Below are 144,179 nucleotides of genomic sequence, written 5' to 3' on the forward strand. Positions count from 1 at the left end.
CGGGACTTTTGACGAGGTGTATATTTATTCACGACAAGTAATTTCCATTGCTGGGGATATTGATGACGTTTTGTCATCATGTCTATAAATGATGGTCCAAAACTAATTGCATTCCGATACAGTTGCAATAGGTGAATTCGTGACGCGTGTTCTGCAATTAATATAGACCGACGGCACTCGTCAGATTCAACACAATACTTTATATTTGAATGTCAAATAAAACCAGTTAATGTTGTTTTACACTGCGACCAGAGAGAGACATACCAGAGGCTGATGCTTGGAACCCTCAGCACTATCGACAAGATGCAACACAATAAACCTGACCACTCGATGTTCAAGTTTAATTCTGCTTTATGTTTGTAAGATGATGCAGGAAATGAAAATAAATGCATGAAATTATATCGAGACCTTTTCCATGGATATATATACAGTTGTGTAAATATTAAACATTGAAATACATGAAGTTTAGAGTTATCTTAAGGTCATCATCAGATGAGAAGTAAAAAAACAAATGTTAAATACGCGATGTTAAGAGTATAGATTGTGGTAAAAGTTAATTAAATCTCTCTTTTGACATGATATTTGCACATATATAAAGTGTAAAGATGTTATGTATTAATGAGCATGAAATATCACCATAAACAGTATATTGTAGAATAGATGCTAACATAACTCTTCTCAGGGATGCCATCATAGTAACTCTTGCTGACGGTCAGACCAGCTTCTACAGTGGCTTCGTCACCTTCTCCGTGGTTGGATTCCTGGCCAAAGAGGTCAACCTCAGCATCATTGAGGTGGCTACAGAAGGTTAGTAAATAACCATTAGTCAGTTACAACTAAAGTTCTAATGTTGCGATGGTATGATGGTATGTGGGTGCAACTGTTAATAGTGATGCTTTTACTTTTGTCACAGTGTGACACTTGCACCATCTATTTGTTTTATATGCTGTAATTTAGGTTTGTGTCAACTACAATCTAATATCTGACTGTGTCTCCTCGTTAATCTGTCTAATGTTTCCCAACCATTACATTGCTATTAAGTCAATGGTCCCCGTCTTCATTGTGTTTTGTGCTTCGTCCCCATCCATTAGCTTTTAATTCGCAAGCGTTATATGAGCAATTATAATATGTACATCTACATGCAACTGTATGAAATGTCATGATAGACAACATCATACCAGTGGAAGCAATGGACACAGAGACAGATATTATTATGGGTTCAAACTGATACAACTGTGTGAGCAAACCGGGCTGTTATTGCTAATGGCGGCGCTGGTTTGTTATACACCCGACTTTGTAAAAGAAAACAATTGTTTTTATTGATTTTCCATCTTTTTATGAATTTTTCAAACCCTAACCCTATCCTAGCTATATAATTTGAAACTACTGACACACTAGGCGGGTCGTGGGTATTAGTGAGCCACGCTCACTTTTTTGTCTTGTTTGTATCTTTTTTAACGCCGCACTCAGCAATATTCCAGCTGTATGACGGCGGTCTGTAAATAATTGAGTATGGACCAGACAATCCAGCGCTGGTAATATACTTGGCAAGAGCAGGCTCACCTGTTCAGGGGCTAGTGTTGTGGATACCTAGTTTCAACTTCTAAAGTGGTACTGCTTTTCAAATATCTCATCGTTAAATGATTATGATCCAATCTTTTCAGATGTACATTGTAGTTTAATTTTTTTTATCAAAAAATGATAAAACGTGTGTATATTGATGATCATGCTTGTGGTATCACTGGCGTAATGTTATAAACAGGTGACAACTAGGAAAGGAAAACATATGATGTGTGTAATGTAATGTACATTAATTACTCTCCATGATATTTGTTCTGAGCTTAAGTAAACGCTATTTTGTGTTTTTGTTGATTTTCAAAACATATTTGATACTGTATGGAGATTAGGCCTGTCGTCAAAGTTAATAGCTAGTAACGGAAAATGTTTTGGAGTTATATTGATTATGTTTCAAAGTATTAAATCGTGTGTCCAGTAATTGAAACATATTGTCATTCTTTAACTGCAAAATCGGTGTTAGACAGGGTGAAAATTTGTCACCTATCCTATATGCGTTGTATTTGAATGATCTTGAGCAGTACTTTTCACAAAATGGTGTCACTGTTTTGAAATGTGTTGGTGTTTAAATGGAGTTTGATTTACATATATTTCTAAAGCTTCTCGTATTATAATATGCAGAAGACTAAGTACTAATGGCAGAAATGGATAAGGATCTTCACAACTAATGAAATGTTTCTAGTGATTATTGCAATCTTTGGAAACTTAAGATAAATCAATGCCAACCAAAAGTACTCATTTTTTTTCAAAACGTTTGTCCAAAAAAAAAAAAAGATTTATTCTACAGGGTTCTGCACTAGATATTGTCAAAAGCTTTGTATATTTGGGGAAATGTTTTGCATGTCATGATCGGTTTTGTAAGACACAAAAGCGCCTTTGCGAGCAAGCCTCCAGAGCCATGTTTGTCGTTTTTACAAAGATTCGACAGTAGGAAATGTCCGTCGACTGTCAATTACATTTGTTGGACCACATCATTTAACCAATATTGTGATATGCCTCTGAAGTGTGGGACTTTGAAGAGTCTGTTACGATTGAAAAACGTCTTCTGGAATTTTGCAAGCGTATATATAAAATTAAGCAATCAACTTAAAGCTTTATGGTTTCTGGTGAACTTGGAAGATACCCACTATCAGTTAACATTAAAACTGGAATGATTTAATATTGGCGTTAAAGTTTACTATCACCAAGAAAACTGTATATGGGCTCATGTATATGATGAATCAATGTAACATTAATTATAACTTCCTACTTTTAACTCGTATGAACACTACACTGGAGACCGCGGGGTTCAATTTCATGGTTGAAGTATGAAGTTAAAACAACTCTGAAAGATCAATATTATCAAGGCTGAAGACGAGAGATGATCTCCTCTTCAAAAGGTTTTTATTATCATATGCTCAAGCAGTTACACGTTATTGAACCATACCTGTTATCACTACTTGTAAACCTAAAATTATGTATAAATCGATATAGATTAGGTAATCATTATGTCCCTATGAAATTGGTCGATGGCACAGTGTACATCGAGAAAATAGAATCTGTTCATTATGTAATCTTGGAATAGGCGACGAGGTACATTTCATGTTATATTGACCTAACTTAAATGTCCTCAGAATCTTCCATATACTATTGCCAATGTCTTTCAATTGAAGAATATGCACTCGTGAAGAGCAACCTCCTCGTGGTGAGTGCTGGGTAGCGCTAATAGCTCTTCCCCCGTGTGGAACCGGGGTAGAATATGTCCACAGCACCCCATTGCTGGTCGTAAAAGGCGACCAAAGTGGGCAGCCCGTTTGCCGTGGGTTGCGTCCCTGTGTCGGCGGAGGACGGTAGTCTGGTGGTTGAGGGCATTGATTCCAGGAATAGCGTTCCTTTGCCCAATACACCACTTCGACCCTTACTTCGCCTAGACGGGTGGTAAGATGGGCCCGGTCTTATCAATCGGCTGGTCATGCCAAGCCCTGAGCACCTTACTTTTTGCTCACTGTTCTCATTAATTGGCTTGGAAATTTATACCTATTATTGAATTGTTTCCGTTTATGACTGAAATGTTATATATGAATATATATGAATATTGCTTTTTGTACTACTTGATATATTCAAAATTTGCCTAGATGCCAGTGCCAGAAGGCGGTGGCTCATGGGCCAATCCGGTCGATTTATTGATCTTTGATTAGTACTTCTACTTGAGTATACCCTCCTGGTATCCTTGGTGCCCTCTGTTGGAGATCCACAGACGTGTGGCATCGTCCACGTAGACACTCCATGGTGGGTGGGAAGCCAGCAGGGCGAATCACATTTAATACTACCATGGCACCCCCACTCAAAAAACGCTCTCACGAATCGGATGATTCTGGAGATGAAGATTCTCCTCACCCTCTCAACAATCCTGATGCTTGGTGGCACTCGTGAAGAGCAACCTCCTCGTGGTGAGTGCTGGGTAACGCTAATAGATCTTCCCCCGTGTGGAACCGGGGTAGAATATGTCCACAGCACCCCATTGCTGGTCGTAAGAGGCGACCAAAGTGGGCAGCCCGTTTGCCGTGGGTTGCGTCCCTGTGTCGGCGGAGGACGGGGGTCTGGTAGTTGAGGGCACTAGTTCCTGGAAATGTGTTCCTTTGCCCAACACACTACTTCGACCCTTACTTCGCCTAGACGGGTGGTAAGATGGGCCCGGTCTTATCAATCGGCTGGTCATGCCAGGCCCTGTCCGTAATATTGTATATGCACACCTGTGTTGTATTTTAATGTATATTTTGGTCCATGCATAATTTGTATGAATTAACAATTTTGGATGGACTAAATTGCCTAGAGTCTTACGTCAGAATCTGGTACTTTCGACCTCTGAGTTCTGTATGTCTTCAATTTCTTGTCATGGGCCGGACCAGCCTGGCATTATATTAGACAAATTCAGCTATTCATGTTGTTTTTACTGGAGTATACCACCTCTGTTTTCATGTTGGATATCCGGGGCAATAAAACATCGCTCTTTGTAGCACTCCATGGTGGGTGGGGAGCAGGGGTGCTGAATAAATTACTTTCATCATGGCTCACAATCATTCTGGTTCCAACCGCAATGAAAAGAAGAGACGACTCGAAGGTGAGATTTTATCATCTGATGTTGAGGTCTCGATTTCACAAAATTCTAATTCTTGGGCACGTTTAATAGTAGTTGAATCACGAAATCAACTACCGTTGAAAAAATTAATCCTTTTGCTATCTCTAAAGCCATTGCAGGTATTTGTGGTGAAGTCAAGAATGTTTCACGCCTCCGGAGCGGTTCTCTTTTGGTATAGTGTGCACGGAGACAGCAAGCTATTAATCTTTTGAAATGTACTACATTCGCAAACACTGAAGTTGCTGTCTCTGCGCACAGAACGTTAAACTCAAGTCGAGGCATCATCCGCGACAGAGCCCGTTGTCTGGCAGAAATGACAGAAGAGGAAATTCTTGATGAACTCAATGATCAACATGTCACTTCAGTGAAACGTTTCACAAGAAAGGATGGAGATAACATTGTCCTAACAAATACATATTTGTTCACTTTTTCACTGTCGACCATACCAAAATCTATAAAGGCAGGCTATTTTAACATCGGAGTGGAGGTGTATGTCCCCAATCCACTCCGATGTTACAAGTGTCAGAAGTTTGGCCACGGTTCGAAATCATGCGATCGGCCGATTGTTTGTCACCGTTGTGATGCAAATCATGACGCCTCAGATTGTACAGCTGACCCCAAATGTGTGAATTCAAAGGGTAAACATGTTGCATCTTCAAAATCATGTCCTCTTTGGCAACATGAGAAAGATATCTTGACAGTCAAATGTCAAAACAACATTTCTTTTCAGGAAGCCAAAAAAGTCATTGCCAGACGGTCACAAACTTATGCTGTTGCTGTCTCTCGACCTTCTACCACAAGATCAATAGAATGTCCAACTGACTTGACATGGGCACACTCTGAACACCCTGTGCCTGTGGTTACAACATCAGAGAGTCAGACAAATGATTCAGATAATCAATCATGTGGCATCTCTCCAGCATCTCAGGTTGTGACTCAGACTATGGCCACACCTAAATCAACTCCTGAATTACCAGCAACTATCAAACCATCGACTGAAATGCCAAAACAACACAAGAAGAAACAAAACAAGAAAATTACTACTAAGATCCCTACTCTCACTGAAACATTATTCTGTAGATGTTCAGAATTTCTTTGATCCTCTCGAGATGGATGTTACTCCATCTTCTATGAGTGGTGACACTTCTTCACGTTCACGTGAGCGATCTCCTATAGAACCGCCATGAACCATTCAAATATTTTTCTATGGAATTGCAAAGGACTTAAGCACAATTTTAACGAACTGCAATTATTAACAACAGATCTAAATCCATCAGCAATTTCTTTACAAGAGACGTACTTAATAAATACAGATAAATTTGAATTAAGGCAGTATAGTTCCTATCATTCTTTTTCTCCTCCGGGAGATAAAGCTACTGGAGGTGCTTCTATGTTGGTGCAGCGGGGCGTTGTTCACAGTCATGTTCCGCTTGACACGTTCCGCTTGACACGACTTTGCAAGCAGTTGCAGTTAGACTTACACTGCATATTGCCTTCACACTTTGCTCCTTATACATTCCTCCATCTTCAAATCTTCAGCGTAATGATCTACAAAAACTATACGACCAGCTCCCAAAGCCCGGTGTCATCATGGGTGATCTAAATGGGCACAATCCTTTATGGGGAAGTTCAACCATCAATCAAAAGGGAAAGGTGATCGAGGATTTTGTTTCCGATAATGATCTTTGCATTTTCAATGACTCCGACACTTACTTACACCCTGCTACTGGTACCTATTCATCTTCAGATCTGTCTCTGACGGACCCAGTTTTATTAAACGAATTCTTCTGGTCCGTTCACGATGACCTCTGTGGGAGTGACCATTTCCCCACTGTGGTTAAACCCATTAATCCCACTGATGATCCACCTTCACCTCGATGGAATTTTGTGAAGGCTGATTGGCTTTTATTGCAATCTTTATGCAAAGATAAATTACAACCTACGTCTTTTCAGAATGTTATTGACCCCATTCAGTTGTTCTCAGATCAACTGAATGAACTTGCTGATGAATCAATACCTAAGTCCTCTATCAACCCACGTTTTCGTAAACCATGATTTGATGACACTTGCAAACACGCTAGGAAATGTTGTAAGAAGGCGGAGAAATACTTCCGTAAACATCCTACTGTCCATAACTTGAACAACGTCAAAATTTCAAATGCTAAGGCGAGACGTCTATTCAAACAAAATAAACGTCAATCCTGGCAGAATTATGTCTAAAAAATTAACTCTCTTACCCCTATGTCCAAGGTATGGAACATGATCAAAAAGATCAAAGGCAAGGGATCAAATTCTACAGTAAACCATCAAAAGGATGGCGATACTTTGCGAACGGATAAATCTGATATTGCCAATAGACTTGGGAAAACTTTATCTCAACATTCGTCTTCATCAAATTATGTTCCTGAATTTCAAAGATATCAGCTCCAACAGGAAAAGAAAAAGGTAAATTTTACATTGACAGGTATTTTCACTTTATGAGCTATATACTGCCTTAGGGCAAGGACATGATACAGCATCAGGCGCTGATAATATTCATTATCAGCTACTGAAACACTTGCCCGAATCATGCCTTGAAACTATGTTCAATATATTCGATGATATTTGGACATCAGGGACGTTTCCACCTTCATGGCATAAAGCCATTGTTATCCCCATACCCAAACCTGGGCGGGATCATTCTGATCCATCAAATTACCGACCTTTATCTCTCACTAGCTGTGTTTGTAAAACTATGGAACGCATGGTAAATAATTGATTAGTGTGGTACTTGGAAACAAAGAATCTTCTTACCAATATACAATGTGGTTTCCAGAAAAACAGAAGTACTATCGATCACTTAGTGCGTTTAGAATCGTTCATTAAAAATTCCATTGTAAATAGACAACATGCTGTATCGATCTATTTCGACTTAGAAAAAGCTTACGATACAACATGGAAACATGGTATTTTAAAAGACCTTTATGATTTTGGATTAAGAGGCCGTCTGCCTCATTTGATATCCCAGTTTTTAACAGACAGGCAATTTCAAGTCCGAGTGGGTACAACCCTGTCTGATCATTATAATCAGGATAAGGGTGTCCCACAAGGCAGTATTTTGTCTGTCACTTTATTCAGTATAAAAATTAACAGTTTGTCAAAAGTTTTAAATGTTTCAGTTGATGGATCACTTTTTGTGGATGATTTTAATCTATCTTGTCCTGGTAAAAATATGCACACAATAGAAAGGCAATTACAATTGTGTCTCAATAAAATTCACAAGTGGTGTCTAGAGAACGGGTTAAATTTTCCAAATCAAAAACTAACTGCATACATTTTTGCAGGAAATATAAACCGCATAAAGACCCTGAACTATTTCTAAATGGCACCCCTATCAAAGTGGTGAAGGAGGCAAAGTTCTTGGGACTTATTTTTGATAACCGTTTAACTTTCCTCCCACATATTAATTACCTAAAAGCTAAATGTCTGAAGGCACTCAACTTATTGAAAGTTGTTTCTAATTCAAAGTGGGGAGGGGATCAAACAACCCTCTTACACTTATACAGGTCACTAATCTGTTCAAAACTTGATTATGGCTCCATCATCTATGGTGGAGCCTGCAAAAGTAATTTACAAAAACTCGATACCATCCATCATCAAGGCCTGAGGCTTTGCCTTGGAGCCTTTAGAACTTCTCCCATTCACAGTCTCTATATAGAAGCAGATGAGCCTTCTCTTAAACAACGCCGTTTAAAATCATCTTTACAATACATCACTAAATTATATTCTAATCAGTCCAATCCAGCTTTTGAATGCATATTCAATCCTCTCTACGAAGATCTTTACAATAAGAAATCAACACTCACTCCACCACTCGGAATCAGAATAAAATCTGCAATATCAGCTTCTAATATTCAACGCCAAGATATAGCTCCTACTAAACTTTTCTCCTTGGCAAATGGTAAAGCCAGAGGTAGACCTTACATTGACAAAACTAAAGAAATCAAATACTAACCAACTAATTTACCAACAAGAATACAATCAATTAAGAAACAATTATGACACTTATAAATCTATATTTACAGATGGATCCAAGGATGGTGGCGCAGTTGCTAGTGCCACTGTCATTGGATCCAGAACAATATCTTCACGTTTACCTGATAACAGTTGAATATTCACTGCAGAAGCAAACGCCATTTTTACAGCACTGTTACAGTGCATATATTTCATTACACTTTTTATATTTTTAACAAATTATACTTAAACTGGGAAATTCTAAAATTCGAAAGTCGCTAGATCTGTATTTCTCGTTTTTATCGCCACTGGTCGACCATGACGGCTGCTTCTTGGCAAGCTCATTCACGCGAACAGTTCACGCGGCCCTTGTTCTATTGAATATGTTTTGTTACCAGCTGGCGCACGTTTTGACCATCATCTAAAACCGTAATTAAAATAAACTCTTGTTAAGCAATACTGATACTATTCTATTACCACCTGCTTTTGTGTAGTCAACTTGGACAGCCTAGCGCAGATAACAGAGACCGAAATTACAACTTCAAAGTAATTGTTCATGTGATAAGAGTAGAGCTGTGGGGGTATATAACTCCTTGGGCGTTGGTCCTCAGCATACTTGCTTGAGTAAACACTAAGGACCTCACAGCTCTCTTGTTTCAAGGTAAGAAACATTTAAATATTCCCATGTTATGACTAAACTTCTTATTTCATTGTTATTATTGTCTAGAAAATGTTATAGTTAAGTTGAATCAGTACTGCCATATTGTTACTCTCAATCTACTGTGTACACGTTCTAAATGACTGTTCATTATATATTATTTACCGTTTAATACTCAGGCACTTTCCAGTGTTGTTTGAAGTGTAATGCGTGGTGGTCTCCTCCGGTATATGTGTCACTAATATGCGGCATTAATAATAGTTTGTATTTCCGTGCAGTAGCGTAGCGTACATGTAGCTTAGTCACAAAACGGTTCCTAGAGTTAACACAACTGTTTCAAGCAAGACTTATTTTATACGTAGGTCGGTTATTCCATATTTTCCGACAGTCCACCGATCAAAGGTTATATGAGCAGCTTTACCTTCCGTATGCGCTTACAGAATAGGCTATAACAACACATTCCATATTTCTTAGGTTTTATCCTCATTAAGTAAATATTTGAATATATTGTAAAGAGTCCCGTCCCTCATATGGTTGCATACGCTACAACACAGTCTATACCACAATTTCATTAGCGTAGTCATTTAAATACTGTTAGTCATCCTTTATACTTCATAACAACGTACATTCACACGCGCATCGTTTAAGTATACAATTACCGTATTCACTCCATTAGCTGTTATCGTCTAGCTCCGTATATATTTAGGAAATGTGCGTAGTCAATAGCAACACAGCCGCGGTGATTCATTACCGTAGTCACCAAAGTAATCACCACTAAAACTAATAATTACACTAACTAAAACCGAGCTATATCTTCTACCGCGTACATTCGTATCTTTATTTGGATCAATTATTTACTTTCCGTATTTGCCGAAAATATTATGTTGTGATAATTATTACTGAAACAACTAATATTAATTTTACCGTCTTTTCATTAGTAAATGTCATGTTCTTCATGAACAGTTTGCGCAGTCTGCCGTACAAGCTCTATTAAAATGTTACGACTACTCTATTTAGCTGTTAAGAAATGTCATTTAGCATTCCCGTTATTCTAGTAAATACTGCATCTGTTGTATAATGTTACCGTACATACTCCAATATTAAATACATTGCCTTTATTATTATGCCTTTATTAGATGGACACTGTGTTAGCATTTTATTATCATTGGACGTCACTATTATATATTAATTGAAGTAACTTGAATGATATGACACTTGCTTGAATAAACCCTAAGGACCTCACAACTCTCTTCTCTCTTGTTTCAAGGCTAGCTCCCAATAGCTAATTCCCCAAACCGAGGTCTAGCAGTTATTGGGATCACCCCACAAGGCTGTCTTAGCACTTAAATATATCAGTAATCAATCTAAACATAAACAATTCATACTGTTTTCAGATTCTCTTTCATGCCTTCAGGCGATTAAAAATATGTCATCCAAACATCCACTTTTAATCGAAATTCTCGAATTATTTAATGGTCTTGCTACTGGCCAATATGACATCGTCTTTTGTTGGTTACCAAGCCATGTTGGTATCACTGGTAACACAATGGCCGATGCTGTTGCTAAAGCAGCACTCAACAAATCTGTGACACCACATCTGATCCCATACACTGATTTTAAACCCATGATTAGATCTTACATCCGAGATCTTATGCAACAGAAGTGGGACGCCCAAGTAGGTGTCAATAAATTACATGAAATTAAACCAAATATCGGTTACAACTACTTGGGCTGTCAGTCCAGATTTGAAGAGGTCGTATTCAGGCTATGTCGTATTGGCCATAGTAGATATACCCATGAATATTTGTTAAAAGGCGAGGATCCTCCGTTTTGTATCCCTTGTGATGAAAGAATCACAGTCAAGTGTGTTTTGCTTGACTCTATTGATTTTTCCATCACAAGGAATAAATGTTTCAGTGTAAAAACAGTGAAGGACCTTTTTTAGTAAAGTTCATTCTCATTTAAGTTTTTTAAAGGAAATAGACCTTATTCATAAATTCTGATGTATTTACTGTATTGTTTTAAAAATTGGTAGTGCGAAATTCATAACTTAGATTGTTAGTGGCTGTACCCTCGAGGTGGGTTGAAGTAGTGTAAAATTATTGTCCCCCAAAGAGGGTATGTAAGTCCCATATCATTCGAAGTATTTTTTCTGCACACTAGGCTTTTAAACGTAGTATCTTCGTTATTTTAATCTAAGGCTTAACTGGTACACTGTCGCCAGTGACTGAAGGGATGATATAAATCCTACCGTGGTCCATGCAGGAAGCAAAGGTACTGTAAGTCCCCATGGTTCCAAGTATGGTGATCTCCGTTCAGTGACTGACGATCTCTAGCCCATATTTATATTGTGTTGTTCACTTATACTTGTGACTTTTACATATTCTCAACTAGTTTTAAATAGACTCTGTGATATATTAGTTATTGTACTGTCCATCGTTGACAGCTTTTTATATTGTCTAAATATATGTATTAATCATGTACTTCTCGTCACGATATGGCTGCTATATTGCCGATGTGACGTTAAATATTAACCTGGTGCTTGGTCTCGTTTTCTCGTAATGGCTGCGCCAAATGAAGATCCACTAAAACTGAACCCATTTGCTATATCAAAGGGTATTGAAGGTTTAGTTGGAAGTGATGCAAAAAAGGTTGTTCTTGCTCTGGAACAAGCAGGTCCGACATATTCTACTGCTGTTTCTGCTTCTCTTCAGGTTTCCAAGCCTAAACATGTATCATGTCAATCCATAGCATGCCAGACTGATTACACATGGGCTAAAACCTCTGGCCCAACATTATTATCTTCAGCAGTTCAGGTGAGACAACTTCAAGAGACCTCTAGCTGTCAAACGTCACAGGTATTCACCCAATCCATGACATCGTGTGATAAAGACGCAGCTCTAACCCAGGACCAGTCATCAAAACAGATTTCTGAACAGTCAGAAACAACCGTCAAACAAATTTCAAAAACCAAATCCAAACCCAGAACCGAACAATCTAACAAATATCTAAGTGGCAGAGCCTCAAAAGGGGCAGAAAACAAGATCCAGCTATTTAATAAGTTTGGATCCCTTGAGGACATGGATGTGTCTGACGTGATCCATCACAGGGCACAAAGCTTGTCACCCTCAAGGAAGGTGAGGGGTAGGTTCCCAGTCAATCCCCCTAAAAGATAGTTTCTTCAACAAATATAGTACAGTGGAATTGTAGAGGATTAAAGACTAATTTTAATGAATTACATCTATTAGCCCAAGATCTTAATCCGTCAGCATTCTGCTTACAAGAGACATATTTAAAGCAGACAGAAAATTTTAACTTACGTCAGTTCAGTCCATATCATTCGTTTTCTCCTCCAGGTGGTAGGACCACTGGAGGATCTTCAATCATTGTGCGACATAATATTATACACAGTCCTGCTGTCTTAAATACTAATCTGCAAGCTGTTGCAGTGCGACTTACTTTACACGTTGCACTTACATTGTGTTCTTTGTATATTCCGCCGTCGTCAGCTCTCCAGCAGTCTGATCTTCAAAATCTTTACGATCAACTACCTAAGCAATGTTTAATCATGGGTGATTTAAATGGTCACAAACCTCTTTCGGTGGTACAACCACTAATACTAACGGTAAAGTACTTGAAGATTTTATAACCAGTAATGATCGCTGTATCTTTAATGATGATACACACACTTATCTGCATCCCGCAACCGGGACTTACTCTTCTTTGGATTTGTCCCTTACTGACTCTAATCTTCTAAACGAATTCGATTGGTCTGTCCACAAAGATCTTTGTAAACTATCAACTGTAAATCCGTCTGATGTTCCTCAATCTACAAGATAGAATTTTACAAAGGCCAACTGGTCTTTATTTCAAACAATGTGCTTAAATCAAATAAAACCCGAATGTTTCACTGATGTTACAGATCCTATTCAGGGGCACTCGTGAAGAGCAACCTCCTCGTGGTGACTGCTGGGTAGCGCTAATAGCTCTTCCCCCGTATGGACTCGGGGTAGAATTTGTCCACAGCACCCCATTGCTGGTCGTAAAAGGCGACCGAATTGGCCAACCTGTTTGCCATGGGTTGCGCCCCTGTGTCGTCGGAGGACGGGATTCTGGTGGTTGAGGGCACTGGTTCAAGGAATAGCGTTCCTTTGCCCAACACACCACTTCGACCCTTACTTCGCCTAGACGGGTGGTAGAATGGGCCCGGTTCTATCAATCGGCTGGTCATGTTGATTATTCTATCTGCACAAACTTTGAATTCGAATTTCCTTCATACTTTCGGTCTTGACAAATTGTTTACGTAACAGAACTTGATATTTTGATTGACATATCGTTCATATGCCTAGAGTCCTATGCCCAGAAGGCGGTGACTCATGGGCCAATCCGGTGGACTACATTAAGTTTTACTTAATTTGTCTACTTGAGTATACCATTCCAGTATCCTTGGTGCTGCCAGTTGGAGATCCACTGGCGTATAGCATTGTCCCTGTGATACTCCATGGTGGTTGGGGAGCTGGGATGTTGAACCTTTTACAAACTCAAAATGGCTCTACCAAAAAAAAACCAAACGTTCTTTGGAATATTTTTTGGATGAGGAGACTACCACCCTGAAATGTTCTTCTGGTAGTTGGTCACTATTTTTAGTGGTTTCTGCCACTGATGGTACACCGTTAAAATGAAATCCTTTTGCCATTTCTAAGGCACTGTATGGCATTGCTGGTGATGTCCAGGATGTCAAAAAGATTAGGTCTGGATTGCTGCTTGTCGAATGCAAAACGGCAAAACAATCAACAACTTTGTTAGCTGTGAAACATTTAGTTTCTACTCCAGTGTTGATTTCAGCCCACAAAACCTTGAATTCTAGCAAAGGTATTGTCAGAGACAGGGAACATTGTCTCTCTGATATGACTGAAATCGAAATAGCTGATGAACTGAGAGATCAGGGAGTGACACATGTGAAACGTTTCACTTATAAAAGGGATAATGCAATCTTCACTTCAAACACTTACCTCATGACATTTGCAAAGCCTACTCGTCCCCAAAATATAAAAGCGGGATATTTTAACATCGAAGTGGATCAATACATTCCAAACCCGCTTCGATGTTACAAATGCCAGCAGTTCGGGCACGGTGCTCAATCTTGCAATCGTTGCAAGATATGTCATCAATGTGGTGAGGATGACCACAATACAGATTCCAAATGTACAAAAAATCCTCATTGTGCGAACTGTTCAGGTGATCATGTGGCTTCTTCAAAGTCATGCCCAAAATTCAAAATTCAACATCAAATTCAAATTGTAAAACTGAAACATGAAAGGAATATAACCTTCCCCGAAGCCAAGCGTTTGATCATGGCTTCTGTTTCTCCAACCTCTGCTGTGTCCTACTCAGCAACTGTAACACGCATCCCTGCCAAATCAGTCACGTCTGTTGAATGTCAGACAGATATAACTTGGGTCTCGACAGAAAAATATTCTTTTGTACAATCCAGTTCATCATCCCAAACAGCTGATATATCAACATCAGCTCCAGTTTCAACAGCACTGATGGCAACATTAACACAAGTGCCAGAACCGTCAACAAAACCAACCGCTGTTAAAAGTGCACACAAAAACGTTGACTCCTCAAAACAATCAGATCGTGTACCAAAGGGTCACCGTGACCCTATTCAAATTTATAATAGATATCAATCTTTGGAGGACATGGATGTCTCTCCTCATCCTAATGGGCGCAACAGGAGTAAGTCGCCTCGAACTGGGAGACGTAGATCTCCTGTTCACCCACCTGTAACTTAAACATTATGAATCCACTGATTCAGTGGAATTGCAGAGGTCTTAGGACCAATTTTAATGAAATACATTTATTAGTACAAGATTTTAACCCATCGGCAATCTGTCTCCAGGAGACATATCTCAAAGAGACTGATAACTTTGAATTGCGTCTGTATAGTTCCTACCATTCATTTTCTCCTCCAGGTGCTAAAGCTACTGGAGGATGGTCTGATTTTATTTCTGATAACAATATATGCATTTACAATGATGGATCAAATACTTATTTACATCCCGCTACTGGAACCTATTCCGCTTTAGATCTGTCACTAACAGATTCAAATCTATTAAACGAATTTACGTGGTCGGTCCACGATGACTTGTGTGGCAGCGACCATTTTCCCTCAATATTAACAACAAATAATCCAACTGATGTTCCACCTACATCTAGGTGGAATTTTACCAAGGCAAACTGGCCTTCTTTTCAGGAACTCTGTGCCGATAGATTGACACCGGATATGTTCAGAACTGTTACCGACCCTTTTCAATTGTTCTCGGATAAGTTGAATGAAATTGCTGAGATAGCCATTCCTAAGTCATCTGCAAATCCACACATTCGAAAACCATGGTTTGATCTAGAGTGCAAACAGGCTAGAAAGTGTCGGAAAAAAGCAGAAAAATATTTCCACCGACATCCAACTGTTCATAATTAACAGTGTTAAAATCACAAATTCCAAGGCACGTCGTACATTCAAACAGAATAAGCGTAAGTCTTGGAGGAATTATGTGTCTAAAATAAATTCTCGCACGCCGATGTCCAAGGTGTGGAACATGATTGCTAAAATTAAAGGTAAAGGCTCAAAATCGACTGTCCACCATCTCAAAGACGGTGACCATTTATTAACAGATAAAGTGGACATTGCTAATAAATTGGGCGAGACGCTGGCCAAACACTCTTTATCGACAAATTATCATCCCATGTTTCAAACATATCAGAAACAACAAGAAAAGAAGAGGGTTGAATTTACTTCTCAAAATGGAGAAGATTATAATGAGGTATTTTCGCTCCACGAGCTAAATACTGCACTTGGTCAAGCGCACGACACTGCAACGGGAGATGATAATATTCATTATCAGCTCCTGAAGCATTTACCTAATTCCTGTTTAGAGACACTTCTTCATATCTTTGATCAAATTTGGACGTCAGGACATTTTCCTCCTTCATGGCGTAATGCCATAGTTGTCCCTATACCTAAACCTGGTAGGGACCATAGTGATGCATTTAATTATAGACCAATATCACTAACTAGCTGTGTGTGCAGAACCATGGAACGTATGGTAAATAATCGACTGGTGTGGTACTTGGAAACTAACAATCTTATAAGTAACATTCAATGTGGTTTCCGTCAGAATAGAAGTACCATTGACCATCTGATACGTTTAGAATCCTTTGTCAAAAATGCAATTGTCAATAATCAGCATGCTGTTTCAATCTTTTTTTATTTAGAAAAAGCGTATGATACCACTTGGAAGCATGGTATCTTAAAAGATCTACATAATTTGGGGTTTAGAGGCCGTTTGCCTCAATTTATATCCCAATTTTTAACAGACTGACAATTTCAGGTTCGTGTGGGTTCCACCCTGTCTGACCATTATAATCAGGATCAGGGAGTCCCACAAGGCAGTATTTTGTCTGTAACTCTATTTAGTATAAAGATTGATAGTCTGTCAAAGGTTTTAAATGATTCCATTGATGGTTCATTTTTTGTGGACGATTTTAATATGTCATGTCGTGGAAAAAATATGCGTACCATCGAGAGACAGTTACAGCTATGTCTCAACAAAATCGAAAAATGGTGTCTTGAAAATGGTTTTAGGTTTTCAAAAGCTAAGTCCAATTGTATTCATTTTTGTAGAAAATACAAGCACCACAACGATCCAGAACTATTTTTACATGGCACTCCTATCAAGGTTGTAGAAGAGGCCAAGTTCCTGGGTCTCATTTTCGATCACCATTTAACTTTTAAGCCGCATATCAACTATCTTAAAACTAAATGCCTGAAGGCTCTAGATTTGTTGAAAGTTGTTGCCAACACGAAGTGGGGAGGTGATCAGTCAACTCTCCTACACTTGTATAGGTCTCTACTCCGCTCTAAATTAGATTATGGCTCCATCGTTTATGGTGGAGCCTGTAAGAGCAATTTACAAAAATTAGATTCCATTCACCATCAGGGCCTAAGACTATGTCTTGGCGCATTTCGAACGTCTCCTGTGGAAAGCTTATATGTAGAAGCTGATGAACCATCGTTAAAGCAGCGGCGTATCAAATTATCGCTTCAATATATTGCAAAATTACGTTCTAACCCGTTAAACCCTGCATATAACTGTATATTTCAACCCCATTACGAAGACCTTTTTCATAGTAAGACTAAGCTGGTCCCACCACTAGGCATTCGGATCAAACCCCACATTACAGCTGCACATATTGATTTAGATAATATTTCTCCTTTCAGGCTTCTGTCTTCCCCTCCTTGGCAACTTATCAGACCGGAGGTGGATTTGACTCTCACACAATTTAAAAAACAAGACACAAATCAATTAGTATATCAGCAAGAATATTTACAAGTTAGAGCTAAATACGAATCCCACCGTTCTATTTTTACAGATGGATCCAAGGACGGCAGCACAGTCTCCAGTGCTGCTGTCATTAGATCCAAAACCGTCTCATCTCGCTTACCAGACCATAGCTCCATTTTCACCGCTGAAGCCAAGGCAATATTAACTGCTTTGGAATATATCCAAAAACAGTACAGTTATAAACGGTTCATCATCTTTTCAGATTCATTATCGTGTCTACAGGCAATCAAATCTAGCTCTTCACATCATCCATTCATTTTAGATATTTTAGAATTGTATAATGACCTTGCTACTGGCCAATACGACATCGTCTTTTGCTGGTTGCCCAGTCATGTTGGAATCACGGGTAACACTATGGCTGATGCTGCAGCAAAGGCAGCTCTCAACAAATCTGTGACACCACTTCTCCTACCATATAGTGATTATAAACCTGTTATTAGATCCTATATCAAAGACCTAATGCAGGAGAAGTGGGACACTCAAGTGGGTATAAATAAATTACATGCAATTAAAGCAGATATTGGTTATACCTACTTGGGCTGTCAGTCCAGATTTGAGGAAGTCGTATTAAGACGATGTCGTATTGGCCATTCTCGTTATACTCATGAATATTTGTTAAAAGGTGAGGAACCTCCATTCTGCATCCCTTGTGATGAAAGAATCACAGTCAAGCATGTCCTGATTTTTCCATCACAAGGGATAATTATTTCCAGGTTTCATCTATGAAGGATCTTTTTAAGGTAAGTTCTCATTTAATTATTGCTTTTTTAAAAGAAATAGAATTGATTGATAAATTTTGATATGTATTGTATAAAGTATGTGCTTTTAATTTGGTAAAATGATTATATAACTGTGATTGTTAGTGGCTGTACCTTCAAAGGGGGTTGAAGTAGCGTAAAATAATTGTCCCCCTGAGAGGGTACATAAGTCCTATTTCACTCAAAGTATTTTTCATTTTCCATGTAATCGTAGAATTCTTGTTGTTTTTAACTGATTTGGCTTAAACTTGCTGACAATCACCAGTAGCCAGAGCGATGGTGTCAATCCTGCTGGGTTAACATGTAGGTAGCAGAAGTATCGTAAGTCCCCATGGTACCTGGTATGGTGTCCTACCTTTGGCTATTGGTGATCTATGGCCCATTTTTATTGTGTATTGTTATGAATTGTTACAAATTTTATTATGATATGCTAGTTTTACAATCTACATCTGTGATAGTCTAGTGTTTTTACTGGCCTTTGTCGACAGATTTTAATGTCTATATTTATGTATTATTAATGTCCAACTTGATTTAGTCACGATATGGCTGAAATATTGCCGATGTGACTATAAATCTTAACTCACTCACTCACTCCTATTCAGGATTTTTCTGACGTTTTAAATAGAATTGCTGATGAATGTATATCTAAATCCTCTACAATTCCACATATACGCAAACCATGGTTTAACAACGAATGTAAACAAGCTAGAAAAGCAAGGTAAAAGGCAAAGAAATATTTTCGACGCCACCCAACTGTCCACAATTTAGATAAATTTAAAATGTTAAATGCTAAAGCTCGTCGAGCATTTAAACCAAATTAACGCCAATCATGGCAAAGTTATGTCTCGAAAATCAATTCCCGTACTCCAATATCTAAGGTTTGAAATATGGTGCAAAGGATAAAGGGTAAAGGATCAAAATCTGGTGTTCATCATCTTAAGGAGGGTGATACACTATTAACCAATAAATGTGATATAGCAAATAAATTGGGAGAAACTCTTGCTAAACATTCTTCCTCATCAAATTATACACCGAATTTTCAAAGACCAACAAGAAAAAAAGAAAATTAATTTTATTTCTGAAAAATGGTGAGGATTACAACGAAGTTTTCTCCATCCATGAGCTGCATACCGCCCTTGGGCAAGCTCATGACACTGCCACGGGTGCTGATAATATTCATTATCAGTTACTCAAACATTTACCCGAGTCATGCTTAGAAACATTATTGACTATTTTCGATCATATCTGGACAACTGGGAATTTCCCTTCATCATGGCGAAATGCCGTTGTTATTCCTATTCCAAAACCTGGCCGGGATCATACCGATCCTTCTAATTATAGGCCGATATCGCTTACTAGCTGTGTATGCAACACCATGGAAAGAATTGTAAATAACAGACTTATATGGTATTTAGAAACCAATAATCTTTTAACAAATATTCAATGTGGTTTTAGAAAAAATAGAAGTACAGTTGACCATTTGGTTAGACTGGAAACATTTGTGAAAAATGATTTAATAAATAAACAACATGCAGTATCAATATTTTTCGATGATACCACCTGGAAACATGGAATTTTAAAAGACCTTAATGACATGGGTTTGAGAGGGCGTTTGCCACATTTTGTAGATCAGTTTTTAACAGACAGAAATTTCCAGGTTCGTGTGGGATCCACCTTGTCTGATTTTTACGATCAAGATCAAGGTGTCCCACAAGGTAGCATATTATCAGTAACGTTGTTTAGCATAAAAATTAACAGTTTGGCTAAGGTTTTAAATGACTCTATTGACGGGTCCTTGTTTGTTGACGATTTTAATATATCATGTCGAGGTAAAAATATGCACACGATCGAAAGACAATTGCAACTTTGTCTGAATAAAATCAATGTTTGGGCAGAGCAGAACGGATTCAAGTTTTCTAAATCTAAAACTAATTGTATTCATTTCTGTCGAAAATATAAACCGCATAAGGACCCAGATTTACATCTAGCTGGAACTCCAATTAAAGTTGTAAAAGAAGCTAAATTTTTAGGTATAATTTTTTATCATCACCTTACTTTCTTACCGCATATTAAGTATTTGAAAGCTAAATGTCTGAAGGCACTAGATTTATTGAAAGTCATTTCTAATTCCAAGTGGGGTGGAGATTAAACGACCCTCCTTCACTTATATAGATCACTTGTCCGTTCTAAGCTCGATTATGGCTCCATCATTTATGGTGGAGCCTGTAAAAGCAACCTTAAATTACTCGATCCCATACATCACCTGGGTCTGAGGCTTTGCCTTGGATCTTTCAGAACTTCTCCCATTGTCAGTCTATATATTGAGACCGATAACCCTTCCCTGAAACAACGCCGTTTCAAACTATCTCTACAGTACATCACAAAATTATATTCTAATCAGTCTAACCCTGCATACAATTGTGTATTTAATCCTCTTTATGAGGATCTGTACGGTAAGAAGTCCTCTCTTATTCCGCCTCTCGGAATAAGAATAAAACCTTTAATTTCTGCTGCCGATATTTAACTTGAAATTATATCTCCTTTCCGCCTGCTTTCGTCTCCTTCTTGGCAATTGGTAAAGCCACAGGTGGATATTACCTTATCTAAACTAAAGAAGTCTGACACTAATCAATTACAATATCAACAAGAATACAATCAGTTAAGGTGTGAATATGATACTTATAAATCTATTTTTACTGATGGATCCAAGGACGGTGATGCTGTTGGCAGCGCCACCGTCATTGGATCCAGAACTATATCAACTAGATTACCGGATGAATCTTCAATTTTTACAGCTGAATCAAAAGCCATATTAACTGCTTTAGAATATATAAATAATCAATCTAAACATAAAGAATTCATTATATTTTCAGACTCCTTATCCTGTCTTCAGGCTATTAGAAATAATTCGTTTCAGCATCCAATTTTACTCGACATCATAGAACTACATAATAACCTTGCGACTGGCCAATATGACATCGTCTTTTGCTGGTTACCCAGCCATGTTGGAATTGTTGGTAATACAATGGCTGATGCTGCTGCCAAAGCAGCACTCGACAAATCTGTGACACCACTTCTGATACCATACAGTGATTATAAACCTGTCATTAGATCTTACATCAAAGATCTAATGCAGGAGAAGTGGGACACTCAAGTGGGTATAAATAAATTACATGCAATAAAAGCGAATATCGGTTATACCTACTTGGGTTGTCAGTCCAGATTTGAAGAGGTCATATTAATACGATGTCGTATTGGCCATTTACGTTACACTCATGAATATATTTTAAAAGGTGAAGATCCTCCATTCTGCATCCCTTGTGATGAAAGAATCACAGTCAAGCATGTCCTGCTTGACTGTGTTGATTTTTCCATCACAAGGGATAACTTTTTCAAGATTAAATCTATGATGGATCTTTTAACACTATTAGTTCACATTTAATTATAGCTTTTTTAAAGGAAATTGAATTGCTTCATAAGTTTTGATTATTATGTTTTGTAAATAAATAAATGCATTATATAATTGGTTGAATAAATCAATAACTGAGATTGTTAGTGGCAATATCCTCGAAGGGGGTTAAAGTAGTGTAAAATTATTGTCCCCCTGAGAGGGTATGTAAGACCACGTCTTTCAAGGTATATTTATTTCTTCCGCGTTTTTAATAGTAGTTTATTTGTTATTTTACTGTTTGGCTAAATTTGTCAGTCATCCCCAACAACTGAAGGGATGATGTAAATCCGACTGGGGTCCATGCAGGTAGCAAAAGTACTGTAAGTCCCCATGGTCCCCAGCGCGGTGATCAACCTTCAGTTGGTGGCGATCTATAGCCTGTTTTTATAATGTGTTGTTAAATGATTAGTTAGTTATCTAGTTTTTCTTCTTCTCAAACTAGTTTTACGAAAGTCTGTGATGTTCTAGTTATTATACTGCTCTTTGTCAGCAGACTTTTATACAGTTTGATATATAGTGTTAATATCAAATTTTGTTTCGTCACGATATGGCTGAAATATTGCCGATGTGACATTAAACTTTAACTCACTCACTCACTCACCTATGATAGTGGGATGGATCTACGTTTACCTGTTGCGTGATACTAAAATGTAGTGTCATGAAATCGATTTTGTCAACAGCTTGCGCTCAACCCAGCTGAAGACAGCTTGTGTGTCGCCAAGAGTATCAACGTTAACTGTGACATGATTTTTATTGGACATACGTGTAGTTAATATGCTGAAAGTTGCAACGGACGCATCATGTTGAAGAAGGTACGGTCTTCTTATTTTAACATAGCGTATTGTTTTATACTCATTATGGATATTATCAATATCATTTTACACTAGTTGATTACACATAAATGAAGCAAACGAATAATCTCTTAATTATCGTCCCATATTCCTGTGTGTCCTATATATTATGTTCAGTTGACTTATGTTTTTGATTTGATCAAAATCACGATGATGGTCACTTACATAATCATATCCATCCTTTATTACTTTCCAGGTAAGGAGAACAATCTTCTACCTTGCTGCATTACTCTCTTTGTCTTATGTGTTGCATATGGGCCGGGATGTAATGAGAAGACGATCCCGTCTCGATTATAAACCTTCAAAGATGAATGTCATCAATTACAGCAACGTTTACAAACCAAATACAAAGACTATTTCAAGTAATTATGGCAAAGATTCCTATCCCAAAGATGCCCACGAAGAAAAGGGGAGTGGTATAGTGACAGATGCACGTGATGATGTAACCATGCACATCAATCGGTCTTGTTCATGGGATAGTACTGCTCCACCACTTGACGAAATGACAAGGAAGAAATACGAAATTCATGATTTATTACGAGTTGTAAGTATCAATGGTCCTTTCAAGGAAGTACTTAATGTTCCACAATCACTATTTAACTGATATGATTGATAGTTTTATTTTGTCAAAAAGACATATTCCCACACGGCATGCAATAACATTGTCAATCTTTTATCGTGAAATATAAGTCAGCTAGGCGATACATGGCAAAGAACACTGAAGAACGATATTTCACGATAGAACATTACTCTATCATGACGTCATTCTAGTGATTAGAACATGCGCTCGCAACTTGATGACGTCGTGAATTGGACAACGCTATTGTTTAGAGGGAAGTGTCAAGTGAGTTGTTCCCCATAGATGTAGATGGGCAACGTAGATGAAAGCAATTGCCGAACGATCGCTTCCAGAATTGTGAAAGAATATTTAATATAAAAAATATACGTGCTCATTCTTTATCGAACAATAAAACACTACAGGTAAAACAACATTACAGGGATAATAAACAACTTCGTTGTTCTTTGCGATTGATCGCTAAGCCATCTTATATACCGTGTTAACTCTTTCCTAAATACTTGCATTTGACGAGATATACAAAATTTTATAACTACTAATAAACTTATATTTCATCAAGACTTAATCAATCCTATATCATAAACATACTTAACCCGCATATATACTTATATATGCGTATCATATAATTAGAGTAACATAAACGTGACATGATACATTTACTATCATGTATACATACAATGTAAAATATATAAGAAATATGTATCAAACCTAGTAAACCCACCAAGCGTGAGGACTTGGGTACATCAGACCTCTGCACGAGTAATACAGCTACATCTGCACGACAAATAAATCAATACTAGTACATATACACACTGTGCAGACCAATCTAACAGCAGCAATATTACTACCAACCGATACATTATGTTATTGCATAGTAACTTAAAACATTTCTAAAACATAATACTAGTAAAACCCTGATTTATACATATATTATACATTCATACATTACACATTCATATATACAAATATGTAACTTAGCAACACATATGTTTCACATTCACAAGACCAAGGAGCGTCCATTCCAATTTGGAATGAACGTTGAATTGCTTTGGAAAGATCGATCTTTACGGAAAATCTACAATTAGATTGGCAACATTTCCAGACATATTTCCAACACAGGAAATGTTTGGAATGACTTGGAATGGTTTGGAATGGTTTGGAATTGTGTGGAATTGTTTGGCATTGTTTGGAATTGTTTGGAATTGTTTGGAAGTATGTTTAGAAGGAACAAATTAAACTATTTTTTATTAGTAATTTGAACAATAAAAAGACTATGAATTATATATTGTGTTTAAACTACATATAATAAAAAATAAAGTTATTTCAAACATTCACTACTTGTCTGTGTAGCGAGGGGCTTTTACAGTCGCATTCTCCCTAAGGTGAGAGAGACCCGCACTTGACTCGGCAAGACAATAATAGGTCTCAAGATTAAGTTTTCGGCTGGATGGCAGCTGCCATTTAATTATAAAACAGACAGTCGTCTAGACGGCTCCCATGTAAGTGCGTCGACATGTGCCTAAGATCATAATATGAACAATCTTTGGTAACATCTAATTTATTGTTGTCTCACGCCAGAGCTTTGAATAATTCTGTTCATAGAACAACTGGAATTCAGGAAGTTATCAATAATTGTTTTACTTAACATAAGATAAGATAAGTTGTTTACAACATAATATTATTATGTCAGGACGTACTACAGTCAAAACCATACATTTTAAAATCAATTTAATGACAGACTATGATTTCCAAGTCCCGATAATCAAATCAATGAGGTATCAGTTTCACCACATGTGCACAGACCGCCTATACTTATATATATATATTTTTCATAACTATTCTCCAGTTAAAGTCCTACCCTTTTATCAAATAATCTGTGAGAGTGATTATCATTAACGAAACTCATTCTCATCAAAGAAAACAGAACAAATGAAGAATAAGATGCATACATGTATTGCCACGCTTCATTCATCACGAAGCAGATTTACATACATTTGTGAATAGCACTTAAACTTTTGCCATTGTCCATATTAACATAATAATATATACATGACAGCATTTGATAAATATTCACCATAATATGGATTTCCGAATATATAAACGACTTCAATGTTGATATTTCAGACAAAAAGTCTCCTGTCTTTTAAAGGGGCACTGATCTAACGCAATTCCCCGGGACTGGTTGTTGCCTTTGTTATTGTTTTTTCCCAGTGAGTACCCGGATGTAGAGCAGAAATCTAGACTAGCTCGCGACCTCTGTTGCGCCATTCGTAAGCGCATTAGTCACTTTTATGGATACCGGTAGTAATAAGAGCGTATGGTCACATTGATCAACAAAATGAAATACAGTTTTCGAGATAATAAGGTAATGTAGGCATCTTTGTGGGTAGCATCGGTAATGGTGACGAAGTTTTGATAAGTCACTTGCTTGGTAATTTTGCAATTTTCGTTTACACTATTTTGACTTGCAACACAAAGTAAATATTCCACCTGAGCATTGCTTTTTTTATAGTGTGTATATTTTTTTACTGTCAAAATGTGTAACATATTTATTAAACGTCTAAATATTCAGTTATTTTACAAAGTGACTGAAAAACATTTCCATCTGTATTATTATGATAACGAATTCCAAACATTTTGATGTTTAATGTCATCACCAAGAGACTGAAAATGTTACGTTGAAAAGTACATTTCTATGTTGTTTGGCTTCTAATCCTACATAATAATCTGTTGTGATGTTTGTAGGCCCTTTTGATCGTCTTAATCAATCTGGACAGATTTTTTAGTCAAAATGACTGAAATATTTACACATTTTAAAAATTGCCTGAGAGAATCACATTTTACAAATTGACGGTAATCTATACACGCTTACAAAGGAAATGACCTGTGAAAACAACGTCTATCGCGCATTGAAGAATTTCCCAACCAAGACGAAGAAAAACAAGAACGAATCGGTTCAAATGAAGGAAAACAAAATGCAAATACCATAATTACAACTTACCAAATTTATGTGTATAAATAGGCAGCTTCCTTATTCGAGGAATGTATCCGTGAATATCCACACAAGGGAATAATATCCCACTTGTCTGCAGCTATACAAAATAACTTATTCGATGTCACGTGTCTCTGTAACTATCAAATATTCTAAAAGATATATATCGTTTCGGGTGTCAAGTCTCAAGGGTCGGCTGAGAAAGGCCACGTGACAACTATTTTCATTACGTCGACGGTTCCTAAAAAATCCATTGAGTTTGATAACAATGAGCAACCAATCAACGTATTATCAGTTAACCCTTTGAACAAATTGTATGTTGTTTTTACATCGGCACTTCACGCCATGATATGAGTGTATTCCCTTCGTTTTAGTAAACCTAGACATGTAAACACTCACTTTTGACATATCCACTGTGCAAGATAACAGTGATTAATCAATCAACGTATTTTCTGTTAATCCTTTGATGACTTGGAACGATCCGTTGATTTACAAAAAAAAGTAAATCAACTGATCATTCATCTCTTGCTGGGCTGCCACGTGCATATTACATAACCTCACTTCAAACCTGGATTTAGATTGAATAATTACCCCAGACACAATAAATGCCAAATGAGAACCTTTGTCAGGTAATCTAAGTGGTGCTACCACTAATTGTACCTGTAATAAATTCATTAACTGAGCATCAAGTGAATGACGACAAATACACAAGTGTAGGGTTATACGAGAAAACGTGTATGACAACAAGGGAGTAGTAATCGTATTACACAATCCGAAATCCGAAAATGCTTTCACTGCATGGATACTTTTTTTAGTATTAAACTATAACCATCTGGGGTATTTCCAAATGACGACTTCCGATGAGCTCCGCCGTTCTTTTTGTCTGTTTGTTTAGGCTGAAGAAATTATTTAACATGCGCCCTTTGTCGAATCTTTATAGATCACAGTTAACCAATCAGTGTTTATGCAAAAATGCGTAAAACAAATATTGCCTCCAGCCTCCAAGTTTATTTAGCTGTCCTTGCAGACGGTAGCCCAGTCTCTGGTCACGCTCAGTTGCGTTGCGTATCGTCCGGGTACTCACGGGGGAAAAACAATAACAAAGGCAACAACCAGTCCGGGGAATGGCGTTAGATCAGTGCCCCTTTAACGTTCAGGGGAAAAGGGTTTGCTTTCACAAATGAACATTTGTTGTCACCAAAGGACAATCAAATCAAGCCAAAAACACGAAAAATACATAAATATGGTTAGTGACCGTCATTATACAGCGAGGGGGGAAATTCGTCTGCTCTAACTGCCTTCACAAAAACATTCCAGCCCTTAATTACCGAGGCAGCTGGGCATTGCCTAAAAGTCGGGCCAAGACGGGCCAAAGTGTTATTGGCTAATTACTTCATTATCGGCGATCATACCTACATATTATTGATGCAACATACACACATGACATTACTGAACAATCACCAACCAAAAACGTGCAACATGATTAGGTATTTCGGAGTAAATCGCTAGAAAACCAGAAAGTGGTGCTGTGTGTAAGCGTCGCTGATCTAGGTAACATGTAAAAGAGCAATCGTTAAAAGAAATATGATTTGAAACGTATCAACTACTTCTAGCTATCACGATACAAATTTCCATCTGTCGGAATAGCGTTTATATTTATAGGATAGCACTATATATCTGTGTAAATACCACTTAATAATGTCACTGTTCATCGTGTATGGTTTAAACATATTTTTATTTCAAAAGAAATCTGGATCGGTAAACAAGCAAAACTTGCTTATGTAAATACCTCTCCAGGTAATAACAACAGCTGGTTATATATCAGATTATATGTAAGGTAGTGCTAAGCATAAACATACTAAATGCACAAATGAAATATATGAAGCCAAAACAGGTGGTGTCTGTGAAATAAGATATAGCAGTTTTACATTACTACATGCATACAATTAAGCTACGCGAATCTTTGCTTTTGACAATGAAATCGTGAACTGATTTAAGAAAAGTCATGTTTGTAGAAATGCTAACTGAACTACTGCCATGTAATATCGTTTTTAAATCATATCCATGTGTGTAGAAATACATAGTGTTTCTGATATTATGGTATTTTAGACATATATAGAAAAAGTGAATTGCGTCTTCAATGTTTTACCCACAAGTGCAGTCTGATATGTCTGATACATGTCGTCTAAACTTATCAGCGTTAAAGTCACTACAGCCGAGCCTAAGGCGACAGTGGACAATTTGGCATGATCTATGACCGTATTTTAGGTCAAAATTATTAATAATTGTATCAGAACGATTAATGAAGGATTTGATTTTTTTATAATGAGCAAGAATTAGAAACTCCATTGGGTAGAGCGTTCCAAAGGTTAATCGTATCCGGAAGAAATGATTTAGCATAGGTCTGGGTTCTACATTTGATTGTTTGTATGTTAGATCTATTTCTAAGGTTATAATTGCTATTATCAGAGACTGGACTTGGAATGAGATCGTTGAGATATACAGGTGAAATACTGTTTTTCATTCTGTAAAATGTAATCAATTTGAAGCGGTGTCATCGTTCTGTTAAGGACTGAAAGTTTGTTTCGTTATAAATTTTAACATGACTGGTACCCGAACCGCCCCACAAATAGTTCTCAATGCGTCCAAATGTAAATTCTCGAGTTCGTTTGCACAGTTGTCCCAAATATGTCAGCAGTAGTCGAAGTTTGGTAGGATAAAAGATGTGTACATAGTTTCAAGCGTATTTCTTGTTAGTCTGTATTTAAAGCTCCTTAGGCAGTTGATCATTAGACTGATTTTTCAAATAATTTCGTTAATGTGTTTTTTCCATGAACATTCAGATTGAAGTGTAATTCCTAAATGTTTATGACTTTGTACTTCTTCAATAACAGTACTCTCCATGTATAAGTTTGGTCTAAAACCAGTATTGACTTTGCGACTGAATGTTATAGTTTTGGTCTTATCGGGATTGAAGCCTACTTGCCATTTTTGGGCCCAGTTTGAGATTTTTACCAAATCATTGTTGATACAATTTGCTGCAGAGATTTGATCATCAATGATGACATACATAGATGTATCGTCTGCGAACAGGCGTATATTACTCTCGATACCTTCGACAATGTCGTTTATATAAACAATAAAAAGCAGTAGTCCAAGCACTGACCCTGTGGGGACTCCAGCTTGTACAAATTTTGATTCTGAGGTATAACCATTAATGACTACTTTTTGGACTCTATGTTCTAAGTAGCTTTCAAACCATTTCAAAAGATCACCTTGGATACCGTAAGCATTGAGTTTATGATTAATTCCTTTGTGCCATACTCTTATCAAAGGCTTTGCTGACATCGCAAAAAAACAGCTCTGATTTCTTTACCTTCGTCTGATGCCCTAGAAATAAAATTATATAGATAAGTGAGTTGATATGATGTGGAATCGCCAGACACGAATCACGAATCACGAATATCTCGAACTTCTTCTTGTTTTAAATTCACAGATATTAATGGATCGTCGGCTGTATATGGTCCAAAAGATGGAAGGTCAGAATAGGGGTTTCTTACTCTTGCATGATCAGTGAAAAATTCATTTAGGACATTTGTGATATCTTCAATATCATCATATAAAACATTATTTGATACTATTGACGGAAACGACGAATTTTCGGTGTGCGTTTGACATATTTTTTAACTAGTCGCCACCAGATCTTAGTACCACATGAAGTATTTATGATGTTATCTATTTTTAATTCATGAGCTCTTTTGGCTATTCTGACTGATGATATTACTTTATTCCTGCAAAGCCTAAATTTTACCCAATCTGACGGTCGATTTCTGTTTTTAGCAATTTTATGCATACGATTACGTTTCCTAATAAGAGAGCGTATCTCGTTATTTATCCATAGAGGATCCTTTGTTCGTATTGTGACAGTTTTAGTTGGAATGTATTTTTCAAATATGTCTTTAAGTCTACAAGTCAGATCTTCAGACAAGTGATAATGTTAATATTATCAGATGAGAATAGGCTATACAGGTCAATCTCATTAATATCTTGATCTACACAATCGGCATCTGCCAAAGGATAGTTATATATTTTTCTCTTAAACGCGTAAGTTTCTGGGTATAGTTTCTTTTATATGAACAAAGATAGGGCAGTGATCGCTACAGATTGGATCAAGTACACCAGAAGACCTCACATTGTTTACACAGGATACGAATATTAAATCGATCAAAGTTTAAAAATAGAGGTTATTCTTGTAGGATCTATAATTATTTGTTTTAAACCGTACATAGATTGTAAATGTTCAATCTTTTTAGTGGTTTCGCATAGAATATCTAGATTGAAGTCGCCAGTAACAATAGTAAACATATCAAGATCAACAGCATTGCCTATTGATTCATCAATTAAATTCCAATAATGGACACATTTATCGGCACGATAAAATGTACCGATTAAGTAATTTCGAGTTTTACATTCAACCTGTATCCATATCGTCTCAAACTCGGCAAGTTCTAAATCCCTTATTATTTTAGCGTTTAGATTATTTTTAAAATAAGCCGCAACCCCACCACCACGTTTTGTTCTGTCTATTACATCGTATGACCCGTATGACCCAAATTCTGCGCTTAAAATATTCAATATATCCCTGAGACTAGGAACATTTAGGTGTATAATATTTAAGTCTTTTAAGTATTTAGGTCCAGGATGAGGGTGAACATCTCCACAGCTGAGGAGTAGAAAAATAAAGAAAATTGATAATCGCAGGTTATACAAACATCGAAATTTAGAAATGTGTACAAAAATCAGAAACTTAAATGAGTATTTAACATGATGTGTAACTGCAAATGTACCCACTGCTTGTCTATATTGTGATATGTCAACCGACATCGAATGTTAGTATGGTAAACAAAGGCACAATGGGTCTCAAAAGAAATGGACAAAGACACACACACACACACACACACACACACACACACACACACACACACACACACACACACACACACCAGATACAGATGTGGCTCGGTACAAAATACATGTACATACATAAGCACTATTTTGGTTTTCTTTTCTTGGCATGTGCCAACAGATTCTAAGTGTACCAACAATGAACACATGAAAGTAATTTACATAATCATAGGATTGCAATCTATGAATGGGCCAATAGTCTCAAAAACACATACGTATTTGCTAATACCACATGATTAAGTCATCAACTGATAGGATCTAGGAATGCATACAATGCATGGGTCCATAGATATTCATTAAGAAGACAATCACCACATGAACTATCTTTCAAGATCTTTGGGTTGAGGTACCAGTACGAATGTGAAGACCATTTTAAGCACAAAGTCGCTCATCATATGATGTTGCTGTACACACTCCTAGGAATTAATATATGCAGTTTGTATGTACCTTGTCAATCACCACTTAGGTTCTTAGGTGTTGGGGTTTGGCTTAGCTGTATAAGAACTTTAAGTTTGTTTTTCCATACACTTCCTGCCAGTGAAATTTTGTTGTCACCAGATACAGGAATATGTCTTATACATGCGCTAACAGATTCTAAGGGCACAGGCAATGAACACATAAAAGTAACTTACAAAATTATAGGCTCGCAATCTGTGCATGAGTCATCAGATTCATACACATTCATATTTGTCACAACCGCTTTATTGAGTTATCGACAGATAGGATTTAGGATGAATGTTATGCCTGTGTCCACAGATATTCAGTAGATAGTTAATCACCACATGATTTATCTACACAGCCCTTGATTGAGGTACTAATTCATGTACTAAAATTGTATAATCCCATTTGTAACCAGTACATATTTAAGCAGAAAAACAGTCACCACCTGCTATTGTCTTACTCACTCCTAGGCCTAGGAATGAATAGGTGCACTTTATATGCACACTGTCAATCACCATTTGGATTTTTAGGTGTTGGGGTTTGGCTCAGCTGTATAAGCATCTTAAGTCTGGTTTTTTCATACACTTCCTGTAAGTGGGATTTTGTTGTCACTTTCATGAGTTTCCCATCTTTATGTTTGACTAGGACAACCCCTCCAGTCACCCAGGTTGATTCTATCTTCTGGTCGGTGACTAAACCTCTGGCTTGTTTTGCTAGGAACGCCCTTGTTTCTATAAGGTCCTCGTTGATGTAGGCTTTAGGAGAATTTGGTGACATATTCTTCATCTTAGATCTGTTAGCGAGTAGTGCACGCTTGGTAGCATTGCTGATGAACATCACAATTATGGATCTCGGGTTTGACTTGAGTGTTGTCGGGAATCTTGGCACTCGGTGGCTGATGTCGATATCCGCCAGGAATATATCCACACCAACTGATTTAGCGATGTTAATCACAATCTAATCGGTTGACTCTTCTGCTTTTTCAGGGATACCAGTAATTCTGATATTATTCCTCCTTGTATACTGCTCCATTCTGTCTAGCTTATCAGACAGATTTTCTATTACCTCATTTTTCTCGTCTATTTTGGACTTCAATTCGGCCACCTCGCTTGCTAGTTGCTTGTTTTGATAGATAAGTGGACATTTCCTCCCTCAAGGTAGGTCTAATAGCCTCACCTACAGCTGCACCTATAATCCTGTAATCACATCGTTGCTTTTCAGGGCTACAAGTAGCTGGTTTATAAAGTGTCCAGCCTCTAGAATGTCAGACGCATCACGATTCTCCAGGTCACTCATAACTGATACTGGTGTGTCACAATGGCTATCACAAAACTCTGAGTCGGAGTCACTCACGTTTGTCGACAATTGACACTGTCTTTTATACACTGTCCGAATCGGGGGAGGTGAACACTTCGTTACGATTTCGTTTAGTTGAAACAGGTGTGTTTTCCATAAGTAATCTCTTTACCACATATCTTCTACTTCGTTTTGAACTTAGAGCAATTGTGTGGATTGATGCTCGTGATGTCAATCACTGGATTGTCAGGTCCAGACTTGATTATTTGCATGACCTCGGTCATATAGCTGGCATATTGCTGAGTGTGTCGTTAAACAAAAAAACAAACAAACAAAACATATAAATTTAACCGCTTATTTCAAATTCGAGATAAAAATACATAGTGCCATCTCAAACTCCCAATCTGATTTTACAATAGAACTGTGTACCGTGATATCGAAGTTTGAATTTGCCACCGTGACAGCTTTAAGAAATCTTAATTAGAATTTTACCTAACTCTAAACAATTCTTCTCGATACAGGTTGAGGAATCCGTAATGAAGTCAAAGCAAGTGATCATTTGCAACATTGTCAAACTTAGTTTCATCCACAGAAACCACGGATCTTTTTCGCAAAACTAAAATTCAACTCAATCCTTCACTTGTTTTTCTGTCACAATGTTGATTGATTATTACCTGTGAAATACATGTGGCAGGCTCAATTATGTACATAACTTGTAATTAAGATTTATTAGTTAGTAGTAAGGTTATATGGCCTTGTTACCATTTTAACTGATTAGTTTATTACAATATTTACATGATAAGAAGATATTATTAGTTATAATATTAGTTATGTTTTATACCTTAGTATTTTATACCTTAAACATTCATTCCATAGCTCTGTAACATTAAGTAAGCTTAATCTCAGTCTAACTTCCACTAATTGTCACACTGCATGCTTTTGACTTACAGCACTCTTTGCCCCAGCGCGCCCCGGCCCAGTCTATTGTCTTGTTGATAGGCCAAGCTGGCCACAGCTACAACAATGTTTGTTGTTGAATTTTAGAAGTTCAGTTGCTATTTGTCACCTCAAGGAAAGACTCTGCGAGATTTATTGCTGCTTTCATTTCTATGTGAGGATTTGGATTTGTAGAAGGATTTATTCATATTAGTTGGTTATTTATTTTATGATGTTGTATATATGGATGATTTCTAATTATTGTGATTTGAAATAATATATTGTAGAATGAATTCTTAATTTGATTTATTAGAAACATAATGCATCTTGTATATATTTATAGTGCTTGATGAACTTACAGTTCAATGAGTAATTATTATCTGTATAAAACAGTATTAAACACAAAACCTAAATATATATATAAACTAAGTAATATAAACCCCTCTGGACAGTAATGGAAAGTAAATGTATGTCTGTATGCTTGATGTATGTTTGAAATGAGTGGCTGTTGTACTATATATTTTATACACTATTTTACCATAGGATATCGCTTGTATATAGTATTCTGCATTTGTATTTCTTTATTATGCAGATTTCTCAGTAGCAACGTTCACCGTTCGATTATCGTCACGGTATTACCAGTTCAGGTATCACCTATCTGGTATGTAATGTTCGTTATCACTCTATGTCATATTAATATATTTTGTATCTGTGTATTGATGTATTGTACGGATACGTCTGACGTATTGTGTAATGTAAAGTAAATACTATTCATTTTAATGGAAGTGATATATATATATATATATATTTTAGAAATTTAAAGAGTAACTATAAAGGATTGTATATAATCATTTCTATGTTATATTTGCTTATGTTGTACTTTTATTGTTTCAGACTGAAATTAAGTACGTACATTCGTACTGATTATAAAATAAACGTCATCAGCCTCACCCCCCACAGCTGTTTGTGATTATTCGGCCAGTAGATCACCTACTCCATTATCGGCCAACACAAGCACGGTTACATTGGAGCCCCCAGTGAGGATCAAGATAGACGTTGCTACCACCGCCAAGTGCCATTTCGTGGACACCCAGGATCACTCCCCGGATTGTGCCAACATATGATGTGCCTGTACGTTGGTAGATACATGTATGTGTGACTTTTGACTATTGACTATGATATGTGACTATTGCTGTTTATACAGCTGATTACTTATACTGTGTACAGACTCTATGAAGATTGTGCTGCAGCCTCACGTGACATATGAAATCAACAACTGTGTTTTCATCCCCTCCACACCGGTGATGTTACTCTGATTAATTGTATCTACTGCTTGTGTGCTGTCTAATAAATTTAACATGTGAACTTTAGTTTCAATAGGAGCGCTCCGACTAAGTACTTTCTTAGTTAGTTAGTTAGTTAGTTAGTTAGTTAGTTAGTTAGTTAGTTAGTTAGTTACTTAGTTACTTACTTAGTTACTTACTTAGTTAGTTCCCATATTTATCATCAGACTTAATCTCTTTGTGTTCTTCTTAGTGTCGTTATATAAGTGAAATAATCTTGAACGCGACGCTGTACCCTATCACGCCTGAATTCTTATTTTATTTAGATTTAGTATTAGTTATTTCATATTTCTCGTATCAATTACAATAACAGCCAGTATCTGTCTGTGTGTATGAATGAATGATGTGCTAAGGCAACCTATAAGTAGTTTGTAAAACTAAACTATTTAACTACCTAAACTACCTATCTAAACTTTTTATAACTAAATAAACTGTTAGGTATGTTGTGTTAAGATTACGTGTGGTTTATTTGTTTTAGTCCTGGTGCTTGCTGATAACAGGATAATGTATGTTATAGTTCTGTAAATATTTGATATTGTAGGTTCTGTGTTCAGTGTTGTTTCTTTCTCTTAGGTTGTTGGTGCAATTGTCTTATTTTGTAGGGTAAGTTCATTGATCCTGTTAGCCCCATACCCGCCTCCAATTGCGCGCGTCAGCTTACAATTTGCACTGCCACTATTTGCACAAATAATATTTGTTACTAATCATTAGTTGCATCTTAGCATTATTCCTAAGGTTTATTTAGCATTATTTTAGAGTTATTCCTTATCTAAGCGTTAGTCAGCTCAGGTAAATTTGTGTTTACTGTAAATAAGTACTGTAAAGGGTACATATTTTGCCGGTAAGCCACAAGGTATCCTGTTTGGTAAGTTGCTAACCTATTCCATAGCCTATTTTATTCATGGTTATCCATCATCTTTCACCGTAGCTTTAGTGTACACATGAATGTGTGCATTATACTTCTCTTGGGCTAGGTACGTCCAGCTCGTATATCATTCGTATACTGTATAGTATACTAATCAACAGTATAGTCTCATTTATTAAGCCTCCCATTCTACGGTTCTTCATGTGAGAATTTATTTTCCCTTGTTTTTTTAACAAGGAACGATTTTGTCTTTGGCGCTTCAATTCCACATTACCCCGGTGTATTCACTGGTAGCAATTATCTATTTACTCGGAAATTCTGCTTCTCATACTTCAGTATGGCAACACAAAATATGTCACCGGAGGAGATGGATCAGTTGGTTTCTTCTTTGAATAAGTTAGGTTTACAACCTAAAGCTGAAACACCTGAAGATTTACTGCAATGGATCACCGAGGTAGGTAGGCATAATCAAGAACAGGAGGAACCAACAGCAACTGCTACTATCCCTTCTCTACCCACTACCGTCACCTTAGCTAAGAGTCCACAGCTACCATACTTCTCAGGTGACAGGAAGGGAGATGCCAACTTTGATCAGTGGATGCACGAGTACACATGTATGTGTTCCCACTACTCCACGGACATTGTCCTGGAAGCAGTCAGGCGCTCACTTCGCGGCAAGGCGGCCAGAGTTGCTATGCACGTGGACAAGAATGCCCCACTGGATGCCCTCATCAACAAGCTGGATAGTGTATTTGGCAATATACACACAGAGCATAACATCATGGCGCAGTTCTACACGGCCAAGCAAGGGGACAATGAAACTGTAGCTGAATGGTCCTGCCGTTTGGAGGATATTCTCAGCCAAGGAGTTATCCTTGGTAAGGTTCAACCCAGCGACACGGAACAGATTCTTCGAGATACCTTGTGGACTGGCCTCCGTGCCGATTTGAAGGATCTAACTAGCCATAAAGCAGACCAGGATGAGCCGTATGAGAACTTCCTCAGGTACCTCCGCCAAGTTGAAGATGACCTGCTGCAGAGGAAATCAATCAAGAAGACTTGCACCATCAACAAGACCACTGTTACCCCAGACAACTCAGAACTCAAGGAGATCAAAGGCCTTTTGAAATCTATGTCTGCAGAGATAGCGACTCTCAAGGCACAAGTAGGTAGGACTGACAGGCCAGGATGCACCCCAAATCAGGAACTGCCATCTTCAGGTCAAGGTCAAGGTCACGGTCAACAATGGCAGATGCCCCCTAGGCAATGGACACAGCCTCCAAGGACAAGAGGTCGTCAACCCTTCGGACGGCACCCAACTGGCCGTGGGACACCAACCTGGTTCCAAGGACCACAGACCTTTGAAGACATCCCAAGATGTTACAGATGTGGGCAGCCTGGACATATTCAGAGGGGATGCAGAGCAATCATAGACGGAGACCCTTTAAACTACCACAGGCCTATGGGAAGGGGCGGACCATGGGCCTAAGAAGCGTCAACAACCAGCAGATAACAGCCGACTTAGTGGGAGACCCAACAGAGAGTAATATTACCATCAATGGAGTCAAGTGTAAGGCGTTACTGGACACAGGAGCAACTATCTCATCTATATCAGAGACATTCTACAGGCAGAACTTCCCTGGTGTTCCACTTGAACCCTTGAAGCACATGCTACATGTAGAATGTGCCGATGGAGAACTCCTGCAGTACAGCGGACTAATTGTTGTAGACTTGGAGGGGACCGGAAGCGGATCGACTAAGATACACTCTATGCTGCTTGTTGTGCCTGATAGTGCTTACAACAAGAAAATACCAGTCACTCTAGGAACCAACATTCTTTCCATTTACCTGACTCAGTGCAAGGACCTTTATGGACCAAGGTTTCTACAGCAAGCCGACCTGCACACACCTTGGTACCTAGCTTTTCGCAGCATTTTGATAAAGGAGAGAGAACTTGCAAAGAACAATTACTCAGTTGGCAAAGTAAGAAGTGCTGAACAAGACCGCAAGATTATCCCAGCTAACAGTGAAATCCACATCGCCGGTTATGTTGACAGACCCCTACCCTATAAGCCAACTCATGCCATTGTCCAGGCAACCCAAGGATCATATATTCCTAACGACCTTGACATTGTACCAACCTTAGTCTCTTATGATGGAAGTGGACAGAAGATACTGGTTGATGTACGCGTCTCCAATCTTACAACCCGCTCAGTTTCTATTCCAAGCCGTGCTCTTCTTTGTGAGTTGCAAGTTGTGAAGTTGGAAGGTATACCACAGACCTCTTCATCATCAAATACATCTAAAGATGCCACTGTCTTAGACCTCATGGACTTCAACGAATCAGCCGTGTCAGAAGAAGAACTTGCACAGGGAAAACAAGTCATCAAAGATTATTTGGATGTATTTTCCACTGGAGACACTGACTTGGGACACACGGACAGGGTACGTCATCGGATTGAACTTACAGATGACATGCCATTCAAACAGCGTTACAGAAGAGTACCACCAGCCATGTACGAGGAAGTCAAGGAACATCTGAACCAACTTCTACTTTGTGGAGTCATCAGACGCTCTCATTCTCCATGGTCTTCAAATGTCGTACTAGTCCGTAAGAAGTCAGGAAAACTTAGACTTTGCGTCGATTTTCGCCAGCTGAACCAACAGACCATTAAGGACAGCTATGCAATTCCCAGAATTGAAGAAATGTTTGAAGCCCTCGCAGGATCTAAGTTCTATAGCACCCTGGACATGAAGAGTGGCTACCACCAAGTAGAAATAGAGGAACCACACAAGGAACGAACTGCCTTCACCGTCGGACCCATGGGATTTTATGAATATAATCGTATGCCCTTCGGATTGTGCAACAGTCCAGCGACCTACCAAAGACTCATGAACGAGTGTTTTGACGGCTTGCATTTAAAGATATGTCTAATATACTTGGATGATATAATTATCTTCTCATCAACAATCGAAGAACATCTTGATCGATTGAGACAAGTTCTACAGCGCATCCGAGAGACAGGATTGAAGCTTTCACCAGAGAAATGCTCTTTCTTCAAGAAGAAAATCAAGTTTCTAGGCCATGTTGTTTCTGGAGAAGGCATATCAGCTGATCCTGAAAAGGTGGAAAAGATTCTGAATTGCCCGAGACCTACCAATGGTTCAGAAGTTAGGCAATTCCTTGGATTCGCAGGATACTATCGGAAATTCGTGAAGGATTTTGCCAAGATTGCCAAGCCATTATCCTCACTGATGCCACATGGGAAATCCAAGAAGTCCAAGAATTCACTTGATCAACCATGGCAATGGAAAGAAGAACAAGAACAAGCCTTCGAACAACTCAAGACATTACTGGCTTCACCACCTATCCTTGCATACCCGGATTACAGACAGCCATTCGAGTTGCATACAGATGCTAGTGGACGAGGACTTGGCGCAGTGTTGTATCAGGAACAAGATGGAGCAAAGCGGGTTATCAGCTATGCAAGCAGAGGACTTACCAAGTCAGAAACCAACTACTCAGCCCACCGACTGGAGTTCCTCGCGCTGAAGTGGGCGGTCAGCGAGAAGTTCCACGACTATCTCTTTGGAGCAAGGTTTACAGTGCTGACTGATAACAACCCCCTTACCTACGTCCTCACCAGTGCCAAGTTGGATGCCACAGGTCACCGATGGTTAGCAACTCTCTCTGCTTATGACTTTGACATCCACTACAGACCTGGAATGAAGAACACTGATGCAGATACATTATCTCGACTGCCAGACTTAGAACACAAAGAAGACATCTCTATGGATTCTGTAAAGGCCATCTGTGGTGTTGTTCACGCCCAACCGTTTGTAGAATCTCTATGTCTCTCCGCAAGTTCAGTGGATAAGGATCTTCACACGACAGCACATGACCTACGTGGAATGACTGACAGGGATTGGCGTATGGCACAAGCTACAGATACAACTTTACCTTCTTGGATACAGGCAGTACGTAACCAGAAGAAGCCAAGGAGACAAGACTTTCCTCATACCCTAGCCAATACCTCCTTGTATCGGAGCTTCCACTCGCTTGTACTTCAACGTGGGATATTGTATCGCCAGATCAAAGTGGACGGAATTACAAAAGATCAACTTGTGTTACCATCTAACTTCATCAATGATGTGTTACAAGGCCTCCACAATGATATTGGACACCCTGGACGTGATCGAACCCTTTCATTAGTTCGTGACAGATTTTACTGGCCAGGCATGCAAGCTGATACAATGGACTGGATTAAGAACTGCGACAGATGTCTCAGGAGGAAAACGCCGACCAATATCCGGGCACCTCTAGTTTCCATCACCACATCACAGCCATTGGAGTTAGTCTGCATGGATTTTCTCACCCTAGAAACTTTAAAGGGAGGATATCAACATGTGCTCGTGATCACAGATCATTTCACGAGGTATGCATTAGCAGTGCCAACCAAGAATACTACAGCCAGGACCACTGCAGAAGCATTCTACAAGAACTTTGTTCTCCACTATGGAATGCCCATGCGAATTCACAGCGACCAAGGAGCCAACTTTATGAGTCGAATGATAAAGGAAGTGTGCAGCATCTTGGGCATATCCCAGTCAAGAACTACACCATACCATCCAATGTGTAATGGGATGACAGAACGCTTCAACAGGACTCTGCTCAACATGCTTGGAACACTAAAGCCGGACCAGAAGTACGACTGGAAAGGATTCGTCGGTCCTCTCGTTCATGCATACAATGCAACAAGACACGAATCAACGGGCTACTCCCCATTTTACCTGATGTTTGGTAGAGAAGCACGACTACCCATCGACCTTGCCTTTGGTATTGAGATTAACAAGGACAAGCAGACACTGACGTCCTATGTCAAAGCCCTGAAGACAAGGTTGGAACAGAGCTACAAGATCGCCACATCTGCATCAAGGGAAGCCCAGAAGAAACAGAAGACAGGGTATGATGTCAAAGCCAGAGGTGCAACAGTCCAGTCTGGAGATCGCGTCCTGGTGAAGATTCTAGCCTTTGAGGGAAAGCACAAGCTCTCTGACAAGTGGGAAGAGGATCCGTACGTAGTTCTTTCTCAGCCAAACCTGGGCATACCAGTGTTTGTTGTGACGAAAGAAAACGGAGAAGGAAGGAACAGAACTTTACATCGTAACCTCCTCTTACCCATAGGATCTTTACCAGTTGAGAGAATTGAAGAAGTGCCAACAGCTCCGACTCCAGGACCAGAGAACCCTAAAGAACCAGAAACAGAGACAGAAACATCAGTGTCGGATCAAGATGAGCGTGGGTCCATCTCAAGCCTGCTTGTTGAACTTCCAACGGAGCCTGATGATACCACTGTCATCAACGCAGAATCCTTGGAACGAGATTCTACCTCACAGTTGGAGGGTGACGATCTGACAACTGGAGAGGTAGGCAGCCATTCTTCTCGTGGCGACGGCCACATGCCATGGGAGTCAGAGAACCCTGGTACAGGAGAAACGGATGCAAGAGAAGAAGAAGCAGCAGATGCTAATGTCAGTGAAGAACAGGACACAGACCCAGTGGTAGGAGCCACTGCTCCTGTCCCATCAGATGACCGACCAAGGCCAAGACCCAAGCCACCACCAAGGAAATCACTCCGGCAGAGACGGCCACCGGAGTGGCAGCGCTCAGGAGATTATGTGATGAGTCAAACAACATCAGAGGACAGGGATGATCGAACTCAACTAATCGAACAGCTTGCGGCTGCTGGCATTTTTGAGCGAATTGGTGGTGCGATGTCACAGCTCATTGTCACCTTACTTAATAACACCAGCAAACGACGAGGACGTCATTTGGGTGCAGGGAGAAGTATGTGGCAGGCTCAATTATGTACATAACTTGTAATTAAGATTTATTAGTTAGTAGTAAGGTTATATGGCCTTGTTACCATTTTAACTGATTAGTTTATTACAATATTTACATGATAAGAAGATATTATTAGTTATAATATTAGTTATGTTTTATACCTTAGTATTTTATACCTTAAACATTCATTCCATAGCTCTGTAACATTAAGTAAGCTTAATCTCAGTCTAACTTCCACTAATTGTCACACTGCATGCTTTTGACTTACAGCACTCTTTGCCCCAGCGCGCCCCGGCCCAGTCTATTGTCTTGTTGATAGGCCAAGCTGGCCACAGCTACAACAATGTTTGTTGTTGAATTTTAGAAGTTCAGTTGCTATTTGTCACCTCAAGGAAAGACTCTGCGAGATTTATTGCTGCTTTCATTTCTATGTGAGGATTTGGATTTGTAGAAGGATTTATTCATATTTAAGGTTAGTTGGTTATTTATTTTATGATGTTGTATATATGGATGATTTCTAATTATTGTGATTTGAAATAATATATTGTAGAATGAATTCTTAATTTGATTTATTAGAAACATAATGCATCTTGTATATATTTATAGTGCTTGATGAACTTACAGTTCAATGAGTAATTATTATCTGTATAAAACAGTATTAAACACAAAACCTAAATATATATATAAACTAAGTAATATAAACCCCTCTGGACAGTAATGGAAAGTAAATGTATGTCTGTATGCATGATGTATGTTTGAAATGAGTGGCTGTTGTACTATGTATTTTATACACTATTTTACCATAGGATATCGCTTGTATATAGTATTCTGCATTTGTATTTCTTTATTATGCAGATTTCTCAGTAGCAACGTTCACCGTTCGATTATCGTCACGGTATTACCAGTTCAGGTATCACCTATCTGGTATGTAATGTTCGTTATCACTCTATGTCATATTAATATATTTTGTATCTGTGTATTGATGTATTGTACGGATACGTCTGACGTATTGTGTAATGTAAAGTAAATACTATTCATTTTAATGGAAGTGATATATATATATATATATTTTAGAAATTTAAAGAGTAACTATAAAGGATTGTATATAATCATTTCTATGTTATATTTGCTTATGTTGTACTTTTATTGTTTCAGACTGAAATTAAGTACGTACATTCGTACTGATCATAAAATAAACGTCATCAGCCTCACCCCCCACAGCTGTTTGTGATTATTCGGCCAGTAGATCACCTACTCCATTATCGGCCAACACAAGCACGGTTACATACATTTCAAATAGTCATCGAAATACATTTCAATTAGCTACACTTTACACCTGTTGTATTCTTAATTGATCGTCTATGCAATCGTATTTCTATGGATCTATAATACACAGTCTGTTACTCGTAGATTCTTTCTTTTGGTAAATACATGTAGCTGTACACCTTATAGATGTTCAAAGAAAAAATAATATAATATCTACCTATATACCAATTCATAGTATCTCAGATCGCGGTATGTAAAGAAAACTTGGTGCTCAAAGTGAAGCCCTTTTCCCTCTACATTGATGATACATCTATGTGTTTAAAGTTGATTTTGACAGTCCGGGCCAAATTGGACCCACCACAAGCCAAACACTTTTGATAGAGACTATGTTGAGAATGTAGAGGGGAAAGGGCTTCACATTGAGCACCTTGTTTTCTTTAAATACGATGTACTGTGACATTATAGTGGTTTATAGGTAGATAAAATACTAAGCAACAGATGTGATTTTGACAGCCCGGGCCAAGTCGGGGAATTCGTCTGCTCTAACTTCCTTCACAAAAACATACCAGCCCTTAATTACCGAGGCAGCTGTGACGTAGAAGCATTACATTCGCTGCGTTTGCAGCATAATACATGTGTAATCTATGGAGTAACTAAAGTAATATTACGGCTGAAATCTTACTTGCAATGTTGTTTTAATAGAAAACTTAAGTTTTAAAAACACAATTGTTCTTATATAATGTTTTTAAGTTTGGTTTATAAATACTAGAGAAGATTTTTTATACATATATTACTGATTGAAAATACAGCTGAACAATAGAAAAATCAAAATAGGAGTTGTGAATAGTGACAAATTTTAATAACATCACATGTGTCAATAATTATTGACTGTCTGGTCTATTCGGAGATTTAACGTGCGCTTTCCGCATGTAATAAATTACATATAGCGTATCTCACATACTTACTTACTTACTTACTTCGGAGATTTAACGTGCGCTTTCCGACTGATGCGTATTTCGCACACGGGCCCGGCCAGGCCGTTTAATGTGTTTCCGAAAGGGGCGAAAGTGGTGTGTGCAACCCAAGAGGGGGCTTTAGGGGTTGCTTATATAGAATTTGGGAATTTTGAGATTTGGAATAGATGCCGATGGGGTTGGGGAGTAGAACTAAGGGAGCTGGGTATGGTGGATGTTTGTTTGTTTATGTGATTTTGATTTGGTAGAGTATAGTGTTTTTAGATGCGTTTTATTAGTTCCGTTTTGATTAAGAATACGCCTAAGGCCTTGAAGTTTTCTAGTTTATTTTGTGGGTTTAGTATTGCTTCTAGAGTGAGAGCCTTGTTTAGATTGAGGGTGGTTTGTAATGCGGTTCGATGTGTTAGGTAGTGTGTGCAGTGGATGAGTGCGTGTTCTGGGGTTTCTTGTTGTTTGCAATGTGGGCAGGTTCCTGTTGCGTGTTTTCTTATTATTTTGAGGAGGTTATTTAGGTTCGTATGTCTTGTTTGGAGTTTAGTGATTACTCTGTCGATTTTTTTGGACGGATGTAGAATGTTTGGTTTAGTTAGGGGTTTATTGAGAACCTTTTTGATCTGGCTATTTGGGTTTTGATATAGGCTATGCCATTTTTTGGTGATTTTTTGTTTGTTGACACTTTTAATTTCTGATCTGGAGATGGGAAGGTTTAAGCTCATTTCTGGGATTTTAAGGGATAGTTTAACTGCTTTATCGGCGTTGGCGGGGATTAAAATGAATATCATTTGTTTGCCTGCCTTAGTTAAATCGTTTGAGCTTTTTAGTATTTGATTTATTAGTTCAGGGCGGTTTTTGGTGTTTATATTTTGGAGGGCTTGTAGTCCACTGAGCGAGTCGGTAAGTATTAGGATTTTTTGTTCTTTTTTAGATTGTTGATTATGAAGGGCTGAGGCCATGACCATTAGTTCGGCCGTGAATATTGATTGATTGTTTGGGAGTCGGTAGGATTGTGTGGCTTTAGTTGGTTGTGTGATGTGGACTCCGAAACCTGTGTGTTTGGAGGTCGGATCTGAGGATCCGTCTGTGTAAATGTGACACCAATTTGGCCAGTTTTCATGTATGTATGCTAGTGTGATGGTTTTTGCTATGTTTGGGTCGGTTTGCTTATTTATTGTGCTAGCTAGTGTTATGTCTATTTTGGGTGTTTGGGGGTGAAGATATTTGATTTTTTACAGTTTTGTTTAAGATTGTTTATTTGGTGTTCATTTCAGTAATTGGTTATTCTTTGGGATATTGGAGTAAGTAGAGGGTGTTTTCGAGCTAGGGCTTGGTTTTTGGGGCTGATATTTTTGTTTATTAGGTTTTGAATTTGGGGGTTGGATTGAGACGCGGCCCAGAAATTTAGGGTTAATTGTTCCCTACGTAGATTTAGTGGCATTTCTCCTGTTAAGGCCGTAGGAGGTGCCGTGTTGAGTGCGTGTTATTAGTTTTAGAGCCTGATATTGGATTGAATCTAGTTTTTTGCTTAGGGTTTGGTTTAGGGTGTCGTATATGGCACAGCCGTAGTCTATTTTAGATCTAATTAGTGAAATATAGAGTGAGAGGAGGGTGTCTTTGGGCCCCCCAGTTTGAGCCAGTTAGGCATCTTAGCGTATTTAGATCTTTGCTACATTTAGTTTTTAGATTATTTATGTGAGCGTCCCAGGAGAGATGTTCATCGAAAATTAGTCCTAAGAATTTGGTTTGTTTTAGGAATTGGATTGATTTGTTGATTAGCTGGAGTTTTGGGGAGGCGGGTTTCATGTTTTTGTGTTTGAATACTATTCCTGTAGTTTTTTTCCGAGTTGAGGGAGAAGCCCCATTTGTCAGCCCATTGCTGTATTTTGTTAAGAGATTTTTGAAGTAGGTTTTGGGCCATTTTAATGCTTTTTGCGCGGATCCAGGGGGCTCCATCATCCGCGAATTTCGAATTTAGATGTGTTTATTTTAGGGGATAGGCCCTCGAATAGATCATTTATCAATATATTGAAGAGTGTGAGACTGAGGATACTGCCCTGGGGAGTGCCATTTTCTAGGGGACATTGGTCCGATAGCGTTTGGTCTATACCCACTGTTATTTTACGATTGTGTAGGAAGTCCTGGATGAAGTTTATTATTTGACCATGTCGAAAGCTTTGGAGAAGTCTAAGAAGATGTCTGTAGTATATTGTTTGCTGAGTTGTCCTGTTTTAATGTCCTACTCTGAACGGGCGAGGTTATCTAAGGTTGAGCGGCCAGGAGTGAAACCACTTTGATCTGGGTTTATGATGTTATTTTGAGGTAGGTAATGTTGTAGTCTGTTTTTAGCCATGGATTCCATTACTTTACATAAGTTTGAAGTTAAGGAAATTGGTCTATAGGAGTTAGCCTGATTAGCTGGTTTATTAGGTTTAGGGATTGGTATGACTAAGGCCTGTTTCCAGGGAGTAGGTACTTGTCCGTTTTGATAGATGAGATTGTATAGTTTAAGTAGTGCCTGGAGTAGTTTAGGGGGTAGTTTTTTAATTATTTGGTAGGAAGTTAGGTCCGGTCCTGAGGCTGTGCCCTTTTTCCTGTTTTGGATGACGTAGAGTAGCTCCTCTATTGTGTAAGGGTGGTTTATTTCTAGGTTGTCATTATTTGGTTCTTTGGTGGATTTGTTTTCTGTTTTAAGTTTATCTTGAAATTTTTGGCTAAAGTTGTTGTTACTACTTACGGCCAAAATGTGGTTGGCGAGGTTATTTGCCTTTTCAGCGGGGTTTGTTGAATTATTAATGTTAGGTGTTTTTTATGACGTTTTTAGCCTCTAATGGCGTGGATTTTGCGCCAGACCGTTCTGGCGTCTGTAAGGTTATTTATTTCTTCACAGAATTTTTTCCAGTTTCTGGTTTTAGATATTTTGACTAGACTTTGAACTTGGTGGTTTAGTTCGTGAGCTAATTTTAGATCTTTATAGTCGCGTTTGGGTTATTGGAGGCTGATTTACGTTTACGTCTATTTTGTTCTATTTCCTCGTCCCACCATGGTACTGTAGGTCAACTGACTGACTGACTGATATAGGAGGTTTAACGTGCGCTTTCCGGGTGTAGCGTATTTCGCACACGGCCTGGCTGGACCATTTATTGTATTCCGAAAAGGGTGCAACCCAAGAGGGGGCTTTTAGGGGTTGTTATATTGAATTTTTAGAATTTTTAAATTTGGAATAAATGCCGAGGTGGCCGGAGGAGGGAACTAAGGGAGCCGGGTGAGGTGGGTGTTTGTATGTTTATTGGATTTTGGATTGGTAGATTAATTAGTTTTTAGATGCGCTTAACTAGGTCTGTTTTGATTAGGAATATGTCTAGGGCCTTGAAGTTTTCTAGTTTATTTTGAGGGTTTAGTATTTCATCGAGAGTAGGAACCTTATTTAGATTGAGGGTGGTTTGTAGTGTGGTTCTGTGTGTTTGGTAGTGGATGCAGTGGATGAGTGCGTGTTCTGTGGTTTCGGGTCGTTTGCAGTGGGGGCAGTTGCCTGTGGAATGTCTTTTAAGTTTTTTTAGGTGCTTATTATTGTTCGTGTGTCCTGTTTGGAGTTTTGTAATTAATCTGTCAATTTTTTTAGAGGGGTGTAGGATTTTTGGTTTGGCTAGTGGTTTTCTGAGCACTTTTTATTTGGCTATTTGAGTTTTGATATTGATTATGCCATTTGTGGTTATTTTTTGTTTGTTAACACTTTTAATTTCTGATTTTGAGATGGTTAGGTTTAGGCTTATTTATGGTATTTTGAGAGATAATTTAGCTGCCTTATCGGCGTATTCGTTGCCGTAAATTCCTAGGTGGGCGGGGATACACAAGAAGGTTATTTGTTTGCCTGCTTTTGTTAGGTCGTTGGAGCTTTTAAGTATTTGGTTTATTAATTTAGGTCGTTTTTTGTGGTATTTTTGTTTTGGAGGGCTTGTAGTCCACTAAGGGAGTCGGTGAGAATTAGGATTTTATTGTGGTTTTTGGATTCTTGACTATGGAGGGCTGAGGGTTTGGTTAGTGGTTTGCTGAGTACTTTTTTGATTTGGCTATTTGAGTTTAGATATAGGTTATGCCATTTTTTGGTGTTTTTTTGCTTATTTACGCTTTAAATTTCTGATTTTGAGATGGGTAAGTTTAAGCTTATTTCTGGGATTTTGAGGGATAGTTTAGCTGCCTTATCGGCGTTTTCATTACCGTATATTCCTACGTGGGCGGGTATTCACAAGAAGGTTATTTGTTTGCCTGCCTTAGTTAGGTCGTTGGAGCTTTTAAGTATTAGATTTATTAATTTAGGTCGGTTTTTGGTATTTTTGTTTTGGAGGGCTTGCAGTCCACTGAGCGAGTCGGTAAGTATTAGGATTTTTTGTTCTTTTTTAGATTGTTGATTATGAAGGGCTGAGGCCATGCCCATTAGTTCGGCCGTGAATATTGATTGATTGTTTGGGAGTCGGTAGGATTGTGTGGCTTTAGTTGGTTGTGTGATGTGGACTCCGAAACCTGTGTGTTTGGAGGTCGGATCTGAGGATCCGTCTGTGTAAATGTGACACCAATTTGGCCAGTTTTCATGTATGTATGCTAGTGTGATGGTTTTTGCTATGTTTGGGTCGGTTTGCTTATTTATTGTGCTAGCTAGTGTTATGTCTATTTTGGGTGTTTGGGGGTGAAGATATTTGATTTTTTACAGTTTTGTTTAAGATTGTTTATTTGGTGTTCATTTCAGTAATTGGTTATTCTTTGGGATATTGGAGTAAGTAGAGGGTGTTTTCGAGCTAGGGCTTGGTTTTTGGGGCTGATATTTTTGTTTATTAGGTTTTGAATTTGGGGGTTGGATTGAGACGCGGCCCAGAAATTTAGGGTTAATTGTTCCCTACGTAGATTTAGTGGCATTTCTCCTGTTAAGGCCGTAGGAGGTGCCGTGTTGAGTGCGTGTTATTAGTTTTAGAGCCTGATATTGGATTGAATCTAGTTTTTTGCTTAGGGTTTGGTTTAGGGTGTCGTATATGGCACAGCCGTAGTCTATTTTAGATCTAATTAGTGAAATATAGAGTGAGAGGAGGGTGTCTTTGGGCCCCCCAGTTTGAGCCAGTTAGGCATCTTAGCGTATTTAGATCTTTGCTACATTTAGTTTTTAGATTATTTATGTGAGCGTCCCAGGAGAGATGTTCATCGAAAATTAGTCCTAAGAATTTGGTTTGTTTTAGGAATTGGATTGATTTGTTGATTAGCTGGAGTTTTGGGGAGGCGGGTTTCATGTTTTTGTGTTTGAATACTATTCCTGTAGTTTTTTTCCGAGTTGAGGGAGAAGCCCCATTTGTCAGCCCATTGCTGTATTTTGTTAAGAGATTTTTGAAGTAGGTTTTGGGCCATTTTAATGCTTTTTGCGCGGATCCAGGGGGCTCCATCATCCGCGAATTTCGAATTTAGATGTGTTTATTTTAGGGGATAGGCCCTCGAATAGATCATTTATCAATATATTGAAGAGTGTGAGACTGAGGATACTGCCCTGGGGAGTGCCATTTTCTAGGGGACATTGGTCCGATAGCGTTTGGTCTATACCCACTGTTATTTTACGATTGTGTAGGAAGTCCTGGATGAAGTTTATTATTTGACCATGTCGAAAGCTTTGGAGAAGTCTAAGAAGATGTCTGTAGTATATTGTTTGCTGAGTTGTCCTGTTTTAATGTCCTACTCTGAACGGGCGAGGTTATCTAAGGTTGAGCGGCCAGGAGTGAAACCACTTTGATCTGGGTTTATGATGTTATTTTGAGGTAGGTAATGTTGTAGTCTGTTTTTAGCCATGGATTCCATTACTTTACATAAGTTTGAAGTTAAGGAAATTGGTCTATAGGAGTTAGCCTGATTAGCTGGTTTATTAGGTTTAGGGATTGGTATGACTAAGGCCTGTTTCCAGGGAGTAGGTACTTGTCCGTTTTGATAGATGAGATTGTATAGTTTAAGTAGTGCCTGGAGTAGTTTAGGGGGTAGTTTTTTAATTATTTGGTAGGAAGTTAGGTCCGGTCCTGAGGCTGTGCCCTTTTTCCTGTTTTGGATGACGTAGAGTAGCTCCTCTATTGTGTAAGGGTGGTTTATTTCTAGGTTGTCATTATTTGGTTCTTTGGTGGATTTGTTTTCTGTTTTAAGTTTATCTTGAAATTTTTGGCTAAAGTTGTTGTTACTACTTACGGCCAAAATGTGGTTGGCGAGGTTATTTGCCTTTTCAGCGGGGTTTGTTGAATTATTAATGTTAGGTGTTTTTTATGACGTTTTTAGCCTCTAATGGCGTGGATTTTGCGCCAGACCGTTCTGGCGTCTGTAAGGTTATTTATTTCTTCACAGAATTTTTTCCAGTTTCTGGTTTTAGATATTTTGACTAGACTTTGAACTTGGTGGCTTAGTTCGTGAGCTAATTTTAGATCTTTATAGTCGCGTTTGGGTTATTGGAGGCTGATTTACGTTTACGTCTATTTTGTTCTATTTCCTCGTCCCACCATGGTACTGTAGGTCAACTGACTGACTGACTGATATAGGAGGTTTAACGTGCGCTTTCCGGGTGTAGCGTATTTCGCACACGGCCTGGCTGGACCATTTATTGTATTCCGAAAAGGGTGCAACCCAAGAGGGGGCTTTTAGGGGTTGTTATATTGAATTTTTAGAATTTTTAAATTTGGAATAAATGCCGAGGTGGCCGGAGGAGGGAACTAAGGGAGCCGGGTGAGGTGGGTGTTTGTATGTTTATTGGATTTTGGATTGGTAGATTAATTAGTTTTTAGATGCGCTTAACTAGGTCTGTTTTGATTAGGAATATGTCTAGGGCCTTGAAGTTTTCTAGTTTATTTTGAGGGTTTAGTATTTCATCGAGAGTAGGAACCTTATTTAGATTGAGGGTGGTTTGTAGTGTGGTTCTGTGTGTTTGGTAGTGGATGCAGTGGATGAGTGCGTGTTCTGTGGTTTCGGGTCGTTTGCAGTGGGGGCAGTTGCCTGTGGAATGTCTTTTAAGTTTTTTTAGGTGCTTATTATTGTTCGTGTGTCCTGTTTGGAGTTTTGTAATTAATCTGTCAATTTTTTTAGAGGGGTGTAGGATTTTTGGTTTGGCTAGTGGTTTTCTGAGCACTTTTTATTTGGCTATTTGAGTTTTGATATTGATTATGCCATTTGTGGTTATTTTTTGTTTGTTAACACTTTTAATTTCTGATTTTGAGATGGTTAGGTTTAGGCTTATTTATGGTATTTTGAGAGATAATTTAGCTGCCTTATCGGCGTATTCGTTGCCGTAAATTCCTAGGTGGGCGGGGATACACAAGAAGGTTATTTGTTTGCCTGCTTTTGTTAGGTCGTTGGAGCTTTTAAGTATTTGGTTTATTAATTTAGGTCGTTTTTTGTGGTATTTTTGTTTTGGAGGGCTTGTAGTCCACTAAGGGAGTCGGTGAGAATTAGGATTTTATTGTGGTTTTTGGATTCTTGACTATGGAGGGCTGAGGGTTTGGTTAGTGGTTTGCTGAGTACTTTTTTGATTTGGCTATTTGAGTTTAGATATAGGTTATGCCATTTTTTGGTGTTTTTTTGCTTATTTACGCTTTTAATTTCTGATTTTGAGATGGGTAAGTTTAAGCTTATTTCTGGGATTTTGAGGGATAGTTTAGCTGCCTTATCGGCGTTTTCATTACCGTATATTCCTACGTGGGCGGGTATTCACAAGAAGGTTATTTGTTTGCCTGCCTTAGTTAGGTCGTTGGAGCTTTTAAGTATTAGATTTATTAATTTAGGTCGGTTTTTGGTATTTTTGTTTTGGAGGGCTTGCAGTCCACTTAGGGAGTCGGTAAGTATTAGGATTTTATTGTGGTTTTTGGATTCTTGACTATGGAGGGCTGAGGCCATGCCCATTAGTTCGGCCGTGAATATTGATTGATTGTTTGGGAGTCGGAAGGATTGTGTGGTTTTAGTTGGTTGTGTGGTATGGACTCCGAAACCTGTGTGTTTGGAGGTCGGATCTGAAGATCCGTCCGTGTAAATGTGACACCAATTTGGCCAATTTTCGTGTATGTATGCTAGTGTGGTGGTTTTAGCTATGTTTGGGTCGGTTTGTTTATTTATTTGGCTAGCTAGTGTTGTGTCTATTTTGGGTATTTTAAGTTTAGGGGTGAAAATATTTGATTGTTTGCAGTTTTGTTTAAGATTTTTAATTTGGTGTTCATTTAGGTAGTTTGTTATTCTTTGGGATATTGGGGTAAGTAAGGGGTGTTTACGAGCTAGAGCTTGGTTTTTGGAGCTGATATTTTGGTTTATTAAGTTTTGGATTAGAGGGAGTGCCATTTTCTAGGGGACACTGGTCCGATAGAGTATGGTCTATCCCCACTGTTATTTTACGTTCGTTTAGAAAGTCCTGAATGTAGTTTATTATTTGTCCTTTTAGTCCTATTTCTTTAAGTTTTTGTATTAGCCCGTTGTGCCAAACCTTGTCGAATGCTTTGGAGAAATCCAGAAAGATGCCTGTTGTGTATTGTTTGTTGAGTTGTCCTGTCTTGATGTCCTGTTCTAGTCGGGCGAGATTATCTAAGGTTGAGCGGCCAGGAGTGAAACCGCTTTGATCTGTGTTTATGATGTTATTTTGAGTTTAGTAGTGTTGTAGTCTATTTTGGGCCATAGATTCCATTACTTTACATAGGTTTGAGGTTAGGGATATTGGTCTATAAGAATTTGCCTGGTTAGTTGGTTTATCGGGTTTAGGGATAGGGATGACTAGTGGCTGTTTCCAGGGAGTTGGTACCTTTCCGTTTTGATAGATTAGGTTATATAGTTTCAGTAGTGCCTGGAGTAGGTTGGGGGGGGGGGAGTTTTTGGATTATTTGGTAGGATGTTAGGTCTAGTCCTGGGGCAGTTCCCTTTTTTCTATTTTGGAGTACGTACTGGAGTTCTTCCCTTGAGTAAGGTTGGTTTATTTCGAGGTTATCATTATTTGGTTCTTTAGTAGGTTTGGCTTCTGCTTTAAGTTTTTGTTTGAATTTTTCGCTGAAGTTATTGTTGCTGCTTATGGCCGAGAAGTGGTTTGCTAGGTTATTTGCCTTTTCGGTAGGGTTGGTTGAATTGTTTATGTTGGGTGTTTTTTTGTGACGTTTTAAGCCTCTAATGGCGTGGATTTTTCGCCAGACTGTTCTGGCATCTGTGCGATTATTAATCCTTCACAAAATAATTTCCAATCTTTGGTTTTAGCTATTTTGACTTGTGGTTTAGTTCGTGAGCTACCGTTATATGGTTATGGTCGCGTTTGGCTCTATTGAAGGCTGTTTTACGTTTGCGTCTAGTTTGTTCTATTTCCTCGTTCCACCATGGTACCGAGGGTTTGCCTACGTTATCTGTTTTATAAGGTATTGATGCTTTGGCTGCTTTGATTATGTAGTCTGTTAGGTTTTTGCAGTAGATTTCCTTATTTTCTAGTTTGGTTAGGTTGGCTTGGTTGCAGATATCCTGAAATTTGTCCCAGTTAGCTTGGTTATAGTTGAATTTTGGTTCTAGGTTTTCTGTTTGGGTAGGAACGTTTGTATTGCCTATGGTAATGTTTATAGGGAAGTGGTCACTACCTAGAAGGGCGTCGTGAACTTCCCATTGAGTACTTTGGGCCAGATCTAGGGTGCATATGGTTAGGTCGATAGCCGACATCTAGTTGGTTGGTTATTGTTTAGGAGTACAAGGTTATTTGTTTCTATCCATTCAGAGATTAGTTTGCCATGATTATCTATTTTTTCATCTATGCTCCAGGTGGGGTGGTGAGCGTTAAAGTCTCCTAGGAATATAGTTGATTTATTGCTTATTTGGAGTAATTTGTTTAGGTCCTCAGCTTGATTTTTTTGTTCTGCCAAGTGGTAAATGTTAATGATGTTTATTTTTTGGTTTTTGAGAGTTATTTGGATGCCGTTTGCTTCTAGGTTTGGTGTGTTTATTTTGATTTCTTCATAGTTAATGTCTTCTCTGATTAGTATTATTAATCCTCCTGCGGCTCTAGCGGTTTTAGGTTTGGCTCGGTCTGTTCTAACTGAGTTGTAGTTTGGTAGAGTAAATTTAGATTTTTTTGAGAATTTGGTTTCTTGGATGCAGGCAATGTGCGGACCCTTATCTTGTTTAAATTTTGCTTTTAGTTCGTGGCCGTGGGAATTGTGTTGGCATTCCACTGAAATATGTTTAGGCCTTCCATTGTTTGGGCTTTTAGTGTTTGGATGTTAGGTTTGATTTAGGCTAGGGGTTTTTACTTGGTTGAGGTAGGGCTAACTAATTCGAGGCCTATGCGTAGGTAAGGGTTGTCAGTTTAAGCTTATTTGCTACGGTATAGAAAGCTTTAGTGCTAGCGTTTGGGTTTATTTCCTTTAGCATCTATGCAAGAAGGATGGTTAAGTTGTTTAGTTTGTTGTTTGACATTTGCTGAGGCCTGCGTTTAAAGATTTTGGTTTTTTGGGGGGTTGAGAGAGTTATTTCGTTTATGCCTTCCTCGGAGTTGCATTCGTATTCTTCTGTGTTGTTAAGTTTAGTTTCCTCACATTCCATGGGGGTGGTTTGCGTGCGTGCTTGTGTTTGTGGTAGTGGTCTGGATGTGGTTTCCTTGCTTTCGGGTTGTGATTGCTTGGGATCGGTTGTTGTTGCCATAGCGGCTGTGGTTTGTATAGTGCCGGGTTGGGTTGTGGCGGGCGTATTGTTGCTTGTTGTGCGTGCAGGTGTGGATGTTGTGAATGTGCTAGTGGAGGTGGAGGGTTGTGGGATGGACGTGTGGTGGATGTGTGTTTTGGGTGCTGGGTGTACTCTTTGCAGGATGCCATCCCATGTCGAGTTTAAGTGGTGGGTGTTGTTTGGATGTGGTGTGGGTAGCAGAGGTTGTTTTGTATGCTGTGGTTGTCTTTTTGTTTTGAGTTTGGCCGTGTCGATATTGATGTGTTTGTTGGCCTGTTGTGTGAGGGTGTGTCTATGAGGGCAGTGGTTGGATAGTGAGGAATGTTGTATGCTTTTACAGTGTATGCACCAGGGTGTGCATGTCCCTGGGCAGTCAGTTTGGGCGCATTTCCTGCATTTAGTTTTTTTGAATTTACATTGATTGGCTGTGTGGTTGTATTGGAGACAGAGCATTGTTTAACTTGTTTTATGTATGGTTTGACTTCTAATTTAGTGGTTGCTCCGAAGGAGATAAATTTAGGTGCTTCTGGATATTTAGCTGATTTTTGGAAATTGATTATGACTATTGGTGTGTTTGAGATTTTCCCGTTTCTATTTGAAGTTATTCTTCGGGTGCTAGTTATTTTAGGTTGGGGTTACATATCTTGGTTATCGTTAGCGTCTTGTGCGTACATGTCTAAGTCAGTGCTGCCAGTTTGGGGTTTGATGAGTTACTGTGTATTGGAAGATTTGGGTTATTTTTTTGGCTGCGTTTAGGGACTCCTGGTCTGGGAAAATAATTTGGAAACCTTTGTTAGCCTCTTTAGTTTTGTCGAAGTGAATTTTGTGCTGTTTGAACCAGATTCCTACTTTATTGGCTGTGAGACATTTAGAAAGGACGTTTATGGGGCCTGTAGCGCAAAAGTAAAGGGCAAATGTGGTGATGATGGATGCGGGCGACATGTTTGGTGGTGGTTGTGTGTTGGAACTGTCCAGCTTCCTTTTTTTGGTGTTTGTTGTGGGGATCGGCGATACGGCTGTTTTGGTGGGTGAAGCTACTGGTGATTTGGAGCCGAAACCGTCAGGTATGAGTGGGATGGATGTCCTCCCGGAAGTGTTTTGGGCTTCCGAAGGTGTGGGTGATTCTGTTTTGTGGATGTCTGCCTGGGTAGTGTTGCGGGAGTCGGACATGTTTTGCGGCTAGTGGGGTGAGGTGAGTGGATGTGGTGAGTGGGTTTGTGTGGAGTGAGTTGGTAGTGAGAGGTGTGTTTTTAGGGAGTAGGTGGTGGGTACTGGTTGAGCAGGTTTGTTGAGATGTGTTTAGGTTTTTGATAGGTATTTCGCACACGGGCCTGGCTGGACCATTTATTGTATTCCGAAAAGGGTGCAACCCAAGAGGGGCTTTTAGGGCTTGCTTAATTATATTGAATTTTTGGAATTTTAAAATTTGGAATAGATGCCGAGGTGGGTGGAGGAGGGAACTAAGGGAGCCGGGTGAGGTGGGTGTTTGTATGTTTATTGGATTTTGGATTGGTAGATTAATTAGTTTTTAGATGCGCTTAATTAGGTCTGTTTTGATTAGGAATATGCCTAGGGCCTTGAAGTTTTTTAGTTTATTTTGAGGGTTTAGTATTTCATCTAGAGTAGGAACCTTATTTAGATTGAGGGTGGTTTGTAGTGTGGTTCTGTAGTGGGTGCAGTGGATGAGTGCGTGTTCTGTGGTTTCGGGTTGTTTGCAGTGGGGGCAGTTGCCTGTGTGCCTTTTAAGTTTTTTAGGTGGTTATTTAGTTTAGTGTGTCCTGTTTGGAGTTTCGTAATTGATCTGTCAATTTTTTTTTTAGGGGTGTAGGATTTTAGGTTTGGCTAGTGGTTTTCTGAGCACTTTTTTGATTTGGCTATTTGTATTTTGATATTGATTATGCCATTTTTTGGTTATTTTTTGTTTGTTAACACTTTTAATTTCTGATTTTGAGATGGGTAGGTTTAGGCTTATTTCTGTTATTTTGAGAGATAATTTAGCTGCCTTATCGGCGTAATCGTTGCCGTAAATTCCTACGTGGGCGGGGATCCACAAGAAGGTTATTTGTTTGCCTGCTTTTGTTAGGTCGTTGGAGCTTTTAAGTATTTGGTTTATTAATTTAGGTCGTTTTGGGGTATTTTTGTTTTGGAGGGCTTGTAGTCCACTAAGAGAGTCGGTGAGAATTAGGATTTTATTGTTGTTTTTAGATTGTTGTTTATGCAGGGATGAGGCCATGCCCATAAGTTCGGCCGTGAATATAGATTGGTTGTTAGGAAGACGGTAAGATTGTGTGGATATAACTGGTTGTGTGGTATGGACTCCGAAGCCTGTGTGGTTGGAGATCGGGTCTGAAGATCCGTCAGTGTATATGTGACACCAATTTGGCCACTTTTCGTGTATATATGCGAGTGTGGTGGTTTTAGCTATGTTTGAGTCGGTCTGTTTATTTATTTGGTTTGCTAGCGTTGTGTCTATTTTGGGTATTTTCAGTTTAGGGGTGAAGATATTTGATTGTTTGCAGTTTTGTTTAAGATTTTGAGTTTGGTGTTCATTGAGGTAGTTAGTTATTCTTTGGGATATTGGGATGAGTAAGGGGTGTTTGCGAGCTAGAGCTTGGTTTCTTGGGCTAATGTTTTGGTTAATTAAGTTTTGGATGAGAGGGTTTGTTTAGGACGCGGCCCAGAAATTAAGGCTTAGATGTTCCCTGCGTAGATTTAGTGGCATTTCCCCTGTAAGTGCCTGAAGTGAGGTGTAGGAGGTGCCATGTTGGGTGCGTGTAATTAGTTTAAGGGCTTGGTATTGTATTGAGTCATTTTTTTAGATAGAGAGTTGCTTAGGGTATTGTATATGGCGCAGCCGTAGTCTAGTTTTGATCTAATTAGTGCTGTATGAGGAGGGTATCTTTGGAGGCTCCCCAGTTAGAGCCGGTGAGACATCTTAGTGTGTTAAGGTCTTTGCTGCATTTATTTTTTAGGTTTTTGACATGAGCCTCCCAGGTGAGGTATTGATCGAAAATAAGTCCTAAGAATTTGGTTTGTTTTTGGAATTTGATTGTTTGGTTGTTTAGCTGGAGGATTGGGAAGGCAGGTTTCATGTTTTTATGTTTGAATACTACTCCTGTTGTTTTATCTGAGTTAAGAGAGAAGCCCCATTTGTTTGCCCATTGTTGTATTTTATTTAGAGATTTTTGGATTACGTTTTCTGCCATTTTAATGCTTTTAGTGCGGATCCATAGGGCTCCGTCATCCGCGAATTTTGAAGTGTTTAGTTTAGGGGATAAGCCCTCGAATAGATCGTTTATCATTATATTGAAGAGTGTGGGGCTGAGGATGCTGCCCTGGGGAGTGCCATTTTCTTGGGGACACTGGTCCGATAGCGTGTGGTCTATACCCACGGTTATTTTGCGATTGTTTAGGAAATCTTGGATGAAGTTTATCATTTGTCCTTTTAGTCCTATCTTTTAAGTTTTTGTATTAGCCCATGGTGCCATACCATATCGAAAGCTTTAGAGAAGTCGAGGAATATGCCTATGGTATATTGCTTGTTTAGCTGTCCTGTTTTTATACCCTGTTCTAGTCGGGCGAGGTTATCGAGAGTTGATCGGCCAGGAGTGAAGCCGCTTTGGTCGGGGTTTATGATGTTGTTTTGGTCTAGGTAGTGCTGTAGCCTATTTTTAGTCATAAGTTCCATTATTTTGCAGAGATTTGAGGTTAGGGAGATGGGCCTATAGGAGTTAGCCTGATCTGCTGGTTTATTTGGTTTAGGTATTGGGATTACTAGAGCTTCCTTTCATGAGGATGGGACCTGTCCGTTTAGGTAGACTAGGTTGTATAGTTTAAGTAAAAGTTGGAGTAGTTTGGTAGGTAAGTGTTTGATTATTTGGTAAGAGGTGAGGTCTAGGCCAGGGGCTGTTCCTTTTTTTCTATTGTTTAGTACGTGATTTTGTTCTTCTAGGGTGTAAGACTGGTTTATTTCTAGGTTGTCTTGTCTGTTTTCTTTGGAGAATTTGGATTCTTTTTTCAGTTTATCTAGGAATTTCTTGCTGAAGTTTTTGCTGGTCAAGTAACATCACGGTTTATATATTCACTTTGATTGGACAGTCTAGACTGGCGTCAACTAATCATGACGGCGTCTTCAGAACAGAACAGAACTTTATTTCTCCCAGGTTTAGGCTTACGTGGATAACGGAAAGTTTTGTTTTAGCGATAGCACATTTTTAATTCAATCTAATATACTTTCCTTCATTGATTATATGACTGCGGTCGTAGATCCGGATATATCCAAAAATGCTCAGTAAATACACAGGATTTATTGTTATACTATTATGATTAATAGATACAATTCAGTATTTATACCCTTGATCATAAAGTTAGTCACTACTTTTATTTTCACATGTTCGATTTGTATGATTTGTGTTATGATTAAATTGACAAAATAAGAAATCATTCCGTGTATATGTGTTTTGTATATTGTACCCCAATACGTAATTAAATTGTGTATAAATAAGGACACTAGGTTCATTACTGTAATTGATTATTTGATAAATGTATTCACCTTTAATTACGTAATATGTCACAGAGGTAAAGCTAATCCATAACAACTAATTGTCCCATTTATTTGGCTTCTATCTTACATATGAAATAAATGCTATAATATGGGGTGATAAATTTCATTGGCAATAGACGTAGCATATAATTGTCCTCATGAACAGTCTACTCTGTTCCAGTTATGTTTATTCATTTTGTCAGCATTTAAATCGTTGCATTCCTGGCTCAATGATTCATTTGACGAAATCATCTTCCCTGTTTTGAATTACCGTCAAATAGTTCCAGACCAATTATAACATTTCCAGTCCTATGTGTTGCGCATAGATCCGAGATAATTCGAAGGTCATATTCTTGTACGAACATTTATCAAAATTCATTTATACCTAGTACTATTATGTACATATGTATATCAGTTCAAATTATAATGATGAGGCCCTCTATTCTCGAAACGGCCTTTATTCTACGACAACCGTAAGTCGGTATGGGAAAACAAAATATTTGTTTAATTGTTCAAAGTTCATAGTCAATGTCATATGATTATAGACAAGGAAGATGAGAAAATAAATATAATGAGTAGCCACTTTAAATGACATAAATTCTTTGGTAAATAGTGCCAAAATACTCTTAATTATTTACTTTCATGTCGTTACTAATCTCACATAAGGTCAAAAGTTGTACAACGTTTAACAGATATGATTATGACATGTTGTATCCAAACATATCCAAACAAATCCAAAAAACTCCAAACAAAACCAAGCTTGGAAATATGACCTTGACAAATTTTGATATTTTGTCAAGTGATTCTTACTTTCATACTTCATACGATCATACATCAGCTTCACAGTAATTGAAGATTTAGTTAAATAATAGTATTTTCGGCCTGAACTTAGTGCTTACTAAATTATTTACCTTACGTAAATAATAACACGTGCAATGCATTCAGAAACACAACTAGTTATTTTGATTTATCAAACATATACAACATGACAAAACAGCCACATTATCAACAGCATAAACACAACATACCTACAAATCCCATCAGTTAGTCAGTTCTTTATTTCAGTATAAAGGCCATAGGCCCACGTACAAATACTCATTGAAAAATACAGTATGAGGCAGATAACAGAGGGTACTAAGTGACAGTATTTCGGATTGCAAGTGCTTCCAGTATATACTTAACACAATTGGTTACAATACTAGTGCGGTTACAAGATAATAGTGTAACATATTTAAATAAAGAGGAATATATAGGTAAATACTTATTTCTTAAATGTCTGTTAGATGGGGAGACAAGCATAAAATGAAACTCATCTTCAATTTCCTGTAAATTACAAAACCTGCACTGCCTATTACAGTACTCTATACCGTATCTTCTACCGAAATTTACCATCAATGGCAACTCGCCAACTCTTAACAAACAATACATACGTCTATAATGACGGCTTGTGATTTCACAGAGATATCTTTCAACTGTTAGCAATGACTTATATTCCTTATACATTGATAATTTTTACGTATTTCACAAACTTTACAATACCAGTCCTGTTGGTTACAGTCTTTTAACCTTTGAATGAATGCATTAATAAAGAGGGTCTCATTACCAACTTCCTGCGAAATCCACACGTGGCCAAATCCATAACTGAATAATAATCTTTTGACACAAGTTACCCATGTATTGCGATTAACATCATCTAAAGATTTCAGCATTAAATAACATTGCTTAGGGTATCTATAACTGGGTAAAGATACCAATTTCAACCATTATTTAATACATCTCTTGTGATAATCATTAAATAATCCATATCTACCACATTCGCCAAGGGCAGCAACTTTTGTAACATGGCTTCCAATTCCAATAGTAAATTTACAGAATTTAATCTGAATTTTTTTCAATTGCTGCAATTTTTTAATAGGCCCATATTTCTGAAGTGGATGATAATACAGGCTTAATTTGACTGTCAAATATTTAAAAGAGTATATGTACGGGCATGTTCTTCAAACAATGCTGTAATTTCTTAACAACGAACAGAGCCTTATTTGCCTTCTGAACAAGAGAGTTGATACCAGTCGTCCCACACAGCCGTTTTGAAAATAACAAACCAAGATAATTATAATAGGTAGATACATTAACATTAACATCTCCAAACCTCCATTTCTCAGTACTCCAAAGTTTTCCACCATTTCTGAAAACTAAAATTTCAGTCTTAATAAGGGTAAGTTCTAAACCCCATTTAGTACAGAAAGATTTAAGGATATTAAGTTTTCGTTGGAGACCAACTACAGTATCATCAATTATGCACATATCGTCGGCATATAATAACAACAAAATGTCTAGAGATTCTTGACTCACAAATATTCCCCTTTCGCCAGAGGACTGCAACATTGATTCTAATTCAACAATAAGCAAAGAGAATAATATTGGGCTAAGGGAGCGGCCTTGGCGTACACCACTTAGCGTTTCAAAGTAGCAGGTTGCTGTGCTATTTGATAACTTTACAGCCGATTTCACTTTTAAATACATATCTTTAATGACATAAAATAACTTTCCATGTATACCCTTATTTAACATGACATACCACAGCAATTTTCTATTTACACAATCAAAGGCTTTTCTAAAATCAACAAATAAACAGTAAAATCTGCCATTAGCTTTAGATAGGTATTTCTGTATTATACTTTGCAACACTAATATATTATCAATGGTGCTGTATCCAGCCCTAAAACCTGCCTGAGACTCTGGTATCTTATCGTATATGTCACAAAACATAGTAAGCCGTTTATTAAGAATAAAAGTAAATATTTTACCCAATACATCACTAAGTGTAATACCCCTATAATTGTTAACAATAAATTTGCTGCTTTTCTTATGAAGGGGAGTAAGTAAACCTCGAGCCCAATCCTCAGGAAAATTACCACTCCGCAAAATAGCGTTATATAACTAGATAAGGAAGAAGATTACCCTTGCAACACTTTATCATTTCTGGTAGAACTCCATCGGGACCAGCCGCCTTACCATCTTTCAAATGATTAATAGCATGTAAAATTTCTGGTTCAGTGATTTCACAATTCAAAATATCATTTAATTCTTCATAATTGCAGACAAAACAGTTAGATTCCTCATGTTCATAAACAAAACTCTCAGCGGAAGCAAGATTATCATGATCAACATCATAATCAGTTATATTCAAAATATTTTTAAAGTAGGAGACCCATTCTGATGGAGCTATAAACTGAGTTGCATTACTGTTTTTTAATACAAGTCCCTTCACTTGGTTCTTAGAAGATCTTAGGACTACAAGTATGAGACATTAAATCCTCAAGTAATTGCTCTTCAAAAATCAGTTTCTTTTGTCTACACATATTTCGATACGCATTTCTTAACTGTCTAAACTGTTGTAAATAGTTCAGATCACCAGTTATTCTAAACATATTAAGAATACGATATTTCTCATGTTTCAGCTCTTTACATTCGCTATCATGCCATCTTGCTCCTGAAAATGTACATATGTTTGAACTTGTAATTACCTTCATATCACTGACAGAAGCACAAGTAATGATCAATGATGTAAGTTTTGTAACAGCACAATCAACACCGTTAGAAATATCACCCATGAAATCATCAAAACTATATAAGTAGTTACTCCCGAAGTAACTCAGAAAACGCTTCAGCCTTACCAGCACACCATCGGTATCTACAAATAGATTCTGCATTCATTTTACTGATAACATTCTCTGTATCTACAACAGCAAACTTAAACACAACGGGAAAATGATCTGACTCACATCTTGTGGCTACTATGAAATCATAATTAGTACTAAATAATTCAGATGAACATAAACAATAATCAACCATGCTGGCACCTCCAACAGCAAAGCATGTAAAATCCCCGCGGGGATCTGATATTGTTCTCCCATTCATCATATGTATATCAAGAGAACAGCATAAATCTATTAAATTACAACCATTGGAGTTTACATGATCATCTGTCCACTTTCTAGATATGTTAAAACTGCCAGTTTTATAATTCAAATCTTCCAGTGAAGGAATGTATTAGTTGCCATCCTGTAAAATATAATCCTTTAAGTTGCCTTTTCTAGCATTCATATCACCCATAATCACAAAAACAAAGTATTCAATATCAGCATCTGTGGTGCATGAGAGCAAACAGTTTTCTAAATAATCAATCCCTTTCTGCAGTCTTGGGTCGCTCCGGACGGATGAATATACAGGGTGAATATACACACACCCATATAAAATATCATATGTGTAACCAAAAAGTTTCTTATCTAAAAGCACAAAAATACAATCAGTAAAGTCAGACAAGATCTTCTTGATGTATTGACTTGCAAAATGGCTAACGCAAACGGCAACACCGCCTCTGTTATTAAAGTCCCGTTGGTTCTTCTTCTTCTTCTTCTTCTTCTTCTTCTTCTTCTTCACTAACTTAAAAGTCAAACCCTATATAAAACAGGTCAAACAATGTTCCAACCGCCTCAAATATAATCACACAGCCTCCCAATGCACATTTCAAAAAACTAAATGTAAAAAATGCGCACAAACAGACTGCACAGGCACATGCTCCCCCTGGTGCATCTACTGCAAATCCGTCAAACACACCTCACATTCAAACCGCACCCACCTCACACACACATGCAGCCACACAGCCACCCACCAACTCTCCCATACCTCACATAGCCATAACATCAACACGACCCTCACCCAAACACTCTACAGCCCACAAGGCAACAACATTCACCCACAAGCAAGCACAACAAAAAAACACAAACACTAAATCCACAGCTACGCCCACCCCGCAAGCCCAAACACAACCCTCCACACCGCAAGCCACCCCTATGGAAACAGCTAAATCTAACTTAACTGATGAAGAAGAGTACTCCACAACAGAAGAAACAATCGAAGCTACTCCAACTAAAGTAAATGAAACTACCTTCAAAAACCTAAATAGTCTCACCTTACTCCTAGCTTACATGCATAGTCAAAACTCACCAAACGCTAGCATGAAATCCTTCCACAAAGTAGCATTCAATCTAAACTTAACCAATCTCCCCTTCTTCCTCTTTAACCTCCGCCTAAAAGAACTCACCAAGTAAAATAAAACTAAAACCAAAATTACTAAACACCCGACCCCAATAATGGAAGGACTAAATATTTTTCAGTGGAACGCCAGGAGAGCCGCAGGAGGGCTGATTATATATATCAGGGAAGATATAAACTACGAAGAAATATAGATAGACACGCCAAACCTAGAAACTAACTACATTCAAATCACATTCAGTAACAAAAAGATAAACATCATTAATATACACCACTGGGTAGAACAAAAAGTCCAACCTGAGGATCTAAATAAGCTACACCAAATAAGCAACAAATCCTCTATATTCCTAGGAGACTTAAACGCTCACCATCCTACCTGGAGTATCAATGATAAAATAGATAATCATGGCAAACTAATATCCGAATGGATAGAAACAAACGACCTAGTACTCCTAAATAACAACCAACCCACGATAAGATTAACCAAAAAATGTCGGCTATCGACCAAAGTATATGCACCGCAGATCTAGCCCAAAGTACTCAATGGAAACTACACAATGTCCCACTAGGTAGTGATCACTTCCCCATAAACATAACCTTTGGAGATACAAACGTACCAATACAAACAGAAAATCAAGAACAAAAATTCCCTTATAACCACGAATTAGAAAATAATGATCCAGAAATCTACTGTAAAAACAGATTACATAATGAAAGCAGCCAAAACCTCGATCCCTAAACAAACAACTAATACAGGCAAACCTATAGTACCATGGTGGAACGAGGAAATAGAACAAACTAGACGTAAACATAAATCAGCCTTCAATAAAGCCAAACGCGACTATAAACATCTAAAATTAGCTCACGAACTTAACCACCAAGTTCAAAGTCTAGTCAAAATATCTAAAACCAGAAACTGGAAAAAATTCTGTGAAGAAATAAACAACCGTACAGACGCCAGAACGGTCTGGCGCAAAATCCACGCCATTAGAGGCTTAAAACGTCTTAAAAAACACCTAACATTAATAATGCACCAAACCCCCCGCCGAAAAGGCAAATACCCTCGCCAACCACTTTTTGGCCGTAAGCAGTAACAACAACTTTAGCCAAAAATTTCAAGATAAACTTAAAACAGAAAACAAATCCACCAAAGAACCAAATAATGACAACCTAGAAATAAACCACCCTTACACAATAGAGGAGCTACTCTACGTCATCCAATACAGGAAAAAGGGCACAGCCCCAGGACCGGACCTAACTTCCTACCAAATAATTAAAAAACTACCCCCTAAACTACTCCAGGCACTACTTAAACTATACAATCTCATCTATCAAAACGGACAAGTACCTACTCCCTGGAAACAGGCCTTAGTCATACCAATCCCTAAACCTAATAAACCAGCTAATCAGGCTAACTGCTATAGACCAATTTCCTTAACTTCAAACTTATGTAAAGTAATGGAATCTATCTAAAAACAGACTACAACATTACCTAACTCAAAATAACATCATAAACCCAGAGCAAAGTGGTTTCACTCCTGGCCGCTCAACCTTAGATAACCTCGCCCGTTTAGAGCAGGTCATTAAAACAGGACAACTCAGCAAACAATATACTACAGACATCTTCTTTGACTTCTCCAAAGCTTTCGACATGGTATGGCACGACGGGATAATACAAAAACTACAAAAAATAGGACTCAAAGGTCAAATAATAAACTACATCCAGGACTTCCTACACAATCGTAAAATAATCGTGGGTATAGACCAAACGCTATCGGACCAATGTCCCCTAGAAAATGGCACTCCCCAGGGCAGTATACTCAGTCTCACACTCTTCAATATATTGATAAATGATCTATTCGAGGGCCTATCCCCTAAAATAAACACATCTAAATTCGAAATTCGCGGATGATGGAGCCCCCTGGATCCGCACAAAAAGCATTAAAATGGCCCAAAACCTACAGTACTTCAAAAATCTCTTAACAAAATACAGCAATGGGCTGACAAATGGGGCTTCTCCCTTAACTCGGAAAAAACTACAGGAATAGTATTTAAACACAAAAACATGAAACCCGCCTCCCCAAAACTCCAGCCAAACAACAAACCAATCCATTTCCTAAAACAATCCAAATTCTTAGGACTCATTTTCGATGAACATCTCTCCTGGGACGCTCACATAAATAATCTAATAACTAAATGTAGCTAAGATCTAAATACGCTAAAATGCCTAACTGGCTCAAACTGGGGGGCCTCCAAAGACACCCTCCTCTCACTCTATATATCACTAATTAGATCTAAAATAGACTACGGATGTGCCATATACGACACCCTAAACCAAACCCTAAGCAAACAGCTAGACTCAATCCAATATCAGGCTCTAAAACTAATAACACGCACTCAACATGGCACCTCCTACGGCCTTAACAGGAGAAATGCCACTAAACCTACGTAGGGAACAATTAACCCTAAATTTCTGGGCTGCATCTCAATCCAACCCCCTAATTCAAAACCTAATAAACAAAAATATCAGCCCCAAAAAACAAGCCCTAGCTCGAAAACACCCTCTACTTTCTCCAATATCCCATGGAATAACCAATTACTTAAATGAACACCAAATAAACAATCTTATACAAAACTGTAAAAAAATCAAATATCTTCACCCCAAAACTTAAAACACCCAAAATAGACATAACACTAGCTAGCACAATATATAAACAAACCGACCCAAACATAGCAAAAACCACCACACTAGCATACATACATGAAAACTGGCCAAATTGGTGTCACATTTACACAGACGGATCCTCAGATCCGATCTCCAAACACACAGGTTTCGGAGTCCACATCACACAACCAACTAAAGCCACCCAATCCTACCGACTCCCAAACAATCAATCAATATTCACGGCCGAACTAATGGTCATGGCCTCAGCCCTTCATAATCAACAATCTAAAAGAGAACAAAAAATCCTAATACTTACCGACTCGCTCAGTGGACTACAAGCCCTCCAAAATATAAACACCAAAAACCGCCCTGAACTAATAAATCAAATACTAAAAAGCTCAAACGATTTAACTAAGGCAGGCAAACAAATAATATTCATTTGGATCCCCGCCAACGTAGGAATATGCGGCAATGAAAACGCCGATAAAGCAGCTAAACTATCCCTTAAAACCCAGAAATAAGCTTAAACCTTCCCATCTCCAAATCAGAAATCAAAAGTGTCAACAAACAAAAAAATCACCAAAAAAATGGCATAGCCTATATCAAAACCCAAATAGCCAAATCAAAGAGGTTCTCAATAAACCCTTAACCAAACCAAACATTCTACATCCGTCCAAAAAAATCGACAGAGTAATCACTAAACTCCAAACTGGACATACCTAAATAACCACCTCAAAATAATAAGAAAACACACAACAGGAACCTGCCCACATTGCAAACAACAAGAAACCCCAGAACATGCTGCACCCACTACCTAACACACCGAACTACACTACAAACCACCCTAAATCTAAATAAGGCTCTTACTCTAGAAGCAATCCTAAACCCACAAAATAAAATAGAATACTTAATCAAAACAGGACTAATAAATCGCATTTAAAACCCCAATAAACTACCAAAACCAAACCACATAATCAAACTAACAAACTTCCATACTCAGGTCCCTTAGTTCGCCCCCCCCCCCCCCCCCCCCCCCCCCAAACCCTCTTGGCATTTTTTCCAAATCTCAAAATTTCCAAAGTTCTATATAAGCAACCACTAAAACACCCCTACGGGATTGCCAAACAACTTTTTCCCCTTTTCGAAAACACATTAAGTAAGTAAGCGCTTGGGCAGGATATTGTATGATAGTGCACTAGGTGATTGAGCCTGTGGCAAAGTACTCATGCAGTAAGCTGAAACACAGAATTAGGAAAGCTGAAGTGTGAAGTATATATTGTTTAAAACATACTTGACTGAAATTTAATTCAGTAAAAACCTAAACTGATAAAACTCTCAAAATATATGCAACTATCTGATCCTGTCACACATGTATAACGAAAGCCGTATTTGGATAAATATCTTTAATGATCTCTTTTAAGATATCTTAGCTTAGATGCGTATTAAGCTTTAGCTCCTCAGAATCGTTAACAGGCTGATAAATGAACAACATCTATTTCATTTCTAATACTATCGTATCAGAAGCAATCACAATATCATCTGCATACTGAAGCAGAAATATTCGGGAGTCGGGACCGTTATTTTGAGCCTAGGGAGACCGTGTTGTAACTTCGAGAATTCCGAACATTCGAGATAGCGAGCCATAGGCAGTCAGTCACATCAAGATTCGCTTTGTATTTTTATCTCGAATTCGAGAAAAATTAATTTGTAATTATATGTAGAGGAGGTCGAGACCGAAGAGATATCGGTTATTTCGAGATATCGGGGTGCGGCTGTAGTTATATACATTGCTGTATTACTGTGCCAGCTTTGTAATGAAAATATAACTTGTTCTCATCGCTTTATGGCTGATGTCTTGACGATGCAACTACATGTATAAATACCAACTTCCTCGGTTCATAATCTGACATATGAATATATTATACTTAGACATTGAATTGTCATGATCCCCATATACGGGGAACGGTAATATTGCTATAAATTTGCGTTATATTTTTTCGTCTACAAAAAACTCCGTCCGTAAATATTCATAAAACATTTCTACCTAAAGGAATCCATTGTATAATTCCTACCATATCATAAGCACGTGTCAGTGAATCACCATCATATAGTAATGATATTAGGTGAAAAGGTAAGCGTATTCTCCCCCAACAATGTGTTCTATCAGAATTGACAAGAAACAAATAATATGTATTCTCTAACATGTGACAACATACCACCGGCAGGTATTTACATCACATTTTTCATAATTATCTGTGAATTGCATTGTGTATATAGATGCAAAAGCAATAATAATCTTCATCATCCAATCACCAAAACAAATCCATGCACTATTGGCTAACAATTGTAAAGAACCTTGCGACCTAAACAACACTGTCTTCGCTGTGTGTGGCTTAAAGTCAAATCCCTCATACATGATTGAATTATGACTTCACAGTCGCCTACATGTACATGGTTGGTGGCCGAATGATTTGGTCCGACTAATATTATTTGTCTCTGTCATATTGCAGAAGAAACCCGCCTTCCTCTCAAACTATAAGAATCCATGTTGGTTTGAAGATACCAAACGAGCCTTAAGATGTTTTCCGTACTTTCACCTCGTTGGTTTTCACAAATGCGGAACGACCTTCACCTTCACCACCATTGTTAGTCATCCCGAGACCGTCGCACCGAAGGGAAAGGAAACCCACTGGATTGCCGGGCAAAGATTCAAAGGTAAATAGTGCTTTTCTTTAATGATATCATTGCTTTTTTGGTTTGGTTTATGAAGAAAATATGTTCATGTAACACAATACATTTATGTAATTAGTTCCCAATACCGAGGGAATAGACACACAGGCTTTGCATGTGTTTGTATCGGGTGTCGCCAATGTTTTCGAACACCTGAATAGGATTCATTAGCTCATGACAATGACATAGTTGGAATCAAATATTGGACTTAGTGGAGAATTGTTTTATTATCGAAGGTTGTCGATTTTATATGCTGCACGGCACGCTATTAGATACGTTTCCAAGACCATTCGTTGTAATATAAATGGAATCTGACGGCAACTCGTGCAATATTCTCTGTATACGGCTACAGCCATGAGTCGCACTGCATATGGTATGCAAGCTCAGTCAGTATTACTTTCTGATACAAATTGTACTGCACTGGACATGTTATTTCCCAAGCCAGATATGCTGTCTCGAGAATTAGAATTATCCGCAGTTGTGGTGTGCATGAACTTAGCAGACTTCTAGTTCTAGAAGTGTATGAATAGAACCCTTTTTGCGATCTTGCTGCCAATTGCGGATTGGATACCTATTTGGTCAAAGCCGAATTCCTGCCTGCTTCCAACATTATTCTGCATTCTGGGAAAGCATTTTTCAAGACAAATCTTACATTAATTATAGGGTCTGTTACCTATTGCCGCACCCATAAATTTGATCCATTGTATTGCCTTTTTGTAAACGTAAAAGTGATTATTATACAGTTATTGATTATGTATTAAACGTGTGTGGTCATTTACTGATTTCACAATTTAGCGTGTGCGACCTGATTTCTGAGTTAACCTCGTAACAATAGCAACAAGAATATGTATTTGGAATTATGATTATTTCACTCCTAAACTGTATTCTTACTGTTTAGAAAGTTCAAATATCCTAAGGTTTGCGAACAGATTCTCCACAGCTGCCAAAGCAATAGAAAGTCGTGTGCTCACAAATTCAACTTCAGGCCAGACATTCCACCACGTCATTACAGGTAGGATGCTTCCTTGTGGAATCGGCTCAAAATCATCTGTTCATCATCTTAAGGATGGGGATATGTTATTAACTAATAAAACTGAAATTGCAAATAAACTTGGAGAAACGTTAGCCAAACATTCTTCATCATCCAATTATGTCCCGGAGTTTAGGAAATATCAGAGACAACAGGAAAAGAAAACAATACATTTTAATTCGGACATTGGTGAAGACTATAATGAAGTATTTTCATTACATGAGCTACGTACTGCCCTTGGACAAGCTCATGATACAGCAACAGGAGATGATAATATCCATTATCAGCTCTTGAAACATTTGCCTGAATCATGTCTCGAAACCCTTTTAGACATTTTTGACCAGATATGGACTTCAGGGAATTTCCCTCCTTCGTGGCATAATGCCATTGTAGTCCCCACACCAAAACCTGGCCGGGATCATACAGATCCCTCAAATTACCGTCCTATATCTTTAACCAGTTGTGTCTGTAAGACCATGGAACGAATGGTAAATAATAGATTAGTTTGGTTCATGGAAAAAAACAATCTTATTACTAATATTCAATGTGGTTTCCGGAAAAACAGAAGTACTATAGATCATTTAGTACGGTTAGAATCCTTTGTTAAAAATGCTGTAGTAAATAAACAACAGGTAGTATCAATATTCTTTGATCTCGAGAAAGCATACGATACTACCTGGAAGCATGGCATTTTACAGGATCTACATGATTTTGGTTTGAGAGGTTGTTTACCTCATTTTATATCCCAGTTTTTAACTGACAGGCAATTTCAAGTCCGTGTGGGTACAACCCTGTCTGACCATTATAATCAGGATCAGGGTGTCCCACAAGGCAGTATTTTGTCTGTCACTCTATTCAGTATCAAGATAAATAGTCTTTCAAAAGTTCTAAGCGATTCAGTAGATGGATCGCTGTTTGTGGATGATTTCAATATTTCTTGTCGTGGTGAAAACATGTATGCTATTGAGAGACAGCTACAACTGTGTCTGAATAAAATACATAAATGGTCACTTGTGGCAACTTGTGGCAACACTGCCTCAGTTGTTGGATCAAAAATTATATCTTCTAGAATACCAGATAATAGCTCCATATTTACCGCTGAAGCCAATGCTATACTGGCAGCACTAGAATATATTCAGCATCAAAGTAAATGTAAGCAGTTTATCATATTTTCGGATTCATTGTCATGCCTACTGGCACTAAAAAGTGTCAACTCGACTCATCCACTGATACTTGCTACTTTAGAATTATTTAATACCCTTGCAACTGGCCAATACGACATCGTCTTTTGTTGGTTGCCCAGCCATGTTGGAATTGTTGGCAACACAATGGGTGATGCTGCAGCTAAAGCAGCACTCAACAAATCTGTGACACCACTTCTTCTTCCATACAGTGACTATAAGCCTGTTATCAGATGCTACATCAGGGACCTTATGCAAAAGAAGTGGGACACCCAAGATGGTATAAGTAAATTACATGAAATAACACCAACTATTCGTTACATCTACTTGGGTTGTCAGTCCAGATTTGAAGAGGTCATTATGCGACGTCGTCGTATTGGCCACAGCAGATATACCCACGAATACTTATTGAAAGGTGAGGATCCTCCATTCTGCATCCCTTGTGATGAAAGAATCACGGTCAAGCATGTCCTGCTTGACTGCATTGATATTTTCAAACACAAAGGATAAGTATTTCAAAATTACATTCATAAAGGATGTTTTTAATCAAATCAGTGCTCATTTAATCATCGGTTTTATAAAAGAAATAGAATTAATAGATAAATTTTGATTATGATATGTACAGTATAAAGTATATGATTTTTAATTTGGTGGAATGAAATCATAACTGAGATTGTTAGTGGCTGTATCTTCACAGGAGGTTGAAGTATCGTAAAACAATTGTCCACATGGGAAGGTACGTAAGTCCGGTATCAATCAACGTATCATTTCATTTCTCTGTGATTTTAATCGTAGTATTTTTGTTGATTTTAACTCTTTGGCTAATCTTTCTGATCATCGCCAGTGGCCAGAGGGATGGTGTAAATGCTGCTGGGGTACCATGTAGGTAGCAGAAGTACCGTAAGTCCCCATGGTCTCTAGTATGGTGGCCTAACTTTGGTTGCTGGCGATCTACAGCCCGTTTTTTATATTGTGTCGTCTGCTATAATGTGATTATTTTATTATTCTATAACTAGTTTTACAAATATAATTTGTGATATTTTGCTAGTTGTTGTACTGTCTTTCGACGACAGGTCTTAATATATTATATAAATACATAACTTGCTCAAGTCACGATATGGCTGAAATAATGCCGATGTGACTTTAAATTTTAACTCACTCACTCATTCACTGTGGAATCAGATTGTACAGATATACTGCTTCTTCATTATTATATATATTTCGAGCACAGCTGGCCCAGTGACCTCAGGCAGCACATTATGTTGTGTAAAACACTTGTTGCTATCTGTGGTAGGAATCCCGGAATTGGTAATGGACAATAGTTTGTCAGCACCATATCCCTATCCCAAAACAGGATAAGTATCTGTCGCATTAAGCTTTACTCCGACACCGGATGGCATACAGTATTGTATACAAAACTATAATTAGGATTGTATTATAATTAAGCTGCCTTCCTAATATCAGGGGCATGGGTGGCCAAGTCGTCGAAGGCGTTGCGTCCCTTGGGAACCTATGATTGTGGGATCGAATCACTGTTATGTTTTCAGTTATTCTAGATATTGGTGAGCTTGATTGTGGAGTAAGAAACTACATTGAAACGTCGCTATATGCTTAAACCAGAACTTGCTATCCATAATGTTGTTCTTGTTCTTGTTCTTGTCTGTGACCTGCATCGCTTCGGGCTTTCCTCCCACATTACGCTGACACGCCACGATATATCTGGAATACTGTTAAAAGCAGCGTTAAGCCACTTATTCACCCCTTAATATCAAAGTCCACAGCAGGTATAATAAATAGATAGTGATCTGTGTTAACGCTTTATCCATAGACATGCGAGCTATAGCCGGTATCTTTTCACAGTATATGACAAGACTTCATCCGGCATTATTTTGGCAAACGTGTCATTCATAGGAATGTGTAAATACTCCCAATTAAAGGTACATTTTTCTTTGCCACAAGGTGACGGTTCCCCAACGACAGTCAATGGTAACGGGAAGTGGCGTTACATGCCCGGTAACTATAACTGTACAGAGCCTCGGGTCCTCAATCCACACTATTTATATCATCTTTACCCCTCAACTAAAATCATCATTATGATCAGGAACCCAACAGACAGGTCAGTTTGATGCCTTTGCTACACTTTATCTGAAATACTTTTCCCACTTTAAAGTCATAAAATCCCAACCGTCCTCAATCTCACTCTCTCTCTCACTGTCTGAGATACTCCACTCCGGGGATTCTGGAATAAAAGTGGTTCAAACTAACTTATGTCTGTCGTAAGGCAACGTTGATTGTGTTGATCATACACAACATCATGGGGCATTGCATACATTATGTTTCACTATTTTGTTTGTTCATTTCTCTACTGGCCGCCATGATAATAATTAAGAGCTGAATATTTCTTGCAACGACATTTCACATCAAACACAACATTGCATGTGCGAGTACTAACGATCAAACACCAAAACTTTTGTTTCATCTCTCATTTCAGGATGATATCTGCGTATAACTATATGACCCTCGAATATCCACATGTGACGGCAGAGAGCTTTCACGAAGAAGTGGTTAATGAGATAAGAGCGTTTGAAGAGTGCTTATCAGTTTCGTCTGTGAGGACTTGTCTATACGAAAAGAGAGTTCAGGTAATGTTTAATTTCTTCTTTCAATATATTTAAATGTAACTCTGTATTCACGTATACATATGTATATTTCAACTAAGAGTAATATTGTCATGCCCAAATATGTTTGAAAAAAATGTTTCTAAATATTACCTTGCATCTATGACCTACTTTTGAATATATCAACTTGGTCTCGTCGCTTTATGGCTTTAATAATGCCGATGCGACGTTAAATTTTAGCTCACTCGCTCACTAACTCATTCACTTCTTTCAAATATAGATAACTTACCCTTGTTCTGTTTTCATACCATACCTGATGCTTGACTTGGAATATCACTTCAATCATTATGACAACTGTAACTAGGATTATTGTAAGATACGAAATAAAAGACCAAAATATGTAATCAGGTTACTTCCCACCCTTTCAAATGGTATGTCCTATATGTGAAACAAATGATAACAATCAGTGATATTAGTAGTACTAGTGCATAAACTATTTGCATCTTATATTGAAATTCACTTTCAAGGTCACACACTCAAAAACACTTTAAGACTCGACAAGTAAAATGTAATTTGGTACATATCCCCCTTAGGTATTGCAATGGTATGACTTTGAGTGAACTTCAGTGTCAAGGTCACATACATGCTCATTCGTATGGAAGTTCTGGTTCTGTCTGTACTGAACTAGCCCCTGTGTTTTGTATGATCTGTTTGCAAGAGATATCACCCATCATGCATGGGATTGATTGAAAAATTGAAATGTCAAGGTCAGTAAACTGGCAGAACATGCCTAGCATGTGCGGACACATGGTGCTATCACTGACATTTAGCGATCCATTCCTTTAATTGTCATCACTATTTTGCCGTTTTCCCTTATGAACTATGTTTCTTCAGATATTCGAGTTGATAATGGAATGTTTGAAATGGGTAGTTGTCTTTATATGTAATGACATATAGCGCCTGCTAAAAATACTGTTGGCTTACAGTTGGCGATTCAGGAGGGTTTTGAGAGGTTTTTATTTAACTTACCTTATATGACCCGTGTGGACTTAAAACCGATATATCATCCTTAGGTTCTTGTTTATGCACCGAGAATGTGCCACATTAGATTTGCATCTTCAGTGAACAAGCACTTTACTTTTGTATTGTGTGGTATGACTAAGATTTCTTCCAATGTATAGCTGGGGCACGGATGGCTAAGTCGTCTACGTCGCCGCGATTCGCTGTGCAGAGTTGCGTCTGTTGGGCACGCAGGAAACCTGTGATTGTGGGTTCGAATCCTGGTTCGCCCCGATTATGTTTCTAGGTTTGTCCGCACAATACCCGTGCTCGTAGATTTCACCGAAGTGGTAAACGTCTGAGACCTGCATCAATTCGGGCTTTCCTCCCACATTAAGCTTACACGCCACGATATAACTGGAATACTGTTAAAAGCGGCATTAAACCCAACTCACTCACTCACTCCAATGTATAGCATCATGTGTATATACCTGTAGTTATTATGCTTTGTCACCCTGAGAGGGTTTGTAAGACCACCTCTCTCAAAGTATATTTATATCTACCTCCAGTTTAACTGCAGAATATTTGTTCACTTTTTAATCTCTGGCCAAACATTCAACAATAACCAGTAACTTAGGGAAGTGTAAATCCTGCTGGGGAACCACGCAGGTAGCAGAGGTACCATAAGAACCCCTGATCCCTTGTGTGGTGATTTTAACCTTGTTGCTGGTGATCTATAGCCCCATTTTTATATTGTGTCGTACCCCAATAATCAGATATGTTTAATGTTCTACAACTAATTTTAAGCCAGTTTGTGATATATTGCTACTTATTATTATACCGTCCTTCGTCAACAGTTTTTTTTAAATATTGTATAACTTGTTCACTTTATGGCCGAAATATTGCCGAACTCACCCACTCACTCTTATGCTTTGGCTTAAATTAGATTTTGGCAATGTCGCAATTGTTTCTATGTTAAATGTACATTAGCGATACTGTTTTCCTACCTTTGGACATTTATGTCAGCTTTGGACTGGTCTGTACCATGTGGTCATCAGTGACTGGATGAAAGTTTTCCCTCAAGAACAGATTTTGATCGCAAGACTGGAAGACATCCGTGATGATCCTTATATATCTTTCTCAGAAATATTTGAGTTTCTGGACTTAAGTAAGATTTATTCTCATGTATTCTTTTTTTTAAATCAGACATGAAACAAAATATCAAACAACTATGTTACTTTCGTGAGATTTGGCTTGGGTCGTACACTCCAATTTCGCTGAAAATCGATTTGTCACTTGTGGAAATAACTGCTAGTAATCTTATCGTGCGGGAATAGATCCATGCAAATCTGAATATTATTGTCTGTTTTATAATAATTGAATAATAAACTGATATTGCGAAGAAAACATTATCGTTTCGTTAGGTTACATTATCGTCTTTATAAAGTTTGCAAATCCCAGGTTTACGGTTGTTTGTCATTCAAAAAGTTTTAAATTGAAGTTTGCCATAGGCATCTACATTGTTCACTGAATAAACGTCATTTATTTTGTCAGGTCGTGTGTCTAGATCGGAATTTCAACAAATGCAGAAGAGAGGAAAAGACAATAAAGGAAAAACACGTTTTCAAGCGAGGAATGAGACACGTCAACTGTTAGACGACTTCTACAGACCTTACAACATCCAGCTTGCCAAATTATTGAAACATAGGTACCCTACTTATACTTAATTGTCCTTGATGCATGGATAGTGATACCATTCATTCTAAATCCCTCTTGCTTGTAGGTGTTCCTCACTCACTCACTCACTAAGATTATTGCACTTATATAGCGACCTGCATGCACGTGTGTGAGTGTGGCTGCTTGTACGAGTCAAGACTAATGGCGATTCTATAGTGCCAGCCCACTGAGATACCATTCATTCTAAATCCCTCTTGCTTGTAGGTGTTCTATGCCATTAGGGTTATGGTCATCTCACTTTTGTGTCATTAAATGTGTTTGACTCACAACTAATAAAATCGATAGATCTACATTTCAAATATGGGATGATTGCTTTTGGAATTGGAATAAAAACGATTTCCCTAAATGGTTGTGATTTGTTTGACATAACACTTACAATATGAGTCGGTGAGGTGCAATGGTGTTTAATGTCGCGTTTAAGATTATTGCGGGGGCACGGGTGGCCCAGTCGTCTAAGGCGCCGCGATTCGCGGTGCAGAGTTGCGTCCCTTGGCACGCCAGAAACCTATGATTGTGGGTTCGGATCCCGGTTCGCCCCGATTATGTTTCTAGGTTTGTCAGCACCATACCCGTGCTCGTGGGTTTCACCGAAGTGATAAACGTCTAAGACCTGCATCACTTGGGGCTTTCCTCCCACATTAAGCTGACACGCCGCGATATGACTGGAATACTGTTAAAAGCGGCGTTAAACCCAACTCACTCACTCACTCACTAAGATTATTGCACTTATATAGCGACCTGCATGCACGTGTGTGAGTGTGGCTGCTTGTACGAGTCAAGACTAATGGCGATTCTATAGTGCCAGCCCACTGAGATACCATCGGGCAGTTTAACAGGAATAACCCGCTAAGACACAGCATAAGGCCAGTCCTTGTCTTAGCCCTTTAATACTGAGCGCCAGGCAGGGTAACAGCAAGTGCCATCTCTTAACGTATTTTGTTACGATGTGGCCGGGATCGATCCCCCAAACTTCCACTCATCAGGCAGACGCTCTACCACTAGCCCACGGAACAATATGTAAAAGTAAGACACAAATTAACGAGATCTAGCCCAAATTTGTTACAATAATATTTAGTCATATGGGTTAATAACAAAACTACACTCTTACAAGCAACATACACAGGTCAACATGTGGTTTATAGCCTGTGGGTATGTCACACACACAAAAACAACATGTGGTTTATAGCCTGTGGGTATGTCACACACACAAAAACAACATGTGGTTTATAGCCTGTGGGTATGTCACACACACAAAAACAACATGTGGTTTATAGCCTGTGGGTATGTCACACACACAAAAACAACATGTGGTTTATAGCCTGTGGGTATGTCACACACACACAAACAACATGTGGTTTATAGCCTGTGGGTATGTCACACACACACAAATAACATGTGGTTTATAGCCTGTGGGTATGTCACACACACACACACACACACACACACACACACACACACACAGAGGTTGCCCTCTTAGGCGAGATGTGCCGTGCCCTCGCACGATGGGCTTACTGTGATTCCATGGGTCCGGTTACAGACGGTGGCTGAGCAGATGCGTAAGTGGCCGTTTCAACAAATGGCAATAAAAGTCTGTCACCTGTTAATGACGTCTCCTTCTCCTGGGTGCGCTATCACTCAATGACACGACTGCTGGACACGTCAGTCATAAGACAACATACCAAATCTGATTCCAAAATCTATCCAGGATACCTCGAATCATTCATGGGATATTCTCGAATGTATGTCGAGGCATTCACAAAACTCCAATGTACCATCGACTCATTTCTTCCTGTCTATGACTCCATACCCTTGATGATATAGTGCATGATATGTCGTCACAAGTTTGACTTGCGTAGGGAAGAAACGAGTTGATGATACAATAACAGAGGAATGAGATGTTTTACGTACAGACCACCCATAGTTCAAAGGGAATTACATTTTGAACAAGAATGGCTGAAAATAGCCATACAGTTGGGAAATCAGACTCAAAACTATTCAACAATGATTTGGAACAATCATTTGACGTTTTGAACTTCTTTGTTTTAGCGCACTCTTAGCCGAGGATGTCTGCAGTGAGAGGAAAGACATTTTGAGAGAATTTAAGACCACGGTCAAAGTTTTAATCAAGATCAAAATGTCAAATATCTATAAAAAAATCAGAACATATATGTATGTGTTGAACCCCGCAACCATGTGATATGTTGTTACTATATTAACTCTTTCAACACCAGTCAACCAGAAGTGTTTACTGCTGGGACACCGAGTTCCCAGAGATTTTTGTGTGATAGAATAAGCCAACATTTATCAAAGAAAAAAACTGCTTGTAAACTATCTTTGCTTCTACATGTTATACACCATTTGAAAGGTCTGATCCTATGGCTTATAAATATGAAAGTTATGCTTATAACATTATTTAAATAATACAACTTAATTAAGTTCGTTGTAAATAAAAAATGTAAGCTAACGCGTTGATAACACACACACACACACACACACACACACACACACACACAAACACACTAGTTATGTTTCCCATAAACAATAGCAATTTATTTGCCAAGTTTACCGATATTGGGTCAACAAACTAATGTTGATGGTACAAAGGCTGGTTCGTGGCACCATGTGGAAATAATAGATTCAGCGAATCAATTGGTTCATATTCAGATGCATTCATATTCAATATTCGATTGTTTACAGGCAGCAGTCGAATGGCAGGAGTATGGCTGTGCGACACTGAACAACAAACACTTACTTTTTATACAAACTGATAGGGCAGGACGTACTTATCCTTTTGCGATTATAATGCGTAAACACTGATCTTCAGTGATCCATTCATAAAAATTGCCACCTTTATTCGACCTTTTAAATCCAGTTGACTTGACTGATAGCATGTCACAGCACCTCGACGGCGTGGATATACCAACTGAAGTTCTTGGTCTAAAATCTATTATTTTCAGGCCGCAGTCATACAGCCGAAATATTAACAGAACGAACACACTCAGTTTTCAAAGTCATATGGGGATGGTGGAAGGATCATGTTAAATCCAAAATACATTATTAAGTAAAAGGCCATGCAGAATATTTTATTCAGTTGAAAACATTCAAAGGACGTCTCGAAAATGACCGTGCAGCCTTCTCTTCTACTCGAGAGGGACCTCACATACGTAAGGGTTCCTGCCTGAGCACCATGAGTCGTCTAGGCAGAAGCCTCTTGCACGCCACAGGCTCACACAGTCTCTGTTCTCAGGTTGACGAGGGCACCAGTTACCGTTCGTGATCTCGGTTCCATCCAACCACGTGTACTTGCCATTGTCTCGAACACCTCCAACGAAGACATTTGATGTTTGTCCTATAAAGATAATTGAATGTAACGTCGGACAGTGGTCTACACAAGCCAATTGTTGTGCCCTGTACGAAATACCCAAAGAAACGTTTATCTGTATCATAAATTGAGGACATGCGTTTACATAATATGTCTTTACCATGTTGGTTGTAGTTTACACATTTGTCTAGGCCTGTTTTAACATATCTATCCAAGAAGAGGGAGGGTTTATGGATTTCTACTTCTTTATTATTTGGAACACCACATTTTTGGGTATATGCTTACTCCTTCATCAGTATCCCTTACTTCACTCATCACTGAAATCGTTATGAAATTTATCAAAGAATTAGTCCTCTTCCCAGCTCCATTCCACCGGAAGGTAACATCGCAATACCCAGTACCAGAGAATCACTTCACAATGGCGACAGAAACCAATCAACACCTGTTCATCATAGACGTGCCCCTCGAAAATACTGAAGATGGACTAAGAACATCAGTGCACCGAAAGCCAACCACCTCAGACCAGTACCAAACTTATACCTATCCACCATGCCAAGATAATTCCTGCCATCATAGCCACCCTCACCTGACGTGCCAAATTCATTTGCCCTCTGGGTGTGAACTGAACCATCTCAAGTAAACCTTCACTTCCCTCAAAAGTATCCATGCCCACCTAGTTTCTAAAACCATCATAAAGCTAGATCCTCAAGAACTCCGAGCAAAGACCTGCCGATCACCCGTCAGAATCACCATGCCCAGCCATCCAACTACTCTCCGAGACCGACGTTGCCAGTTCCTCTGAATTCAATTTGTACATTGGTTATTACCAATCAGTGCCAGATTATATCCTGGCTTCTATCGGCCCAGCGGTTATCGACTTGTGGCTCCCCTGTTCTCCATCTTTGTTATGTTATTACTGGTGTTGTTTTTATGTGAACATATAGAAGATATTTCATGTATCCAGTGTAATACCATGTTGCTCTCATCGAGTGACTCGTGAAAATATCTCCCTTTCCGCCATCACGAGATGAGAGAAACATAACATTTCATGAGACACATGGAGTAGCCTATTTATTATATATTTTTTTGTGTAGTGTGTCTACCCAAAACCTAAAATATTTCATTACAAACGTAAAGCCTTGAAATGTAACTTCTCCCTTCCAAAATCACAGAGACGATTCACCACCCCTTGTATTTGCGACTAAAAAAGTATTGTCGTGTTTGGAAATTCTTAAAAATATAAAAGTTAACAAAAAAAACATAGTCACGGAAATTCGATATCATACATATTGATTATATACAAAATCAACTTTAATAAATCAATATTCTTGATTACTAGGAGACCGTTGTTAGAAGCGAAAGAATACATGCGGATCAAGTAACAAAAATGGCGCTTTGCGAAACGAACGGTCTCAATTGACGAGTTAAATGAGAAATGTACAGTATAGAACGAAACATTTTCAAGGAAATAACACATGAAGAGATATTCATTCCATAAGTGACCATCTGTCATTATTTTGCCTTGTCAATGTGACACTAACGTTAAAAGGCAGTCGACAGTTTGTGTACGGGCAAGACATTTACGATAAAGGTAGACAATTTGAGGGGATGTAACTCTTGTGTGACAATAGTTCCGTCAGGCGTGAAATATCAAGTGTTATGTTCACTGCAGTGAAATATCAAGTGTTCTGTTAACTGCAATGAAAATATCACTTTTTTCAACTTCGGAAAACTCAGCCTTTCAAACTGAAGTTTATAATGAATACATGCCCTCTACATCTTAGAATTCATTCTTCACCTTATGATGGAGTAAGCATATACTCCACATGACATCCATAATTGTCTCTCGTATGTCTATTATTTCTTAGTGTCATTCAAAGACCTTTTCTATCCAGTTTGTTTAAAACTGACTTTGAGATACTGCGAACGAGAAATATTTACAATTACTCCAATTTAAAAGTAACATTAATTACAAATGTTAAAAGATTTGATATCCAATAAAAAAATATTCTTGATCCTGATCCTTTTCTCAGCGTCTCATTTTATTAATGAGGGTAGGGCGATCTTATTTATCTTTTACAGTATTTATGTGATCACACAAACAATATCACTGAAATAAATTAATTTGTGTTGATGACGGTCGAATGTGCACTGTGCATGAAATCATCTCTCTTATTTTCCTTTCGTTTCGATGAACGACTTGTATTAATCCTTTTGGTTAATATGTTCGATTTAAAATGGAGTCTGTAGATTGTATTGAAATCAGCCACTAGAAGGTTCAAAGTTATGCATGTCATATTACCTTGCGTGTGAAGAAAATTTACAACAGCAATGTGCTTTTCCCGGGTTTCCATCTGGACCAGCCTTCCGTCATCCGCTTGCATCAAACAGTCAATATTGGCATCTGAACTCGTCTTGGGTGTTCTCAGGAGCTTCAGACAGAGTTTGGTACTTTGATCATAGGTAAAGTCGGATGGACACCGTGCGTCTAATAGTAAAGAACATTGTAAATCATTAGTACGTTGCTCATAATATAAACCACTGATTTGTTTGTACCAAAAACACAACCATGTGAGGGCCTGGCGCCGAAACACACCAGTAAGACAAGCACGTGCAACATCTTTATCGGGCTATGAAAACGTTGGGCTTTCATTTTATGTCATCACAATCTTACAGCAAGTGAACAGCGAATACATCCCGCGACTGACAGAAGCCAAACGCAACAACGCCATCGGCCGACTACAAACAGGAGAATCATCTTCAGCTGTAGATGCAGCACCAAGCACCATTACAGAACTATTGAACCGTTTCAGTCAAACGGAACAAAACAAGACCTTCACAGATCCGGTCGATCATGTATAACTACTTGAACACAGGACAGATTCCTGCAACAACCACCACGGCCACCTCTACAACTAGAGCAATACCAAGATTGCGTAGAATATCAGCCTAGACGGCGAAGGTATTTGCGCTAAACGACCAGTTTGGCGGCGTTCCTTGGGTCTATTACCTCCATAAGATCTAAGGATCACAATATAAACATTACCGTGTTGGGAGAGAACCTGTGCTTGTACGTGGCGACTTTAATTATAGGGCAGTCAGGTAAAAGGTCAGGTGATGTATACAAAAAACGAAACATATTAAGTCTGTGACATTGTCGAATTAGAGAGCTGTGTTGGAATATGCCAACATTCACCACACATTGGACACGTACTGTTTGCTTTTTTGGAAGTCGCAATCAACATTGTAGGAGAATTTACAAATGTTTAATCAAGCTTAAAATGGCTTCCCGTCAACCAAATGGATCAAGTGGCGTGTCTCCGATGATTTGGTTGATGACATCTCTTTGTATTTCTGTTGCATGGATCGATGCACATGATATCAAACAAACTCAGTCAGGTAAGCTAAACACGTATTGTGTGGTAAGAACTGTTGGACTTGGAAAACCCAAAGGCTATTAGATACACGATACGTGTTTAGCTTACCTGACTGAGTTTGTTTGATATCATGAGCATCGACCCATGTTGGACTTGGAAAACCCAAAAGCCATTAGATACACTTTGATTTCCAAAGCTAGGCCTCTTTCATAAATCAAGGGACTGGGGATTGACAAATACTTTCAGTAACATAACCGACGTGCTGGATGTCCTGACATAATTTCACGTCCATTCTATACGATCAATATCAATCATAACATCCTCGAGATGTAGAACAATGTGGAAAGTAGTAATATAACATTTACCTGTAGCATCGTTTCTTGCTCTGACGCCAGTTCCCATATTACCTGAAAAAGTAACAATAATGGTGGGTATGAAGAGTTTAACGCCGCTTTGAACAATATGCAGCTATATGTCATTTCATGAGACACGTGGAATAGCCTATTTATTATATACTTTTTGGGTAGTTGTCTACCCGAAACCTAAATTGTTTCATTACAAATGTAAAACCTTGAAATGTAACTTATCCCTTCCTAACACACAGAGACAACCCACCACCCCTTGTATTTGAGACTAAAAAAGTAGTGTCGTGTTTGAAAAATCTTTAAGATATAAAAAAGTTAACCCCCAAAAATATAGACACGAAAATTCGGTATCATTCCGGCAATACCAAGATTGCGTAGAATATCAGCCTAGACGGTGAGGGACCGTTTACGCGCTGAAGGTATTCGCGCTAAACGACCAGTTTGGCGGCGTTCCTCGGGTCTATTACCTCGATAAGATCTAAGGATCACAATATAAACATTATCATGTTTGGAGACGGAGTCAACAACCTGTGCTTGTACGTGGCGACTTTAATTATAGGGCAGTCAGGTAAAAGGTCAGGTGATGTATACAAAAAACGAAACATATTAAGTCTGTGACATTGTCGAATTAGAGAGCTGTGTTGGAATGTGCCAACATTCACCACACACTGGACACGTACTGTTTGCTTTTTTGAAAGTCGCAATCAACATTGTAAGAGAATTTACAAATGTTTAATCAAGCTCAAAATGGCTTCCAGTCAACCGAATGGATCAAGTGGCTTGTCTCCGGTAATTTGGTTGATGACATCTCATGTAAGCTAAACACGTATTGTGTAGTAAGAACTGTTGGACTTGGAAAACCCAAAGGCTATTAGATACACGATACGTGTTCAGCTTACCTGACTGAGTTTGTTTGATATCATGAGCATCGATCCATGTTGAACTTGGAAAAACCAAAGTCTATTAGATACACTTTGATTTCCAAAGCTAGGCCTCTTTCATAAATCAAGGGACTGCGGATTGACAAATACTTTCAGTAACAAAACCGACTTGCTGGATGTCCTGACATAATTTCACGTCCATTCTATATGACCAATACCAATCATAACATCCTCGAGATGTAGAACAATGTGGAAGTAGTAATATAACAATTACCTGTAGCATCGTTTCTTGCTCTGACGCCAGTTCCCATATTCCCTGAAAAAATAGCAATAATGGTGAGTATGATGAGTTTAACGCCGCTTTGAACAATACGCAGCTATATCACGGCATGTCAGCTTAATGTGGGATGAATTCTCGAAGTTCGCCTGACGTTTACCCTTTCTGTGAAACGAACGAGTCGTCCTCTCACCATCATATACACCTCCATCACAATGAGCTTTGGGAGGAATCCATTTTAAATGGGATGCACTAGTTTTGTAGAGGAATAAGAGGATGTATGGGGTAGACTAGTAGTTAATGCATTTGCTTGTCACACCAATAACCCACGTTAAAATTCTCTACAAGGGAACACGAAAATTCTTACTGACTCACAACATACTTTCCTGGAGCATATCAGAATTCATATATACTTATTATTGATCTAATTAAGTATATTTATTAGAATGCTTTTATTCATGATTGAATCAATAAATGAAACAAATTTGGAGACTGCTAGCCGCAGTACATCAACCAAGGGGTTCATTTAGTATGGGCAACTAGGGAGTGAGTGAGTGAGTTGGGTTTAACGCCGCTTTTAACAGTATTCCAGCTATATCACGACATGTCAGCTTAATGAATGAGGAAAGGCCGAAATGATGCAGGCCTCAGACGTTTACGACTTTGGTGAAACCCACGAGCAAAGGTATGGTACAGACAAACCTAGAAACATCATCGAGGCGAACCAGGATTCGAACCCGCAATCATAGGTTTTCTTGCGTGCCCAAGAGACGCAACTCTGCACAGCGAATCGCGAAGCTTCAGACGACTGGGTTACTCGTGCCCCGTATGGGCAACTAAGGTCTGCCGGAATATGACATCAATCAATTATCATTTGACTTGGATTAATACCACAGCTCATTTGACAACTCATTCATTTCAATCAGTGTAACTGGAAGCGAAATAAGAACCACAACGTAGCTTCGATAATTTAAACTTGAGTGATCTTAGTCAACTGAGGATACCACATTTTTGGCAAAACATGGATGACTTGAGTCTTATCTAATCAAGGATAACATAGGGCAGCGTCCAAAATCAAACGCATTAGAAATAACCTTAATTAGATGTAATAATATTTGACAGGAGAATGTGAAACATAACAGCCATGTGCTATAACAGTCATGGGGGGTTAACAGATGCTTAACTGCTTCATTGTAGCTATTCTATTTAAAGCAAGTAATACGATGGGAACGTTCTAATTAACACGTAGAACATCAAAGAGAGATGTAAAATAATCATTTTCATCGTTGAATTACTGATTCTAAATTATTTGCATCAAGAATCAAAAGTCACATATATATACTATCGATCTATGGATCTAGGTAAGCACATTTATTAAAATGCTTTATTCATGATTGAATCAATAGATGACACTAATTATCTTTATCAATGACGTCACTTGGAGACTGCTAACCGGAGTTCCGCAACGGGGAGGTTATATTAATTTGGTATGGGCAACTAAGGTCAACCGAAGTATGACATCAATCAGTTGTCATTTGACTTGGATTATACCTCAACACAGGTTCACCTAGGTCATCCAGGGTTTCGAACGTAAATAAAGCGACAAAACCCGTTCCATATCCAATGGCACATTATTGTTGTGACACGTGCTCATTTGTACAGCGCACATGTCACAAATCAGGAGTCAAGTTCGTAGCGGAAAGTAGGTGAATGGATGACTGTTCAAAAGGTCTACTGTGAGTTTCTTGGGCTTCCGTCCTTCCCCCATCTTCCTGAGACAGGGGTATCCTCTAGCCTATACCAAAGTCTAGTTTCCAGTTTCCATTTCATGCCTACTTTTCTGTGCTAAAATGTGAGAGGACCATCACACATATAAATTGTCCAATCAGAGAACGTTTTACAAAATCAACATTCGTGTTGCGAAAACTTGGTTGCTGCTATGGCGACAGCCAGAGCATGTTGAATTTGCGCTGAAATTATTCCAGAAATTAACCTAAGCCAAATATTTTCAAAGTGGTTCAAGTTTTCAATCAACTCGGCCAAGTACTCTTATACATTTGAGTGAAAACTTCATAGTTTTTTACTCAAATGACTGAACGCCAATTGCAGTGTCTCAATTATTTTTCATATCTGATCGATCCGGTTCTATGCCATGGTAGTCATCTTTGTGAAGCCATTCCAAATAAGAACAGCGATCTGATTGAAAATCGCGTTTTCATCACAAGGGACATAACTAGTGCTATACATTGTGTGGCCCCGAGATCTAGCCCAGATAAGCAGGCATGACATGGCAAGAGTAAACACTAGGCTTTGATATGGGCAAGTAGACACTCTTGCCTCAGCACAGTGTTTTTTTAAAATAATATACAATTTATAATATTCATAAGTTTACTTGCCTTGTTGTTTGTCATCATGTGTCAATTTCGCGCTCTTCACCTCTGCAAAGGCAATGCATCTACCTTAAATTTATTTATTCATGAAGTAGCATAAAACATGTAAGATTACCTTCTATTGATTATGCGTAGTCCCATTCTTGTGGTCATGTCACAACTATGAAATTTTAATTTGAGGAAATGCATTAGTTGCATCGATATTGTTTCATTTAAATTGCTTCGTTGAACATTTAGCAAAACTTCGAAATATATTTTCGATTACACAGAAGGCTAAAGTGCTTTGTCATAAAACTTCATTTCGTTGTCGTACCTGCTCCAAGCTTTTGAAAGTTGCTCTCCACATCAGTAAGTTTCGATTTCATGGCTCCGACCTTTTCCTCAATAGCAGTCACTTTGTGGTCAGTTGCTGCTGACCTGGAGATAATTTTGTTCATGTCCTTTTCATTTTTCTCTGAAGAGGCAGCCAGACGTTGTTCCACGGTGCTTGCGACTTCACTAACAGATGACAAATTGCTCTCTAGGGTCGCTAGCTTCTCTCCCATCTTCTCTACCTTTGTCTTCGTCTCCTGGACATCTGTATCATTTGTCTTTGATTCCTCTAGCCGTTTCTCGAGGTCATCCAACCGGCTGTCCAGTTTGGTCGCTGTCTCAGTCTCAAACGTGGTCGTTCCGTCCTTGATAGAAGCAGTAAGACGTTTTTCTATCTCTGTCAGACGTTTTGCAAAACTTGACGTTTTCTCTGTAGAACCATTCTGTTCATTTATGACTGGAGGAGCAAAATCCTGCCCTTTGAAAACTGAAGCAAAATCAAGTCCTCGAAAGGCCGATGTTTTAATACTCTGTGTCAAAGCTAAGAGGGTAACTAGCATACACACTGGGAGCGCCATCTTCATGGAGTTGGTAAGTAGGGTGGGACTTACTTTATATACCTGAAATACTTAATGTATTTCCAAATCAAGAATGTTTGTGTTTCTCATCGTCCTTTCAAGAAATCGTTAAAACCTTCAGAAGTCTTTCATTCAAGCCTCCTTTGTAAAGTCAACATGTGATTTTTAGATAAAAGTCCAGAATATTCGACGTTTGATTTCGTGATAACCACTTCAAACATATATTGGAATGTATACATGGCATTGTGATGTTGGACAATACAGTCCGTTTTCCAATAAAATGAATATATTGTGACAAAGAATAATCACATTCAACCAAATGGGTGAAATACCTTTGAACTGGAGAATGTGATTTCACCATATCCGATGCTTACAATCTTTATTAACAGTGAATATATAAATTGTTTCGTGGACTCAGTTCATTTAGATAGTTTGCAGGATAACCGATCTTAAGATCTTACAATTAGTCAACAATATTAATTCCATAAAGGGAAAGAAAAAGATGGCATATAGTATGAGGATGGACAAAATGAAAAGAGGTATTCTGTGAGGATATCTGTATGTTTCTTGTGAAAACCATGGCACTACCTTAATACAATGTTAAATAGCAATCAAGGTCACGATTTAATGTAGTTTTGCATTAAGATAGCCGATGGCTCTAGGACAGTGCCCCTCTGATCGTTTTGTGTGTGTGTGTGGGGGGGGGGGGGGGGGGGGGGCGGGGTCGCGGTTCGGGTTGAGGCAAGACCTGGGGAAGACATGGAGGGGGAGACTGGTTGGGGGTTGGGGTGGAGTAGCCTGGTACCATACATATATCTATTGAGATTAAGATACACACACAGAGTTTTCCCCCAGTCACTTTATATACTCATGGTAATGGGCAACTTAATTAATTGATCCTGTGGTCAAGCTAGGGGACATGGCTAATTGTGTATCACTGTACACCTAAGGCGTCGATTGGCATATAACTGTGATATTGCTGAGTGCAGTGTCAAACGAACAAATGCAACATGTAAAGCTGAATTATGTTTGAGTCCGAGTTAGCATATTTGACGCTGCTGTAGATAGTATTAACGTGGGTCTACGATGTCTAACACTTTCATCAACATAAATGACTGTGAATTTGAGATTCAAACCCAGGAAGCGGGTTTGTTTGAGTTAACCTTTGAGATAACATTTGGCTCACGCCCCTTATAAAAGAACGTCAAATGCCTTATAAGCTCTAGAACCCTTCATGTTACATGAACAGGTTTGTTTGAAGCCTACGGGTAATATTGTATGCCCGTGTATAAATCAGAGCATTGGCCAATGTCTCAGCTCATTGCATTATATTACTACTTTTCAATTAACTGGTTTTCTCTTGGATATACAATATGTGTCAAGGTTAATGGTTCGATTTAAGTAGCTGGAATATTATGCCTGGTATACTATACGTGCATACTGAACATAAAAGAAACGAGGGCTTTGTGTCAACATGGCAAATGAATTTTATAAAATATCAATAGTTTTACTCACGATATCAGCATGGTAGCTTGCAGACTGAAACACTGTTTTGAGCTACGTCAATATTTTACTCACTTACTCACAATGACGACCCATCGGAATAGCTCGAGAATCAAGGTTGTAACACATCAATTATTTTCCCCCTAGAACAAATCTGTGAATCTATTATTCTTGTTCTTTCTGTAAGCAGCCTTCCCATTTTAAAATATTATTAAATATTGTTTTATTTCATCCATCAAAGACAAAACATTACCTCTTTGGTACAATTTGTTGCCCTGAGACTCCGTACCAATGCTACTAGCGCACCTTGTGATATATAATACATGTACCGAGTTTTGTCTTTATAAGTTTTAATATAATAGAAGTTTCGATCAATGAATGGCTTTGTCATTTCCTTTGGCGATATGTGCCATACTCGAAAACAGGCCCTGATATCTCAGATATCACATATGTTGTATTTGAAATATCGCCACACTTTTGGGGCAGTTTGCTTGAGCAGATCTACATGTACAAGAGGGTATACTTATAACATTTGTGCCGAAACGAGACTACCAAGAGGACTGAAATTATTAATGCTCAACAGTTTCAATAACCCACACATTTTCTCAGTATTGGACAGAAAACGAATCCATATATCATTAGAGTGCAAAGGTTAGCCCGAGGATTGTGGACTTCAATGTCAGATTCGATCTGATTATGACCCTCGATATGTCAGCACGAGTCCTTGTTCTTGAGTATCATGCAAAGAATAATAACAATGAAGATCCGGGTTAGAATTGGTCTTCAGCAACCCATGCTTTTCGTAAGAGGAAACAAACGTGATAGAGTGGTCTCGGTCGCTGACTTGGTCATGTCATCGATTCTCAGCTGTATTGATTGATAACCATGAAGTCAGTTACTGGATCGTCTGGTCCAGACCCGTTTATTTACACACTGCTGTCACATAGCTGGAATATTGCTACGATCTCTACATCAGTTTCAGGATCAAGGTTCAGAGCTATCCAATCCTTTCACTCATTTTCTCATGACGTTGGCTTTATAAGGCAAATGACCGAACTTGCACGTTTCAAGAGTGCATCAACATAGAAGCAACAAATATCCAAGTTCCTGGTAGTTTTATCCGATTGTATTTTATTCAGTTTGTTATACATCTTTCTTTTCATATCTACCTGCTGAATTCGTCTCTGCTGTCTCAATAATGTCCAACCTCCATGTCATCGCCTTCTCCAGATTTTATAATATTCTGACAATTGTACTTTGTCCATTTCCCAAAATATGGCTGAGGAGTACTTGTTTGTGCTAAGAAGTTACCATGATGAGACAAATACGTAGGTATTGAAACATGTTTGCCACAATGGTGAGTTAGTGAGTTGGGTTTAACGTCGCTTCGAACAGTATTCTAGTTAAATCAAGGCGTGTTGTTTAACTTTGTTGAAACCCACAAGCATGGCTATGGTGATGACAAACCCAGAATTTAGAAACATAAAGGGACGCAACTCTACAAAGCGAATTGCTGTCATTGGTGTGAAGTCATTGACATTTCGTTGGTCCTACATGTTTTTTTCTTATGCCTGTTTGCTACAGTGTCATATTTACTGTTTCCTCTTGTTCCCGTATGACTGTTTGATTGTTTGCTGTTTAACGCCGCAATCAGCAATATTCCATCTATATGACGGCGGTCTGTAAATAATCGAGTCTGGACCAGGCAATCCGGTGATTGGCGTTATGAGTATCGATCTACGCAATTACGACGTGATGACATGCATCAACCAAGTCAGCGAGTCTGACCACACGATCCCGTTAGTCGCCTCTAAAGACCCCTATGGGTGGATAACCAATAAGATATGAATCATGTCCAACCATACATTGATTATCATGCATATCTAAACTTCGAAATAGAAAAGGATCTGAAAAAATCTGAAAATCAAATTTGGTTTTGTGTGAATTGTAGATACACTGCAAGGACAACATCATAACTTTGGTATCTGCTGTAAATATGGAACTGTCTTCACGCATATAGTTTGACACTGAAAGATATTGAGTGACAAATGCGGGTGAAACCTTCTTTCCATCTTTAGATTCTTCACTATTCAAAGCATCATATTCCGAGTATTTAATTTTGAGCTGAAAAAAACTCCTGTAAGAAAACAAGCAAATATGTATCAGACTGTTTTGCTTACCCAAATCAAGATAAACGTTTGCTCGTACACTCTGCTATGTTGACGTTGTTGATCATTTGAAAGTCACTTATATTAACAATGTGTCTATCTGCATTGTGTAAGTATCAATACGAGTAAAAAGTGGTAGGAGTGTGTTTTGTCTTCTGTCATGGAGGGTTAAAAACACAGTATTGCCACATATTAAAGTGCTGATTTATCTCTCCGAATACCAAGTGGAGGGTCGTCAGCTTCTCTATACATACATTCGATAGGAGACATAGTCTAAAGCCTTGATAATGAATGGTTTTTGTATGTAAGGTTTTCGACAAATGAACAATAATCAAGCTCAGAGCATACCTATATGTTCTGCTCACACCCACGTTGGTACTGGATACAACCTTAAGAATATCAAGTGCCTTCAGACACGCAGCTTTCAACTGGTTAAAAAAATAAAAATTGATTTATCATAAAAGTTAATTAAAATATCACGACATTTCATTTAATTTACTACCCTTAGAGGAGGTCCATTTAGGAACACATCGTCATCAAGATGAACCTTCCTTTTATCACAAAAAGTGTCACAGTTTATCACAGTATGGTGTCACGGAGCTGTGCTCCAATGATCATAATGTTCATATGTGTCATGAAATAAGAATAAAGTGATAAAGAAAACGTGGTAATAGGTTCACATGTTTATTAGATAACAACTAATTATACCAATAGCTGACAATAAAAAATAAATCCAATCTGCGCTCAAACAGGGCACAAATTACTTCTCTCAGCGCAAATATACAACCAAGTTTTAGCCAAACAACTGTAAACACTTGCTTATATATAATTATGTACATTGCTAACTCAGTTATTAACAATTTCACACCCTTTCAGCATACACGAAAGATGATTGTCATTGTTACCTTTATATATTTTAAACCAATATCTTAAACTATATTTTAACAGACACATTTATATGTGTGTGACACTTTAATAAAATATCTTCTTCTTCTTCTTCTTCTTCTTTTGTATTACAGCTATAGAAAAGAATGGCTAAAACAACACTTTCACAAGATACGGACCTGGTACGTCGACTGCTTATTATGTCGGCAGCGACCGATTAACACCTCAATTAGCTCCACACTCCAATGAGTGAATAACCTCGGCTCAGTGAAATAACGGGAAATAAACACCGAGAGTTTATCCCTTAAATGAATCACTTTGACAACAAAACTAGACGATAACATCTGAATATGAACTAGTCTTAACCGACTTAACATTCTGTCACTTTGACTGAACAGGGAAATACTTAAGTTCCCAAACAGTTAGTTAATCATGGGAAGGTTGGTTATCCACGGATTTCAAGAAAAAACAGAGTATTGGAAACACTAGTTTCTAAGAGCTTAGAAATCACGGGAACGTTGGTTATCCACGGATTACCAGCAAAACTTAGCATTACAAACCCTAGTAACTTAGTTTAGTTCAGTACAACCAGACCATCGTTTTTTTCGAGGGTGACTATACTGACTGGTGTGGCACGTCTAGTTCTGTTCACCTTCAGCAAATTAACGTGACAATATCTCTCCTTCCAGCCTCGACCTGGTGTACTGATAACATACCCTACATCAGTAACCTGGCGTTTAACTGTGTAAGGGCCAAAGTACTTAGCCTAAAGGAAGGACTTTTGGATGGGTAGATAAAGTAACACTTGGTCACCGGCTTTAAATTGCATAGAAAGAGCCTTCTTGTCAATGGGAGCCTCGGCCTTACATTGAGCAGTAAACACGATTTGTTCAGGTAAATTGGTAGCTTACCAGGGCTTATCTTTTATCTTAGCCACATAGCCTAACATATTTTTGGACGGATTATCGACTAGTCACTGGTCTTTTACCAATTTCAAGGGGCCCTTTGGAGTATGACCAGAGACAGAGATTCCAGTCTAGCATCACTAGCAGCGAACACACTTACAGTACCCCTACATCCCATTCCTTCTCATGCTTCAAACAAAACCACCTCAGCATACTCTTCAAACTCTGATGAAAGCGTTCTTAAGCTTCTTGAGACTCAAGGTGAGACGCACTGGACCTGACCTGATGTATCTCCAACAACAACATGACCTGTTGAAATAGTCTAGACATGAAATTCAACACCTGATCAATGACCTTGGAATAAGCCTCGCCCACAATTGGCACTATTTTCAAAAAGAGGCAGGGTGAATTCCGTGGTTAGATTTTCCATATACTTGACAAACATGGCAAATCTTACATAAATCTTCTACATCCCTGTTCATCCCTGGCCAGATAATACCAGAACTTGCCCGCTCATGGGTTTTAGTCCCACCAATATGACCAGCAAACAAACTCTCAAGGGCCAGACTGAGAATACCCTCCTTAAATTCCCTTGGATCCACGACCTGCGTCCTATCGCTGTCGTCTATCTCAGACTGAGGATGCCTTCTCATTAGGACACCTTGATGGACATAACATTCTCCAGAATTCTGACTACCTAACAACACCTTAGGCCATATCACCTTCAGAGATTTGTCTTCCTCCTAAGCCCTACATAACGACTCCTGATTCCAACTGACCTGGATAACATCTGTCCTATCCCCATCACTTGCCGTCCCTGTCACAGCTCCCCCTAAGCGACCATGAAAATAACAGCACTTGGCTTGTCTGACTTCGCCTTAACGAGATCCTGCCTCGACAAATACAGCTGACACACAGGTGTCGGAAAAATCAATTACCTCATCAGTCTGTACTGACACAGGCCGGGAAAAATTCTGGATTATCGGGACTAGACACTACCGAAAACTGACTAACCGCTAACGGCTGACTGCATCCACCTGAACAACACTTGACTGTGGAGTCGATGCCTAACAAGACATCTACACCCGAGATCGGCAATACGTCCGTGACCGCCTACATTCACCTCACCAGTGACAAACTTACCATCCAGCCAGACTCTATGCAACGGAGCACACAAACAACTCTTACCTCCCCTCCCCCTAAATAAAGCTATCCCTCTACTTTTATTTCGTACTTCATGCCACCACTTACCAACTGAAAAAAGGAGATGGAATTGGATACCTATTTGTGAAAGAAAATGTAAACTGTGTTTTATTGATGATATTGGAGATGATTCCACTATATTTTTATCTGTCCATATTTTACTAAAGAAGGAATTTTGTGTATCCCACCTACATATTCTAAAAGACCTAATATGATTAAATTTCAAATATTTTTCACTTGTAAAGAGATATCTGTATTATAAAACCTTAGTAATTCTGTAAATATGTGATGCAAATTGTAAAATCTTCCGGCTAACCACATATCCGCTATTATAATGTGTATTTTGCTGTCATTTTGTACCTCATATGCCGAGGATCTCGGCCTGAGCGTAATATAGTTCTGTTCTACCCCGAAAGAATTGCAAAATCACCGGTGGCTAAACTAGTCAAGATGGGGACCGGCTCGGTGAGCACAAGTGATTGCCAAGCCGCTCTGTCCCGAGACACTGACACCTCGCTTGACTGACTTCTATTGAACACATCTGACACAACATCTCTGAGCACCTAAGCGAGCAGCTGGACCAACTGTCCCTCGACCTTCCACGCCTGTTGCTGTCTTAAAAAACCCGATAGCTGATTTGTTATCGCGTTTGTGCAACTGGGGCACATCCTAGCAGGGGTGATTTTATAGTTTAAATGTATTAAGTATGCATAACTTACGATATGGCTGAAACACTGCCGATGTGACTTTTAATTTTAACTCACTCACTCGCTAATTTAGAGGAGTATATGATTACTTCGATCTATTGAACTTTACTCAAGAGGTTATTACCCAAGCCGCACTAATAAGGATATAGTTATTGCATCAAGTTGCGTTATTATTGACGATCTTGATTTGTCTAGACTTCTAGGTATTCTGAGGTAATGACAAACATGCCATGTGTATTAATTGTAATTGATACCTTATTATAGGTTTCACCTCATTTTGACATATGAACTCTTCCGTTCAGCCTAGTTTGTCATCAGTTCTACTACTCACATCTTGCCTGCCATGTGATAAACAAATAATGAGATGTTCGATTATTACACCATGTTAGATATGACCTCATTTTCATATCACTAACAAATAGTACATGTACTCATAGTATGTCTTCTCTTCGGCCTATTTCTACGTAAGCGTCACCGATTCTACCACTCACATGTTGCCTCCCACGAGATAAGCAAATTTTCGGCCAACTATAATCATTGATTCTGTACCGAAGTGCGACACCATTTATACCTGCACTTTGTCTTCGGAGTCCTTCAAGCATGATCCTCCCCTGGGTCCTCCTCATCTCCTTATTGGGTGCAACAGCAGCACCACCTCGACCCCTTTTCAGTCAGCGAGATGGGAAGATAAGCGTCAAATTTCCTAGTATGTATGTCATTTAGACGAATTGATGACAAACAATTGGCCACTCGTATAACTAATGCATACATGTACGTGTTGAATTTACGCCACACTACATTCTCTAAAGTGTCATTATTTCTTCCCAGACGAGAGTGCCATGTTTAGTCGTATATGCAATTTGGTATTGTGTCAGGAATGTTTCACATTTACGACATAAACCTTGTTATTCTAACACTACGAAGCCTATCCATGTTTGAATCGGTCTTTGTCAACCAGTGTTTTTCGTTAGAGGCAACTAACGGGATCGTGTGGTACTCGTTGACTTGCTTGATGCATGTTCTCTCATCCGAATTGCGTAGAACGATGCTCATGGTGTCCATCACGGTATTCTCTGGTCTAGACACGATTATTTAGTGCGCGTTAAACAACACACAAACAAGTGAGGACGGTGGTAGGTGGTCCTGGGCATTAGCACTTTTCAGCATTTCAGCTGAATTTGACCAGTTCGTTAATCGCTTGCTCCGCTTTCGTTATAAATCTGTTCCACTGTATACCCAAAGATACATACCTAACGGGGGCGGTCGGGCAGCCTAGTGGTTTTAGCGTTCGCTCGTCACGCCGAGGACCCGGGTTCGATTCCCGACAATGTGTGAAGCGCATTTCTGGTGTCCCCCGCCGTGATATTGCTGGAATATTGCTGAAAGCGGCGTAAAACCATACTCACTCACATACCTAACGTTGTGTCCTTCCACAAGGATATGTGCTGGGATACAGACATATATCCAGATAACTCTTTAATAGGATGTTTTACATTACACAGACTTCATGTTTCAGATATACCCGGAGTGGATGCTGTACGTTTCACATATGCGATCAAGCAGGAAAATCAACATGAAATCTTATCAACCAAAAGTGTGATTGTTCACAGAAGTAAGTAATCCATTCAGTTTACATTTAGGAACATGCTTTAAACATGACTGGGATTCCGTTGTTAACCTTATAGACATTGCATATCAATGCACGAATGAATGTAACTGAACAACCAACCAACCCAAATTAAGCAACTACACTGTATATCTATTATTGGTAAACACCGAACCTTACATCTTATTCAGTTTGTTATTACAGAAGTAAATTTTACATTTCAGTCGGTGGGTATTACCAGTGTGAGTTCACAGCACCAGGGGACGGCGTGGAATATTCTGTGAAGTATATGTCCAACGCGGGAGATGTACTGTACCAGACTGAAGCCACTGAGCATGTGAGGATTGCAGGTAATTTTGTAGAAATATACGATTCCGATTGCATCATAAGACGTTTCTGTGAATCATTGCGTATACAAAAGATTCCAGAAATCAAATTAAGAAGATGCTACCAACCTTAAAATGGTTTTGGTGCAGGTGTAAAGTTTCTGTTGTAGGCGAGACTTCCCTCAGTCCCCGATTGTACAGGAGAGGTACCACTGTCTTACATGATGAATTCAACTCTAATCATCTGGACACGAACAATTGGCACCAAGAGATTACCTGTTGGGGTGGTGGGGTAAGCTAACAGTTCGCAGTTGTTCAGAATGTTATCACCTTCAGATGTTCATATCCCTAATTCACACCCACATTTACAGGACATGCCACCTCGATGGGATTCCGGGTTTAATTGGTCATGTGCCTGTCTAACGAGACGATGGATCGGGTTATCAAGGTGATGTAAATGGCTGACTGCATGGCATTGAACATCCGATGGCGTGGGTCATTCCTCATGATATCAATTATTGGATTGTCTGATCCAGATTTTTCAGCTGGAATATTGCAGAGTTGAAACAATGCAAACAAAGAAAACCATGATGATGGTGCTGATGGTGCCGAATATTTAAAAAAAAACAGGTACGGTACGAAAGAAACATGTTTAATAATACAATTACATTTTGCCTGAAGCAAGTGACTTTTTTCTGCTTCAGAACGGAGAGTTTCAGATGTACACACCCGAAGCAGCCAACACGTTCATCAGGAACGGCGTTCTCTACCTTAAACCGGTCAGCACCTCAAAACGACAGTTCGTGTGAAAAGAAAAATGTTTCTGATATCACTTAATTTGGTGAATCTACCAGATAAGACTGTTATATGGAAATGAAACATTATTTCTGGTTTCTTCCGTTTGTACTGTATATAATCGGCACAGAAAACATGTGTTTACATGTTTTTGATGATCATTAAATATTTTTCACAGCTATTTTCTTTGGACTTTAACGCCCAATTGAATCTGTTTCAAAGGATTATCGAAACTGGTTATTCTCTTATATATATATATATAACCCAAGCTTGCCATAAGAAGCGACTATGATTGTCGGCTAACGGGATTGGGTGGTGAGGCTCGCTGACACGGTTGGTGACTGGATTGTCTGATTGTCTGGACTCGATTGTTTACAGACCACCGCCATATAGCTGGAATATTGCTGAGTTCGGCGTTAAACAACAAACAAAACATGACCAATATGCTTCACCTTTCAGACCTATACAGCAGACAAGTTTGGAGAAAACTTTCTTCGACATGGAACAATGGACGTCCGCAGTAGGTTTAACCTATGTGATCAAAACATTATATAACTATGTAACTATTTGAAAGAAATAAGAAATCGAAGAGTTTGGCATGACAATCCCCATGAACATGGCAATATTATTTACTATGTCTATTTTTAAGGACATTTGTGCTCCGTCTTCATTACAAAAACATATCCCCCGAATATTCACCCCCTCACCCCGAAATTTGGTACAGTATATAATCCCAAGCGCAATAAGGAAGGATAAGGTGCATTGGTTTTTCTATCTCTATTTTCAAATAACCTTTTGTGATAATCTGATACCAAGACTCCTTCCCTGTGTGTAGAACAATGGGCAACGTGCACCTCGGACAACGAAGGGGGGTGCTACCGGCAGGGCTCCCAGAACAATATCCCCCCAATCATGTCTTCCAAAATGACTTCCAAGGCATCGATCACACACGGGAAGGTAGAGGTGGTTGCTCAGCTGCCAAAGGGAGACTGGCTTTGGCCAGGTGAGATTATAACCTTTTCATAATCAGAACGCTATGTCTTTTGTTTATTAATGCACAGTAATAATTCCGCAGATCTAGATTGATTGTGTAAAGGTTCCAGCAAGTTAAACTGAATTCATAAACATTTCATTGGAGCTAGTATGCCACATTCGTATATACTCGAGTTTGTTGTTATTGTTCAATAGCAATATGGATGTTGCCTCCTGGGTGGCCATGGAAATATGGCGGATGGCCAGCTTCCGGTGAAATTGATATCATGGAAGCAAGGGGTGAGAATTCATAACGTCACATGCTATTTGAAATGTAGATATTTTAACAACAGAACAGTTTAAACAACGTGAATGTATATAAGATTGACATTTGACAAATCATTTCAACTTAATACGACAATGCACATTTTATATTACATATTTTATGAAGGAACGTACTCTGAGAAACATAACAAATGTTTTATGTGTTTGTTTGTTGTTTAACGCCGCACTCAGCAATACACCAGCTATATGACAGTGGTCTATAAATAATCGAGTCTGGACCAGACAATATAGTCTAAGACATTATGAGCATCGATCAACATAATTGGTATATTATGACATGCATCAACCAAGTCTGACCACCCGATCCCGTTAGTCGGCTTACGGCAAGCATGGGTTGCAATTTTTTCTCTACCCGGATCTTAACGTCAATTGTTGGTAAAATTCAGTGTTTTATGTGATAAGGTAACATGGATCTGAAGGACCACAGTGGTTATGACCAGGGCATCAATGTTGTGTACTCTACAATCCATTGGGGACCTGATACTGGGAGGCATCGTCAGCAAGGGCACTGGAGGTAAGTGTTCTTGAAGACATGAGAGGAAGATGTCATTCCGCATACAGGTGCATGCACAATGTAGGCATACGTCGTCATTCAGGTATAAAGGTGTCGGCGTGCATCGTCGTCATTGGCTATGAGGAGGTAGGCGTACATCGTCATTCAGGTATGATGGCGGAGGCGTGCATCGTCGCTATTGGGTTTAAGGAGGTGACATACATGGTCATTCGGGTATAAAGGTGTCTTCGTGCATCGTCGTCATTGGGTATGAGGAGGTAGGCGTATATCGTCATTCAGGTATGATGGCGGAGGCGTGCATCGTCGCTATTGGGTATGAGGAGGTGACATACATCATCATTCAAGTATGATGGCGGAGGCTTGCATCGTCGCCATTGGATATAAGTTTATACTTGTCCGCTTAGGTTCAATGCCAATAGAATCAAAATAATGTATTTGTGGAACAGTTGCGAATGATACATTGAAATACGTTTTCATGTCTTTACCCAAAAATTTAGAAGAAAGAAATAGCATGTCTTATCACTGTATACCTTGTACTCTTCATGAAATCCCTAAAGCCCAACGTGACTTGGACACAACTATAGCTGGCGCTTAAAAGATATCGAAGAAGTTACAATAAGAATAAATTGTCTTGATATGCTACTTGAAAGTTTCTGCTAAAACGTAACAACTGAAGAGCCAGGAGTTTGAAAGTTCTGTATCAAACACCACTCATATCTCATCGTATGCTAAAACCATAATTATGATGAATTGTACATGATCTCCCGCCAGACCATAATTTCATGATGGAGCATTAATCAAATCACAAACAGTTATTTATGGAATGTATCGATGTTGTTTAAGATACAGCACATTGTGTTGTCATGAGCCTTTACAATAGGTGAAGGGGACACGGGTGGCCCAGTCGTTTAAGGCGCTGCAATTCGCTGTGCAGAGTTGCGACCATTGGACACGCCAGAAACCTGTGATTGTGGGTTCGAATCCCGATTCGGCCCGATTATGTTTCTAGGTTTGTCAGCACCATACCCGTGCTCGTGGGTTTCACCGAAGTGGTAAACGTCCAAAACCTGCGCCACTTCGGGCTTTCCTCTCACATTAAGTTGACACGCCGTGATATTACTGGAATACTGTTAAAAGCGGCGTTAAACCCGACTCACTCACTACAATAGGTGAGGTAAAATACGGTTAACGTCGTTTTTAAAGATTATTGTAGTTGTACAGTGACGTGCATGCATATGTGTATGTGGTTATTGGTGCTAGTTCAGACACATGCCGGTGTTAACCCAATGAGGTACCTTTCCACTGTGTAACATTGATACCCTACTCAGACACATTATACTGACTCCGAGCGGACCAGTCCTTGTTTCACTCCCTTAATGTCTAGCGCCAGAAGGATAACAAGTACCGTTTTCAACGTATTTTGGTATGATGCAGCCGGGGATCGAACCACCGATTTTCTCCTCTCCGGACAGACGCTCTATCCACAATAGCACGGATGTGTCCAACAACAGGTAACTCCGAGTCACATATGATGTATCGCATAGTATCACGTTATACCCGTATACTGTTACTTCACGACGTTTTCTTTGCAGAACTAGCGCCGCTGGGACGAACTGGGCTGCTGGCTTTCATACATACACTCTGGATTGGACGGCTGACCATATCAGGTTTGTCGCATCACGATCATGTATTATACATGTGTCTAGCAACACTGTGTTGATTGTGAGGTGAGGTGAGGTGAAATTGGTTTAACGTCGCGTCCAAGAATATTGCACTTATATAGCGACGTGCATGCACGTGTGTGTGTGTGTGTGTGTGTGGCAGCTTGTTCTAGTCCGGACTGATGCCGATATATTTTGCTAGCCCACTGGGATACCATGCCGCAGTTTAACATGAATACCCCACCATAACACCGTATGTTGACTCCGAGCCGACCAGTCCTTGTTTTAGCCCGTGCCGAGCGCCAGACAGGGTAACAACAAGAACCATCTTTCAGCGTCTTTTGGTATGACGCGGCCGGGGATCGAACCCCGGACCTTCCGCTCTCAGGGCGGACGCTCTACAACTAGACCACGGAGGCGGTCTCACGAGATTGTGTGAATCTCAGGAACAATTAGTTAATACTCTTATGCGCCTCATGTCATTGTTGACAGTATATCATCAATGTGTGGAGCTAATCAAGTCACTGTTCACTGATGGTGAGTCGCTAGATGAGGGATAACTATATCAGTGCCAGCTGATAGTGCTAATCATTCATGTATTGTTGTGGTTTGTAAAATTGGTTCATTTGATAAATTTTGATGTTTTGTATGGTTCAAAGTTTATGGATTGTTGGTGTTTAATTAAATACTGAGATTGTTAGTGGTTATGCTCTCGAATGGGGTTGAAGTAGCGTAACAAAATTCTTCCCCTGAGAGTGAATGCAAGATCGCATCATTCAATGTAGTTTATTCCTACCATAATCTTCATCGTAGTATCCTTGTCGATGGTAACTTAACTGCTTAACTTTGACACTGGAGTAGCTAGAGGGATGGTATAGTTTCTGTTCAGGATCCATGCAGGTAGCAGACCGTAAGTCCCCATGGCCCCCAACTTTGCTTGCTGGCGATCTACAGCCTAATTTTTGTATCTCGTATCGTTGCCTTATAGTCTGTTTGCACTGAATGTTCCCCAACCAGTTATATTGTTATCAGTTATATCGCAGACGTTACTTTACATTTTGAATCACTCACTAAAGTGTAGTCAAAACGTACCGAATTCAAGAATCTTATGTCAAAGGTCATGTATTTATCTTTTGCACTTGTTCTCCTAGATCTATCGCTCATTTCCTAAAACAGACACGAAATCCTCACTTTTGCATTATTCGTCTTACGTTAGTGGGTTGTAAGTAATTCAATGCTTTACCCAGAGGGCAACACATGTGTTACACTGATATTATGTTGTCAGTTGATATGATGAAAAACATGACACATTTTCCAATAACGTCATGGTGCAAACATATTTTAAAAAAGACTGGTTCATATATTAAAAAACGGGCTATTTCATGTTAATATATAACATAGATGTTTCAAAAATCAACTGCAGCCAGAGCCAAGCCTGAAAAAGACAATACATCAAGATTTAAAGATCATATCCTCTACAGTAAAGTACGTTTATAACGAACACGCTTATAACGAACTGACGGATATAACGAACCGACTTTTTGTCCCGACTATTTGCTATAGTTATGCTGTATATATGCTTATAACGAACTACGGTTATAACAAACTAAAGTTAGTGGTCCCTTTGAGATCGTTGTAACCGTAGTATTAATACAGTTTACTGTATTTGATTTTGAGGTGTCACATATCGAAGTATGACTATCTTGTTGTCAGAATGGATGTAGACAACCAGCCAGTGTTGGCCTGGTCGACGCCTTCCCAGGGCTACTGGTCCTACAGCAACTATGGCGGAAACAACCTCTGGGGCAGTGGAGGTAGAGACGCACCTTTTGATGGAAAGGTACGCACTGGGTTTACAGGCCGTTTTAAAAATAAACGCTTTAGAACCCCATTAAAGTAACTACATTAAACAGACAGGGATGCCGCTTATAATAATGTTACACAATAGTTGTTCCTTGTTCAAGCTAAATAGTGACAAGATGTAACAGATTCATAATTTACATTACCGGTATTTAATCTTCTTATTCAAATTTGCTGACAGAGGTACACGATAATTAATATCAATCATCACCGACCTCCTCTGATTGTACATGTATTTGTTGATTTATGAAGTGTCTGTTTATTCCAGATGTCCCTGATCTTGAATGTGGCTGTAGGTTCCAGTCGCGGATGGTTCCAGGATTCTTGGATTAATACTCCTCATGGTAAACCTTGGAGAGACGGCTCCCCCACGGCCATGATGGACTTCTGGAACCACAAAGGCCAGTGGCAACCAACATGGCATGGTGATGACGTCGCAATGAAAATCAAGTCTGTAAAGTTGATACAGTACTAGTTGTTCTCGTGATTATACATTCAAATAAAATCTAAAAATGTCCCACTTTCGGTTATCTAATTTGCATATCTAATGTGCATACTTATGTCATTGGGGTATGACATACATGTTTTTATGTCATAAGATTATGTCATGGATAAATGCTTTAGTTAAATGATAACTTCAAATAGAATCCAACTATGAATTATGTTATTGAATCATGCCTCTAGTAAAGTGTTTGTCCGATGCATTTTAAACTGAAACATGAATGCAATAATGACTATTTAGTATAGGAAATCAAAGAGGATGAAAATATAATTATCAGTCGTTTACAGGTATAATAAGTGAGTGTTTTATCAGACTGACAAAACAAGTTTTAGTTATGTACCAACAAATTATAGAAAACGTTGACTGCATTTATAATAATAATATTTATGACAATACATATGCTGAACTTGGATGTTGTGTCTCACTGTATCCACTTGTAGTCACATTTACACACACGATGTCATCAACTTGATTTTGGTATGTTTGTTGTTTAACGCCGCGCTCAGCAACATTACAGCTATATGACGGCGGTCTGTAAATAGTCGATCCTGGGTCAGACAATCCAGTGATTATAGCGTCATAGCAAAAATATATTTTAGCATGGTGCTTGTTTTTACCTTACATAGCGCTCAGTATTAACGGGTATATTCGATCCTGGGCCAGACAATCCAGTGATTGTAACGTCATAGCAAAAACTAATTTATGAGGGTACTTGTTTTTACCTTACAAGGCGCTCAGCATTAACGGGTTAAAACTATGGCTGGTCGTTTCGGAGTATACTGAGTGGGGCATCCATGTTACACTGCGGCATGGTGCCTTGGTGGGTTCGCACTTAAAATGCAATATTAATCCGGACTAGTACAAGCAGCCGCACAAGCACACAGGTATGCACGTCGCAGTATAAGTGCAATAACCTTGAACTTGACGTTCAACCCAATTTCACCTCAACTTTGATGTGACCAGCGATTGCTTTGACAACTAGACTAGAACAACGTCCCCATTTTTTCATAATATCGGTTGAGTTATATATTTACAGTAGCAGCATGAATGGTCAAATGATCATCCGTGTGAGTCCGCGTATGTTGGCTTTTATATAGACAAGAACCATTATTACACCAGCATAGTTAAATCCCAGAAATAAGGGACACACAATTTGGAAAGGCACGAACTACCGTAAAAACAGCGTGGTTGTGTTTGGACAATCGCTTTGCAGTTTATGTGAGGGGCAGTGGTGGCCCAGTCGTCTAAGGCGCTGTGATTCGCTGTGCAGAGTTGCGTCCCTTGGGCACGCCAGAAACCTATGATTTTTGGTTCGAATCCCGGTTCGACCCGATTATGTTTCTAGGTTTGTCAGCACCATACTCGTGGGTTTCGCCGAAATGGTAAACGTCAGAGAGAGACCTGCATCACTTTGGGCTTTCCTCCCACATTTAGCTGACACGCCGCGATATAACTGAAATACTGTTAAAAGCGGCGTTAAATCTAACTCACCCACTCACTCAATTTAGGTGCTGGATTATAAATTTTCAAATATACGCGTCCCATTTAATGTGTATCTATTACTGTGTGTCATGAGTGTGAGATTTTTTTGGCTTCCGACATCTGCTTTCTTTTTCGTCTTATCACTCTGCGGTTCGGAGGGACAGTCATCCTTGCACACAGTGCATGTCTCCCTTCTGTGACGCCGTAAAGAAATATGTCCTCAGCAAGCATTGTTTGTCTCGATGTTTGAACCTTTTCTATAAACCATTGATGTGCCTGGTTCTGGGTAATTACAGATGGTCACGATATACTTGTAGACAGAGTACTGAAGAATTCACTTTATCACTTCACTCCTTTTCGTATCAAGTGTTCCGTTCTGTGTGGTTATTTCATTACACTGCACCGTCTGTTGAACTGCTGAAGTATGCACATATATATTTTCGATATCAGATGGTAATGTAAGACCAGTGAGAGTTGTCGGTCTATTATCCTGACAATTTGAACTTACAGGGTAAATAGTGCTGGCCTCCATTTACCTTATCAAATATATTCCCCGGCCGCGTCATACCAAAATACGCTAAAAGATGGTACTTGTTGTTACCCTGTCTGGCGCTCGGCATTAGGGGCTTAAACAAGGACTGGTTGGCTCGGAGTCAGTATACTGTGTCTGAGTGGGGTATTCATGTTAAACTGCGGCATGGTATCCCAGTGGGCTAGCACTATAAATCGGCATCAGTCCGGACTAGTACAAGCAGCCACAAACACACGTGCATGCACGTCGCTATATAAGTGCAATATTCTTGAACGCGACGTTAAAACCAATTTCACCTCACCTTATCAAATATATCTATGTGTCGTACTGTAAGAGCACTTTTTCTGTCCTATAATCTGGGTCAGTTTTATTCTGACCTGGCCATGAACTAATACTGCATGTTTTCTTGTGACTCCCTTTCGATCAGGTAGATATGGACTAAATTAGGCCACTTTCGAAAATCACATTTTAACTCACATTTTATGCACTATTGTTAATATGATATCAACGACAGGTGCATGTTTATAAAGCCATCGAGTTTAGGACTGAGACAAAGCAAATGTATTTTATGGAAAGGTTCTAGATGGGACGTGTATCAATCGCATATGGAACTGGGAATGGGCCCAGAAGACCTTTTAAATAACGGATGATGTAGGGGATGTTTACGATAAGACATTACTCATGTAATCACGTCTAAAAACACGCATACTTCGTCGATTCAAAACACCAAAGGAGATGTTGAAAAAGTGTTTGTCTATTGTTGCTGCATATGGGCCCATGACAAAGGCACACAAATGGCCCATGACTAATAAATGGATGAGCACGACATAATAATATTGCAGGGATGACTATCTGACTCCCTTCGCAATTGTTACATTCTTTTCCAATCTTTGCTCAGTCCTATGTGGCATTCTATGAGACACTTTGATGTGACAAGTTTCAACGCAAACACGAAAGTCATTCTTTTTTTTTCGTATATGGTCATTAGACGGAAAAACGACTAAAAATTCATGAAAATTGATCACTTGGTTAGCGTCTAGAAAGTGTCCGGAAAAGCGTCGAGTTTTTCAAGCGTAAAATGGACGGAAAAACAACTTCCGAAATATCTCCCGTCACGTTTATCGTGTCGGCCATTTTGACGTCTTGTACTTGATGTAAATATAATGTATTACGACGCTGTGTCATTGTTATTGACTTACTGAGGTAGTTCTTAACAGACCTTCTCATCTAATGAGGATATTTTTAGGAATACATTTCTTGTAAACAAACTAAAACAGACGTTCCTCGCTTTTAGGGGAACTATTTTATTCCGGAATGGCCTATTAAAGCGAATAGGAAGTCAAGGCACCATGCGTGTATATGATCTGTTATTATATGTGTTTAACAAATACGTTTTGGGGCGTTAATAAAATACACTGACGCAAGTATATTCTAATCAAATCAATTGGATAATTGAATATTATGCTTTATTTTACATATTACATAACATCAATACACAAAATTTGGACAGTTGCAGTAACACACTACGGGGATCGCATTAAACACCAGTATTTCAGTTATATAAAGGTGTATCAGACTAATGTGGGATAAAAATCCGAAGTGGTTCAGGCCATCCAACGGGTGTTCTTGAAAGGTGAGCGTAGTCTGCCACACAGGTGGCACCCGTCACAAACACATGCAAGGACAAGTCAATTGTTCACCTGAACAAAGCACGGAAACACACAATGATGCCCGTCCCCACTATAACCGAGCATGTAAATTATATTGTCCGTCAAAAACATGGACGAGTATAAGCAATATGTTCCTACAGGTAATACATGTCATACATTTGACAAAATGTATTGGCTCAGAGCATTATTGTTAATCACAGCGTATAGACTCGGCGTGCAGATGAACTCATCAGCGCATTTTTACACTTTATCTTTAAATTGGCATGTTAGACTTCTATTTCATAACTCTGTTTTGCACCGATCACTATGGAATTTTAGAAGGGACATTGTCGTGTTGTCGTATTGTCGCATTGACGCCCTTACAAAAAACTTACTCAAAATTAACCAAAGCTCGACAATTCGACAACGCGATATTTTGGCCATTCGTCGCATTGTCGCGTCGTCGCACTGTCGCTCTTTGAATAATCTTTTTCTATATTTTACAAAAGGGCGACAATGCCGTAACGCGACATTTTCAATGTCAAAATATGTCTCGTTGTCGCATTGTCGCCCCATCACAAATATGTATAAAGTTCAGTTGATGTTACAGTTAGGGAGCCGTAACCAAGTTATGTCTGTCGTAGAAGTTGAACCTGATACATGTGCGTCTTGAAGTGCTTAGTGTTCAACTCCCAGTTCCAAACACGTTGTACCTCATCAACAATCCCGCCTGATCTGTGACCTCGTTACACCCCACCCCCCCCCCCCCCCCCATCAGGTGTTTGCCGAAGGGAGAGGGGCAGGAAATGTGTGCTCCAGTTCAGCACGGAACTCGCGACACCCTGTATACTGCATGTTGTATAAAGTATATTGCAGTCGATATATTGTATACTGCATGTGATACTGATTTGCGGAAAAGCTGCAACTTTCAAGATTCAAGATTCAATTTGCATTTATTTCATATACAACAGACCGCCGTCATATATCACTGGAATACTGCTGAGAGCGGCGTTAAAACAATTTGTTTTCATACATGTATACATGTGTAGTACCAACTCAATCACTCTGTTTCGAATATTCAGCAGCAAAAATATATATTAACCAGCTGTGAGGAGAGATATAAGATTTTTATGAGCAGTCAAAAAGGCATGGTAAAGAACCCCTCACTAATTAGGTTCTTGTTTAGTTTCTGATAATGAGTTTGATAAATCTGTGGCAGATTTTATCAGACATCATGATCCTCTGAATTGTGAGAAATGTAACGATACTGAGGTGCTTTCAGATATGATAACAGATGAGGAAATAAAACAAGTATTGAAAACTTTAAAATTAGGTAAGGCGCCTGGATCGGATGGAATACCACCCGAGTTTTATAAATATTGCATGAATATCGTCCCATACTTAAATATACTTTTCAATGCCATTTTAAAGACAGGGACTTTCCCTTGTGCCTGGAATATTGGCCTTATAAATCCTTTGTATAAATCTGGTGAGTCAACAAATCCTAACAATTATAGAGGAATATCCCTCTTAAATATAATGGGTAAAATATTTACTTCTGTTGTTGAACATAGACTTAGATACTGGGCTGAAATCAATGAGATGTTATCGGAATCCCAAGCTGGTTTTAGAGAGGATCATTCAACAACTGATAATATTTTTGTTTTGCAGGCGTTGTGTCAAAAGTATTTAAGAAAACCAAAACATCGCTTTTATGCCGCCTTTATAGATTTTAGAAAGGCGTTCGATTTTGTTGATAGAAAGAAACTATTGTTTGTACTTCTCCAAAAAGGCGTTCATGGTAAAATGTATAAAGTTATTGAAAATATGTATAAAAATGTTTGTGCATGTGTGAAGATAAGTCATAGCAGATCGGATGTTTTTAACACCTCTTGTGGTGTAAGACAGGGCTGTATGTTGAGCCCATTATTGTTTATCCTCTTTATTAATCAATTAGTGTCTGAAATTGAGGCAAGTGAATGCCGGGGCATTTTTGTAAATGAAGTTATTGAAACAATTAAGCTGCTGCTCTTTGCAGATGATGTTGTCCTACTTGCAGACTCTGTGGTAGAATTGCAAAGAAAATTAGATATATTAGAATTATTTTGCAATAAATGGGCAATGGAGGTAAATATGGAAAAATCAAATATTATTGTTTTCAGAAACGGGGGGTATCTAAAAAAAGTGGAAAAATGGTTTTATAAATCTATGGAAATGCAAGCAACTTCACATTATAAATACCTGGGCATTATATTTTCTTCCAGGTTAATCTGGTCTAAAGCTTGTGAGACTATTTCATTACAAGCTAGAAAGTCATGTTTTCCGTTATTTCAACTTATGAAAACTTATCCAGATATATCTTTGAAGACAATTGTTGCTTTGTTTGATTCAAAAATTGCACCCATTCTATATTATGGCAGTGAAATTTGGGGATATACATACAGAGGATCTATAGAAAGAGTACAAAGTTTATATTTTAAAAGATTTTTGAAACTGGGAAAACAAGCGTCTTCAAGTGCCGTTTTGGGCGAAGTTGGCCGTTATAACCTATGTATAAATTATTTTAGCAGGTGTCTAAAATATTGGTGTAGACTTATTCGTATGAATCCGAAGCGTTACCCCTATGCCTGTTATAAAATGTTACAGTCACACGATGCGATTGGGGCTTTGAACTGGGTTTCACATGTCAGGATGTTGTTATTTCAAACAGGTTTTGGTTATGTCTGGATTGCTCAGGATTGTGGAAACACGAAGGGTTTCATAACTATGTTTAAACAGAGATGTGTAGATATGGAGATACAGAAATGGTTTCAAAAGATTACCAGCTCACATTTCCTGTCACATTATAATTCATACAAGTCATTACTAGCGCCAGAGATGTATATCACATCGGGTGTTTTAGATAAAGACTTGATCTGTGTATTAGCTAAGTTCCGCACTCTTTCGCATAGTTTGAAAATACAAAAACTGCGTTATAGTAAAAATAATGCGAAAACAAATGTTGATCAGCTGATGCTATACTGTGACCAGTGCGATGAATTAGTTGTAGAGGACGAGTACCATTTTGTACTACTCTGTTCATACTATAAGCAAAGTAGAAACACATTTATTCCACAGTTTTACCATAAACATCCTTCTCGTCAAAAATTAATTGAACTAATGTCCTCTACAACACATTCAACAATCAAAGGTCTTGCTTTGTACCTAAAGAGAAATTTGAAAAACACAAGAAACAAACAAACATAATTATGTAGTATGTATTACGTCACATATTATGGAAACATTGTAAATCAACTGTGTGAGATCCACAAATAAGTTAGATATAAATGTATTGTACTCTGGGCCACGAGGCCTCCAATACTGAAATAAAGAATCTTGAATAAAGAATCTTGAAAAAAATCTTGTTTACTTAAGAGCAGAGTTGGCCATGTTAGATGATATAACGGTGTCCTCCCAGATCGCCTAATTTCTCCCCACAAGGTACCAAAATACAATTAGGCGATGTGGGTATGCCATGCCTGGATGAGATTTATAATTAGGTAATGTGGGTAGTTGGAACAGTCCACTATACTGAAAGAAGGGATGACAAGACAGCCAGAGATACATACATATTTTAATCAACAACATATTATAACAAGTAGCCTGTTTCAACAACTATGTGTCTCTGTGTTTTTGTTGAATTTGCATTAGATAAGGTTGAGAATTAATTGTGTGTTTTTCAACACATCTTAGACTGGTGAGTCATCTGCTAGCCCAGCTAGAGTTCGAGGATAACCATAGTTGGAAAGTGTGTCGTCTACTACCCCAGCTGGAGCCATCTGGTAACAATCAAACACAAACCGCCAGTCACCCACTGGCCCACAGCCCCGACAGCTGAATGTCCTGCTATATTTCACAAATTAAACTACCAGCGGGGGTACAGAAGCATATATCCAATGTCATACAACACAGAAAAGAGTATGCCACTAACGTGGCTATATCCCCCGCCCCTGTTGCAGAATTTATGACATCTAAACGAACCCTAACCTTTTTTAACCGAGGTTGAACTTGTCATGGAAATTGTAAAAAAACCAGAAGAGTTTGGAACCTAAGTCCATCTTGTTGCCATGGAAACGTACATTACGGGACCTGTGACACAATTGGTGGAACAACAGGGCGAGACATTTTCCTTTTATATCTGTGTATATCCTTCTCTTCATTTGAGAACGGCAAAATTTACTGATCTCTCTATCTCAGTGGTTTAAGATTCTTTACTCATGTGAACTGACTGATATAGGGGATTTATCGTGCGCTCTCCGACTGTAGCGTATTATGCACACTCATGTGCAAGCTATACACCGCTGATATTCCCACTTAAGTGCAGTGTTGGTTTAAGGCTTAATCAGCTATGACTTCCCCCTTACTGAAGGGCATATCTTGAAAAATGGGACTAATCTACTAATATTTCTTTCTTAAACACTGTCCGTTACAGGCATTCTCATCATTATATTATACTTGTATAGTTTAAAAAATGAGAAATATTGCATTTCAAATAATGGCAAATTGTGTATCTTTCTACATTTTGAATTCATTGTAATGTATGAAATAAAACCCTAACATCAGATAGTGATATATACGAATATGATCTATACCGTGATAAGTGAATTATCAATTTCGTATTATGAATTAAATAAATTGAAATATGATAGTACAAACAAATTATTTGAATCTGTTCGTGTGAGTAGTTAACAAAAGATCGAGGGAACTCATTAACGTAACCATTTGTGAAAAATGAAATATTAAAAGTTTGAACATGTGCATTGAATGAAAGACAAGAAAACAACGCAATGATTAAATCATGAATCAAATTATTTTATAAATACAACTGAATATACAGAAAATAAAAGTTTAATTTCTCATTGTTGGAAGGTGTGTAATAATAGTTTTTGTTTGATTGATTCTATCTATGATGATTCTGCCCCCTCAGCCTCCGATAGCTTAAACCATCCCATCTCTGAACACGAAGTATTATCCCACATCAAAAATCTACCTAACAACAAATTCCCAGGTCCAGATGGCATACCAAATGAATTTATTAAATCCTGCAGTAACCCTCTTGCACCTATTCTCACCAAGATTTTTAATCAAATATTCTTTACTGGTTCCTTCCCATCTCCATGGGGTAAGAGTATAATCTGTCCATTACATAAATCTGGTGATAAATCAAATACAGACAACTACAGAGGAATATCTTATAGATACTTTATGCAAGGTTTTTACATCTATCCTAAACAGCAGATTACAGCAATGGTGTGACACCAATAACATCCGTGCGTTTAGCTCTTTTTCTACAGGAGATCATGGGTTGTTAAATCACACCATTTCGAAATTCAAATCATAATTTCGTTGGTCTTTGACTGATTGTGGCGTAAAACACACTTATTCATGTACTTGTATCGGAAATTGAATGTTCATCTTAATTGTTATTGCTAAACACGTAATATATTTTTAAAGAAATAAAACAGTGACATAATAACTACAAGTTTATGTGAGTACGAGTAGCTCAATTGGAGATGGAGATGAATAAGTGTTATAAAGTTGTAAGCTTCTTCACAACCGTGTAACCATGAATTTACGTTATTGGGTAACCAAAAAGACATATCGACCTAAAATAGCCAATTATCATACGATTTCACTTGTCCACCATCTTGGATGCAAGGCGAAAACATTTCAGCGCGTTTGAAGCTACTGAGAATGCCCCCTCAGAGTTGGACGAACATTCTGTGGTAGCGCGGCGATGTTGACCAGGGGCTATCAGCAGCATTTCCTGTCCAGGTTATTTAGGTCCGTGTGTGTGTGTGTGTGTGTGTGTGTGTGTGCGTGCGTGCGTGCGTGCGTGCGTGCGTGCGTGCGTGTGTGTGTGTGTGTGTGTGGGCGGGCGGGCGTTGGGGTGAGAGTTGGGGGATAGATGTTGGATTTAACAACAAGTAAGGTCATCTTGTGCGGGACGGTTTTCGTAGATGGATTAGCATATGAACAATGATTCTCGTTAAGTAGAAAATAAAGATCCACGATGTTCGACCTGGTAGACCTGTGTAAACAAACCGCACAGCATTGGTCTTTGATTGACTGTGGCGTCAAAACAAACTCATTCATGTACTTGATCTGAATGTTCATCGTAATTGTAATGGATAGTCACGGAGCCGTGAACAGGGCGTCATTAGATAAAAATTAAGTAATAATAGGATTACCAGAAAAACGGGGTATAACACCCAATCCAATAAGCTTCGCTCAGGAACACCAGAGTAAGTCAGTACAGGATTGAAAACTGCCCCATAAGTAAGTATGACAGGCTAGTCGGGTATTGCTACTTGTATATGTGAAAACAAAGTTATTAAAATGAATAGCAAAACTGATGAAAGTCACCAATAAACGTGTATAAGTGTTATACCGTCACTGCAAAAATAATGAGTGCTTGTCTTAAGTATTAACATTCAAATACGTGGTATCTCTATTAGCGATATTGTCTACGTTCTACCGATGAGTAAGCGTTAGTCTTACTATGTCGTAGTATAAATGTCCAGTTTGGAATTTGAAACTAATCTGTTTACAGTAACAGGACACTGCTTAAGTGTCATGTACAAATGAGAAAGGGGAATCCCGTCAATTAGGCGGACGAACCTTAATACTATTAATAAACATTAGAATAAGCAATATCGGAAAAATGTATATGCAATATATCTGGCAATATACACCAAGATCACCTTCTACAAAAATAAGTTTTAAAAGCCGGTTGATATTCGTTTGCGTATTTGACGATTATAAAACTTTCGAAAGTATAGATCCTTTTCCTACACTCAGACGTTCCTGAGCCTTGCGCTTTCCTAATTATTTTGACTAAAATTATTACCGTTATCATTGTATTAGTTAATGGGAAATGCGTGCTGATCATGTACGTGCCATAAATTAAAGCGACTTTGTACGATTCCGAACTTATCACAAGACTGTATTTATGAATCAGTGTCAAATAGTGGTGACATAGTGGAAACAACAGAAGACATTAAGCCACCCATTAAGCAGAATGATTGATTTCAGTACTTCCGCTTCGAGTACAGCGTCAAACTCGGGCTTGTAATCTGACACGCGAGAGCTGACCAATGAAATCTGAGAAGTAGGAATACCGGTAGACGCTGTTGCTTGATTGACAATGTTTCTCCCAGTAAATTCCGATGTCAAATAACGACGTTATTTGGACGCGTGGTTTGAAAGCGTTCGCGTTATTGTCTCGATTTTAGGTTGCCTATTATTAACTGAGAAGTTATGTACTTAGTAATCAAAATAAATACAGTAAAGTATAATGAACGCAAAGGGACCAGTAATTTTAATTCGTTATATCCGTCAGTTCGTTGTAAGCGTGTTCGCTATAAACATAGTTTACTGTAACTTTATTGTTCCCTGTCTACAAAGTAGGGCAGCATGAAATATAAATGATAATACCAAGTATTAACACAAAGATAAGTGTTGACGACAAACATCCTTACAGAAACGTTTATGTCTGTAAAACTTGAAAGCAAAAAGCATCATGTAGTTTGCACGTGCCTCACACAGAAGCGCCAAAGACGTGCCTGATTTTGACACTTTCAAGGAAGGTCGATTGATCTTTGTGGACCATTATTTCTGTCAATCTTATTGGTCCTGCTTATCATTCAGTTGTGACTTACTAAATTTCAATCATCGTCTGTGAATGAACAAGAATGAACAATGGGGCGTGTGCGGGCTATTGACATGCTGGTAACTGGAAGAGGTCAGCGTGGAGTCGCCAATAGGTTCAATGTTTCACAGTCTGTGATTAGCAGAACATGGAACAGGTACCAACACACCCAAGGGCGTCAGGGCGTCCCAGGTCAAAGTCAACAGTACAGGATCTACTGATCTGAAACCAGGCTCAACGAAAGCGAGTACAAACATAATCAAATTGGTGCAAACTATCATCAGGATATTTGAGTACGAGTTACGCGTCAGACGATAAGAAATCGTCGCCGTGCACATTCATCTCCATGCTCGACGGCCACGTGTTGTTCCTCCCGTTATAAATCATCATATTGCCAACAGACGTCAACGGCGTACACAACGTCGAAACTGGGATAATCGTCGCTGGTCATATATCAGGGTTTCAGATGAATCCCGATTCACTTTGCACTTCCTTGATTGGCGTGGTCGTGTCTGACGACGTTGAAATGAATGTCAAGCCAATGTCATGACAGATTTGGCGGTGGATCGGTGATGTTGTGCGGTGGCATCAGTATGAGTGCGCCAGTACTATCGGAAAAATATACTGACACCCTTAAAGTTTGTTGTCCCGTTTGCAAGGCGTGTGGCTCGAAGTTTTGACTTTCAGAACGACAGCGCTCGTGTTCACCGTTGAACATGTCTGGGACATGATAGGGAGACGTCGCGTCAATGTCATAAACCGCCGACCGCTGGAAGAGGAGTGGGACAGACTCGCTCAGATCGCTTTTGGGAGACTCATAGCAGTATGCCTCGTCGAGTGAATGAATATTTGACAAATCGTGGCGGTATTACGCACAACTTGAAATTTTCCACCATCTTACCCCAATCGTCCTTCATGATCTTTGGTGGTCATGATCATAACAACTACAGTCATATTTCACTACCGGTTGTAATGTGTTCCCAATTATTATCAAATATATATATGGATAATATTACTGGAAACTAATATCTCTTACAATTTTAGAACCTTAAAGTTGTTTATGATTTATTTATTTAATTGAACATTCACCCCCATTCCACTTTCATCGCTATCATCTGGCAGGGTTTGCTCATCTTCAGGGTTCCTGTATATACTAGTAATTATTTTAACTTCATTATATGCAGGACCTTTTTTTCAGGGACTATTTGTTAGTCTGAGTGACGAGAAACACAAACTATTTAATTGCGTAGTTTGCTAACAGCGGCCATGACACAGATATGTGCCGATGGTTGTGTAAATGAACAACAAAGGACAGTCTATTTCCTCATTATCGAGTGATTGAGTTGGGCTTAACGACTCTTTGAACAGTATTCCAGTTATATCACGAGGTGAAATATCCCTTTTGCTTTTATATATTTGAGTACATATATCATGATTTTCTAACAGTGTCTGAGATGCGCTGTGCTATTTTAGACGACCCTTGCTAAACGAAATACGACAGTAAGAAGTATCTTAACTGTGGTAGTGTGTCATTTTGTTTGTCTGTCATTGATGAAATCTCAAATCTTTTCGTTATTTGATCGACAAGGTCGTTTGCTCTGGTAGTCATTTTTGTGAAGCCATTATTAATATGAACAGCGATCAGATTGGATGTTATCGTTTCATCACAAGGGACACAGCTCGAGCCAAAAGAAGTAGCCTCGCAATGGCAAGGGAGGAAACTTGGGTTTTAAATGGGTTAGAGGACACTCTTTCCTCGAGACATGGAGCTGATTGTGGCGTAAATAAAAGCGACAAAAGCATTTCCCGGATCGTAAGAAAACTCTGGAAATAACATCATTCGCTGACTTAATGGTCATCTACATTTTTATTTTTGTTATTGACGAATAAGTTATTATCAAGGAATTGACACAGTTACAACATCATTTGGGGAATTATATTTGTGTACTATTCAAGTACCCATGAAGATCAGGGGTAGAATAGGTCTTCAGCAACCAATGTTTGCCGCAAAAGGCGACTATGCTTGTCGTAAGAGGGTGGTCAGGCTCGCTGATTTGGTTGATGCATTTGTATCTGCGATCTTGTCTCCGTCCTAACAGTGATAAGGCGCTAACCTATAGTGATTGTGCAATTAACTGTAATTCTGAATTGCGGTTTTGTAAAAGAAATGTATTCCATTTCAAAGTACATGGCAACCAATATGAAGTGTGGTAAAATACATTTTCATTCAAGGCAGTTGACATTATAACACCAATGGTGGATGGCTTGAACACAACATTTGAAACGAAATATTGTATGACTGCTTCACTTGTTTTGTGCAGAGGTTCTAGTCAGTTGCTTGAATTTCTTGTGATAACAATGGACTTTGTTGATTTGTGGGCAATACATTTTTCATTGTGACAAACTTTACTCAATATTTTGACAAATACATCGTGGGAACAAAGTTATATGCCATCTGTGCATCGGAGGCAAAATATTAATTCGTCTTTAAACATGGTGTAACACTTTTGGCCCACAACTCGCCATTTCGTCAGTTCATTGAGACAACTGTAGCGGAGGCATTTTGAAGCTTGCAATTAGTTCAAATGCATAAGTGATTGTTGGTTCCCTACAGCCACATACAGTTTAGCTTCTGTGTGCACGTGCATCACGTGCTGTTCATGCATGATGTGAAATTCCATCGTGAATAGATGTTGCATTCAAATGCGACGCCACGGTATTATGTAAACCTCAACGATAGCTACATTCCAATCAGTAGTTCATTTTCTTATTGGTATTATATACTCATAAAGCTGTTGCTATTGGAATAGTGATATTCTCATACCAAAATCTCCTTTGTCTAGTACCATGAGAGTCCAGTATCACTACGTGTTTTGACGAGAAAGGTTCAGATTCTCTATCCATTGTATGTTGAAAACATTTTTTATGACCAATATTCGACAATATGTAAGTAGATATAAAATAAGCCACATTTAACTAAACGACTTTAATTAAGAACAATGATTCTGTTCAAAGTTTTACATAATTCACCTGTCGCAGGGTAAAGATGAAAGCCATTAGTGTATCAAATTACAAGCATATTCCAAAATAGTTTCTGACGTGTATTGATAGTGACTTAAAGATATGCGCATAAATGGAATATATCATTACACGAAGACATTGTTTTGCGTGTAATTGTAATTCTACACAAATACATGCAGAACTACATATCGAAAATCAGGTTGAGTTGAGTGATTTTCATAATCAACAAAATAATGAATATATAAAAAGACGAATGTTGTTGCTTCAAACAAAACATTATTGAGGTTACTGATAATAACATCTGCCTGTCGACTACTTTTGTCAAGAGCAAGTGGGTAGCCGAGTAGTTACCTCGATCGCTTGTCACGTGGAAGACCCATCTCGATTCCTCACACGGACACACTCTATGAAAACCTTTTCCTGAGGTCACCCGCCATGATGTTGCTTGAATTTTACTAAGACAAGCCAGGCATCGACACGGTTGGAGATAGTGCTCACTTTTGGCGATAACGTGTTCGACGTGGTAATAGAGACTTTAGTGGCAGAACAAATTCATGACCATCAGTTTTATAACCATGCTGGTACTCCTTCTTTGATGGTTTCCAGTCATAAGCAGGTCGCAATGTGAAGAGGAATCTCTGAAATGACGGAAAATTAAAAATATAGGTGGTAAAACAGACGTAGGTTTCGAGAAACTGAACAATTCAATGATTACATAGGTTACAATATATTCTCTCAGAATGTGCTTGAAAAACGTCCATCATACTGTTGAACACACAAATGATCCGAAACAACAATGATATTGCTGCCAGGTGTTTTTATTTGTTGTTTTTACTGTTGTCTGTGTGGGAGTGTTCATGTTAAACTGCGGCATGGTATCTCAGTGGGCTAGCACTATAAATCGGCATCAGTCCGGTCTAGTACTACAGACAGACAGACAGACACACACACACACACACACACACACGCACACACGCACACACGCACACACGCACACACACACACGGACATGCATGCACGTCGCTATAAAAGTTCAACAATCTTGAACGCGACGTTACATCCCATTCACCTCATCTCACCTCACATACGTGACACAGATAAAGCAAGACGGCTTTTGCAGGAGCAAGACAAATGATCAGAACAAGATACATCAGGTTACAGCCAGGCCAAGTTGTATATCTGGCTGGTCTCGGGTAGCTCACCTCCCACAACGTGCCCTTGGCTTTGCTCAGCTCCAGCACCATGAAGAAAGGCAAAGGAATGATAGGCAACATAGCGAATACAAAGCCGATGGCACGAGCTATCACTGGATATGTGTACCCATCGTAGGTTGGCATCTGATAGGCACTCAACGTGACGATAAAGATGGTCTGTAACATGCATAACATGATAGACCTTAAGTCAAGATAGACGCTCACGTTGACGACAGAAATATCAAACACACTGTCATTGTCGTGTTGCAAAGGAGACTTAATTAGGCAAAAAATAAAGTTTTTCTTTTCTTACCAACATGATGAGCGGGGTAGAGATGCACCAACAGAATTTCATTAAGATCCCAGGACGTCTCCCCAAAATCAGTTCAATGTCTCGGCCAAACCTGTCCACACCTGGCAATAGTTGTTAGGTAAACGCTTCATTCTGACAAATGAAGTTACTGTACATTAACAACTACATGTGTGAATCATTTAAAACAATACTTTACAACATAATCTGTTGTTATAAATATAGTCTAATCATGAACAACTGTCACATCAGGCAATACACCCAAGGTCACGATATTGCCCATCCTTCTGTGATTTTGACAGAGGTGCTACCAACTACCACATCGCAGGACTGCACAAGTAAAGGTACAGCAGTAATAAGTACTGAATGCTTTTCACAAAAACAGTAACCTTGACATGCCTTCTGTATGTGAAGGAGCAAGATTTGTTATGATCCATAAAAGTTGCAAGCCTGTAAAATTAACCATGACTATGTCTTTGGCTGTATTATGATATGAACAAAAAATACTGGTCTTAGAATTCGTTGCGAGAGTTTATTACAAACACATGCAGATGAATGAAGCATTGTTCTGTTTGTAATGGGCTGTAATACACCCATGGTGACTGATATAACGAATAAGCCTTGGACGTGAGTTTGTATTCAAATGTTTACCATAAATCCAACCAATTACGATACATTCCAGGAAGGAGCAGACAAACAAACATAATGCTGTCATAAACCAGTCCATCAACTGGAAGATGTAGATTCCTCCTCCCTGGAAACACGGGTCTCAAATATGGTAAAGAGACTCAAATTATATAGAATACGGATTATTTCGAGTGAAAGTTCAAACAAATATACCCTTTATGTCAGATTTTGGTATTCTACGACACCATTTTGAAGAAATTCAATCATACAGGACAGATAAACTCCATTATTTCTGGGGAGTGATTATCCAAGGGCGATAATCTAGGCATCAGTCTCCCGAACTGTAGTCACACTATTACATTTATGGGGTATTTTGAGATGAAAACATCTCATCGACAAACATATTTGTGTTTCTTTCTAAATTTTGCCTCTAAAAACATCCTCATGTCAATAACTGTTCCGACACGGGTCAAAAACTCTACTCTCATAGTCGTTCATGTTATTATCCTTCATAATCAGTCACACTGACTTGACTAATCTGAAATATATTTTAATTGGACTGTGAGAAACTATCCTTAACTTGGCCAGATCCGTCAAGATCACTTATGAATCGATCGCCGATTGACTAAGCGACGTCATGTTTGTATGTAAACACTGAAAGGAACATATCTGACTTTAAACTTGCATCTATATCCGTACATTTCCTCAACGACTTCTGTATTCCTCCATTGGCTTTATCATACCCAGTATGTGATAATTAGAGATCAAGAATAATGTACTATTGTCTCGCTTTGGAGTAAGTTTCCAAATTGTTAATCACGCCCTTCAGTTGACTCACATTCATTGTGATCGGAAGGCCAAGTAGGAAGAAGGTCATAGACACGACCTGCCGTGACTAAAGTCCTGTATTTGCTCAGGCGTCGTGGGAAGGCGTCCATGATGCCGACTACAAGGTTCTAAACCATCCCAAACTGCAAACACAAAGACCATATTTCTTGTTCATTCTGTAACAAACAATAATGGTTTCCCCCTGCCACTGAATATACGTCACAATCATATGTGGTGGTGTCAGGAGATGATAAACGTTATGTGTTTTTCAGATAAGCGAGTGCTATTGAACGATTTATGACCGGAAGTTTCATTTGTAATCAAAAGACGGACCTTTCCTTTGCAGAAGACAACGGCGTGTGCCACTACAGACATGATTGATTTTGACGAAAAGAGTAATTTGGATCGTATCAATGTTGTATGTTTGAGTTTTGAATTTGGGGTTTTGTTATATTCATGGAGTAGTGGTCGCATGTCATGCACATAACATACTTGTACCATGTTATATCCAGGGAATGCAGGCACTGCTAGATGGAACCCATAAGCATTCCTGGTCCGAATGTATGTCCCCAACAAACTATTCTTGTCGCAAGGGACCACTAAACGGATCAGTTTCGGTGACTAGGTTGATTGCTAATTTCCTAACTGAGTGGGCCTATTCTCATGATGTCAATCACTGGATTGTCTGGTCCAGACTGATTATTTACAGACCATCGCCATTACGTTTAAAAAATATCTATCAACCATATCTATTTAAATTTCTATTTTCATGAAGAGAAAATAATACGTAGCGACCCACATTCATACATCTTGTCAATATTTGATTATGTAAACATGAAACGCAAGTAGACACCGATATGATCCAACGAATTTTGGTTCTAAAGCCCCGTGTGTTTACTGAGCCTAATCTGTATGATGAGTTATTCATTTGACTCGAATGAGATACAAGAGTAATTATGCGCAAATACCAAAAGCATGATGAGCATGTGTGCTGCGTTGATCGGTGAAAGAATGTTGAATACGTTATACAATACCTCTATACACATGACTGCAACGCAGCTTTATTTATTAATATAGATAAGCAATTGATGTTTCAGCTGTGACTGTTCGTGACAGCTGTGACTTGTGTTGGTTGTTTTAATGTGTATCTATTATCAAAATTTAACTGTGATTTATATAAAAAAAAATTACGAACTTTATTCTCAGACCCCACCTGAGGGTCGAGGCCCAGCATGATCAAGAAGAACACGGCCCACAGCTGGGGTAGAGGCAATTCGCTTCAGGGTAGGCTACCAATGCTAAACTAGGGCCTGAAACAATGCCATAGAAATATATTCCATAACCAATACTCAGCTGGTGCCTCAAAAGACTTAAAAAATCCACTGAATTTTGTCTCTCAGCTGTGCCAGGTTGAACTGATATTTCTACATTCAAATGCAAAAATACCTTGTGTAGCTATATCTGTGACGCTAACGTTGGCCTCTTTGTCCATGAATCCAACCACGGAGAAGACGACAAAGCCACTGTAGAAGCTGGTCAGACCGTCAGCAAGACTAACTGTGACGGAGTACGTGTACACATGTATGCATCTTCACTGATACACAACATTCAACTTAGTTCAATTAATTCACGATTATATTATTGTGCGTGAAGGAGTCATCCGCGTATCCCATGTCTTCTTGAACACCAAACTTAGCAATAATCCAGCAATACGAAAGCGGTCTGTAAATATTCCAGTCTGTACCAAACAATCCAATGATATTGAGAGCTACGATCCATGCTGTGTATGCGGAGTATGATGACACACTATCAAACAAGTCGTCGAGTCTGACCACCCAATCCATTAAGCCTGTTACGAGCAGCACAGGTTTGATCTGGAGACCCTTTCTTACCCGGAATTTCCACGTGGTCTTTTGTGCCCTCTTAGTAATGATCTCTGGATATGACAGTATTGTGTAGATAGATGCAGACATGCAGTATTCCCTTACTCGTATACAGGTGTATATATTTCTGCACGACAACATGAAACCTACCTGAAGCAGTTGTTGTTGAAGTCATTGAAACTAGACATAGTCATTATCGATCCCCATGCTGGACCAAGGGAGAAAAACACCTGTATAGCTGCCTCGATCCACACCTTTTAAAAATGCATTTGATCACATTTTTTTAAATCAAATTCAACATTGACATTGCTAAAATATACCCGTGTGCGCTGGTAATACAGTAAACTACGGTTATAACGAACTCAAAGGGACTACTAATTTTAGTTTGTTATAACCGTAGTTCATTATCAGCATATATACAGCATAACTACAGCATATAGTCGGGACTAAACTAAAAAGTTATAACGAACACGCTTATAACGAACTAACGGATATAAATCCGTTAGTTCGTTATAAGCGTGTTCGTTATAACCGTAGTTTACTGTAGATATATATGTGTCGATTTCCTGTACACATAGTATACTAATATGTCGAAACACATGCATCCATATTGTCAGGGGAAACAGTGTGTACACGTCTACTCAGACAGTAAGACAGATATTTGTTTAGTTTTGGTCATTTACATTCAACAGTTAGATCTATACCACACAATAATCAGATTATATTTATGAAACTTAAATTATTACACAGATGTTTCATCTAGAGTGTAGGAAGGGGCCTTATTTGAAGCACCAGAAGTTACGCCAATATTTCTCAGTTCGACTACAATATATGATTATGTCACGTGTATCAACATAACAATGCACATAAGCAACTGGTTAAATAAGTAGAGAAATATACTGGATGATTTGACCTACATTAGGCGTATCAAGATAATATTGTACGTACGATAAACGAAAACTGCAATACACGTATTCAAAGACAACTTTAATTATGGATTTCCGTTTCTTTCACAGAATTTTCACACACAAAACAGAGTTTGATCATTAGATCCACACTTATCCCATGCATATTTTGTTCGGGGGATTTTAATACACTTCGCGCACAAGTTTAAAAATACAATGTGGGATCCCCTTCCCGTTTTGTCCACTCCAATCCTTTATCTGCTGCAATGTTTAATATCCGTTTCTTCAAGTCCGAGTATCTACGATCTCTCCAAACACTTCGTTTATTTAGCTCAGTCCAGACGCACTGTGTTCGAATCGATGAATTTCTGCAACATGGTGGCCACACCATTCCCTAACTGCGATTGCCTGTGCCGTGTCACGCATAGATGACAAAAGAAGTATGAGCATACATATTCGGCTTCATCTGGTTCCACAATGAAATATCGCTGTGACACTGAATCACTAATCCCAACAATCGGCACTGAATTTGTCAAAGTTTCTGTTGCACTTGCATGGGTGGGAATGATGTCATCTTGATTTGGAACTTTCTCCTCGATAAAGTCACGAATGTCATCATCGAAATGACCAAAGGCTCCCCGATCATCTCCATCAACTCTCCGTCAAACTAAGCGTGACATGAAAATATTTTGATACTCATATTGAAGACAAACGAACTTACGAAGTTCTTGACAGTTGTAAGCAGCAATCCGCTCATGGGGCATGGTTGCTAGGGGATCGCGTGGTCATGAAAACAAAAAGTTTTAGGGAGTAATAAAAGAAATCCGCAGTACAAACCAAAAATATCATGTTCAGGTTGTTTTTTAATAATAATATTCACGAAAACATTTCTTTTCTAAAAATGCAAATTAATTTATTAATTCATCTCAAGGTCGTAACCCTAATCACGTGGGTTGGTATTTGGAAGGAATCTTGTGATGGCGTGAACGAGGCTGCGTGTATCACATTGTTGAAATCAACTGACCAGGAAGATTGTCGAGGCAATGACATTGTTGCTTTGAGCGTTGAGACCAAACATGTGTTCATGCCGAAGCAGTTTACAAGAGAGGATGATCTGTGTAGCCCGAGACCTGAATAAGCTTGATGAAAATGATGTTGAAATCCATGTTCACGCACATGACAGAATTAATGTGAACAAATATTTATCTGAACATCGTTTCGATGGGAGGTACCAAACCTAAGGCACCGAGAACAATGGGGAGTCGGACAACTTGGTACTTGGGATGGAAGCGTGTCATTTCGAAAGCGAGGTCTGCATATTTGCCATGTTTTTCCTGAATCTTGTCGATCACATTAGTGTCAAATGGGACAGAAAATTCAATAATATACATGAAATCATTGGATTTATCCAAAAGGGCAAGATCAGGTTTGTTGGCCTGGATAGGTCTGAGGCTGTATACGGACCTATCCCTAAGGATTTATCATTTTGAGTGCATTGCAGCGTCAGCCACGGTAATGGTTTAGCGAGACAGTGTTAGTGCTATAGCGCAGAAATTGAACTGCAGGTAGCGGGCTGCACCAAGTGAACTACTTCGCTATCTATGCAGTGCATTACCGCCAAAATACTAACTGCTCCAACTGTCACTGAGAATAGGGTAAAGAGCTCGAGAGGATAAGTAAGGGACGTTCTTGGCTACAGTTGTTGATACGGACAATGCATGCCCCGATTGCCAAGGGGACCAACTGCCCAAACCATGAAATGACGCCTGGTGCAGCGGGACACAAAATATTGCAGAACGGCTTCAAGCGAATCTGTGCTGACTACAAACTACTGTAGCAACGCGCTTATATGAACAGCTCAATTGTGACTAAACATCTACGAAATTAAAATAGACAAAACATCTACATTGACAGGTAAAAGTAACAGTGTTGTATTGTTGCCAAAGTCTGCTTTTATGTATTTTTGGGAGACTCATAGGGCACATACCTACTAACCTCGTTGCAGTATAATGACAGAATGTAACATTCTGAAATTGTGTGTCAGGATACAGAAAACCGTTTACAGCATCTAAGGGGTACAGAAGGAAACAGAAGCCTGTAGTCTCTGACATCACCAGGAAGAAGCAATTGTAACTGTGACGGGAGGAAAATTTAATACTACCGATATATCGCCAGCTCCGATGGAAACTGGAGGAAACACAAAGCAGATGTCCCTGTCCGAAGTAGAATCGGCCATGAACCATGGTCTTGGAAACATTTAAAGCAAATTTACTTCTGCTAATGTTGGAAAATTACAAAAATATCAATAAAATCAACATCTGTTGTGTTATATGAATCATACTTTATCGAGATGCCTCTTCCACTCCCGCCCCGTCCAGACAGGATTTAAACTTTGTTAACTCAGCTTAAGATCCTCCATACCATGCATATCTTATATTGGAACAAAACGTCAATGAGATATCAACTGCAGATACATAATAAAATTAAATATAAATAACATTCTGAGAAACTAACATGTAGCTAAAATAAAGTAAAAGACATTGACCCATAACGACCTCATTCACAAATGTTAACATTTTATGACCGAGTCTGAACAGTGTTGACGTGGATGGGTTGTTATCGTTGTGGCATGTATTCATACTTTTGGTGACTGAGATTTATTTTTTATATGACATGTAATGTATTCAATAGCGCATTCAAATTATACCATCTCAACACAAACTTTATTTTCTGTTGGGACTGAAACTTTTCCAGGACTGAAGACATCACTGTTTCCAGAGATCAAAGTGTCTCCAAGCAAATGTGGTTGCTTTTGTTGAATGAATTGCCGTCTCAAAGCACACCTAACTTTTCGTCTCCGCTCACCGGTGAATGCAAAATATAAATTGTTAATAGTAATCCCACTGACGGTACAGCTCCTTTATAACTGGAGGCTGTTATCCAGTCATAGTGCACATGGACGAGAAAAAATATTCACCTGATCAAAAGTGCAGTTCGTGAGTACTGAATGGCTTCCCACTGGTGGCACTCCGATTAATTGAAATAATCGAATATTGATCAATCAAACCAAGCAATGGAACGCACTTTTCAATACTCAAAACAAAAAATATTTTGTCCCCTCGCTCAAGTTCTTAACTGTTCTAATATTTAATTGGGTTTATTCACTAATTACTATTTCGTACTTGAAAGAATTGAGAAAAGTGAAATCGATGTCTTGTTTGAAAAATAAAATACTGACGTAAGTATTTCTATTTGTTTGATCGACTACATTTGCTACATTAAAAAAACAGCAAAAATGGCGAAATCAAGTTGATGTTATTATTGAACTTTAACAGGTCCTAATAACAAAATCATGACGGTGTAGTTTGTATACATGTATCTACTCTCACTGCCGCTAGTTAACAAAACAGTGCACTTTGCACATGAATGTCTGTTAAGTTCATTATTCATGGAAGAAAAGGGGTCGCCAACAAAACATGGTGAAGTAGCATTCTCAAGAATAAAATAATAATAAATTATTTATGATTTATGCACTAGTCACTTTTCCGATCCGTCTCCTCCAGATATTTAATACTCTACCGCCTGGAGGGTCCGGACTTTACGCGTTTTGTAGTTTAATTAAGGACATAAAGTTCGTGAATTAAGAATTGCAATATCCTTATACATAATACTTTGTACAATTTATGGATAATCAGTATCATGTCATCTTTCTTTTTAAGAAAAGAAGCTGCAATTCTACACATAAAAGCGACAAAACCCTTTCCATATTCATAAGAAATCTCGGCTATAAGCAGAGTCGATTGTACGAGCATCTGTATCATGAGCATCTGTTTATGAATAACTGTAAAATAGTGATGATACCAGGTGTTCGCGAAAAAGGGAGCGTATCCTTCCCCACCGGTGGCACCCGTCACAAACACATGCAAAGGCAAATCGGATATCATATTAGTCACTGATGCGTCAAATTTGGAATTGTCTTTCACATGTCTACCACACTGTATTATATACTGATTTTACTATATACGCTTGTATACTTATTCCCTCTCTCACTCACTCACTCACTCACTCACTCTCGTATTATCAAACAGTCGACGTCATGGGCATGGACTATGATAGAAGGGACCGTAGAAACTACAAAACTGTCTCACAATCTCTGCAATACATTCTGTAAGACATGGAAAACTGACTTCCATTTGCAACAGTTGACATTAATTCAAATTTCCAACACAGTGATAATATTCCCACCGCGGTGGAAATATTATCACCGCGTTGGGAATATTATCACCACGGTGGAAATAGTTTTCTGTATTTTCATTTTAGTTTTTGACATTTTCGCTTTTTTTTACCTTTTCGTTTTAGTTTTTGACATTTTTGCTTCACATTTCAGCGATTCTATAGCTACTTGAAAGTGCATTTTCCATGTTTTCGGTAAGTGAAATATCAAAATATTGAAAATCAGACTCCATGTCCCTTATGGGCCACCGTATCCATCAGACAGAGGATCAAACCGTGAAGGTAGCAGAAGTATTGTCAGTCCTGATATGGTGGCGTGCCTTCAGGTGCTAGCGACCCCTGGCCCCGTTTTTATAATGTCTTGTTATTTATCGTGATATCCTTTTATGGTTCCATACTAGTCTTAAACTATACATCTGTGATACGATAGTTATTTTACTGTTCTTTGACGACGGGTTATATAACCAAATGAATGTATTATTACTGTCTAACTTGATTTAGTCACGATACGGCTGAAATATTGACGATGTGACTATAAATATCCACTCACTCACTCACTCACTCACTCACTCACAAAGGATCACTTTGCATCACCTTCAAACCCCATGGAAACAGATGAGGCATGGTATTTCGTATTTCCATTAATTTCATGAAAATGCCATTCCAAGCACTGCATTAAAGCAAGAGAAAAGAGCTTACGAGTAAACTTACCTTACCGTCAACAATGAAAGTGAACAATACTAATGGATCAGAGCGATTTGACAACCTTTCCCTGAAGTGTCAACTTCAGGAATGACGTACCCCACACCCACACCGACGGAGGAAACACACGTTCAAACACTAAAAAGTGGATACCATGGGTGGCCATATAGCTTCATTGTCGTGTTTATTACAAGTGTATCACTGAATTATAACAATATAGACACAGATCTGCAGATAATGGCTGTATTTCAGTCATCGCGCACAGGCTGTGGTGATCACAGATGGTGACTTTCAGTTTTAAAAAAGCAGTGGTTAGCCTGTCAACAAATTTGATCTTGTCGCTTACATGACTTGACAGTTCAGTTAAAACGGATAAATACCATTCATATGAGAGTGCAATATTTAGAGAAAAAGTGTATATGTATTCAATAATTAGATTCTTCCCAACTGGCAATGAATCCACACTTACGTAAGATTTTGATAATCCGTTCTTTTTTTAATAAAACATGCATGTATGTCGTATCATAAAAGAACAATTTTTTAAATAATTATTTTCTTTCTTAAATAAGTAATTAATATTGGGAGTTGGTCTACTGTGTTCACATCGTTTCCCAAACCAAAGGTAATTTTGTATCAATGCAGTATAATTGTGATAATGAATCAGTACCAGATATGCATCGTTAATTATATTGAGCTCACATCTGCACGACAAAGGAGAGCACCAAGACCCAACTAGGCTACAGGGCTCGTCATGTATAGAGCACACGTAAATGAATCATGTATGTTTATCAAAGCTACTTACATTTTCTTTGATTAGCAGTATTATTTCATGAAGCGAACTCATGCATACTGTTCATGATCATAATGTTTTGAAATAACTGTACAAAAACATGCGCAGTTCATTTGAATGAATTTTGTATGAAGTTTATATATGTTGTTTCCTGTCTCGATCATGAAACATCTTTGTAAACATAATTGATATGTAAGTGAGACGAGGTGAGGTGAAGTGGGGCTTTAACGTCATGTGCAAGATTATTGCACTGATATAGCGACGTTGTGTGTGTGTGTGTGTGTGTGTGTGTGTGTGTGTGTGTGTGTGTGTGTGTGTGTGTGTGTGTGTGTGTGTGTGTGTGTGTGTGTGTGTGTGTGCCGATTTTATAGTGCTAGCCACTGAGATACCATCCCGCCTTCTAACGTGAATACCCCCTCTCAGACACAGTATACTGACCCCGAGCCGACCAGTCCTTGTTTAAGCCCCTTAATGCCGATCGCCGGACACATTAACAACAAGTACAATTTTGTCACGTAGAAAAGGTCATATCACAGAGGTTGTACTAACCAGACCCGTATCACATCCCCTGTCGTTTTAAGAATTGTAAGTGTTACGTCCCTAAATGCGTGGCCTACTCGCCTGGTTGGTTAGCTTTCCCGTGATAATGTCTTCCAAACAAAATTAAAATATAATATAATGCGTTCCCTTGCACATAGATACATGTTTTCAATTTGATGTTATGGTAGATGGTATGATGTTGGGTCTCGGGTTGATATAGGGAAAGATATGAAAACTGCCATATAATAACCTTTAACTCCTCCAGAAAAAAACCTGTTCTGTTGCAAAAAAAACACGGAACGTTTATTACAAGTCAAAATATGGAAGAGTATCGGACATCATTTTGGTCATTCATGTGTCAAATTTGGAAATGTCCTCTACCATAAAACCCTTTAACAGTTTACTACGGCTTTGAATATTGTAACCCTGATCAAACAACGTTTGAGCAAGAATCATAATAGGCTATGTGAAATCCTAGCATACTCGATTCAATTTGTATCTAACTCTCTAAAGTTGTGAATTGTAGACACCAAAGGCTGAAGCTGGAATAATGATCGACATAACGTCAAAGTTGACTGTTGGAGAGTTGAGACCACCTCCCTTATCATACAGTCATGTGGATAGGGTTTTGTCACCCTGGCGTTTTAATCATAGATGTATGAAACTATGAAATAGATAAGGCGGTTTCACTGGCCTCTTTGATCACTAGTTCAGGTGGGTAACTCAATCGAAGAGAATTACCTATTTGGCCATTATTGACATGAATCAGAACAAAATATACCTGAGGATTAGGTTAAACTTCCCGTTTAGGTCATATTTCTTTGTGTTATTTTGATCTGGAACGACGTTATCAACTGGGAATTTCATAAATATTATTTTGTTGACAGTTTGTTTGTCTGCACCAGACAATCCAGGGACTGATGTCCACGCAATTGGGATACGATAACATGCATCAACCAAGTCAATGACACCGACCATCTGATCCCATTGTTGACAGATATCAGGTTAAAATATACCCGAGGTTTACGTCAAACTTCTTGGCCAAATACTTTTCTTTTAATTTGAACTGAAACGACGTTTTCAAATGGAATTTCATAAATATTTTCTCATTGTCAAAACTTACCAGTGAGGGATCTTTTGAGGGCCTGTCGTAATTCTGCTCAATTAAACCACCTCGTGTGCCCAACAAGTGCAGCTTTGCATGGCCGATGACACAACTCACTCGTAACATACTATGTGCGCTCATCTTCTCATGATATGTGATGCATCCTCGCTTCACAGTGAAATCTAGCCTAATACGCGGCTTGCAAATTGTGATTCATTATACATGCACAACACCGTATGTGCAAGATATTTGATACACTCTTGTTTCTCAGTAAAGCTGCCTGTCAACAGTTTAGCAAGTTGTAATAAAGTATTCATTATGCATGCAGAAGAGCGTATCCGATCGAGATTGCCGATATATTTTATACGTCCTCGTTTCTCAACCTCGGCGTGACAATGTCCCAGTGACATCAAGCAAACAGTAATACAATGCTTTTTGGTCCACATGTGTTACGCTTCGCTGCAGGCAATTATAGCGAGATCTGTAACATTTTTTTGATAATAGTGTCTAAAGACACCTTATGCTTCCCAGCAATATAATTCAAGGTGTCTAGCGCCTCTCGTACGGTCAACTAAGTATATGCATCATATGCTGTATACATATGTATATGTATACATCTCTGATTGTCTTTGAGCGTAAACGTAATCCTTATAAGAGTATATGAAATTGCATTGTACATAAGCAGATAATACATATTTCAGATATGCTTCTTGTAATTATGTTGTGCGAAAACTACATTAAACATTAATCAACCAACATTTACTACAATATTCATGATTGAAGGCAGTAAAATTTCGACGACAAATGGAGGTCGTCTTGTTGTCTCACGTAGTATTCATGTGTATTCGCACATGTTTGGCTTTTTCTGAATGTAATAGTAATAAATTTTAAGGTGAACAACATTGCAATCAAGATCACCAGTATTAGTGTTTGCCATTCAAAAATATTGATTAAAGAACCTCATCATTTGTCTCATATTTTGATCTATGCATAAAGATTCGGAGTGGCAAAACACTCTCAACAAGACTGTATGACAGGTGGGATGACTTCATTTTCCCATTTATGTCGAGCAAGATTTCCCTTTTATGTCGGCTGCAGCTCCTGCCTTTGATGACTATTACTAATGTATATTCCTACTCAAGTTGCTGACGGTGCTTAATTTATGTACAGTGTTGTTAAACATATAATGAGAAATAAAAAAACTGAAACCAGAGACTTCATTTGGTATGTCACCAGTCGAACCTCGCTTATCTGGACATTTGTGTTTCTCAAATATTGTCCGGATAAATGTTTAATTAGGCTCTACTACACGAAATCAGAACCAGTGGTGACTGTGACGTTTTCGTTTTCTTCAGTGTAAATCGAGATATATCTGCAGGGTGCGATTGTATGATATTGTGTAAGATTTTTATGTCTTTTAAATGTATATCTTCTCAGTAATTAAAACTGACCATATTTATCAATATTTGGCGCTGACCTTTTTAACAAGATGACTTGTGCCGAATGTGAGCACAACTGTTTTCAAGCAGGTGACATTTGGTGCGGAACTGTGTTGGTGTGTTCAGCCTCCTGTACTTGGAAAAGGAGCTGGCTTACCTAGCCAAATTGGACAAGGTCTGTACGAACCTGGTGTTTGAAACTGTGTTTGCCAGTTATTGATACAAACGTATTCGGCCTTTTCAAATTCAGTTTCAAACGCCGTATTAGTGTGACACAAACTCTCTTGTTAAAATCCAATGAAAAGCCATATGAACAGGAGCACATTTACGAGACACAATATCACCACATGTTACACACTAGCGGAAGCAGGTCTTATTCAAATTACGACCATGGCCCTTTCTACATTATATCAAACAGCTTAAACATAGACACCAGATTATATCTAGACTGACGAGTTGGGCCGGGTCTAGGAGCTTGGAGGTATTTACACGCTAGAGGTACGTTGTCTGAAGCATGTAATCTCTCTCTCTCGTTCATTATTGTTTTTTTTGGTTTAACGCCGCACTCAGCAATATTCTAGCAAAGTTCCCCGCTTTTGCTATGAGTAAAAATTAGTCAATTAAAACTTGTGGTAATTTCTTTTGGTTGAGTAACATGGATACCTAGTCCAGTTGTTTGTTTTTATTTAATTACTCATCTGTGTATATGTGCGTCTGGTGGAGAGATTTTTGCTGATTTTTCTGCTTTCGTAAGTTTTAAATGTAGTTGGAATTTTAGTGTTTAAGGATGTGTCTGTGTCAGGTGGAGGTTTGTCTCGTATGTATTTGTCTGGTAGTGGTGTTTGTGGTATATGTTTTATGTATGAGTTTAAGCAAATGTTTTAGGTAAGAGGCTTGTGTGGTGTTTAGCTTTAGTTTTTCTGCGTATTGTTTTAGGGGTTTTTTGTATGGTGATATTTTGTTATGATTGTTGGAGATATATATATACCAAACTCCATACAATACAAAGCCATAAAAATAGCCATGGGAACCGGACCTGGTATCTCCATATTTACATTTCTCTTATTATTTGGCACTACATCAATACTCCCCCGAAGACAACAGATCAGCCTAAAGAACTTGGCTGGGGCACAACATCATATATATATATGGCACAACATTGACTTGTACCATATGATCCCGTGGTTTGTTTTCAGGTGAATAATTTACTTGCCTTTGCATGTGTTTGTGACAGGAGCCACCACTGGGCCAGGAAACGCTCGACTTTTCGCGAACACTTGGCATCACCACCATTTGATAGTGATTCATGAAACACTCTTTTGAATATGGAAAGGGTCTTATCGCTTTTAGTTTTGGTTGGTTGGTGGAGCTACTGGTCTTCGAAAAATGGGCAGTTGGCTTTATTCGTTGATTCAAAATATTTGGTGAGACAGTTGTTTTAGAATTCCCCTTGATTTTTTCCACAAGATTCTAGTATTTTAGGGTAATACACAAAGTGTTTCAATGGTTTTCATTTGCTGCCCTAATAATTACTTTATTTTTATTTCTTAAGTGTTTGGCCAATTGTAATTTTGAATGGTCTCTCTCTGATTTATTGAGAGACTTTTTTCTTAAGTTTGCTTTTCGAGCATTCTTAATTTCTGTGCTCCATCATTGAAGTGGGTGGTATGCATGGCATGCCCTGGTATAGACGGCATGGCATGATATAGTCGGAATCGTAAAATCGAGATGTATTAAGATTTTTCGAAAGAGTTTTGTCGCTTATATGTAGATGCTGGGATACATTTGGAGGCTATATAATGTATTATGTTGGTAAAGCTTGTATTACAGGTATCCGTGTCAATATTTTGTATGCTTGTCATGTCAATGTTGTGAGATAGTTTTGTAAAGTTCTTCCAATTTTTTTTGAAGTTGTATTTTATTAGCTGGGTGTTTAGGTCCAATGATGAGTCTAAAGCCGCAGATGGTATGATTACTGTATTAAAAGAAATTGTGATGGGACAATGGTCAATTGTCTTAGGTGTCATTATGAACGTCCCAGCACAATTTTTGGGGTAATTAAGGAAATATCCACTGTTATTGGATTTTGCAATTGACTATAGGGAAAGCGGGTGTCATTAAGACAAATTAAATTATTGCTATCTATCCAGTCTATTAGCATTTTACCGTATTTATCTGTGTACTTTTGTTGTTCCCTACAGTGGGTGGTGAACACAGGGGTCTCTTATAAAAAGATTCATTGGGTTTCGTGCCTGGAGAGGATATCCATGTCAGCTATTTTAAATGATTTGGTTTAAGTATGGTATATATTTATTATTGTTAATCTTGGTTTTTAGGGGGGCACGGGTGGCCCAGTCGTCTAAGGTGCCGCGATTCGCTGTGCAGAGTTGCGTCCCTTGGGCTACGCCAGAAACCTATGATTGTGGGTTCGAATCCCGGTTCGACCCAATTATGTTTCTAGGTTTGTCAGCACCATACCCGTGCTCGTGGGTTTCACCGAAGTGGTAAACGTCTGAGACCTGCATCACTTCGGGCTTTCCTCCCACATAAAGCTGACACGCTGCGATATAACTGGAATACTGTTAAAAGCGGCGTTAAACCCAACTCACTCACTCACTCACTTGGTTTTTAGATAGTATTTATTTCCAGGACGTCTCAGTTTGGGTGGGTATATCGATGTTATTGAAGGCTAGGGAGTCCTTGACAAAACTGCCTAGAAGTTCATTCCCCAAACACGCATAGGCAACGCGTGACGCAAACAGTGGGACTGTGGTGTAACGTCGTGATAGCCGGACTTTTGAGATAATGAGGCATGGACATCCAGACAAATCTAGTAACAGTATTAATGATCCATAGCAATACGATTGCAGCCAGGAGCAACAAAGAACGCAACATATGCATGCGATGACAAACTGAAATGTATTTCGCAGGCACTGATCAATATCAATTTTGACTAATTATGAAGAAGAATGTATTTTATTAATAGGTCACACTTTGCATTTACATTAAGAATTGCAATATCCTATACATAATACTTTGTACAATTTATGGATAATCAGTATCATGTCATCTTTTTTTGTCAAGAAAAGAAGCTGCAATTCTACACATAAAAGCGACAAAACCCTTTCCATATTCATAAGAAATCTCGGCTATAAGCAGAGTCGATTGTACGAGCATCTGTATCATGAGCATCTGTTTATGAATAACTGTAAAATAGTGATGATACCAGGTGTTCGCGAAAAAGGGAGCGTATCCTTCCCCACCGGTGGCACCCGTCACAAACACATGCAAAGGCAAATCGAATATCATATTAGTCACTGATGCGTCAAATTTGGAATTGTCTTTCACATGTCTACCACACTATATTATATACTGATTCTACTATATACGCTTGTATACTTATTCCCTCTCTCACTCACTCACTCACTCACTCTCGTATTATCAAACAGTCGACGTCATGGGCATGGACTATGATAGAAGGGACCGTAGAAACTACAAAACTGTCTGACTGACTCACAATCTCTGCAATACATTCTGTAAGACATGGAAAACTGACTTCCATTTGCAACCGTTGACATTGATCCAAATACACATTCCTCCGATTGGTTTAGACCCTGTGTGTCGGTATCATTAATCGACTCATCCATCAGACAAAGGATCAAACCGTGCAGGTAGCAGAAGCATTGTCAGTCCCCACGGCTCCTGATATGGTGGCGTGCCTTCAGGTGCTAGCGATCCCTGGTCCCCTTCTTATAATGTCTTGTTATTTATCCTGATATCTTTTTATGGTTCCATTCTAGTCTTAAACTATACATCTGTGATACTCTAGTTATTTTACTGTTCTTTGACGACAATTGAATGCATTATTTCTGTCTAACTTGATTTAGTCACGATATGGGAATATTGACGATGTGACTATAAATATCCACTCACTCACTCACTCACTCACTCACAAAGGATCACTTGCGCAATAAGCGATTACCTCAGCACTGGGGCTTGATATCAGGTTACATAAATACTGCAGATAATACTGACGTATATCCAATATATTTCAAACGTCTGGAACTCTTGAGATATGGTGTGTGACAGACAAACATTCCAATACAATTTCAACACGTTTTTAACATATGTAAATAAACATTTGCATCACCTTCAAACCCTGTGGAAACAGATGAGGCTTGGTATTTTGTATTTCCATTAATTTCATGAAAATGTCATTCCAAGCACTGCATTAGAGCAAAATAGAAAAGAGCTTACGAGTAAATTTACCTTACCGTCAATAATGAAAAACAATTATACTAATGGATCAGGGGCGGTTGGGTAGCCTAGTGGTTAAAGCGTTCGCTCGTCACGCTGAAGACCAGGGTTCGATTCCCGACATGGGTACAATGTGTAAAGCCCATTTCTGGTGTTCCCCGCCGTGATATTGCTGAAATATTGCTAAAAGCGGCGTAAAACCAAACTCACTTACTCACTCACTAATGGTTGAGAGCAATTTGACAACCTTTCCCTGAAGTGTCAAAATCAGGAATGACCTACTCCCCACACACACCGACGTGTACGGAAGAAACACACGTTCAATCACAAAACTATGGAGACCATGGGTGGCCATATAGCTCCATTGTCGTGTTTATTACAAGTGGGTCACTGAATTATAACAATATAGACACAGATCTGCAGATAATGGCTGTATTTCAGTCATCGCGCACAGGCTGTGGTGATCACAGATGGTGACTTTCAGTTTTAAAAAAGCAGTGGTTAGCCTGTCAACAAATTTGATCTTTTCGCTTACATGAATTGACAGTTCAGTTAAAACGGATAAATACCATTCAAATGAGAGTGCAATATTTAGAGAAAAGAGAAAAAGTGTATCTGTATTCAATAATTAGATTCCTCCCAACTGGCAATGAATCCACACTTGCGTAAGATTATGATAATCCGTTAATCCTTTGAGTATAACATGCATGTATGTCGTATCACAAAAGAACAATTTGTGACATAATTATTTTCTTACGTGAATAAGTAATTAATATTGTGAGCTTGTCTACTGTGTTCATCGTTTTCCAAACCAAAGGCAATTTTGTATCAATGCAGTATAATTGTGATAATGAATTAGTTCCTAATATGCATCGTTAATTATATTGAGCTCACATCTGCACGACAAAGGAGAGCACCAAGTCCCAACTAGGCCACAGGGCTCGTCATGTATAGTTCACACGTAAATGAATCATGTATGTTTATCAAAGCTACTAACATTTTCTTTGATTACCAGTATTATTTCATGAAGCGAACTCATGCATACTGTTCATAATGTTTTGAAATATCTGTACAAAAACATGCGCAGTTCATTTGAATGAATTTGGTATGAAGTTTATATATGATGTTTCCTGTCTCGATCATGAAACATCTTTGTAAACATAATTGATATGTAAGTGAGACGAGGTGAGGTGAAGCGGGGCTTTAACGTCATGTGCAAGATTATTGCACTGCTATAGCGACGTTGTGTGTGTGTGTGTGTGTGTGTGTGTGTGTGTGTGTGTGTGTGTGTGTGTGTGTGTGTGTGTTTATGCGTGTGTGTGTGTGTCTAATGCCGATTTTATAGTGCTAGCCACTGAGATACCATGCCGCCTTTTAACGTGAATACCCCCACTCAGACACAGTATACTGACCCCGAGCCGACCAGTCCTTGTTTAAGCCCCTTAATGTCGATCGCCGGGCACATTAACAACAAGTACAATTTTGTCACGAAGAAAAGGTCATATCACAGAGGTTGTACTGACCAGACCCTTATCACATCCCCTGTCGTTTTAAGAATTGTAAGTGTTACGTCCCTAAATGCGTGGCCTACTCGCCTGGTTGGTTAGCTTTCCCGTGATAATGTCTTCCAAACAAAATTAAAATATAATGCGTTCCTTTGCACATATAATAACTGAAAACTGCCATATAATAACCTTTAACTCCTCCAGAAAAAAACCTGTTCTGTTGCAAAAAAAACACGGAACGTTTATTACAAGTCAAAATATGGAAGAGTATCGGACATCATTTTGGTCATTCATGTGTCAAATTTGGAAATGTTCTCTACCATAAAACCTTTGAACAATTTACTACGGCTTTGAATATTGTAACCCTGATCAAACAACGTTTGAGCAAGAATCATATAACGCTATGTGAAATCCTAGCATACTCGATTGTATCTAACTCTCTAAAGTTGTGAATTGTAGACACCAAAGGCTGAAGCTGCTGGAATAATGATCGACATAACGTGAAAGTTGACTGTTGGAGAGTTGAGACCACCTCCCTTATCATACAGTCATGTGGATAGGTTTTTGACACCCTGGCGTTTTAATCATAGATGTATGAAACTATGAAACACATAAGGCGGTTTCACTGGCCTCTTTGATCACTAGTTCAGGTGGGTAACTCAATCGAAGAGAATTACCTATTTGGCCATTATTGACATAAATCAGAACAAAATATTCCTGAGGATTAGGTTAAACTTCCCGTTTAGGTCAAATTCCTTTGTGTTATTTTGATCTGGAACGACGTTATCAACTGGGAATTTCATAAATATTATTTTGTTGACAGTTTGTTTGTCTGCACCAGACAATCCAGGGACTGATGTCCACGCAATTGGGATACGATAACATGCATCAACCAAGTCAATGACCCCGACCACCTGATCCCATTGTTGACAGATATCAGGTTAAAATATACCCGAGGTTTACGTCAAACTTCTTGGCCAAATATCTTTCTTTTAATTTGAACTGAAACGACGTTTTCAAATGGAATTTCATAAATATTTTCTCATTGTCAAAACTAACCAGTGAGGGATCTTTTGAGGGTCTGGCGTAATTCTGCCCAATTAAACCACCTCGTGTGCCCAACAAGTGCAGCTTTGCATGGCCGATGACACAACTCACTCGTAACATACTATGTGCGCTCATCTTCTCATGATATGTGATGCATCCTCGCTTCACAGTGAAATCTAGCCTAATACGCGGCTTGCAAATTGTGATTCATTATACATGCACAACACCGTATGAGCAAGATATTTGATACACTCTTGTTTCTCAGTAAAGCTGCCTGTAAACAGTTTAGCAAGTTGTAATAAATTATTCATTATGCATGCAGAAGAGCGTATCCGATCGAGATTGCCGAGATATTTGATACGTCCTCGTTTCTCAACCTCGGCGTGACAATGTCCCAGTGACATCAAGCAAACAGTAATACAATGCTTTTTGGTCCACATGTGTTACGCTTCGCTGCAGGCAATTATAGCGAGATCTGTAACATTTTTTTGATAATAGTGTCTAAAGACACCTTATGCTTCCCAGCAATATAATTCAAGGTGTCTAGCGCCTCTCGTACGGTCAACTAAGTGTATGCATCATATGCTGTATACATATGTATATGTATACATCTCTGATTGTCTTTGAGCGTAAACGTAATCCTTATAAGAGTATATGAAATTGCATTGTACATAAGCAGATAATACATATTTCAGATATGCTTCTTGTAATTATGTTGTGCGAAAACTACATTAAACATTAATCAACCAACATTTACTACAATATTCATGACTGAAGGCAGTAAAATTTCGACGACAAATGGAGGTCGTCTTGTTGTCTCACGACGTATTCATGTGTATTCACACATGTTTGGCTTTTTCTGAATGCAATAGTAATCAATTTTAAGGTGAACAGCATTGCAATCAAGATCGCCAGTATTAGTGTTTGCCATTCAAAAATATTGATTAAAGAAGCAATAAATAGTCTTTAAAAAATGCTCATTTAAGATGAGGAACAAATTATAGTCTTAAGTTTGATAAATGACATTATCATAAACACTGTAATATTCGTCACATGCAAATGCATTAGCTAAATTAATATCAGTAGCACATTCGTTGCCTAAGCATGTGCACTTTCATTTGGACAAAAAGTAGGCATACACATAGCACCAAGTTTGGTCCACTTCTTCCTGATGTTTCTTTTTGCACATGAATCAGATTTTCTGCTCGGATTGGCAAAGTCAAAACAAGGTAATCTGGCCAAGAAGTTTAACTTAGGCTTCAAGTATATAGATGATCTGATGTCGTTTAACATACATCGAATTAGCAACCCCTTCCACTGATTTACCCACCTGAACAAAGGGGACCAGTGAGACCTCATCAATTGTCTCATATTTTGATCTATGCATAAAGATTCGGAGTGGCAAAACACTCTCAACAAGACTGTATGACAGGTGGGATGACTTCAATTTCCCATTTATGTCGAGCAAGATTCCCCATTTATGTCGGCTGCAGCTCCAGCCTTTGGTGACTATTACTAATGTATATTCCTACTCAAGTTGCTGACGGTGCTTAATTTATGTACAGTGTTGTGAGACATATAATGAGAAATAAAAAAACTGACACCTATGATTGTGGGTTCGAATCCCGGTTCGCCCCGATTATGTTTCTAGGTTTGTCAGCACCATACCCGTGCTCGTGGGTTTCACCGAGGTGGTAAACGTCTAATACCTGCATCATTTCGGGCTTTCCTCCCACATTAAGCTGACACGCAGCGATATAACTGGAATACTGTTAAAAGCGGCGTTAAACCCAACTCTCTCACTCACTCACTTACTCATTTGGTATGCCACCAGTCGAACCTCGCTTATCTGGACACTTGTGTTTTTCAAATATTGTCCGGATAAATGTTTAATTAGGCTCTACTACACGAAATCAGAACCAGTGGTGACTGTGACGTTTTCGTTTTCTTCAGTGTAAATCGAGATATATCTGCAGTGTAGTGATTGTATGATATTGTGTAAGATTTTTATGTCTTTGAAATGTACATCTTCTCAGTAATTAAAACTGACCATATTTATCAATATTTGGCGCTGACCTTTTTAACAAGATGACTTGTGCCGAATGAGAGCACAACTGTTTTCAGTGAGTGAGTGAGTGAGTATTTATAGTCACATCAACAATATTTCAGCCATATCGTGACTAAAGCAATTTATACGTTAAGAAAACATCAGTTTAGACTATATTAGAACCTGTCATCAAAGGACAGTATCATTACTAGACTTATCACAGATATCATTTTTTTAAACTAGTACATGGTCATAAAAAGTTATTATAAAACAGAACAATACATTGTGAAAATGGGCTATAGATCGCCAACAAGTGAAGGTAGATCACCATACTAGGAACCATGGGGACTTATAGTACCTTTGCTACCTGCATGGACCCCAGCAGGATTTACATCCTACCTTCAGCCACTGGCGATTATATGCAAGTTTAGCCGTCAAGTAAAACTAACGAAAATACTACGATTAAAATCGTGGTAGGCTTAAATTTACTTTGAACGACGTGGATCTTATGTATCCTCTCGGGGGGACAATAATTTTACAGTACTTTAACCCCCTTCAAGGATACTACCATAAACAATCTCAGTTGCTTATTTAATCTGACAATTTTAAAACATTCATGTTTTAATACACATATCAATCAAAATTTCTCAATCAACTCTATTTCCTTTAAAAAAACAATAATTAAACGAGAATCAATACTATTAAAAAGATCCTTTATGGATGATACTTTGAAATATTTATCCCTTGTGATGGAAAAATCAATACAGTCAAGCAGGACAGATTCTGCTGTAAAAATGGAACAAGCATCTGGTAATCTTGACGAGATTGTTTTCGATCCAATGACTGTGGCACAAGCCACTGAACCACCATCCTTGGATCCATCAGTAAATATTGATCGATAAGTATTGTAGGTATGTCGTAACTGATTATATTCCTGCTGATACTGTAATTGATTAGTTTCTGATTTCTTTAGTTTTGTTAATTCACGATCTACCTGTGGCTTTACCAGTTGCCACGGGGGAGACGACAATAATTTGGTGGGAGATATGTTAGAAAGTTCAATTGCAGAAACGTCAGGCTTTATCCTTATGCCAAGAGGTGGAATAATGGATTGTTTCTTGAGATAGAGATCTTCATATAGTGGATTAAATACGCAGTGATAAGCTGGATTAGATGGATTAGAGAACAGTTTAGTAACGTATTGTAAGGATAGTTTTAAGCGACGGTGTTTGAGGGATGGTTCATCAGCCTCAACATACAAGCTATTGATAGGAGAGGTTCTGAAAGCACCAAGACAGAGTCTCAGACCTTGATGGTGGATGGTATTCAATATATTTAAATTACTTTTACAGGCCCCCAGCTGTTTTCAAGCAGGTGACATTTGGTGCGGAACTGT

General features: G+C 38.6%; 3 protein-coding genes across 3 annotated transcripts; 2 read left to right on the plus strand and 1 right to left on the minus strand.

Moving 5' to 3' along the window:
* The first annotated feature begins 21,535 nt into the window (after positions 1-21,535).
* LOC139453824 (carbohydrate sulfotransferase 15-like) lies at positions 21,536-77,534 on the plus strand. Its single transcript, XM_071235282.1, has 8 exons — positions 21,536-21,664; positions 23,009-23,356; positions 69,760-69,964; positions 70,878-70,991; positions 74,150-74,306; positions 74,682-74,832; positions 76,834-76,975; positions 77,362-77,534. Exons 1-8 carry the CDS (start codon positions 21,536-21,538, stop codon positions 77,532-77,534), a joined length of 1,419 nt encoding a protein of 472 aa, XP_071091383.1.
* Positions 77,535-80,684: 3,150 nt separating this feature from the next.
* Positions 80,685-89,052, minus strand: LOC139450655 (C-type lectin domain family 10 member A-like). The gene is made up of 6 exons (XM_071232453.1): positions 88,470-89,052; positions 88,163-88,204; positions 85,764-85,805; positions 84,609-84,650; positions 83,169-83,354; positions 80,685-80,893 (listed from the first exon to the last, which is right to left on the minus strand). Exons 1-6 carry the CDS (start codon positions 89,050-89,052, stop codon positions 80,685-80,687), a joined length of 1,104 nt encoding a protein of 367 aa, XP_071088554.1.
* Positions 89,053-96,938: 7,886 nt separating this feature from the next.
* Positions 96,939-105,009, plus strand: LOC139450663 (beta-1,3-glucan-binding protein-like). Its single transcript, XM_071232464.1, has 12 exons — positions 96,939-97,123; positions 97,934-98,029; positions 98,248-98,373; positions 98,520-98,641; positions 99,054-99,128; positions 99,604-99,664; positions 99,980-100,147; positions 100,333-100,416; positions 100,864-100,975; positions 102,568-102,642; positions 104,350-104,476; positions 104,765-105,009. The coding sequence occupies exons 1-12, from the start codon at positions 97,018-97,020 to the stop codon at positions 104,969-104,971; spliced, it is 1,359 nt and encodes a 452-aa protein (XP_071088565.1). The 5' UTR covers positions 96,939-97,017; the 3' UTR covers positions 104,972-105,009.
* Positions 105,010-144,179: the final 39,170 nt, after the last annotated feature.

The sequence above is a fragment of the Haliotis cracherodii genome, unplaced genomic scaffold (assembly GCF_022045235.1).
Source record: "Haliotis cracherodii isolate W230 unplaced genomic scaffold, xgHalCrac1.p SCAF_10, whole genome shotgun sequence".
Classification (NCBI taxonomy): Eukaryota; Metazoa; Mollusca; class Gastropoda; order Lepetellida; family Haliotidae; genus Haliotis; species Haliotis cracherodii.

Coding starts and splice junctions, on each gene's coding strand:
- LOC139453824 (XM_071235282.1), top strand. CDS start 21,536: ATGGCTGATGCTGCTGCCAAAGCAGCACTCGACAAATCTGTGACACCA. Junction 69,965..70,877: donor TGCCGGGCAAAGATTCAAAG/GTAAATAGTGCT, acceptor CTTACTGTTTAG/AAAGTTCAAATATCCTAAGG. Junction 74,307..74,681: donor ATCAGGAACCCAACAGACAG/GTCAGTTTGATG, acceptor CTCTCATTTCAG/GATGATATCTGCGTATAACT.
- LOC139450663 (XM_071232464.1), top strand. CDS start 97,018: ATGATCCTCCCCTGGGTCCTCCTCATCTCCTTATTGGGTGCAACAGCA. Junction 98,374..98,519: donor TGAGCATGTGAGGATTGCAG/GTAATTTTGTAG, acceptor TTTCTGTTGTAG/GCGAGACTTCCCTCAGTCCC. Junction 102,643..104,349: donor TGGACGGCTGACCATATCAG/GTTTGTCGCATC, acceptor TCTTGTTGTCAG/AATGGATGTAGACAACCAGC.
- LOC139450655 (XM_071232453.1), bottom strand. CDS start 89,052: ATGAAGATGGCGCTCCCAGTGTGTATGCTAGTTACCCTCTTAGCTTTG. Junction 88,205..88,469: donor CTTTCAAAAGCTTGGAGCAG/GTACGACAACGA, acceptor TTGCCTTTGCAG/AGGTGAAGAGCGCGAAATTG. Junction 85,806..88,162: donor ACATGATGACAAACAACAAG/GCAAGTAAACTT, acceptor CTATTTTTTCAG/GGAATATGGGAACTGGCGTC.